This window comes from Dendrobates tinctorius, unplaced genomic scaffold (genome assembly GCF_039654945.1).
Source record: "Dendrobates tinctorius isolate UK_male_01 unplaced genomic scaffold, ASM3965494v1 ptg000009l, whole genome shotgun sequence".
In the NCBI taxonomy this organism is placed as follows: domain Eukaryota; kingdom Metazoa; phylum Chordata; class Amphibia; order Anura; family Dendrobatidae; genus Dendrobates; species Dendrobates tinctorius.
This window is the reverse complement of record NW_027361677.1, coordinates 10,177,498-10,321,676: the sequence shown is the minus strand read 5'-3', so window position 1 is coordinate 10,321,676 and position 144,179 is coordinate 10,177,498. Positions and strand designations below refer to the sequence as shown.

General features: G+C 44.8%; 2 protein-coding genes across 2 annotated transcripts in view; both read left to right on the top strand.

Annotated features, from left to right (window-relative positions):
• Positions 1–54,675: 54,675 nt before the first annotated feature.
• VAT1L (vesicle amine transport 1 like) lies at positions 54,676–109,329 on the top strand. The gene is made up of 9 exons (XM_073582777.1): positions 54,676–55,087; positions 68,685–68,814; positions 80,544–80,759; positions 84,425–84,567; positions 88,944–89,047; positions 97,714–97,769; positions 99,389–99,583; positions 100,827–100,910; positions 104,612–109,329. Exons 1-9 carry the CDS (start codon positions 54,870–54,872, stop codon positions 104,708–104,710), a joined length of 1,245 nt encoding a protein of 414 aa, XP_073438878.1. The 5' UTR covers positions 54,676–54,869; the 3' UTR covers positions 104,711–109,329.
• A 26,422-nt stretch (positions 109,330–135,751) lies between these two features.
• Positions 135,752–144,179, top strand: part of CLEC3A (C-type lectin domain family 3 member A) — a 22,138-nt gene continuing 13,710 nt past the window's right edge. The window contains exon 1 of the mRNA XM_073582766.1: positions 135,752–136,063. Within this exon, the coding sequence (XP_073438867.1) occupies positions 135,949–136,063 (115 nt within the window). The 5' untranslated portion in view covers positions 135,752–135,948. The remainder of the gene's footprint in view (positions 136,064–144,179) is intronic.

Below are 144,179 nucleotides of genomic sequence, written 5' to 3'. Positions count from 1 at the left end.
TATCACACACGATAATGCCTGGTTTGAGGTTCAGAGGCAAAAACCACAGTTCTTTCTGGACTATTATTCCTTTAAGTAACTCTGCCACAGTGTGTGCTTTGTCTCTAGACAAATCCGTTTCAGCAGTGCCTGTTGCTGCTTCACTGAGGCAGTGCTGGAATTTCCAGCTTCCGATTGATGTGAACTACGTGCTCTGAGATAACACGTCGGAGATGGAGGATGAAGAGGCGTGGGAAGGGGTGCAGGAAGTGATGTAAGAGGTGGAAACCCTATAGATGTATGGCCAGTAGAGTTGAGCGAAACGGGTCGAAAAATTTCAAAAGTCGCCGACTTTTGGTAAAGTCGGGTTTCATGAAACGAAACCCGACCCTAGGGTGAGGTCGGCCACGAGCTCGGCGACTTTAGCGCCAAAGTCGTGTTTCAAAAGTTTGTTTTCCGCCCTTTTTCAGCCAATCAAGATCCACGGACACTGTGGGCAACGTGATGACATAGGCAGGGGTCACCACCATCTTTGAGAAGGGCATGCAAGTGATTGGCTTGCTTTGGGGGGCGTCACAGGGGGTATAAAAGGGCGTGCACACCGACCGCCATGTTACTCATGCTGAACTCAGAATAGGGAGAGCTGCTGATTCTGTAGGGAGAGCGTTAGGCAGGGAAGAAGACACCAAAAACTGCTTCTGCTGCTAGCGATTTTGCCTGTACAACACACCAGTCACTGTGTGTGCAGTGCAAATGGAGGCTATATTTTGCTGGATCAGCTGTGTTGGTTGTTAGGCTGCCTTATAAGGCTTCCTGACAGCTGCATTGCTGTTTTCCCACTGCTCTGCAAACTGCTTTTTTAAAAGCAATCCAAATTTTTTATTTTTGTCCTGGTGAGGTACTGAGCGTGCATTTTTTCACACCATACAGCGGTGTATGCTCCTCACACAGTACCGTGTAATGGCTGTTATCACGGCCACATTGAAGCTATCTGTGTGTGACTCTGTAAGAATAAGTCGAGGACATGTTCCGTTCTTACAGACCTACACCTTCTAGTTTTGTCTGTTTTTCAAACAGTTAAGTATATTTGCTGTTTGATCACATTCAAAACTATAGAGAGACAGCGTGTGTCAGTCCGTATACTTAAAAAACACGGAGCTTGACAATTTTACGGACACCGGACAGCGGTGTACGTGCACGCTCCTCTCTCAGTACCGTGTAACGGCTGTTATCACGGCCACAGTGAAGCTATCTGTGTGTCACTCTGTAAGGATAAGTCGAGGACATGCTCCGTTCTTACAGACCTACACTCTAGGGAGATTCCTATTCTGCCCAATTCTATATACACCTTGTAGTTTGTCATACCCTAGCCAATTTCTGCCTGTGACATAGCGGTGTGATATTAACTGGGCCTCACACAAGTGTCCACAAGTGTTCAGAAATTCTACACCTCCCCTGTCCTATTGTGACATTTTCCGCACCTACGACATTGAGCTTGTGACACAGCGGTGTGATATTAACTGGGCCTCACAAAATCCAACAGTGTCCACAAGTGTGTTCAGAAATTCTACATCTCCCCTGTCCTATAGTGACATTTTTCACACCTACGACATTGAGCCTGTGACATAGCGGTGTGATATTAACTGGGCCTCACACAACAGTGTCCACAAGTGTGTTCGAAAATCTACATCTCCCCTGTCCTATAGTGACATTTTTCATACCTGCGACATTGAGCCTGTGACATAGCGGTGTGATATTAACTGGGCCTCACACAATCCAACAGTGTCCACAAGTGTGTTCAGAAATTCTAGGTCTCCCCTGTCCTATATACACCTTTTACTTTGTTTTACATTACTATATAGTTTGTGGGATTTTATGTACATTTTTACCAAAAATGAGGAAGGCTGGTGGAAGAGGCCGTGGAATTGGGCGGGGGTTGCCAGCTGGTAATGATGGTGTTGGTGGTGGATCTGATGGTAGTGGCAAAAGCAAAATAGGACCGAATGCAGGAGGTGTTGAGCCTGTGTCATCGTCTGGCTCCACAAGGCCTCAAAGGCTGTTTTCTAGGAGTTGGCAAACCGCTTTTAAAGCCAGAGCTTCAGGAAAAAGTTTTGGCTTATATTGCTGACTCAGCCTCCAGCTCTATCGCCTCCTCTTCTGAAGTTGTAAAAAATAAAAGCACTGAGTTGTCATTGGAGGCTCATGTTCATGAACCACACCTTTCCTTGTGTCCTTCACCCCAACCAAGATTGAAGGATGACGCAGGCCATACAACTGATTACTCCATGGAGATGTTTTCATATACCATGCCTGGGTTATCAAGTGAAATGGTGAATTACCCAGGCCAAGATGAATCTGACATGGAGTGCACTGATGCACAGCCACTGATGGATGATTCTGCTGGTACATTCACTCAGAGCACTACATTGTCCTCGCAGTGTAATGAGCCAGATTCTGACCCTGATGAGACTCAGGTGCCCCTTCCCGCACACTATACCACCATACACGGTGACACAGAGGAAGGTGCACATGACATTGAAGAGGAGGTGATGGATGACCCAGTTGTTGACCCAGATTGGCATCCATTGGGGGAAGAGGGTGCTGCTTCCAATAGCTCAGATGAGGAGGAGCATCCACAGCAGACATCGACGTCGCAACAGCTGTTATCTGGCAGGCCCGGAGCACTCCAAAGACAGGTTCCAAAAATCAAGAGTTGCTGGACAGCTTGTCCAGACGGTCAAAATAGCACAGCGTGCTAGGCCGCAAAATGTCTTCCAAAGTAGGAAGAGTGCAGTGTGGAACTTTTTTGAACAAAATCCTCATGATCAGGCCAAGGTTATCTGTAAGAAGTGTGCAAAGACCTTTAGCCGAGGGAAAAATCTGAAAAATTTGAATACCAGTTGCATGCTTAGACATTTAACCAGCATGCACTTGCAAGCGTGGACACAACACCAAACCTCAAGTACCACATGTGCAACTGATCACAAAGAAGGTAGTCAGCAACGCTACATTGTTTCCCCCACTGTAAGCCCACAGGTTAGCACAGCAGCAAATGTTGAGGTGTCGTTGCAAGCCCAAAGCAGTCAGGGAAATCCCACTGTTATATCAACGAAAGACTGAATCTAGGCCATCAGAAAGAACACCAACTCCATCACCATCATCAACCCTCTCTCAGTCCGCCCTGTCCACCGCTAGTTCCACCATATGCAGCTCTCAAGTCCAGCTCACCCTCCCAGAGACTGAGTAGGTCAAGAAAGTACTCAGTCTCTCATCCACGTACACTGGGTTTGAACGCCCACATTGCCAAACTAATCTCGTTAGAGATGATGCCCTATCGGTTGGTGGAAAGCGCAGCTTTCCGCGAACTCATGGCCTATGCAGTACCACGCTATGACCTATCCAGTCGCCACTTCTTCTCTCGCAAAGCCATCCCAGCCCTCCACCATCATGTGAAAGACCGCATTGTCCATGCACTGAAGCAGTCAGTGAGTGGAAAGGTGCACCTCACAACAGATGCATGGTCCAGTCGGCATGGCCAGGGCCGTTACGTGTCCATCACTGCGCATTGGGTTAATGTGGTGGATGCAGGGTCCACAGGGGACAGCGGTGGTGGGACAGTGCTGCCTAGCCCACGGTATAGGAAACAGTTGGCTGTAGGCGTTCGACCCTCCTCCTCCAGAAGCGAAAGCTCGTCCACAGAGCGCAGTCGTGCGAGAACTCCATCTGCAGCTGCCACTGTTGCACACGAGGTGTACCCCTATCGAGCAGCTAGTGGAAAGCGTCAGCAGGCTGTGTTGCAGATGATGTGTTTGGGCGACAGACACACCGCGGAGGTGCTGGCCGAGTACTTTCAGCGACAAACTGAGTCATGGCTGGGCAGTATACATCTTGAGGCAGGCAAGGTAGTTAGTGATAACGGCCGTAATTTTGTGGCAGCCATAGCCCTTTCAAAACTCAGCCACATACCTTGCTTGGCTCACACCTTGAACCTGGTGGTGCAGTGCTTCCTCAACAATTATCCGGAGTTAACAGCCCTGTTCCAGAAGGTGCGAAGACTGTGCGCGCACATCCGCCGGTCGCCTGTACACTCCATTCGTATGCAGAAGCTGCAGTGATTGCTCCACCTTCCCAACCACCGCCTCATTATCGACATTGCAACAAGGTGGAACTCCACCCTTCACATGGTTGAGCGGCTGTGCGAGCAGAGGCAGGCCATAATGCATTTGTGGGAGGATACACGGCCAGGCACTTTGAGAGCAGACATGGAGTTGATAGGTGTGCAGTGGTCGAAGCTGAAAGACCTCTGTAAAGTCCTTCAGTGTTTTGAGGAATGCACACGGCTGGTAAGCGCAGACGACGCCATCCTAAGCATGAGCATCCCACTTATGCGTCTGCTCATGCAAACTTTGACGCACCTTAAGGAGCAGGCGTCTGCAGCCAATGTTGATGAGGAGGAAGAGGAGGAGGGAATCCTTGATGACATTCAGCCATTGTCTGCTCAAGGACCTCTCCTGGACGAGGTGGAGGAAGACGAGGAGGAGGAGGATGATGATGGGGATGATTACTTAGGGGAGGAGGATGCATCTCGTGGGGCAAGTGAAAATGTTGGCGTGGCAAGGTCTGGTACAGGGTTTGTGCGTGACTGGAGGGATGTGGATTTGCCAGAAAGTGCTCCTCCAACCAGCACTCGCAGTGCGTCATTGACACCGGGAACATTGGCCCACATGTCAGATTATGCCTTGCAGATCCTAAAAAGGGACCCCCGCATTGCCAAAATGATGAACGATGACGACTACTGGTTGGCCAGCATCCTGGATCCACGCTATAAAGGCAAATTGCAAAACATCATGCCACACGAGAACCTTGACCTAATATTGGCTAATAAACAAGCAACTCTGGTAAACCAGTTGGTTGAGGCATTCCCAGCACACAGCAGCGGTGATGGTTCTCACACGAGCCGTACGGGCCGGAGGCAGCTTGGCAGAGGTGTTCGTGGTGCACACAGCAGAAGTGGCGTTGGAGACAGGGGTTTCATGACAATGTTGTGGACTGATTTTTCAAGTACCGCTCACACAACTGGTAATACTGCATCAATGGAAAGTGACAGGAGACAGCAGTTGTCAACTATGGTTACAAACTACTTTTCCTCCCATATCGATGTTCTCCCGCACAGGTCATTCCCCTTTGACTATTGGGCCGCTAAACTGGACACCTGGCCTGAATTGGCACAATATGCCTTACAGGAGCTCGCTTGCCCAGCTGCAAGTGTGCTATCGGAATGAGTCTTCAGTGCAGCTGGATCAATCCTGACAGAAAAAAGGACCCGTCTGTCAACCCAAAATGTGGATGATCTAACCTTCATTAAAATGAACCACGCATGGGATTCCAAGGATTTTGTCCCACCTTCCCCTGATGACACATAGGGTGACAGAAAAATGGCTTGCTTTGGTCCTCCGCTTCCTGGGACTTGAACAATTTCGCCTTTTGCATCAGCTGAATGTCCAACATCAATATATGCCACTTTCTAAAACTCCCTAACTGTGCTGCCTCCCCCTCCCCCCATGGCCGGGGTCACCACCTAGCGCACAAAACCGTGCGAGTGCCGTTGCCCTGGACAGATAGGTAGGCCGACTCTTGGGCGCGGGCACTGGCACAGGGTCCCTCATAGTGCAATCAAGTGTCTCTGACGGTGGTGGTGCACACCCGCCATCAGACACACCGCCGTACTATGAGGGGCCCAGTGCCAGTACCGATGCCCACGAGTCGGCCCCCCTTACTTGGGCAGGGCCCCAGCATTTGCAATCTTCACCTCTCCCTGCTCCTCAGCTGTGTAGTCTGGGCCGTCAAATCCATACTGGGCCTGACACCGTCTGAGCCTGCCTCCTGATCTATAAACATATATTTTGAATGTGTACACTATGCTATCCATACATGTTATCCGGGGATACGGTACCCTTTCTCACCTTTGTGCAATCACGTGTAATCCATACTGGGCCTGACATCATCTGAGCCTGCCTCCTGATCTATAGACATATATTTTGAATGTGTACACTATGCTATCTATGTATGGATACATACATGTTATCCGGGGATAAGGTACCCTTTCTCACCTTTGTGCAATCACGTGTAATCCATACTGGGCCTAAGAGCGGCTGGCGAGCTGTTAAGCAAGCTACAGCACCTGTGGTTTGCACACGTAAGTTTTTCATTTTTTCAGGAATGACGGTTAGGCCTAATTCCGGAACTGCGGTTGACCTGCACTTACTGGGAAATCATCGTTCGCGGGTAATAATTGTAATCCCAGATCCCCATCACTAACGTTGTTCAGCGGGTTATCTGCCCCTGTAAGCGACAAATGCTGGCCTTTTCAGTGTAGCGCACATGCAGCCACGGACATGTAAGGGCATGACACACCAGTTATTGGCGAATCTCACGTGCCAGAGCCTCGCGTGTCCCTCTAGTAAGCCGGACTCGGACCGGGGCATGACAGAGTCTCGTTCGTTAACGGAATTAAGCTTGCAATGTGTGCATCTTTTTTGTTGCTGGATGGTTGAGGTTGCCTGTGTTGAGTCAAATTACGCCATAGGCTCCACTCCTGGTGGTGCCCTTCTGGACATTCCTTTAAGGTTCAGCTTTGCAACCATACTGCCCACGTAAAACAATCACTTTGCCTTCATGAACGCTGTTTGGAGGGTCGTGACTCGTGGGAATAACGCCGCCCAATCAGTTAACCTGCTAGAGAGATCCTTCGTTGCTCCCAAGCATGACATCACACTCCCTAGGAGGAAGGTAATGCCACTGTGGCGACCGTACTCCTGGGGGCGACACAAGTGCACTGATGCCCCGCCACTGCTCGATGAATCTGCTGGTACATTGACCCAGACCACTACATTCCCCTCGCACGCTACACGGCCTGAATCTGACCCTGATGAAACTCAGGTTACCCTTCCCATATACAGTTCCATCTTACACGGTGACAAAGAGGAAGCTGCAGATGAAAGTGCAGGTTCGGCCCACCCGCCATCAGACACACCACCGTACTATCAGTGGCCCTGTGCCAGTGCCGTCGCCAACGAGTGGACCCCCCCTGCTTGCTCGGGATCACAGCACTTGCAAGGTTGAAATACTGTGCAGTGAGATGGAAGATGGGGATGACGAGGAGTCCAGACTAGTACAGGGATTCCCAAGCGAGGAGACTTATTTCATTGTTTTCAGTGTTGGGACAGCAATTTTTGGGGAGCACTATACTCTGGAGAATGATAGATGGGGCCCACCATACACTGGAACATTCCAAAGGTGGACATCAGACACTGGAGCAGCATTTACAGGGCCCATTATACACTAGAGCATTAGAAATGGGGTCCATTATGTTTGGAGCATTATTTGGGCCCATAAGACAGTGGAGCTTCATCCATGGGGACCAACATATACTGTAGCATTATGTGGAGCTCATCATATACTGTTTCATACATTATATGGGACCAATGATTCTGTATGGAGAAATAGATGGGCCTCGTCATGAGATGTAAAAAGTGAAGTATTTTTCATTGTACTATACCGCTATTTCTCTGCCGTATCGGAGCATCATGAGTTGTGGTATGTGTTAAAAGGGCGCTCTTTCGCCCAGGGCACATGAAAACCTGGAGCCAGCCCTACCACCCCACAACTTTAGCCAAATAACCCCCATTTTTCAGTGCGTAACTAGTATTATGAAGTAAATTAAGGTTGACAAGCTTAAGTAAGAAGAATTGATGCTTTTGGCATTCAAATGGGCACTGTAGGTGTGTTTCCTGTCCTCCTTTCACTGCCGACTTTAATTCCTCATTGACTTACATTGGGTTTCATGTTTCGGTCGGACCCCCGACTTTTCCCTATAGTCGGCCGATTTTGCTCGACCCGACTTTTGGAAAAGTCGGGTTTCATGAAACTAAACTCGACCCTAAAAAAGCAAAAGTAGCTCAACTCTAATGGCCAGCAATCGGCGTAGATAGCACATGTGCCGAGCCAGGGTGAAACTCAGCCCCATCCTCCATAATGCTCACCCAGTGTGACGTCAGTGAAATGTAGCATCCCTGGCCACAAGTGCTTGTCCACGTGTCAGTTGTTGAGTGGACAATCCCAGTACAAGGCACAAGGTAGGTAGGTCTGGTACAAGGCAGGGACGCCACACTGGAAGCAAAAGTGGCAGGTGGGGACCATGTACCGAGGGATGGCTGCCGCCATAAATCGGCGGAAATGCTCCTCGTCAACAAGCCAAAAAGGCAACATTTCCTCGGCATGGAAATTTGCCTGTTTAGCCTTTGGGCCTGTGGGTTGCTGGAAACTTTCCTTCATCCCGAGGCCTGGGGTTGGAATAGCCGAATGCTGTGTTGGGACAAGGATTTTTAAGTGCCTGATAATGGTAAGTCAGAATGTGCAAGGATGAGTGCAGGGAGAGAGGCATCTGCGCCAGTGTTATGAACAGTTGATTGGGAAGCACCTAGCACAGAGGAAGAGGCAATGGTGTCACCCGATGGCACCAATCGTGGACCCAGGCTTTTGGATCACAGAATAGGGTGCTTAGATGACAAACGCCTGATCATGCTGGTCATGGTTAGGTTCTCGGTGGTCAAGCCCATGCTGATCTTGACATGGCACAGGTTGCAAATTATAATTTTTTTTTGTCTTATAACTGTAATTTGTTATACTGTGCACACAGACGCCTGGACAAGCAGGGCTGACACCAGGAATTTCATGGCCCCATACTGGCAAAATGTTTGGGCCCTCTTGAGACTCCACTCCAGCTCCACCTCCACCTCTTGAACCTTCCACAGTCCTGCCTGCCCTCTTTGAAAAACTCCTCTTCAGCACCACGTCCTCACCAATCACACATTAACAATTCCCATCAAACACCAGATCATATACATAACCATCAGCTTTTGCTATGACCAAAAGATTTTTTTTAAGCTGCCATTACAACAAGGTAGACTCTCTTGGCAGGGCCCAACTCTAACCTATTTAAAATTTCTTAAAATATCCAATACTCTTTTATGTTTATACTAGCTGAAGATCCCGACGTTGCCCGGGCATAGTATCCCATGTATGTAGTGTATATACCTGGATGTCGTCTTTTGTATATAGTATATACCTGTGTCATCTCCTTTAGTATATAGTATATACCTGTATGTCAACTCCTCCTGTAAATAGTATATACACCTGTATGTCCTCTCCCCCTGTATATAGCATATACCTGTATGTCCTCTCCCCCTGTATATAGCATATACCTGTATGTCTTGCAGGTTCCCTCCCATCTGTACATGGTAGAGGTGCAGTCTCCATTGAGACGTTTCAGTGGGCCTTGAGGAAGCAGCTCTTGCCTCCCTTTATTTCATTTCTGTATTCCATTCTGTAAGTCTTGCCCATTGAGGCAGTGACACAGCTTTTCTCTTAGAGAAAGCAGATTTCAACCTTTTTGGCAGTGTAATACCATTTAGTTAGAAATTGTAAAGATGGACTAGTTTAGAGTGGCATTAGTTGTAGCTGTATAAATAAGTTTAAAGTGAACCAGGCATTGTCAGGTTGGCTCTGATCAGGACCGCCATCAGGGTATAACTGCCCTGACTGGCGTATGGGGCCCGGTGGGCAGAGGGGGCCCTATGCGGGCCCCGTCTCATCTGCTCACCGGGCTCCACTGGCAGGGTAAACTGGGCCCTAGCGGCAGTTCAACTCTATTGACGTGCGGGCCCGGGCCAGCACATCAATAGTTAACAGCCCCCAACCAATCGGAGGCTGGCAGTTGACATCAGCCGCAGCGCGCATGTTGCCGGCGTCTGACATCATTTTTATTCACCGGCGAGTGTGTGCTTCAGCTGCGTGGAGGGAGCTTCACCGCAGGAGCGCGGCAAGGTAAGGAGAACGTGTTTGTTTTTTTTATTTTAATTGAAAGCTGCAAGCCGGGGGCAGTATGGACACGGGGGCAGAATGTGACAGTGAGACACAGGAGGGGGCAGAATGTGACAGTGAGACACAGGAGGGGGCAGAATGTGACACAGGAGGGGGCAGAATGGACATGGGGGTAGAATGTGACAGTAAGACACAGGAGGGGGGGTAGAATGTGACAGTAAGACACAGGAGGGGGCAGAATGTGAGACAGGAGAGGGCAAAATGTGAGACAGGAGGGGACAGAATGTGACAGTGAGACACATGGGACAGGATGGATACGATGTGGACAGATGGGGCACGATCGGGAGATCATATGGGGCAGAATGGATACTCATGAGGGCAGTATGAGAGAACATGTGGCTGGAGCCAGGAATGAGACACACGGGGGCCGGATGGGGGATAGTATTACCATACGGGCTAATTAAGGGATATTACTGCAGTGATGTTTTTTTTTGTTTTTATTTGAGGATACGGTTTTAAATGGGACACTGTCTCCTTTTTTCTTCATCCGGTGTAGTGTAGAAGTTGGGAAAAAAATAAGTAATGTGTTCTGCAAGTGGAGCTCTAGATAACTTATTCCCTGCAGAGACAAGCCCTGGCTGGAAGACATGATGGCGGTCTGTGCTGGATGAAAGATGAAAAGCGAAGCTGAAGGACTTCACCTAGAGACGTCACTGGTGAGTGTGTTACCTGTACACTGACACTATATACAGAGTGCCTGTGTACAATGTCACCAGTGATCACTGTATTACCTGTACACTGGTACTATATACAGAGCTCCTGTGTATAATGTCACTGGTGATCACTGTATTACCTGTACACAGTCACTGCATACTAAGTACAGATCTTCTGTGTATAATGGCACTTATGGTGATAGTATTATGTTTTTTTATTAATGATCAGTATTGTAGTATTCAGTCACCATGTGGTGGTAATATGGTGTCTGGTCCTGGTGCGGTGGTATTTGTCCCTTGTTTGTGCTATTAGTCTATCATTGTGGTGGTAATATGTGGTCTGGTCATGGTGTGGCTCTATTTGTTACTTGTATGTGGTATTATTGGTCACCATATGGTGGTAATATGGCATCTGGTCATGGTGCGGTGGTATTTGTCCCTTTTGGATGTGCTATTATTGGTCATTTTGAAAATTGAAAAATAAATATACCTAAATTGTATTGGATATTTTAACAAATGTTTAATAGGTTAGAGTTGAGTAGGGCCTGGCCAAAAGAGTCTACCTTGTCGTGGTGGCAGATTTAAAAAAATCTTTGGCCAAAACAAGAGCTGCTGGCTATGTGTGTGATCTGGAGATGGGAACTGTTTAATGTGTGATTGGTGAGAAATGGAGTTTTTCTAAGAGAGAGCGGTGGGACTGTGGACAGTTCAAGGGGTGGAGGGTACGGCTGGGGTGGAGCCTGTGCAGAGTCTCAAGGAGGCCCTGAAAATTTTGCCAGTATGGGGCCCCGAAATTCCTAGTGGCAGCCCTGGCACTGTTACACCGATTAAAATGATACTTGGGTTGGAGAAATCCGTCTTGTTTTGTTTTTTTTAGTCTGTTTGCATTTTTAAGTTAATGAGGATGCTTCATGCCAGACGAAGAGCAGTTCCTGATTCTGTGCTGCCCCTGCAATCTGTGTCAGAGGGTGGTCTGTGTCGGCGCAGTAATAAATTATTTCCAGCTTTACAGAAGGACGATAACACCATATATACGATGAGAATAATAGGCCTCAGCTACCACAACTGTCTGCAAGGAAAACTGTTGCTCATAGCAACCAATCACAACTCAGCTGTCATCTTTTAAACAGCTCTGGTGAAATGAAAGATGCTTAGCTATTGGTTGCTATGGGCAACACAGGCAGTGTGACCTGTTGTGGTCAAGATGTGCCTATGAAATAGATATATTAGATAATATATATTAGATATTTATTATATAATGTGTTTATTAGATATTTATTATATGGGGCTTTGTGTGTGGAGTGAGTGTGGCTATGTGGAGTGGATGTTGCTGATACATACATACACATATATCTATGTATATTTTTTCTTTAACCCCTTTCTGCCATGAGATGTACTATACCGTCCATGTGCCCTGGGACTTAATTCCCAGGGACGGGATAGTACGTCATGGCATTTAATGCGACATCGCGACTTCAGTCGCGATGATCGCATTAAAATTCCGACGTCATCCTACCTTATGGTAGATGGCCTCGGCATCCAGGGGTCTGTCGCCGCCCTCCCTTCCTCCCGATCGCTGTGATTGGCTGTTGAAATCGAAACAGCCAATCACAGCGCTTCTCATTGTTTCAGCCAATCGGCGCGGCTGAAACAATGATGTGCTAGGCTGGGATCGAGTACCGATGTACTCGATCCTGGATCCGATGCCTGGCAACGCCAGGCACCGGCAAAACCCCCCCGGATTGGCGCGATCGCCGATCGCATCGATCGCGCCAATCTCAGGGCACAGCGGCGCTATAGCGCCGCTCTGCCCTGCCAGTATCGGTCCGGATCGGTGCTGTGTTAGCACCGATCCTAGGCAGAGACCTGATACAGGCCCAGTAGGGCCTGCAGGAGCTGGTTGGCGCAATCGATTAGATCGGCGATCGCACTAACCACAGGGCACAGCAGCTGTCACTCTGTGACCGCTCTGTGCCCTCCTGATGACCTGGGCATGACCTGCCTTTGAATCGGAGCTGTGAGCTCCGATCCTAGGTGGTTGCCATGGTCACCAGGCAGTGCAGGGATTGGTGGATCGATATTATCATTCGATCCCACCAATGGCAGGTCACAGCAGCGATGTGACCGCTCTGTGACCTGCCCCTGACCTGCCTGTGACCTGTATGACAGCTCTGCAGGGGGTCCTCACACTAGCTGAGGATTCCCTAGAGAGCGGTCATACGTCTGGATCTCCTGGTGTGCTGGGTATTGTGGTGCCACAGCAGCTTGTAGCATCACAATACCTGCTAAAGAAAGAAAACCCTACAACTGTAAGTATTGCCTGATCCCCGATCCCTGCCCAATCTAGCTTCATCCCCCCAATCTAGCTTCATCCCCCCAATCCCCCTTCCCCCTACCCCCTCTCTTTACCCCCCTCCACCCCCCCTTTGCGCCACCTCCGTGCGCACATTTAGCAGCTGCCGAGCGTTGATTGGTGACGTAGTTCACCAATCAACACTCGTGCTTGCTTTTTGTCTCTAAGCCCCCTTTGCGCATCCTACAGCCGCCAAACTTTGATAAGTTGACATAGTTCACTTATCATAGCTTGTGCTTGCTGATTTCCTTTTTTTTTTCACCCCCTCTTTGCGCCACCTGACTACAAGCGTAAGTGCTAATCCCTGTCCGATCTCTCTTCATCCCCACCCTTCCCCCTCTTTTTACCTCCTCAATCCCCCTTTGCGTCGCCTCTGTGCCCACATTTAGCAGCCCCCTTTGCGCCACTCCGCATTCGCATCCTACAGCCGCCAAACTGTGATAAGTGACATAGTTCACTTATCATAGCTTGTGCTTGCTGATTTCCTTTTTTTTCACCCCCTCTTTGCGCCACCTGACTACAAGCGTAAGTGCTAATCCCTGTCCGATCTCTCTTCATCCCCACCCTTCCCCCTTCCCCTTCTTTTTACCTCCTCAATCCCCCTTTGCGTCGCCTCTGTGCCCACATTTAGCAGCCCCCTTTGCGCCACTCCGTATTCGCATCCCACAGCCGCCAAACTGTGATAAGTGACATAGTTCACTTATCATAGCTTGTGCCTGCTGATTTCCTTTTTTTCACCCCCTCTTTGTGCCACCTAACTACAAGTGTAAGTGCTAATCCCTGATCCCTGTCCGATCTCTCTTCATCCCCCCTTCCCCCACTTTTTACCCCCTCCATCCCCCTTTGCGCCGCCTCTGTGCGCACATTTAGCAGCCCCCTTAGCGCCAACTCCTTATTCGCATTGCACAGCCGCCAAACTGTGATAAGTGACATAGTTCACTTATCAGAGCTTGTGCCTGCTGATTTCCTTTTTTTCACCCCCCCTTGCACCACACCGCCACTGAACTTTGATAAGTGACACCGTTCACTTATCAGCCCTAGGGCCTGCTGTTTTAGACATTTCTTTTCACAGGTATTTTTCTCCCCATTTCCTTTTTTCTTTTAGCTTTTTCTTTACAGGATAGTGTGCACCAATCACTAGCTCCCCCACACCTACACATAGTTGTAAATAAAGTACACCCAAGCACCACTTTCACAAAAAATGTCCCGCCCATCGCGTTCGTCCCAACAGCACTATTCAATGGAGGAGGCATATTCTTACCTTGCCTCCGACACTGATAGCGAGGATGACGATCCGACTTTTCTTTATTTTTCGGATTCTTCATCCTCTTCCTCTTCCCCCTCCTCATCTTCCTCCTCGGGTCCTGCGGAACCACCACGCAGACACTCCAGGACAGAAGATGAGGCAGCGCCCACCATGCCCGAAAGCTGATTCAGTAGACCCTGTATGGACTTCGCCCCCCGAAAATTACGAGCCACTGATTCCTGATTTTGTGGCAGAATCAGGAATCAAGTTTGACACCACCGGCCTCACAGAAATAGACTTTTTCAAAGTCTTTTTCTCTGAGGATTTTGTTAACCTCATGGTGGAGCAAACTAATTTGTACGCTCGTCAATTGGCGGAAAACCCGATTTCAACATATTCCAACTGGTCTCCTGTGGACGCAGTTGAAATGAGGCAGTTTTGGGGCCTGGTCCTCCACATGGGGATACTGAAGAAGCCGGAAATTCGACAATATTGGAGTGTTGATATTTTATACAACACTCCAGTGTTCCGAATGGGCATGGTCCGGACGCGTTTGGAGGCCATCCACAAGTTTCTGCATTATACCGATAATGCACTGTGTCCCGCACGAGATGACCCCAACTTTGACCGTCTGTTCAAAGTTCGGCCGGTCATCGAACACTTCAACAAAAAGTTTGCTGAAGTGTACGTGCCTCAAAGGAACATCAGCGTGGATGAGTCCTTGGTCCATTTCAAGGGAAGGCTCGGATTCCGTCAATATATGCCCAGTAAGAGGGCCAGGTACGGAATGAAAATCTACAAACTTTGTGAGAGTACCTCAGGGTACACTAACAGGTTTAGAGTCTACGAAGGAAAGGACACCAGGATTGAACCCCCTGACTGTCCCCCTGTCCTGGGAGTGAGTGGGAAAATTGTGTGGGATTTGATTCACCCACTGCTGGATAAAGGTTATCACCTCTACACTGATAACTTTTATACCAGCATCCCACTCTACAAATCCCTCTCTGCGCGAGGTACCGCAGCCTGCGGTACTGTCCACAAAAATCAGAAAGGCCTTCCGAAGACGCTACTTGGCCAGATGTTCAGAAAAGGTGAGAGCAGAGCCCAATGTAGCGACCACCTGCTGGTGGTCAAGTACAAGGACAAGAGGGATGTCCATCTCTTGACCACCATACATGGTGATGGCAGCACCCTCTGCACTGTACGGGGTACCTCCACACAGGTCAGAAAACCGACCTGTGTAGTGGGGTACAACAAAAACATGGGGGGCGTTGATCTCTCCGATCAATACCTCCAACCGTACAATGCTCTCAGAAAGGCAAGGGCGTGGTACAAAAAGCTGGCCGTGCACATCGTACAAATGGCAATGCTCAACGCATTCCTGCTGTCACAATGTGCACACCCCACCGATATGTCGTACCTTCATTTCCAGTAGGTAGTGGTTAAGGCCCTGATGTTTGGCGCTCAGGAAGGAGCGGGTCCCAGTACTTCCGGAACTGAAGGTGCTCGTATCGTACCAGGTCAGCATTTTCCGGGGGTGGTCCCGCCAACTGGTAGAAAAGGTAAGCCGCAAAAAAGGTGCCGAGTGTGTTACAAAAAGGGAATACGCAAGGACACCATTTACCAGTGCGACACCTGCCCCGAAAAACATGGCCTGTGTAGGAAGGATTGCTTCAAATTGTACCACACCTCCATGCACTACTAATTTACATTAGTGTAGTTGGGGGCACATCTAGATTTGTTCTTTGGGGGTCCAGTATACAAAATGATGTCTCATGTGGGTTTTTTTCCTGTTTAGGCACATCAGGGGCTCTGCAAACGGAACATGACGCCAGCAGACCCATCAAATTCTGCATTCCAAAACGTCACTACTTCCCTTTCGAGCCCCGACATGTGCCTAAACAGTTTTTTCCCACATGTGGGGTACCAGCGTACTCAGGTCAAATTGGACAATGTCTTTCGGGGTCCAATTTCTCCTGTTACTCTTGGGAAAATTAAAAATTGGGGACTAAAAATAATTTATGTGGAAACAAAATAGGATTTTATATTTTCACGCCCGGGCATTATAAACTTTAGCGAAACACTTGGGGGTTCAAAGTGCTCACCACACATCTAGATAAGTTCCTTAGGGGGTCTAGTTTCCAAAATGGGGTCACTTGTGGGGGGTTTCCACTGTTTGGGTACATCAGGGGCTCTGCAAACGGAACATGACGCCGGCAGACCATTCCATCAAAGTCTGCATTCCAAAACGTCATTACTTCCCTTTCGAGCCCTGCCGTGTGCCCAAACAGTGTTTCTCCCCCACATATGGGGTATTAGCGCACTCAAGACAAATTGGACAACAACTTTTGGGGTCCAATTTCTCCTGATACTCTTGGGAAAATAACAAATTGGGGACTAAGAGATCATTTTTGTGGAAAAAAAATTAATATTTTTTTTTCACGCCCTGGCATTATAAGCTTTAGCGAAACACTTGGGGGGTTCAAAGTGCTTACAACACATCTAGATAAGTTCCTTAGGGGGTCTAGTTTCCAAAATGGGGTCACTTGTGGGGGGTTTCCACTGTTTAGGCATATCATGGGCTCTCCAAACGGAACATGGCGTCCGATTTCAATTTCAGCCAATCTTAGGTTGAAAATGTCAAACGGCGCTCTTTCCCTTCCGAGCCCTGCCGTGTGCCCAAACAGTGTTTCTCCCCCACATATGGGGTATCAGCGCACTCAGGACAAATTGGACAACTTTTGGGGTCCAATTTCTCCTGTTACCCTTGGGAAAATACCAAATTGGGGACTAAACGATCATGTTTGTGGAAAAAATATGATTTTTTATTTTTATGCCCAGGCGTTATAAACTTCTGTGAAGCCCTTAGGGGTTCAAAGTGCTCACCACACATCTAGATGAGTTCCTTAGGGGGTCTAGTTTCCAAAATGGGGTCACTTGTGGGGGGTTTCCACTGTTTAGGCATATGATGGGCTCTCCAAACGGAACATGGCATCAGAATTCAATTTCAGCCAATTTTAGGTTGAAAATATCAAACGGCGCTCTTTCCCTTCCGAGCCCTGCTGTGTGCCCAAACAGTGTTTCTCCTCCACATATGGGGTATCAGCGCACTCAGGACAAATTGGACAACAACTTTTGGGGTCCAATTTCTCCTGATACCCTTGGGAAAATAACAAATTGGGGACTAAACGATCATGTTTGTGGAAAAAATATGATTTTATATTTTTACACCCGGGCGTTATAAACTTCTGTGAGGCCCTTGGGGGTTCAAAGTGCTCACCACACATCTAGATGAGTTCCTTAGGGGGTCTAGTTTCCAAAATGTGATCACTTGTGGGGGGTTTCCACTGTTTAGGCACATCATAGGCTCTGCAAACCAACATGGCGTCCGACCTCAATTTCAGCCAATTTTAGGTTGAAGAAGTCAAACGACACTCCTTCCCTTCTGAGCCATGCCATGCGCTAAAAAAGTGGTTCCTCCCCACATATGGGGTATCAGCGTACTCAGGACAAATTGGACAACAACTTTTGGGGTCCAATTTCTCCTGTTACCCTTGGGAAAATTAAAAAAAAAAATTGTGGTTAAAATATCATTTTTGTGACTAAAAAGTTAAATGTTAATTTTTTCCTTCCACGTTGCTTCTGCTCCTGTGAAACACGTAAAGGGTTAATCTTCTTGAATGTAGTTTTGAGTAGCTTGAGGGGTGCAGTTTGTAGAATGGTGCCACTTTTGGGTATTTTCTGCCATATAGACCCCTCAAACTGACTTTGAATGTGAGGTGGTCCCTAAAAAAATGGTTTTGTAAATTTTGTTGTAAAAATGAGAAATCGCTGGTCAACTTTTAACCCTTATAACTTCCTAATAAAAAAAATTTTTGTTTCCAAAATTGTGCTGATGTAAAGTAAACATGTGGGAAATGTTATTTAGTAATTACTTTGTGTCACATATTTCTCTATTTTAAGGCCATAAAAATTCAAAGTTTGAAAATTGCAATATTTTCAACATTTTTTCCATATTTCCATTTTTTTCACAATTAAACGCAAGTTATATGAATGAAATGTTACCACTAACATGAAGTACAATATGTCACGAGAAAACAATCTCAGAATCGCCTAGATCCGTTGAAGCGTTCCAGAGTTATGACCTCATAAAGGGACAGTGGTCAGAATTGTAAAAAATGGCCCGGTCATTAACGTGCAAACCACCCTTGGGGCTTAAGGGGTTAATGTGTCACATACATTTTTTATAATGACTAATAATACCACATACAAGGAACAAATAACGCCCCACCATGACCAGACCACATATTACCACCACATAGTGACTGAATAATACCACATACAAGGTACACATACCACCACACCTTGGCCGGACCACATATTACTACCACACAGTCACAGGGATCATCCCTAATCTCTGCACACACAATTGCCCAAACTAATAAAATATCTAAAAAAATGAAAAATAAAATAATGGAAAAAAGATATAAAAAGTCACATGATCTCTAAAATAATATAAATGAAATCTAAAGTCCCGAACTTTCTTGTCTTCCCAATACATTATACGGCAAAATGAATAGTGACAATCAAAAGTGCAATGTTGATTTTAAGGTACGGTTCCTGGAAAAAGGAAATGATGCTTAGTGAGACAATGACCAGCCATGTTGAGTTACTATTTTTGGTCTTTTTATTTTTCTACTTAAAACGCATGCACCCAAGATGACTGTGTATGGGTAGGTTCAGCGAGATGGTCATCCTCGACCAACCTGTATCGGAGGTGTATGGGTTCCCTAATACTAAAACTAGTTGCTATGGGCAACAAAGACAAATCAGAGCTCAGCTTTCATTTTTCCCCAGCATTTTACAAAATAAAAGCTGCGCTGTGATTGGTTGCCATGGGCAACAAAGTTAGTTTTTTTTGTTATAAAGCTTTGATAAATCTGCCCCATTCATGTGCTATATGGTAGTAGAATTTGACGTATTTATGGTGTGAAACAATGAGATTTCTCAAAAAAAATACTTGAATTTTATATATCAGTTAACTGAAGTTGAAAAAAAAAAGTTGAAATTCCAGAATAGTCGTTTTTTGGCCACTGCAGTGTCTGTGTCACTAATGGGTTAAAGTAGACTCCGAGCTTATTAGCTTCTACACATATTGAGCAAGATTTAGATTTTTAGGCAAACTATCCCTTTAATATCTCAAAGCAGTTTGTAATTTGTTGAGTTTCTCACTAGATGGCAGTATAGCTGTGTATCGGTGCGCAATTGCTGAATGAGTATATGGTAACCGTACACAGCTGCTATACACCGGCCATTAGGAAACTCGAAAACGAATTGTCATGTTTCAAACCAGATCCTACAAGTCATACACACTTGTCTCATAACATACAAGCACTGACCCAGGGGCAGAGACTAACAGCTTGGGGCTCCTGTGAAAGAAATGTGTTTGAGCCCCCTACTTTTATGGCAACCAAGCTATAAATAGTTATCTGTTACATAGTCTCCTCTCATTGTGTATATTGTCATCCCTTATTACACAGTGCCCTATTATTATGTACAGCACTGTCCCTTATTACATAGTTCCCTCTCTTATGTACAGCACCATTCCTTACATTTCGGGTTTTCATTAGATTCATTATTTATAGTGCCCTATTCTTTATTACATACTGTCCTCTCCTGTTAGATCTAAACTGAAATGACCGCTGATGGAGGATGCAAAAGCTTCTTAGCTGGAGGCGGCTGATGGACTGATCTTCTGGTCAGATGCTGCTCGATCAGCAGTCATTTTATATCTAACAAGTGAGGACTATGTAATAAAGAGAGGGCACTGTGAATAATGAAAATACGCTATGTAAGGGACAGTGCTATACATTACAAGACATATGGGATAATGGGATAGCACTGTGCATAACAAAGGATGCCACATAATGTACCCCATGCTGGGCCTCCTCCTGGGATAATGTGCCCAATCCTGGTCCCTTTCCTGGTAAAATGTGCCCCATTCTGGTCCCTACCCCTGGATGGGGACCAGGATGGGACACATAACAGGAAAATGTACCCTGATATAAATGGGCACTGAGGAGGATAGCAGGCCCAGGCTAAGCCACAGAAAACCAGAGAGGTTGGTAACTAAGCAGATGCAGACCCCTGATCCTGTCCACACAACTAGCAGTAGCTGTGGAGCGTACCTACGATTATCCTAGACGCCTCGGCACAGCCGGAGAGCTAACCAAGCCTAAAGCAAGAAAGGGGAAATCTAAAATGCCCCGGAGCAGACCCCAAAGGAATAGATAGCCCCCAAACATATATTGTCGGTGAGACCGGATGAAAACACAAATGCAGGCAGAAAATAGACTGAGCAAACGATGGGGCCCACACTGACTAGACAGGTCAGGAAAGGAAAGACACTGCAAAAAGTCCAACACGTCTGATGCACAAAAAACACTGAAGGTGCATGACTTCGCCCCCCACTATATCAGCACTCTGGTATATTCTGAAAGCAAAGCGAGACCAATATAACAGGGGAAAAACAAACTGGCACATGCAGTAGTAACATATGGGCGGTGATTCAGCAGAGCCCCAGCCGGAGCTGGCTGACCCGCACAAAGCAGAGAAAGACAAAACCAGATCAAATGCAAACAGACTAGCAAATGAACCACTTAGCTGAACATGCAGAGAAAGAGCAGGAGACATCAGACCTCAGCAGGGATAGAGGGAGTCGGCTGTCTTAAATCCCAATCAGAAACCCCAGATCTCCAATCGTCTTCCTCATTATCAGGTGGCAAGCCTCTGTCAATCGCATCAGCTCCACTACCTCCAGTAACCACCAGAGGGAGCCCAGAAAGAGAACTCGCAACCCCTCTGTCAATCTGACCAGCTCCACTACCTTCAGTAATCACCAGAGGGAAGCAAGAGAGAGAATTCACAACAGTGCCCTATCCTGGTATACATGTCCTCCATCCTCATATATATGTCACCTACACTGGTATAATGTGCCATATCCTGCTATAATGTCCCCTGTTTTGTAACACAATTCTACAATAACACTCACCTTCTCCCACGAAGCTCGGGGTCCTTTTCTACAGCTGGCGCTGGAACGTGCAGCTGACATTGGCGTCCCCACTATGGAGCATGACGTCACAGCCCTGCGCCCCCAGTCACAAGCACGCTGAATGTGCGTCTGAGGAAGTAGTCACTGGTGCTGACGGGCCCCCCTCCACCTCCGGGCTTCTATGCACCAGCAATATGTCTACCCCTGTACTGATCACTCAGAAAAATAGGACTCCCTACTGTACCTACTATTTTTGGGGAATCTCTTATGTGTGAACTCAATATTATGCCTGATCAGCACATAGATAAATGTAAGGTTGAGAATAAATTTAATTTTGTCACACAGGGTGCTGATGTATTATACTGTAATACAACAAGTGATGGCATGAAGTGCAATTTCTAATCATATTAGACCCATTTCTATTCTATTTTTTGTAAACACTAATTTTTTTTACTTTTTATGCGACTTTCAAAATGTGTAATGTGAAATCTGGTGACATTGACTTTAAAAAGAGTACCCACTCTTAAAGGGAATCTGTCACCCCATTTTTCTAATATGCGCTGCTGCCGCTGACATCAGAGGCTTATCTACAGCATTCTGTAATGCTGCAGATAAGCCCCCGATGTAACCTGAAAGATAAGAAAAAAGAGTTAGATTATACTCACCCCGGCGTTCGGTCCGATGGGTGTTGCCGTCCGGTCCGGCACCTCCCATCTTCATACGATGCCGTCCTCTTCTTTCCTTCCCGTTGTGGCTGCTGCGCAGGCGCATTGCTCTGCTCTGTTGCGGGCAGAGCAAAGTCCTGCAGTGCGCAGGTGTCGGGAGAGGTCCGGTGCCTGAGCACTGCAGTATTCTACTCTGCCCTTAACAGGGCAGAGCAGTGCACCTGTGCCGGAGCCTCGACAGGAAGGAAAGAGGACGTCACCGTTAGAAAATGGGAGGCGTCCGACCGCAACACCCATTGGACCAAGACCGGACCGCCCCCAGGTGAGTATAATCTAACTTTTTTTCTTATCTTTGAGGTTACATGGGGGGCTTATCTACAGCATTACAGAATGCTGTAGATAAGCCCCTGATGGCGGTGCTGGCAACTCATAGTTGAAAAAAAGGGTGACAGATTCCCTTTAAATGGATCCACTAGCCCGGTTGAGGCTGATGTATTTACTTTAAAAATCCTTGTAAAAAGAAAATGGCTCTATAATCCTAAAATTAAGACTGCATGATCACATATATATATATTTATTTTTTTTTTTTTTTTTTTTAAAGAAAAGTCTTATTTTGATAAGAGGCAGGCCAAATTTCATAACTGATTACAGAATATTTATTTAATGGATTTTCCAAGTAAGTACACCAGCACATTGAGAAAAATATCACAGAAAAATAAATAGCCAGGTCAGATTAGTAATGCATTAGTAGGATGCAGTAGACCTCCATGATAAAGGTGGGGTCAGCAGAGGAGAAAAATGCTGATGAAACAACCACTCACACACCGGCCATTCATGGAGGGGGTGGCTTCCTTGCATTGAAAATACACACAGATGAGGCTTGTATAGGACACCAGTCACACAGTTAGGTGTGGGTCAAGTAAAGGGACTCTTGCTAACTGGACTTGTATTGTTGAGATGGGTTGTGGTAAAGTGGTCAGAAACAGAAGAGGCAGAGGGCAAGTAGAGAGACTAAAGAGGAAAGGAGAACAATAAAGGAAACTGTACGAAAAGTGCACTGAGTTGTGAAGGAAACATTCATAAGACTTTGTACACCTGCTTACTCTTGTGTACAGTGTATTCCCTACCAAGTTCCTGTTCAGTAAAAAGTGTATTTTGAATGGTGGTCTCCCTCATTGAATTGTGTAACATCTGCTCCTGGCTAACCTGCAACATTGATTACCTGTGGCCTGAATGGCCTTACCAGCACAAGTAATCTCACACCCAACCAGGACCCAAACCTTCATGTAACGTGCCGGGACGCAAGAGATGGATACCTTCGCCCACAGCTGCTGCTCCATGCCACGTTACACATACAGTAACAGAGAGTGGAGAGAATATTTCCAAATGCATATAGATCTTCCTAAAAACTACCCATGATGAGGATGAAGACCACCCCAATGAGGTCGCTAGGTGAGAAATCAAATAAGAGTTATCAGAAATTTATCTGAAAGAACGCAGGGTGAAGAACGCAAAGTATTATTGAAATGGTCAACCTATTCAAACGCCCACCGCTCCAGGATGGTGGTCTTCACCGATCCTCAAGTCCATCAGTCATGTGTAAACTGCTGCCAATCACAGGTTTTAATGGTGACACTTGCGTGTACAGCAAATGAGTTGAAATGGGTGATGAGGTATATGTTTATCCCACCAACTTCTAACGGAGCTTAGACTAAATATGACCTTATATTCAACTCTGTCTCCAGCCAAGAATTCTTTTGCCTTTGTGTCAACTGCTGGTAAATAATAAATCCTCTTTTCCTACAACACTGCTGAGAAAGTTGCAACTAAATAGCCATGATTAGGTCAGAAATGCCTTGCAGAACTGTGCCAGATCTCAACACCTCTACTTGTATGCTCTGCCTTCGCCCTTGGGCTATCCAATTTTTGGTACTATTGGTACTGGTAGATATGAGCTACAGGTGTAGACATAGGATTGGTTTTCTTTATTCTACCTGCAGACGAGCATGTGAAAAATCGTTAGATGATTCGGATGATTTTTATCTGATTTTCATCCACGTGTCCGTTTTTTTACATACGTGTGATGTCTGTGTGTGATCCGCTTTTATACATCTTCGTTAAAAAATACATAAGATATAAAAATAAAAAAAACAATATTCATAAAGACAAGCTGCAGTTTGATGCTATGTCCAGACATTCTTGTGGAAAATATTTTCCTTTTTAACACTTCTTACATTTGGGGCTTTCAGCACTTCAAAAAAAAAAAAAAATAATAATATATATGGTAATAAGCAATATATCCCCAAAAAAGTCAATTACTTAATGAAAATAACAGATATAAGCAAAGTATCAATAATTCTTCAAAATTAAAAAGCCAATTTAGTTAAGATATAATCTTCCCCAAAGATTTATTACCAAAATGTCTACTCATGTGAATAATTTGGGAAGAAGTGTCCCCATTTTAAAGGGTGGTAAGAACCTGCATGCGATCTCCGCAAATGCTGCCATATTGGCAAATAATGAACTGAAAAATTTCTTGTAGTCATACAAATGGGATATGGGCAGTTAGAATGGGCAATGCACTGTGGATATTTCCTAGAATGATCAATTCTCAGTGGAGACTTCCTAGAATGAGCAATGCGCTGAGGACACTTCCTAGAATGATCAACACCCAGAGAACCGTTCCTAGAATGATCAACGCCCAGAGGACACTGCCTGGAATGATCAACGCCTAGAAGACACATTCTAAAATGATCAATGCCCAGGGAATTCTTCCTAGAATGAGCAATGCGCTGTGAACTCTTCCAAGAATGATCAATGCTCAACGTACACATCCTAGAATGGTCAACGCCCAGCGCACACTTCCTAGAAGGAGCAACACCAAGTGGATACATCCTCGAATGAGCAATTCATAGAAGACACTAAGCAATGCTCAGCAGACACTTTCCTGGATGAGGAACGCCCAGAAGACACTTCCGAGAATGATCAACGCCTAGCAGACACTTCCTAGAATGATCAACGCCCAACAGACACTTCCTAGAATGATCAACGCCCACAGGACACTTCCTAGAATGACCAATGCCCAGGTGTCACAATTCCTCAGCTCAGTGAATGATTGCTATGCTGTTCTATGGAAACTGTCTTGCTGAGTTGTGTGTCTTGATTGACAGCTTGGTTGTCCAATACTGTGATGAGCTTGCTGGGCTGTTGGTGTCTTGATTGACAGCTCTGCTGTCCAATCTGTGTCTGGGGCATGCGGGACTTTCTGCAAATGTTCAGTGTTCTGGTAATCGCATAGCTACTTAACTGAGCTGTCTGCCCCTGATCCCTGCCAGACGTAGTTTGTGCTTCTTGGTGAGTGTTTGCCTAATTCAGTTGCTCTGAGTTTTGATCTTCTGCTGCCTGACCCTTTGGACCGTGTTCTGACTATCCGCTTGTCCTGTCCTTCGGCTTTTGATCTGCTATCTCTTTTTATTGACCCTGGACTGTGACCTGACTTACACCTTCATCTTTTCCCTTGGAAATCTACATACTCTCTCTGTATTCACTCTGGAATGTCTGACTCTTCTGATTCATGGCCAGTCCGTGAGTAGTGACTAGTCTCACACCAGGTTACAAGTCCTAGATTGATCAGTGTGCTAGGGACACTTCCTAGAATGATCAATGCCCAGAGGACACTTACTAGAATGATCAATGCCCAGGGCACACTTACTAGAATGATCAATGCCCAGGGGACACTTCCTAGAATGGTCAACGCCCAGCAGACACTTCCTAGAATGAACAACGCCCAGCAGACACATCCTAGAATGAGCAACGCCAAGCAGACACTTTTTAGAAAGAGCAATTCCTGAAAGACACTAAGCAATGCTCAGCCAACACCTTCCTGAATGAGGAACCCCCAGAGGACACTTATTAGAATGATCATCGCTAAGCATACACTTCCTAGAATGATCAACACCCAGCGGACCCTTTTTGGAATGTTCAATGCCCAGAGGATACTTCTTGGAACGATCAACGCCCATAGGACACTTCCTAGAATGACAAATGAGAACTTTTCCTAGAATGAGAAACGCCCAGTGGACACTCCTTAGAATGAACAATAGCTAAAAGACCCTAAGCAACGCTCAGTGGACATTTTACTGAATGAGCAGCACCCACTTCCTAAAATGATCAAGGCCCAGCCAACACTTCCTAGAATGAGAGAACAGAGAACACTTCCTAGAATGAGAATGTGCTGCGGACACTTCATTAAATGATAAACGCCCAGAGTACTCTTCCTAGAATGAGCAACGCCCGGTGGAATGAGCAATTCCTAAAAGACCCTAAGCAATGCTCAGTGGACATTTTACTGAATGAGCACCTTCCAGCGGCCACTTCCTATAATGGTCAACCCCCAGCCGACACTTCCTAGAATAAAAAATGCCCAGTGGACACTTCCTAGAATGAGCAATTCTTAAAGACACTAAGCAATGCTCAGCGGACATTTCTTGAATGAGGAACGCCCAGCAGACACTTCCTAAAATGAGTAATATCTAAAAAACACCAAGCAAAGCTCAGCAGACATTTCCAAGAATGAGCAAAGCCTAGTAGACTCTTCCCAAAACGAGTAATGCCTAAAAAACAGTAAGTAAACCGCGCTGGATTGTATTGTGGCTATCCTCACTGTATAAAGGGCCACTGTATAAAACCTCTTTATTAAACAACACTAGAGAGGGATTACAACCCTTATTATAATCCCTTGCAAAATGGAATTTTAACCGAGGATTTATGGATTACATTTCTTCATAGCAGTTGTCCATCCAAGCATGTCCTCTCAGATTTTATCACCAAAGACATTTCTACCTCTTCATCTTAAATATATACTACTAACAAAAACTTAGGGATATTTGGCTTTTGGGCAAAATGAATGTAAAACAAAAAGATCACGCTACAGTGATATTTTATTATCAAAGTAGGGCATTTATGTGGAAGCGGCAATGGTGATGTCCTCATCCCAAACAAAAGCCAACAACAGTGGTGGGTATACCGTAACAAAAAATGTCAATCTCTCAACAGCTTGTCATGTGGCCTGAGCATCAAATACAGTTAGACAACAATGTCTCATGCTGTTCACAAGTGGATTTATTATCTGCTGAGATACAGCATCCCACTCTTCTTGAAGGGCGGCCCTCAGGTTGTTGAGGTTCTGGGGTACCGAGTTACAAGCATCTACATGGCGACTCAGCTGATCCCATAGGTTTTCTATGGGATTCAGGTAAGGAGAAAGTGCAGGCAACTCCATTTGAGGTACCCCAGTCTCCAGCAGCCGTTCTCTAATTATGCAACCTCGATGAGCTGGAGCATTGATGTCCGTGAAGGTGAAGTTAGGCCTGTGTTGTTCATGCAGAGGCCCAATGACTGGATTATTGATGTCATTCCAGTAGTAGGGGCTTGTCACTGTACCTTTCACAAATTGTAGGGCAGTTCTGTATTGACTAAACCCACATGCACACTAACACCACCACCACCACCACCACCAAAGGCTTGTCTGGTGACAACAGTGGCTAAGACTAGCGCTCTCCTTGAAGTCTTAAACATTGTTTCTGCTCAGCGTGAATTGACTTTCATCAGTGGAAAACAGTGAGGCCCACTAGTCCTTCGTCCAGCGTAGATGCTTCTTGTCCCATGTGGCTGTGCCTGGTGGTATGGTCGGGTATTTTGCAGGTCGTCTATCATACAGACTTTGCTGATGTAAACGGTTTCGTATGGTCTGAAGCGACACTTGGGTGCTTCTCGCCTCCTTTAAATGTTCCTGGAGTTGTGTGGCAGTCATCATCTGGTTCCGAAGGGCATTGTTCGCAATGAAGTGGTCATCAGTGTGGAATGTGGCCAATTAGGACATTAAAATAGATTAAGAAACTAAGAATATTTTTCACTATCTACTAGCAAAAAAAATAAGAGAGATGATACATTTTATAAGTCACTTAAAGAGAACCTGTCAACAGGTCAAAAATTGACAGTTTTTGATCTTATTTTGTTCCTGCTGCTCCTCATATTATGCTGTTCTTTCTAAATCCATCATACATAACACTATACAGTAAGTGGTAACACTGCCCAAACGCCTAAGCTGCCTTTTGGTGATGCTTAGAGATGCGTCCATATCAGGTATGGACTGGGGTTGAAATTCAGTCCTGGCATGTGAAATCACACAGGCCAATGTTGTCCCCGCCCCCATAAACCAGACGGGATATATTACTAATATTACCCTGAATGGCGGAAAGGAAGATTTTCTACAAGACCAATATTTCTAATGATACCCATGGCCTGCTGGGGTAAGAGATAGAGTCAGCAACTTTCTGCTCCATCACAACTCTTAACAGTATGGGTATCTTGAGAACACCAATTCTGTTAACAACGTAGCAGACAAGGCAGCTCATGACCAGACAGGCCCTTCTTGCATTTGCCAGAATTGCCAGATGGCCAGTCCGGCCCTGGTTTACGTCTACACTTTAGAAATTGAAATCAATGAACAGATTGGTTAGATGTGTTGGGCAACTATGTCTATTTTTCCTGACCTTCCCATAGGTGCCGGAAGTCATATTGACAACTTACCCGGAACTGAGTGCTCCGGTAGCATGATGGCCCAGTGGTTAGCTCTGCTGTTGTCCAATGCTGGTGCCCTGGGTTCAACTCTGACTGAGGACAGTGAGATTCCTCCTTTCAGGTGTATTTTTGTAATTAGTGACTGCAAATGGGACCTGCTCTACTTTTTCTGTGGCACCCCAGGAGTCCGGTGGCCACAGTGGCATTGCCTCTCTCACAGGGAGTAATGTCATGCCTGGAAGCAAAGAAGGGTCCCTTTACAAGGTGTCAGTAGGAGAGAAGTCGAGCAGAACCTGGGGAGTAGAGCTGTGACTAAACTTGCCCCGGAGCAGTGACTAAACTCGCCCCAGAGCTGAGCGCTAGGAACCAGATACCGGAGTCCATGGTTGCGCGGGTACTGACGTCCCGGCAGCTAAATCCGGAGGGCATGGGACTGCAGGTCTCCTGGCCCGATCTAATACCTGGCGGCCCAGCTGCATACCAGAGCCCGGAGCTAACACAAAGGAGCGGCACCTGTGATAGGCTCGAGCTGCCTGCCATGAGGGCAATGGTTTGTTTTTAAACTGATAGAGACAGTTAGGGGAAGCATGAGGTGAGCTGTTAGGCAGTGAGGAAAAAGGGAGGACAGCGCAGAAGGAAGGCCTGCGAACCCACTTGGCTAGAGGGATCCCAAATTGCTTCCAGGCTGTCCAGATCCCCATTACAATCTGTTACCAGTGCCCCAGTCTTCACCTTCAAGTAAAGGAAAAGGGAACTACAGCCTTTCTGTCCTCCAATCATTTCTAGCGCCCTCAGTCCTGCACCCCAATGTCCACGATCCCTGACAGAAACTTTACCGGTAGCCCTGGGGCGCATAACCATCCCAGCTGCATCACCATCGGCTCCATCGGTCTCCTTCAGCAGCATCGGCCATCCATTGCCAAACACCACAGGTAGCGTCATGTTAAATCCCATATAAATATCCCCCATTTATGGCACAGCCATGGCCATGGAGCCGGGTCACAGCCCCGTGGCCTCCCCAAAGAATTGTCTGACCAAGTTCCGAGTACCCCACGGCCCTGGTGAGCGTGTCATTTCCTGACCTTCCCATAGGTGCTGCAAGTCATATAGATGACTTACTCAGAGGTTAGCACTTGGACGGCATGATGGCACAGTTGTTACTACTGTTACTGTCCAATGCTGGTGTCCTGGTTTTGACTGTGACTGAAGACAATGAGATTCCTCCTCTCAGGTGTATTTTAGAAATTGTAGTCAGTCATTGTAATAGTACCTGCTCTAGTTTTATTGACCTTCTCAAAATGATGAGAGTCCTATTGATGATCTGGCCAGAAAAAAATATCTCAGGCAGCACAGTGGCTTGGTGGTTACTGGCTTTGCAACCCTACCCTTGGGTCATTAGTTCAACTCTGCCTGAGGTCAATGAGATTTCTCTTCTCAGACACATCTTAGAAAATGAAATCAGAGACCTAAAATGAAAATAGCTGTTCCTTTTCATGACCTGTCGATGGATACTGATAGGCATATTGATGACCTAAATGTCAGGTATTCCTGTGGTGGTTCAGTGGTTTGCTCCCTTACCTTTCAATGCTTGGGTCCTTAGTTCTATACTGACTGAGGTTGGAGTAATTCCTCCTCACAGGTCTACTTTAAAAATTGCAAATAGACCTGCTCTGGTTTTTCATGACCTGTCGGTGAGCACGGAGAGACATATTGATTTCCTAGTCTTCAGGTAGCATGTTAGTTAAATTACCTTTCAATGTTTGTGTCCTTAGTTCAACTCTGAGTAATTCTACCTCTCAGTGGTTAGCTTGGTCATCTCTCAATGTTTGGGTCAATTCTGCCTGAGGTTGGCGTAATTCCACCTTTCAGTTGTACTTTCGAAATTGCAAATGGACCTGCTCTAGTTTTTCATGACCTGTCGGTGGGCACTGATAAACATATTGATGACCTAGCCATCACATAATACCCAGGCAGCATGGTGGCTGAGTGGTTAGCTCGATTACTTTTTCAATGCTTGGGTCCTTAGTTCAATTCTGACTGAGGTTGGAGTAATTTGACCTCTCAGTTGTACTTTGCAAATGCACCTGCTCTATTTTTTCCTGATGTGCCCATAGGTGCTGGTAGTAATATCAATGACTTTGCCAAGGGTTGTCTTCTGAGTAGCTCAGTGGAAAGCACTGGTGCTTTGCCGATGGGTTTCCAGGTTTCTAATGCCAACATGGATGACATCTGCAAGGAGTTTGTATGTTTTCCCTGTGCTCAGGTGGCCTGCCACCCATGCTCTAAAGACATACAGGTAGGGGCTAATGATGGTGTTATCTGTGCATCATCCAGGAGGATTGTTTGCTTGTCCACTTCATTGGGCAAGCAGCTTCACTCCTTTTTGGATGAATGTCCTGATACAAGGAGAAAGAAATTCGCTTGCTATTGTAAGCAGCTCAGTTGAGACTGAGCTGTGATAGTGTTTTAGAAAAAGTAAGAAATTCCTAAACACATTAACAGCTCAGTCACATCAACTGAGCTGCTTATATAGCAAGCTAATTTCTTGCATCAGGACATTCATCCAATAAGGAGTGAAGCTACTTGCCCAATGAAGTGGACAAGCAAACAACCCTCCTTGATGATGCACAGATAACACCACCATTAGCCACAGGACTTCCATCCTGGCCCCTACCTGTATGTCTTTAGAGCATACTTATGCAGCTCGTTGGCTCAGTGGTTAGCTCAATTACCTTTCAATCCTTGGGTCCTTAGTTCAATTCTGACTGATGTTTGAGTCATTCTACCTCTCGTTTGTGTTTTTGAAATTGCAAACGTACCTCCTCTAGTTTTTCATGACCTGTCAGTGGGCACTGATACATATATTGATGACCTAGCCTTCATGCAAATTTCAGGCAGCGTGGTGGCACAGTGGTTAGTTCATTGAACTTTCAATGTTTGGGTCCTTACTTCAAGTCTCAGTGGTTCTACCTCTCAGTTGTACTTTATAAATTGCAAATGGGACCGCTCTAGTTTTTACTGAGCTTCCCATAACTTCTGAGAGTCATATAGATGACTTACCCAAAGGTTATCACCTGGGCAGCATGATGATGCAGTTGTTAGCACTACTGCTGCACAATGTGGAATTTCTGGGTTCTAGTTTGCCTGAGGACAATGAGCTTCCTCCTCACAGGTCTACTTTCAAAATTGCAAATAGACCTGCTCTAGTTTTTCATTACCTGTAGGTGGGCACTGATAGACATATTGATGACCTAGCCATCACATAATTTTCAGGCAGCATAGTGGCTGCGTGGTTAGCTTGGTATCTTTCAATGCTTGTGTCTTTAGTTTGATTCTCACTGACGTTGGAGTACTTCGACCTCTCAGTTGTACTTTGGAGATTGCAAATGGACCTGCCATAGTTTTTCCTGATCTTCCCATTGGTGCAAGTAGTAATATCAATGAATTTGCCAAAGGTCATATACCGAGTAGCACAGGGGCCCAGTGGAAAGCACTGGTTCTTTGCAGCATGGGAGTCCTAGGGTTCTAATCTCCCCATGGATGACATTTGCAAGGAGTTTGTATTTTCTTCCTGCTCTAGTTTTTCATGACTTGTCGTTGGGCACTGATAGACATATTGATGACCTAGCCATCATGTAATTTTCAGGCAGCACAGTTGCTGAGTGGTTAGCTTTGTTACTTTTCAACGCTTGGGTTCTTAGTTCTATTCTGATTGAGGTTGGAGTAATTTGACTTCTCAGTTGTACTTTGGAAATTGCAAATGGACCTGCTCTAGTTTTTCCTGATCTTCCCATTGGTGCTGGTAGTAATATCAATGAATTTGCCAAAGGTCATATTCCGAGCAGCACGGTGGCCCAGTTGGACAGCACTGGTGCTTTGCAGCATTGGAATCCAGGGTTCTAATCCCACCATGGTTGACATCTGCAAGGAGTTTGTATGTACTCAGGTGGTCTGCCACCCATCCTCTAAAGACATACAGGTAGGGTCTAATGATGGTGTTACCTGTGCAGTGTCCAGGAGGCCTGCTTGCCCCCTTCACTGGGCAAGTAGCCCCAGTCCTATTGGAGGAATGTGCTGATACAAGTGATTGGCTTGTAATATATACAGCTCAGGTGCACCTGAGCTGTCACCCTTTTAGTATTAAAACTAGTTGGGTAAATACTAAAAGGGACAGCTCAGGTGCACCTGAGCTGTTTATATACAAGCCATTCACTTGTATCAGCACATTCATCCAATAAGGACTGGAGCTACTTGCCCAAGGAAGAGGGCAAGCAGCCCTCCTGGATGCTGCACAGGTAACACAATCATTAGTCCCTACCTGTATGTCTTTGGAGCATAGGTGGCAGACCACCTCAGCACAGGGAGAACATACAAACTCCTTGCAGATGTCATCCATGGTGGGATTAGAACCCTGGACTCCCATGCTGCAAAGCACCAGTGCTGTCCACTAGGCCACCATGCTGCTCAGAATATGACCTTTGGCAAATTCATTGATATTACTACCAGCACCATTGGGAAGATCAGGAAAAACAAGAGCAGGTCCATTTGCAAATTCCAAAGTACAACTGAGAAGTTGAATTACTCCAACCTCAATCAGAATAGAACTAAGGACCCAAGTGTTGAAATGTAACCAAGCTAACCACTCAGCAACCGTGCTGCCTGAAATTAACATGATGGCTAGGTCATCAATATGTCTATCAGTGCCCAACGACAAGTCATGAAAAAGTAGAGCAGGTCCATTTGCAATTTCAAAAGTACAACTGAGAGGTAGAATTACTTAGACCTCAGTCAGAATTGAACTTAGAACCCAAGCATTGACAGACAAAAGGAGAACCTAGAAACTTCTTGCAGACTTCATCCATGGTGGGATTAGAACCCTGGACTCACATGCTGCAAAGCACCAGTGCTTTCCACTGAGCTACTGTGCTGTTCATGTGACACACTTTGGCAAAGTCATTGATATTACTACCAGCACCTATGGGAAGATCAGAAAAAACTAGCGCTGGTGCATTTACAATGTACAACTGAGAGGTAGAATTACTCAGATCTCAGTAAGAATTGAACCAAGAACCGAAGCGTTGAAAGAGAACCGAGCTAACCACCCAGCCACAATGTTGCCAGAGTATTAACTGATGGTAAGGTCATCAATATGTCTGTCAGTTCCCACCGACAGGTCATGAAAAACTAGAGCATTTGCAATTTCTAAAGAAAACCTGTGAGGAGGAATTACTCCAACCTAAAACAGACTAGAACTAACGACGCAAGCATTGAAAGACAAAGGAGCTAACCACTGTGCAACTGTGCTGCCTGAGTCACTACCTGATGGCTTGGTCATCAATATGCCTATTAGTGCCCACCGACAGGTCATGAAAAAGTAGAACAGGTCCATTTGCAATTTCTAAAGTACAGCTGAGAGGTAGAATTACTAAGACCTCAGTCAGAATTGAACTAAGGACCCAAGCGTTGAAACATAAACAAGCTAACTACTCAGCCACCATGCTGCCTGAGCTTTACCTGATGGCTTTGTCATCAATATGTCTATCAATGTCCACTGACAGGTCATGAAAAACTAGAGCAGGTCCATTTGCAATTTCTAATGAAAACCTGTGAGGAGGAATTATTCCAACCTCAGTCAGAATTGACCTAAGGACACAAGCGTTGAACGGTAACTGAGCTAACCACTCAGCCACCATGCTCCTTGAGTATTACCTGATGGCTAGGTCATCAATATATCAGTGCCCACCGACAGGTCATGAAAAACTAGAGCAGGTCCATTTGCAATTTCTAAAGGAGACCTGTGGGAATTTCTCCAACCTCAGTCATACTAGCACTAAGGACACAAGCTTTGAAAAGAAATTGAGATAACCACTGAGCCACCATAGAATCACCTGAAGGATGAATCATCAATATGCCTATCAGTACCCGCAGACAGGTCATGAAAAGGAAGAGCAGGTTCCCTTGTGGTCACTGATCTCATTATCTGAGAGGAGGAATCTCATTGTTCTTGGTCAGAGCTGAACCAATGAAAACAGCAACAAGAAAAAGAAAGCCCCAGTGGCACCATGCTGCCCCATGGGTGCTCGACCACCAGCAACAGCAGGCTGTGCACCGATCTATGAGCTGGGAACAAAAGTCTCTGTGTTCTCGGACAAAAGACAAGACATTCACTTCAGCACATTTCTGACACCAACCTGTATGTCTTTGGAGCATGGGTGGCAGCACACCTGAGCACAGAGAGACCATACAAACTCCTTGCAGATGTCATCCATGGTGGGGTTTGAACCCTCAACTCTCATATTGCAAAGCACCAGAGCTTTCCACTGAGTCACCATGCTGCTCTGAAGAAAACCTTTGTCAAAATCATTGATATGACACACAGCACCAATGGGAAGATCAAGAAATTCTAGAGCAGGTCCATTTGCAATTTCAAAAGTACAACTGAGAGGTAGAATTAGGGCTCATGCACACATTGAGTATTTGGTGAGTTTTTTTTACCCCAGTATTTGTAAGGCAAAACCAAGAGTGGGTGATAAATGCAGAAGGGGTGCAAATGTTTCTATTATCCTTTGCCTCTGACCATTCTACTCCTGGTTTTGGCTTACAAATACTGGGGTAAAAAAACTGACCAAATGTGTGCATGAGCCCTTACACAGACCTCATTCAGAATATAACTAAGGACCCAAATATAGAAAGGTAGTTGAGCTAACCACTGAGCCACCATGTTACCTGAGAAACAATTAATGGCATGGTGGTGGCTTATTGATGCTTATAGTGTAGCACAGTGGCAGTTGCTGGGTAATACCATACCTCCCAACTTTTGAAGAAGGGAAAGAGGGACAAAGGCTATGGCGTTAGGCCACGCCCCAACAACACCCATTTCACAACCAGTCACACTCATGTCCACGCCCAACCGCACCCATTTAGCACTGCTGATCACACTGACTGGTACTGAGGGCATAGTGGCTGGTACTGTGGGCACACTACAGGTACTGAGGAAAAGAAGGAAAGAAAACAGAGAGAGAAAGAAAAGAGAAAACAGTGAGAAAGAAAGGAGAGCGATAGAGAAAGATAGAACAGAGAGAGGAAGAGCAGAGAGAAGAAAGGAAAGAGAGAAAGAACAGAGAGAAAGAAAGAGGGGAAAAAAAGAAGAGAGAGAAAGAAAGAGGGGACAGAAAGAACAGAGAAAGAAAGAAAGAAAGAAAGAAAGAGGGGAAAGAAAAAAAGAACAGAGAGAGAAAGAAAGCGGGGAAAGAAAGAGGGGAAAGAAAGAAGAGAGAGAACAGATAAAAAGAAAGAAGAGAGAGAAAGAAAGAACACAGAGAGAAGGAGAAAGGAAAAACAGAGAGAGAGAAATTGGGGAAAGAAAGAACAGAGAGAGAGAAAGAAAGGGGAAAGAAAGAACTGAGAGAGAAAGAGGGGGAAGAAAAAAAAGAACAGAGAGAGAGAAAGAAAGAACAGAGAGAGAAAGAAAGAGGGGAAAGAAAAAAAGAACAGATGGAGAGCGAAAGAAAGAAAGAGGAAAAAAAGAACAGAGAGAGAAAGAAAAAGGGGAAAGAAAGAAGAGAGAGAAAGAAAGAAGTAAAGAAAGAAAGAGAAAGAGCAGAAAGAAAGAAAGAGGGGAAAGAAAGAAAGAAAGAGGGGAAATAAAGAACACAGAGAGAGAGAGAGAAAGAAAGAACAGAGAGAGAATGAAAAAAAGAAAGATTAGAGAGAGATAGAGAGAAAGAAAGAAAGAGAGGGAAAGAAAGAACAGAGAGAGGGAAAGAAAGAACAGAGAGATAGAGAGAAAGAGTGGAAAGAAAGAACAGAGAGAGACAGGGAAAGAACAGAGAGAGCAAGAAAGAAGTAAAGAAAGAAAGCGAGAGAAAGAAAGAAAGAAAGAAAGAGGGGAAAGAAAGAAAGAATAAAGAAAGAGGGGAAAGAAAGAACAGAAAAAGAAAAAAGAAAGATTAGAGAGAGAAAGAAAGAACAAAGAAAGAAGAGAGTGAAAGAAAGAACAGAGAGAGAAAGAAACAGAGAAAGAACAGAGAGAGAGAAGGAAAGAACAGAGAAAGAAACAGAGAGAAAGAAGGAAATAAAGGAAGATTATATAACAATACTATAGCAGCCCGGCTCCCATTGTAATGCCCACCTGAGCCTCCCAATGCAGGACATATCATGATCTGCTCACATGGCTGGCAGCCCTGATTCCAAGGCGATCCCGCTGGCCACTCTGTCGGAGGAGGACATGGTGATGGATCTGAAGCATTCCCTGAAGTGCCTCCATGGTTCCGTCACAATCTCCTCATGAAATTGCCTCATTTCCGGTCAACTTCCAGCACATCACTTCCATTGAAACGTCATGTGCGAGTTTTAAAGTGCTCCTCAGGGCTCCGCCGTGTACTCCTGTGTCCGCGGGAAAAGCCTGCTTTGTATGCCTCGTACACAGTTGGTTCCGCTCCGGCTCCACTCCGCATATCCCATACACACGCTCCGTACACCAAGTACACGTGTGGCTCTGCTCCATACACCAACTACACGCGCGGCTCCGCTCCATACACCAAGTACATACGCGGCACCGCTCCGTACACCTCGCACACATGCGGCTCCGCTCCGTACACCAAGTACACGCGCGGCTCCGCTCCGTACACCTTGTACACGCGCGGCTCCGCTCCGTACACCTCGTACACTCGCGGCTCCGCTCCATACACCTCGTACACATGTGGCTCGGCTCCGTACACTTCGTACACACGCGGCTCCGCTCCGTACACCTCGTACACGCGTGGCTCTGCTCCATACACCTCGTACACACATGGCTCCGCTCCGTACACCTCGTATACATGTAGCTCCGCTCCGTACACCTCGTGCACACACGGCTCCGCTCTGTACACCTCGTACAAGCGGCTCCTCTCCGTACACCTCGTACACACACAGCTCTGCTACATCCACCCTGTAAACCCCTCCTGACCCCACACAGAAACTTCACCTCATCCAGCACCATGACAACCAGCACAGCAGAGTTCTGCAGAGTGCAGACACGGAGGCCCCTGATGATGTGACCCCGATTCCTCCCCTAATGTAACCTCATCATAGGTCCTGTGCGCAAAGCCACAGAAGAACAGCCTAGGACGTCATTGCAGGCTGCGGTAGCTCTCTGGGACGGCGAGGATGGGTTGGTGCATGGGGGGCGTGGCGGCTCAGTGCAGTGTGGGAAAAATACAGTCCCGGGCGGGACGCGGGTGGGGGGGTCAAAAACGGGACTATCCCGTGAGAATCGGGACGGTTGGGCGCTATGTAATACAGTGGCTGTTGCCAGATAGTACATTGGCTCAGTGGTTGCACTGGAGTGGTTGAGCTCTGACTAGCAATAATGAGATTCCACCTCTCAGGTACACTTCAGAAATTAAAATCAATTAACTAATTTGATGCCTTGGGCATCTAGCTTTCTCTTTCATGATCTTGCCACTGCTGCTGGTAGTCATATTGATAACCTACCTATAAATAATCTCCTGGGCAGCATGGTGGCTCAGTGGTTAGTAATGTTGTTGAAGTCATGGGTTCATCTCGGACAGAGCACGCTGAGATTCCACCTCTTAGGTACACTTTTAAAATTGAAGTGAGTTGCTGCAATGGGAACTAGTTTCTCTTTTCACAACCTTCTCATGGGTGTTGGAAGTCATTTTCATGACTTAGCCAGTAAACAGCTCTTGGACAGCACGGTGGCTGGGTGGGTATGTTGGCAGTGGATTAATCTGTGTGTTGTCCAGCTGTTCAACAGTGAAGATAGATTTATTCATGAGCAAAGATAACACAGCTTACAACTGGTATTTCTTACAGCTCGGGATCTTAGCATCTCGTCTGCCAGCCTGTAAAGTGACAGCAGAATGTGCTCCAGCTACACACAGTGTGAACAGTGAGCGGGAACGTCCTGGGGCTCTTTTTTTTTTTAGACAATGTATTATTGACAATATAACACTATTGTTGGAGACAGAGACTCATGCGCCAATAAACAGTAGTACATAGTAGCTGTAATATATGTAATAATAAACATTATTCCGACAGGTTAGCATTGTAGGTTTCCATTGCTTGGGTTATTGGTTTCTTCTGCTATCAGACCTTGAAGAATAGACAACATCCGAATGGCATCGGAGTAACATTTTTTTCACGAAGCCAAGTTCGATCACTCGGACATGTCTCTGCAATTTTGCATGGACCACTCGGTCAGCAAAAAATCATAGACCTGCGAATAGCCCCATAGTCTATCATACATACGAGTGCTATCCATCAAAAACTCACATGGCACTTGAACGGAAAAAGAAAATTTACGTGTGATTGGACCCTATCTTTTCCACTGCTGACACTCGGTGGCTTCAGGTGAAGTGATTTCAGTTCCCACCGACGTTGTTCTGTGACTCTGCTGAGATCAAGTTCACGTCGGGCTTCTCATAATCCTCTCCTGGCTCCTGCAATAACGACAGATGGAATTCTGGTGGTCTATTTTTTCTTTTATGGATTCTGCGTTCCGTCACTTCCACACCATATCATGTATACAACTTTTTGGAGCGGGAAGGTCCAAAATTGCCCAACAGAAGTAAAAGTTGGGTGTTCTGCCACCTCCACACCATACCATGTATACAACTGTTTGAAACGGGAAGGTCCAAAATTGCCCAACAGAAGTAACAGTTGAATGTTTCTGTGAATGACCCTGTGTAGAGGCGGTGTAAATATCTTTGCCGGTCCCATTCCATTGACCATATCAGCGTTCCGTGACCACTTCTCGGAAGAGTGCGCACCACCTCTCACCTGCTCTTTTGAATAGCCGGCCTCATGTGTGTCTCAAAGGAAAGATGACGCTGTACCAAGCTGGCAAATTAAGAGAAGAACCGTGGGTGTCGGGAGGTAAGAGGTGGTACTTCCTCTCTCGTTGCAGTGGCCACAGATTACCATCATGGCTGATGCAACGGGACATGCAAATCGATTTTTACTGATTCTAAGCTTGTGTACATAAACCTCCACTATCACAATATGGTACATTGGAGACACAGCATTTCTGCCCTCTGCAGACAAACACCCGACTGAGGGGAAGGATACGATGGCCTCATTCTTTTCTTACACTGCTCTGGTAAATGAAAGATAAGCTCAAGCTCTAAACCAATTCTGATGAATCAGGCCCGATAAGCATTATCCAGTGCAAATCACACAAGAGAAATGGAGCTGGAGGTTTTTTTCTGACCCGCCATGAATAAAAGGCAAACTTGACGAAGGACTTTTTCAAAGATTCATTTTGATTTTGGAGTATGTGCAAAAGTGTTCAAAAGGCTCACAAATCCTCTAACTGGATTAGTTCATACTGTTCTCACAGTACATCAGTGTTACTCCATCTGGCACAGATATTCAAGAAAATCTGCTGTGCCATGAAGTGCTTGGCGTCCTGTTCATTCTTATGGGAAACTTGAGTTCATTTTTCATTCATCCACATTAGACTATTGTCAGCCGAACCCGTTAGGATTGTTACCCTGGGTCAAATGTTTAATGTGTATGGGGGCACCACCTGACTCTTTCCCAACATGTGATTCTGTATGAGATAAGGATATGTTATATTAAAATTTCGGACTCTAGATCCTTCAGTTCTCTGGGAGATAAGCCGACACTAGAGGAGAACGCCTGATCGCTCATCAGTCAGTATTCCTGTGATGGAGGAGTCAGAAGAGATAGCTGCCAGTCAAACAATCATACAACAGCTATCTATTGTGTATGGGGACTCAACATCCCTCTTAGGGCAGATGCAGAAGACCATAGATTGTGACATCCTAAAGAATCGGGTCGATTATGCAAATCACACTCTGATCAGTTTGATCGGACTTGTGATCACAGTGTGATCCGATTCTCTCGAATGAGATGACTGAGAAAAAAATGTCTTCATCTTCTCCATTCTGTCAGTCCGTGGAAATCAGACTATATTCAGATGTCATACTGGTGCAATCCGATGTTTTCCAAGGACTCACTGACTTGCATGGCCAAGATCGCTCCAAATGTCAGATGATACTTGGGCATGCAGTGACTTTTTTTTTTCCCAGACCGGCTCTGTCCAACAAAACAGCTGCTTAGAATAACATTGGTCCGATAGCGATCCGATGTTTTATCAGATCGCACTCGGACCAAAAATACGGTCATGTGTCCTTTTAAGAAGCCCAGTCAGAGGCGAAGACTGAGAAGCAATTAGTAGAGTTGGTGTGAATCGATTTGCATGGCCTGGCCCATCGGCCATGTTTGGTAATCTGTGCTCCAGAACAGCCTATTATCGGATGGGATCTGGGGCTCTTCTTTCGAGTAACCGGCCAGGACAAACGTCAAATGAGTATCAGGCTGCAAATGATGACATTGCGCCAAACTGGCTACTCAAAAGACGAGTTGTGGATGTCATCTGGTAGGACATGGTTCTCAAGGTTCCTACCAGTGGCCACAGATTACTGATGTGGCCAATGTGCCGAGACTTTCAAGTTGATTTGCAAGAACTCTAGCAAGCCAATATCTTTTATTATTGATGCCTTGATTTGACCCCACGGGTACTAGGTATACCCGTTGCCAGCAGTGAGGAAAACTCTTGAAATGGTAATAAACTGTTTTCATAGCATATCTGATCCATCAACCTCAACAGGGAGAGGTATAAGTAGATCTTCAGGCTAAAATTGATAATATTCCCAGAGCCAAAACTTGAATATCAGTACCAAACTGGCTACACAAAAGAAGAGTTGTGGATGCCATCAGGTAAGTTTGTTGCCATCAGGAGGTAGTTTTCAAGGTTCTTACCAGTGGCCACAGATTACTGATGTGGTCAATGTGTCGGGACTTTCAAATTGATTTGCACCAACTCTAGCAATCCAATATCTCTAATTATTGATGCCTTTATTTGACCACAAGGGTGTTAAGCCCCCTTCACACATAGCGAGATCGCTGAAGCGCCACCGATTTTGTGACGCAACAGCGATATCGGTAGCGATCTCGCTACATGTGACACTTACCTCTGATCCGGCTCCCTGCTGGATATCGCTGATTGCGCGAGAACGGGATGGTCCATTTCTCGTCGTCGGCTTCCTGCTGGCGCCGACGAGCAACTCCATGGACGTGGGCAGAAGACGTTAACCTCGCTGCGTGTGATAGGTGCCGACCGCCGACCGTTGCTGCATCGCTGGTGAGATCTGCCTGTTTGGCAGCTCACTAGCGACCATTTAGTGATGCACCAGCGATCCTGACCGGCTCGTATCGTTGTCGGGATCGCTGGTGCATCGCTAAATGTAACGGGACCTTTAGGTATACACATGGCCAGCAGTGAGAAAATCTTCTCTCGAAATGAAAATATACTGTTTTCATAGCAAATCTGTTCCATCAGCCTCAACAGGGAGAGGTATAAGTAGATCTTCAGGCTAAAATTGTTAATATTCCCAGAGCCAAAACTTGAATATCAGTACCAAACTGGCTACACAAAAGAAGAGTTGTGGATGCCATCAGGTAAGTTTGTTGCCATCAGGAGGTAGTTTTCAAGGTTCCTACCAGTGGCCATAGATTACTGATGTGGTCAAAGTGTTGGGACTTTCGAATTGATTTGCACCAACTCTAGCAATCCAATATCTCTAATTATTGATGCCTTGATTTGACCACAAGGGTGTTAAGCCCCCTTCACACATAGCGATATCGCTAGCGATATCGCTAAAGCGACACCGATTTTGTGACGCAACAGCGATATCGGTAGCGATCTCGCTACATGTGACACTTACCTCCGACCCGGCTCCCCGCTGGATATCGCTGATCGCGCAAGAACGGGATGGTCCATTTCTCGTCGTCGGCTTCCTGATGGCGCCGACAAGAGACTCCATGGACGTCGGAGGAAGACGTTAACCTCGCTGCGTGTGACAAGTGACGACCGCTGCTGCATCGCTGGTAAGATCTGCCTGTTTGGCAGCTCACTAGCGACCATTTAGAGATGCACCAGCGATCCTGACCGACTCGTATCGTTGTCGGGATCGCTGGTGCATCGCTAAATGTAACGGGACCTTTAGGTATACACATGGCCAGCAGTGAGAAAAACTTCTCTCGAAATGGAAATATACTGTTTTCATAGCAAATCTGATCCATCAGCCTCAACAGGGAGAGGTATAAGTAGATCTTCAGGCTAAAATTGTTAATTTTCCCAGAGCCCAACCTTCACTATCAGTACCAATAATTCCGGTTACAATGTCTTCCCTCCAGTCATTGTGGACTTTAATTAAAGATAGAAGTCGGCTACTCCTCCTTCAGCCTTCCATGTATCCGAGCCATCACACAATGCAGAGGTTGCTCCTCTAAAGTTTTATTCTATAATAGGCAGTAACAATCTGCCATTAGCTACTCGTTACATGCTGTGTATGTACGCAGCATCAGGAACCGTTGGCTTTCTGCATCTAATTGCTTCTTTGTAGCATGATCCAGCCTCGGATTTTTTTTTTTTCAAAACATGGGATAACAATTCAACCAAAGGAGTTCACGACAAGATGATGTAAATCAAATCAGTGGTGCACAAAGAGGAGTGGGGGCCTTCTTCATGGTGCTGCAGGGATGGTCCATCCTCCACCCTTTTCGTGCCGTGTTGGACATAGAAGTGGTATTCAACTCAAAAAGGTTACCGTTAGAAAAGATATTCATGACTAACTGTAATGCTAGGACGGGACAATGGGGTCACGGAGCTACTGTAGGCAAAGCTTAGGAGGCCCTATGACTTGTCCACTACGCAGAGCTACAGATGTTTCCTTTAACCTTTTCTCTTGGCTTGAGATGATTAGCATACTAAGACCAGCTTTGAAAAAAAAAAGTAAAACAACTTCATGATACTCTGTCATGAGATATTCATTCTATATGTGATTATTAGAGATGGGTGACAAAATTCTGAGGTCTCTCCAGACGTCATGGATCAAATACACATTAGAAGGTTGACTACTCCCACTGAAATCGGAGGGTGTTGATGGGCAGCACGGTGGCTCAGTGGTTCCAGCAATGGGGTCCTGGGTTCAAATCTCACTAAGGACAACATCTACAAGGAGTTTGTATGCTCTTCTTGAGTTTCCTTTGGGTTCTCTGGTTTCCTCCAACATTCCAAAGACAATCTACAGTCATGGCCAAAAGTTTTGAGAATGACACAAATATTAATTTTTACAAAGTCTACTGCTTCATTTTTTGTAATGGCAATTTGCATATACTCCAGAATGTTATAAAGAGTGATCAGCTTAACAGCAATTACTTGCAAAGTCAATATTTGCCTAGAAAATGAACTTTATCCCCCAAAACACATTTCAACATCATTGCAGCCCTGCCTTAAAAGGACCAGCTAACATCGTTTCAGTGATTGCTCCATTAATGCAGGTGTGGGTGTTGCTGAGGACAGGGCTGGAGATCAATCTGTCATGATTAAGTAAGAATGACACCACTGGACACTTTAAAAGGAGGCTGGTGCTTGGCATCATTGTTTCTCTTCTGTTAACCATGGTTATCTCTAAAGAAACACGTGCAGTCATCATTGCACTGCACAAAAATGGCCTAACAGGGAAGAGTATCGCAGCTAGAAAGATTGCACCTCAGTCAACAATCTATCGCATCATCAAGAACTTCAAGGAGAGAGGTTCCCTTGTTGCCAAAAAGGCTCCAGGGCGCCCAAGAAAGACCAGCAAGCGCCAGGACCGTCTCTTAAAAGTGTTTCAGCTGCAGGATCAGCCACCAGCAGTGCAGAGCTTGCTCAGGAATGGCAGCAGGCAGGTGTGAGTGCATCTGCACGCACTGTGAGGCGGAGACTCTTGGAGCAAGGCCTGGTCTCAAGGAGGGCAGCAAAGAAGCCACTTCTCTCCAGGAAAAATATCATGGACAGACTGATATTCTGCAAGAGGTACAGGGAGTGGACTGCTGAGGACTGGGGTAAAGTCATTTTCTCTGATGAATCCCCTTTTCGATTGTTTGGGACATCTGGAAAACGGCTTATTCGGAGAAGACCTGGTGAGCACTACCACCAGTCTTGTCTCATGCCAACTGTCAAGCATCCTGAAACCATTCATGTGTGGGGTTGCTTCTCAGCCAAGGGAATGGGCTCTCTCTCAGTCTTGCCTAAAAACACAGCCATGAATAAAGAATGGTACCAGAATGTCCTCCAAGAGCAACTTCTCCGAACCGTCCAAGAGCAGCTTGGCGATCAACAATGCCTTTTTCAACATGATGGAGCACCTTGCCATAAAGCAAAGGTGATAACTAAATGGCTCAGGGAACAAAACATAGAGATTTTGGGACCATGGCCTGGAAACTCCCCATATCTTAATCAAATTGAGAACTGTCAAAATAACCTTTTGCTACTCATAATATGATTGCAATTATATTTCTGTATGTGATAAAAACATCTGACAAACACACATAAAAACCAGAGGCCAGCAGATCATGTGAAAATATAATATTTGTGTCATTCTCAAAACTTTTGGCCATGAATGTAGATTGTGAGCCCCAATGGGGGCAAATACTCTGGAATACAATGGTGTTATATAAGCAAAAATAAAGGGTTTGGGCCACTTTTATCTAATACAGCTGAGGTTTTCTCATGTCATGTCTTTAGGATCCCACACCTTCCCAGTTTCCCGACTTCCTCCTTGCCAGGGGGAAAAGTGCTCCTCAGTTTTGAACTATGCGCTCTCCATTGTTTCAAGCAGAGGCAGTTCTGCCTCTGCAGCGTCAGAGCAGTGTCGTGGAAAAGATCCAGCAAAAAAAAAAAAAAGAGCTTGCGAACAGTGTGCTCTTTGCCTAGGAATCCGGCCACTTCTGATAGACTTCAGTGGTGGCTGGTAACCTACGAAAAAAGGTGAACACAACAACATTACAAATCCCCCCATTCATGACAAGGGAGAGGATTTTGAAGAAGAGGTAAACTAATAATAATCTTTATTTTTATATAGCGCTAACATATTCCGCAGCGCTTTACAGTTTACACACATTATCATCATGGGGATCACAATCTAAATAAGTTTCTTGTTTTTACAAGCCCTAAGCAAGTTTTCTTTAAAGGGGTTGTCAACCGCTCGGAGAACGCTTGCTGTTGCCCCCTTGTAAAATAATAACGCCTAAAGCGGTGTCGACACTGACTCTCGCGCGGATCGCATGACATTGTTATGTCACGCAATCCCTAAGGCCATTCATTCTCCCCAGCCAGTGTTGACTTTTCACTAGACAACCCCTTTAAAGATCAGTTAAACAGAAGATTGATTATCCAGATAGAATATACATTTTATAATGTGATCCTTTGATAATTTAAAGGGGGTATGACATGATTTTTAATGTTTTTTTAACATTATTATTCAGACATGCTCCCTCCTATAGGGAATGCTGTGCTGTTATTTCCTATGTACAGTTCTAGCTCATACCTCCCAACTTTTGATGAAGGAAAAAAGGGACACAGTCCGTTGTGGCAAATTTTAGGTCACGCCCCCGACCATACCCATTTCACAATTAGTCACACATGTCCACGCCCCAACCACACCCATTTAGCACTGCTGATCACAATGACTGGTACTGAGGGCACAGTGGCTAGCATTATGGCCACAGTGGCTGGTACTGAGGAAAAGAAAGAAAGAACAGAGAGAGAGAAAAAAGAAAACAGAGAGAGAGAAAGAAAGGAGAGAGAGGAAGAAAACAGAGAGAGAAAGAAAGAGGGGAAAGAACGAAAGAAAGAGGGAAAAGAAAGAACAAAGAGAGAGAAAGAAAGAGGGGAAAGAAAGAAAGAAAGAAAGAAAGAACAGAGAGAAAGAAAGAAATAGGGGAAAGAAAGAACACAGAAAGAAAGAGGGGAAAGAAAGAAAGAACAGAGAGAGAGAAAGAAAGAAAAAAAGAAAGAAAGAGGGGAAAGAAAGAAAGAAAGAAAGAACAGAGAGAAAGAAAGAAATAGGGGAAAGAAAGAACACAGAAAGAAAGAGGGGAAAGAAAGAAAGAACAGAGAGAGAGAAAGAAAGAAAAAAAGAAAGAAAGAGGGGGAAGAACAGGGAGATAGAGAGAAAGAAAGAAATAGAGAGAGAAAGACAGAAAGGAAGAACAGAGAGAGAAAGAATGAGGGGACAGAAAAAAGAACAGAGAGAGAGAGAAAAAAAGAAAGAGGGGAAATAAAGAAAGAACAGAGAGGGAGTGAGAAAGAAAGAGGGGAAAGAACAGAGAGAGAAAGAAAAAGAAAGAGAGGAAAGAAAGAAAGAAAGAACAGAGAGATAGATGAGAAAGAAAGAACAGAGAGAGAAAGAAAGAAAAAGAAAGAAAGAAAGAAAGAAGGAAGGGAAAGAAAGAACAGAGAGAGAAAGAGGGGAAAGAACAGAGAGAAAGAAAAAGTGGACATAAAAAAAGAACAGAGAGAGAGAGAAAAAAAGAAAGAGGGGAAGAAAGAACAGAGAGGAAGAGAGAAAGAGGGGAAAGAAATAAAGAATGAACAGAGAGAAAGAAAGAAAGAACAGAGAGAAAAAAAGAGTGGACAGAAAAAAAGAGCGGAGAGAAAAAAAAGAAAGAGGGGAAAGAACACAGAAAGAAATAACAGAGAGAAAGAAAGAGGGGAAAGAACAGGGAGAGAGAGAGAAAGAAACAGAAAGAATGAAAGGAAGAACAGAGAGAGAAAGAGGGGACAGAAAAAAAGAACAGAGAGAGAGAGAACAAAAGAAAGAGGGGAAATAAAGAAAGAACAGAGAGGGAGAGAGAAAGAGGGGAAAGAACAGAGAGAGAAAGAAAGAGAACAGAGCGAGAGAGAGAGAGAGAAAGAAAGAGAAAGAATGAAAGAAAGAAGTGAAAGAAAGAACAGAGAGAGAGAGAAAGAGGGGAAAGAAATAAAGAACAGAGAGAAAGAAAGAAAAAGAACAGAGAGAGAGAAAGAAAGAGTGGACAGAAAAAAAGAACAGAGAGAAAAAGAAAGAAAGAGGGGGAAGAAAGAACAGAGAGGCAGAGCGAAAGAAAGAGGGGAAATAAAGAAAGAACAGAGAGGGAGAGAGAAAGAAAGAGGGGAAAGAACAGAGAGAGAAAGAAAGAAAGAAAGAAAGAAAGAAAGAGAGAGAAAAAAAGAAAGAAAGAAGGGAAGGAAGAAAGAAAGAAAGAAAGAAAAAAAAAGAAAGAAAGAAGTGAAAGAAAGAAAGAACAGCGAGAGAGAAAGAGGGGAAAGAAATAAAGAACAGAGAGAAAGAAAGAAAAAAACAGAGAGAGAAAGAGTGGACAGAAAAAAAGAACAGAGAGAAAAAAAAGAGGGGAAAGAAAGAACAGAGAGGGAGAAAGAAAGAGGGGAAAGAAAGAAAGAACAGAGAGAGAAAGAAAGAAAGAGGGGAAAGAAAGAACAGAGAGAAAGAAAGATGGGAAAGAAAGATAGGAAAGAAAAGAACAGAGAGAAAGAGATAATAAAGATTATTATATTAGAGAAAAAAAGAAAGATTAGAGACAGAAAGAAAGATTAGAGAGAGAAAGAAAGAGGGGAAAGAAAGAACAGAGAGAAAGAAAAAAGAAAGATTAGAGAGAGAAAGAAAGAACAGAGAGAGAAAGAAACAGAGAGGGAAAGAAATAAAGATTCTATAGCAGCCCGGCTCACATTGTAATGTCCACCTGAGCCTCCCTGTGCAGGACATATCATGATCATGCTCACATGGCCGGCATCCCCGAGTCCAAGGCGATTCCGCTGTCTGCGCTGTCAGAGGAAGACACGGTGATGGATCTGAAGCATTCCCTGAAGTGCCTCCATGATTCCGTCACAATCTCCTCCTGAAATTACCTAATTTCAGGTCAACTTCTAGCACGGTATGAATGCTCCCCACCATACACCTTGTACACGCATGGCTCCGCACACCTCACACATACACGGCTCTCCTCTGTACACCACGTGCACACATGGCTCCACTCAATACACACATGGCTTCACTCCATAAACCTCGTACACATGCGGCTCTGCTCCGTACACCTTGTACACACGCCGCCACGTTCTGTACACCTTGTACACACATGGCTCCACTCCGTAAACCTTGTACACATGCGGCTTTGCTCCATACACCTCGTACACACACGGTTCCACTCCATACACATGCAGCTCCACTCCGTACACCCCGGACACACACGGCTCTGCTCCTCTTCGTACAAACACGGATCAGCTCTGTACACACAGGGCTCCGTTTCGTACGCCCCGTACACACGCGACTTCACTTGGTACAATCCGTACACACAGCTCCGCTCTGTACACCCCGTATACACAAGGCTCTGCTCCGCTCCGTAAACACACGGCTCAGCTCCATACACTTTGTACACACAGGCGTCCATTCCGTACACCTCGTACACATGCGACTCTTCTCCGTACACATCGTACACACACGGCTCCGCTCCGTACACTTCGTGTACACACACGGCTCCGCTCCGTACACCTCGTACACGCGCGGCTCCGCTCCATACATCTCATACACGTGCGGCTCCGCTCCATACACCTCGTACACACATGGCTCCGCTCCATACACCTCGTACACGCGCGGCTCCGCTCCATAAACCTCGTACACATGCGGCTCCGCTCCATACACTTCGTACACACACGGCTCCGCTCCGTACACGCAGGGCTCCGCTCCGTACACTTCGTACACGCGCGGCTCCGCTCCGTACACCTCGTACACACGCGCGGCTCCGCTCCGTACACCTCGTACACACGCGGCTCCGCTCCGTACACCTCGTACACGCGCGGCTCCGCTCCGCACACCTCGTACACACGCGGCTCCGCTCCGTACACCTCGTACACACGCGGCTCCTCTCCGGACACCTCGTACACGCGGCTCCTCTCCGTACATCTCATACACACACAGCTACTCTCCGTACACCTCGTACACGCGGCTCCACTCCGTACACCTCGTACACACACGGCTCCTCTCCATACACCTCGTACACGCGGCTCCGCTCCGTACACATCGTACACACACGGCTCCGCTCCGTACACCTCGTACACACACGGCTCCTCTCCGTACACCTCGTACACACACGGCTCCTCTCCGTACACCTCGTACATACACGGCTCCGCTCCGTACACCTCGTACACACGCGGCTCCGCTCCGTACACCTCGTACACACGCGGCTCCGCTCCGTACACCTCGTACACACGCGGCTCCGCTCCGCACACCTCGTACACACGCGGCTCCTCTCCGTACACCTCGTACACACATGGCTCCTCTCCGTACACCTCATACACACATGGCTCCTCTCCGTACACCTCGTACACACGCGGCTCTGCTCCGTACATCTCGTACACACGCGGCTCCGCTCCGTACACCTCGTACACACGCGGCTCCGCTCCGTACACCTCGTACACACGCGGCTCCGCTCCGTACACCTCGTACACACAAGGCTCCGCTCCGTACACCTCGTACACACGCGGCTCTGCTCCGTACACCTCGTACACGTGCGGCTCCACTCCGTACACTTCATACACACACGGCTCCGCTCTGTACACACACGGCTCCTCTCCGTACACCTCGTACACACACGGCTCCGCTCCGTACACCTCGTACACACATGGCTCCGCTCCGTACACCTCGTACACACAAGGCTCCGCTCCGTACACCTCGTACACACGCGGCTCTGCTCCGTACACCTCGTACACGTGCGGCTCCGCTCCGTACACTTCATACACACACGGCTCCGCTCTGTACACACACGGCTCCGCTCCGTACACTTCATACACACACGGCTCCGCTCTGTACACACACGGCTCCTCTCCGTACACCTCGTACACACGCGGCTCCGCTCCGTACACCTCGTACACATGCGGCTCCGCTCCGTACACCTCGTACACACACGGCTCCGCTCCGTACACACGCGGCCCCTCTCCGTACACCTCGTACACACGCGGCTCCTCTCCGTACACCTCGTACACACGCGGCTCCGCTCTGTACACCTCGTACACACACGGCTCCTCTCCGTACACCTCGTACACACACGGCTCCGCTCCGTACATCTCGTACACACGCGGCTCCTCTTTGTACACCTCGTACACACGCGGCTCCGCTCCGTACACCTCGTACACACGCGGCTCCGCTCCGTACACCTCGTACACACGCGGCTCCGCTCCGTACACCTCGTACACACACGGCTCCGCTCCGTACACCTCGTACACACGTGGCTCCGCTCCGTACACCTCGTACACACGTGGCTCCGCTCCCTACACCTCTTACACACACGGCTCCTCTCCGTACACCTCGTACACACGCGGCTCCTCTCCGTACACCTCGTACACACGCGGCTCCTCTCCGTACACCTCGTACACACGCGGCTCCGCTCCGTACACCTCGCACACACGCGGCTCCGCTCCGTACACCTCGTACACACGTGGCTCCCCTCCGTACACCTCGTACACACGTGGCTCCGCTCCGTACACCTCTTACACACACGGCTCCTCTCCGTACACCTCGTACACACGCGGCTCCTCTCCGTACACCTCGTACACACGCGGCTCCTCTCCGTACACCTCGTACACACGCGGCTCCGCTCCGTACACCTCGTACACACACGGCTCCTCTCCGTACACCTCGTACACACGCGGCTCCGCTTCGTACACCTCGTACACACGCGGCTCCTCTCCGTACACCTCGTACACACGCGGCTCCGCTCCGCTCACCTCGTACACACGCGGCTCCGCTCACCTCGTACACACGCAGCTCCTCTCCGTACACCTCGTACACACGCGGCTCCGCTCCGTACACCTTGTACACACAGGGCTCCGCTCCGTACACCTCGTACACACAGGGCTCCTCTCCGTACACCTCGTACACATGCGGCTCCGCTCCGTACACCTCGTACACACGCAGCTCCGCTCCGTACACCTCGTACACACGCGGCTCCGCTCCGTACACCTCGTACACACGCGGCTCCGCTCCGTACACCTCGTACACACGCGGCTCCTCTCCGTACACCTCGTACACACGCGGCTCCGCTCCGTACACCTCGTACACACGTGGCTCCGCTCCGTACACCTCGTACACACGCGGCTCCGCTCCGTACACCTCGTACACACGCGGCTCCTCTCCGTACACCTCGTACACACGCGGCTCCTCTCCGTACACACGCGACTCCTCTCCGTACACCTCGTACACACGCGGCTCCGCTCCGTACACCTCGTACACACGCGACTCCTCTCCGTACACACGCGGCTCCGCTCCGTACACCTCGTACACACGCGGCTCCGCTCCGTACACCTCGTACACACGCGGCTCCGCTCCGTACACCTCGTACACACGCGGCTCCGCTCCGTACACCTCGTACACACGCGGCTCCGCTCCGTACACCTCGTACACACACGGCTCCGCTCCGTACACCTCGTACACACGCGGCTCCTCTCCGTACACCTCGTAGACACGCGGCTCCGCTCCGCACACCTCGTACACACGCGGCTCCTCTCCGTACACCTCGTACACACGCGGCTCTGCTCCGTACACCTCGTACACACGCGGCTCCGCTCCGTACACCTCGTACACACGCGGCTCCGCTCCGTACACCTCGCACACACGGCTCCGCTCCGTACACCTCGTACACACGCGGCTGCGCTCCGTACACCTCGTACACACGCGGCTCCTCTCCGGACACCTCGTACACACGCGGCTCCTCTCCGTACACACGCGCCTCCGCTCCGTACACCTCGTACACACGCGGCTGCGCTCCGTACACCTCGTACACACGCGGCTCCGCTCCGTACACCTCGTACACACGCGGCTCCGCTCCGTACACCTCGTACACACACGGCTCTGCTCCGTACACCTCGTACACACGCGGCTCCGCTCCGTACACCTCGTACACATGCGGCTCCGCTCCGTACACCTCGTACACACGCGGCTCCGCTCCGTACACCTCGTACACACGCGGCTCCTCTCCGTACACCTCGTACACACGCGGCTCCGCTCCGTACACCTCGTACACACGCGGCTCCGCTCCGTACACCTCGCACACACGCGGCTCCGCTCCGTACACCTCGTACACACGCGGCTGCGCTCCGTACACCTCGTACACACGTGGGTCCTCTCCGGACACCTCGTACACACGCGGCTCCTCTCCGTACACCTCGTACACACGCGGCTCCGCTCCGTACACCTCGTACACACGCGGCTGCGCTCCGTACACCTCGTACACACGCGGCTCCGCTCCGTACACCTCGTACACACACGGCTCTGCTCCGTACACCTCGTACACACGCGGCTCCTCTCCGTACACCTCGTACACACATGCAGCTCCGCTCCGTACACCTCGTACACACGCGGCTCCTCTCCGTACACCTCGTACACACGCGGCTCCTCTCCGTACACCTCGTACACACGCGGCTCCTCTCCGTACACCTCGTACACACGCGGCTCTGCTCCGTACACCTCGTACACACGCGGCTCTGCTCCGTACACCTCGTACACATGCGGCTCCTCTCCGCACACCTCGTACACACGCGGCTCCTCTCCGTACACCTCGTACACACATGCAGCTCCGCTCCGTACACCTCGTACACACGCGGCTCCTCTCCGTACACCTCGTACACACGCGGCTCCTCTCCGTACACCTCGTACACGCGCGGCTCCTCTCCGTACACCTCGTACACACGCGGCTCCTCTCCGCACACCTCGTACACACGCGGCTCCTCTCCGTACACCTCGTACACACGCGGCTCCTCTCCGTACACCTCGTACACACGCGGCTCCGCTCCGTACACCTCGTACACACATGCAGCTCCGCTCCGTACACCTCGTACACACGCGGCTCCTCTCCGTACACCTCGTACACGCGGCTCCGCTCACCTCGTACACACGCGGCTCCTCTCCGTACACCTTGTACAAATACGGCTCCTCTCCGTACACCTCGTACACACGCGGCTCCTCTCCGCACACCTCGTACACACGCGGCTCCGCTCCGTACACCTCGTACACACGCGGCTCCGCTCCGTACACCTCGTACACACGCGGCTCCGCTCCGTACACCTCGTACACACGCGGCTCCGCTCCGTACACCTCGTACACACGCGGCTCCTCTCCGCACACCTCGTACACACGCGGCTCCGCTCCGTACACCTCGTACACACGCGGCTCCGCTCCGTACACCTCGTACACACGCGGCTGCGCTCCGTACACCTCGTACACACGCGGCTCCGCTCCGTACACCTCGTACACACGCGGCTCCGCTCCGTACACCTCGTACACACGCGGCTCTGCTCCGTACACCTCGTACACACGCGGCTCCTCTCCGCACACCTCGTACACACGCGGCTCCGCTCCGTACACCTCGTACACACGCGGCTCCGCTCCGTACACCTCGTACACACGCGGCTGCGCTCCGTACACCTCGTACACACGCGGCTCCTCTCCGTACACCTCGTACACACGCGGCTCCGCTCCGTACACCTCGTACACACGCGGCTCCTCTCCGTACACCTCGTACACACGCGGCTCCTCTCCGTACACCTCGTACACACGCGGCTCCGCTCCGTACACCTCGTACACACGCGGCTCCTCTCCGTACACCTCGTACACACGCGGCTCCTCTCCGTACACCTCGTACACACGCGGCTCCTCTCCGTACACCTCGTACACACGCGGCTCCTCTCCGTACACCTCGTACACACGCGGCTCCTCTCCGTACACCTCGTACACACGCGGCTCCTCTCCGTACACCTCGTACACACGCGGCTCCTCTCCGTACACCTCGTACACACGCGGCTCCTCTCCGTACACCTCGTACACACGCGGCTCCTCTCCGTACACCTCGTACACAGGCGGCTCCGCTCCGTACACCTTGTACACACACGGCTCCGCTCCGTACACCTTGTACACATACGGCTCCGCTCCGTACACCTTGTACACACACAGCTCTGCTACATCCACCCTGTAAACCCCTCCTGACCCCACATATAAACTTCCCCTCATCCAGCACCATGACAACCAGCACAGCAGAGTCCTGCATACCCCTGATCATGTGACCCCTGACTCCTCCACTCCTGTGACCTCATCACAGGTCCTGCGACGTCATGGTGCGTCTCTCCGGGAGGGCGAGGATGCGGTGCATGGGGGGGCGTGAGGGAAAAATAGGCTCCCGGGCGGGACAGCGGGGGGGTCAATATCGGGACTGTCCCTCTATGGGGGCGGCTGGGAGGTATGGTCAGGCTGCATTCAGACCCCCTTGGAGCAGCTGTAGGTGGTGGGCGCCATCGCAGGACAGATGGGCACATGACATCCAGATCCAGGACATAAACACAGCCAGTCTCCGGCGTTCTGTGTGGAGTGTGCGCGCAGCAGCGCCCGGGAGGCAGCCAGGCAGAGAGGGTCAGCGCGCAGCTAGTGCGAGCATTACGGTAGGAGAAGGACCAGCGCCTGCAGCCGCAGCGGCAGCATCCCAGTGATCAGCGCCAGGAGCCATGGCCAAGGAGCGGCCGGAGAAAGCGGAGGAGACCGAGCAGATGATCGAGAAGGAAGGAGAGAAGGAGCCGGCCGAGGTGCCAGGAGGAGCCAAGGATGGCAGGGACATGAGAGCCGTGCTCCTCTCCGGGTTTGGAGGGCTCAATAAGCTGCGGGTGGCCCGGAAAGTGATGCCAGAGCCCCAGGATGGAGAAGTGAAGATCCGGGTGAAAGCCTGGTCCGGTACCCTTTATATACAACCCCCATTCACCATGCATTCTAGGGGGGTGGGGAGGGAAGGGTTAATGCAACTCAGCTGGTTCACAGCGCGGTCATGGGAGGGTTAACTGGAAGGTAGGGCCACGATAGCCTCCTTCCAATGAAAGGGTTAACGGACGAGTTAGGGTTAACCGGTGGCTGGGGAACTCGGGGGAGTGGAGATTTTGCTGCGGAAAGGGTTAACGGGGAGGCCAAACCTGTTGATTGAAAGGATTTACAACTGTCCCCGGAGGGGTATAGACAGCGAATGGAAGGGGCTTACTAATGGCATCAAGGGTTAATTGGAAAGTGGCGGTTTGGATGATGGAAGGGTTAACCGGCCAACAAAGCCTGGCGGTTCAATGAAAGGGTTAACCAGAAGGGCCGCTGTGAGATGGTCCGGAAAAGGGGTTACGTTGGACGGCCCGTCGACTGAGGGGGTTAACCTGCCGATTGGGAGGGTTGACTCGGAGGTGGAAGAAAATCATATTGAAGGGGTTAAAACATGTCATTGAGCGCAGAAAGCGAAGGGTTAATTAGCCCAAAACAAAAGAGAACCAGATGGTTAAATGGTAGAAAACCCACCGATGGAGTGTTAACCAGTCAGCGCCCGGGTCAGGGAAGGCTCTGTTGGTGGTCTCTGGACGACGAATGGTTAACCAGAGAGGGTAAAGGATACCGATGGAACGGGCTCTCCGTCATCTAAGGGTTAATCAGGGCCGTGGTTACACCATATGTAAGGGTTACATCGGTGATGGGCTGCATCGTGCCGGGGGCGGGGTGGTTCGCGCCTCGGAAGCAAGCACCGCCATACTGTACATCCCGGCCGCCGGCTACAGCTGTCGCCGGTTGCGTCAGGACACGACGTGCCGGCACTTCTCTTCCCGTTCATTGTCTTTGGGATAATTTTTGTACAGCCCAATAATAATCCACAACGTGTGATAATCCGGCGCCTGACAGGTCCTGGCAATAAATGGTTAAAAGAAAAAGAAATATTTGATGATTATGGGAAAACAAAAGGAGGGAAGTTGATAATAATAACATTTTATTATGATGTTATTGAAAGTAGAATATCCCGTATTTTAACCCTTTCATTTCTAGATTTTCGACTAAGTTTATTGAGCCATCGTCATGCCTCCGCGCTCCGCTGAGTAGTGGAGCGCCGCCGTGCGATTTTTTAATTGAAAAGACATTTACAGAGCGACGAGACAGCGCCGATGGCGTCAGACTAACTGATACTTTGATATTTGAATTTTTCAAGAAGTTCCGTTACTATAGAGACAGGATCCGGAGCGATGCACAGGATGCTCCGTCTCCTAGTGACGCCTTTTTTGGAAGCATGCAAATGTGGCAGAGAGGAGTTTGACGTGTTCTACGGTATGAGATAGGGCACTCGTGTGTGGTGGGTGGAGGTCTCACCCCTGGGACCTACAAGAAAGAGGTTGTCCAGGCTTGAAACTGAAGACGCGGCGCACGCTGTCAGGATTCTCCAGGCAGAAACGTGACCGCAAGTATGCAATTTGCATACATTCCGTCACATGCCGACTAGACGTGTGTGGCCTAGCTCAATGCTATTGAATTGAGCAAGGCTGGGAACGTCTAGTTGGAATGTAACCACAAGTATGCAAATCACATGCAAGTCACGTGACCGCCTGCGTCCGGCGTCTGAGACTCCTGAAAGCGCACACTGTGAGGATACACGGATTGCAGACTTGTACCCCAAGCCTGGACAACCCCTTTAATGCTGTGACATAACAAAACACCTCTTTAACCCCTTGGTGACAGAGCCATTTTGCAGCTTAATGACCAGGCCAATTTGAGGGGTCTATATGATAGAAAACACCCAAAAGTGACACCATTCCAAAAACTGCACCCCTCAATGTGCTCAAAACCACATTCAAGACGTTTATTAACCCTTCAGGTGCTTCACAGGAAGTTTTTGAATGCTTAAAAAAAAATGAACATTTAACTTTTTTTCACAAAAAAAATTACTTCAGGTCCAAAAGTTATTGTGCAGTGTGTCCTGAGTACACTGATAGCTGATATGTGGGGGGGAGCCACTGTTTGGGTGCATGGAAGAACTCAGAAGGGAAGGAGCGCCGTTTGACTTTTTCAACGCAAAATTGGCTGGAATTGAAATCGCGTTTGGAGAGCCCTTGATGTGCCTAAACAGTTGAAACCCCCCACAAGTGACCCCATTTTGGAAACTAGACCCCCCCAAGGAACTTATCTAGATGTGTGGTGAGAACTTTGAACCCCCAAGGGCTTCACATAAGTTTATAACGTACAGCCATAAAATTAAAAAATCATATTTTTTCCACAAAAATGATCTTTTCACCCTCAATTATTATTTTCTCAAAGGAAACAGGACCCCAAAGGTTATTGTGCAATTTGTCCTGAGTACGCTGATACCCCATATGTGGAGGTAAACCACTGTTTAGGCGCATGGCAGAGCTTGGAAGGGAAGGAGCACTGTTTGACGCAAAATTGGCTGGAATTGAGATCGGGCGCCATGTCGCATTTGGAAAACCACTGATGTGCCTGAACAATGGAAACCCCCAACAAATGACCCCATTTTGGAAACTAGACCCACCCAAGGAACTTACCTAGATGTGTAGTGGCCACTTTGAACCCCCCAGTACTTCACAGAAGTTTATAATGCCCGGGTGTGAAAATACAAAAATCATATTTTTTCCACAAACATGATGTTTTAGTCAGTAATTTTTTAATTTTCCCAAGGGTACCAGGAGAAATTGGACCCCAAAATTTGTTGTGCAATTTGTCGTGAGTACGCTGATACCCCATATGTTGGGGTAAACGACTGTTTGGGCGCATGGCAGAGCTTGGAAGGGAAGGAGTTTTTTCAATGCGGAATTGAGATCAGACGCCATGTTGCGTTTGGAGAGCACCTGATGTGCCTAAACAGTGGAAACCCCCAATTCTAACTCCACCCCTAACCCCAACATACCCCTAACCCTAATCTCAGCCCTAACCCTAGCCCTAATGGGAAAATGGAAATAAATACATTTTTTTTAATTTTATTATTTTTCCCTAACTAAGGCCTGTTTCACACTTGCTTTTTTTTGCAGCGCGTTTTTCCCGCAAAAAAACGCATTGAAAAACGCATACAAAAGCATACAACTGCTGCGTTTTTTTCAAGCATTTTTATGAGCATGCATGAAAAAAACGCAGCGTTTTTATGCGTTTGTATGCGTTTTTAGTGCGTTTTTACCGCGTTTGCGTTTTTTTCCAACATTAGGTGGCCCCTCACACTAACCCAAACCATGACTTTACTAACCCTAACCCTGACTCTAACTCTAACCCTGACCCTAACCCTAACCTTAACCAAACCATACTTAACCCTAACCCTGACCCTAACCCTTAACCAAACCATACTTAACCCTAACCCTGACCCTAACCCTTAACCAAACCATACTTAACCCTAACCCAAACCCTAACTAACCTTAACCCTAACCCTGACCCTAACCCTTAACCAAACCATACTTAACCCTAACCCTGACCCTAACCCTGACCCTAACCCTAACACTAACCCTTAACCAAACCATACTTAACCCTAACCCTAACCCTTAACCAAACCATACTTAACCCTAACCCTGACCCTAACCCTTAACCAAACCATACTTAACCCTAACCCAAACCCTAACTAACCTTAACCCTGACCCTAACCCTAACCCTTAACCAAACCATACTTAACCCTGACCCTAACCCTTAACCAAACCATACTTAACCCTAACCCAAACCCTAACTAACCTTAACCCTAACCCTGACCCTAACCCTAACCCTTAACCAAACCATACTTAACCCTAACCCTTAACCAAACCATACTTAACCCTAACCCTGACCCTAACCCTTAACCAAACCATACTTAACCCTAACCCAAACCCTAACTAACCTTAACCCTAACCCTAACCCTTAACCAAACCATACTTAACCCTAACCCTGACCCTAACCCTTAACCAAACCATACTTAACCCTAACCCAAACCCTAACTAACCTTAACCCTAACCCTGACCCTAACCCTAACCCTTAACTAAACCATACTTAACCCTAACCCTGACCCTAACCCTTAACCAAACCATACTTAACCCAAACCCTAACTAACCTTAACCCTAACCCTGACCCTAACCCTTAACCAAACCATACTTAACCCTAACCCTGACCCTAACCCTTAACCAAACCATACTTAACCCTAACCCAAACCCTAACTAACCCTGACCCTAACCCTGACCCTAACCCTTAACCAAACCATACTTAACCCTAACCCTGACCCTAACCCTAACCCTGACCCTAACCCTTAACCAAACCATACTTAACCCTGACCCTAACCCTTAACCAAACCATACTTAACCCTAACCCTGACCCTAACCCTAAACCCCCTTAACTAACCCTAACTCTAACCCAAACCCCTAAATTCCATGGTTAACAAAAAAAAAACGCATGTGCAAAAAAACGCATACATAAGCATGCCAATGCGCACATATGCGCACCCATAGACTTATATTGGGTGTCTTGCTGTAAAAAAACGCATTGCGCGCGCATGCGTTTTTTTGAGGCAAATCGGACGCACAAAAAATGCAACAAGTTGCATTTTGTGCGCCCGAGCGCATACCGCAAAAAAACGCATGCGCGGTAAAACGCGTACAAACACATGTGTATGCGCACATAAGCGCATCCCATGCAAAGTATAGGGAAAAAAAACGCATGCGATATTTAGCGCTAAATTACCGCGAAAAAAAACGCAAATGTGAAACCAGCCTAAGGGGGTGATAACGGGGGGTTTGATTTACTATTTATGGTGGTTTTTATGTTTGGCAGCTGTCACACGCTAAAAGACACTTTTTATTGTAAAAATAGTTTTTGCATCACCACATTTTGAGAGCTATGATTTTTCCGTATTTTGACCCACCGAGTCATGTGAGGTCTTATTTGCGGGACGAGTTGACGTTTTTATTGGTAGCATTTTCGGGTGCGTGACATTTTTTGATCGCTTTTTATTCCGATTTTTGGGTCGCAGAATGAACAAAAACCAGCGTTTCATGAATTTCTTTTGGGGGGGGCGTTTACACCGTTCCGCGTGCGGTAAAATTGATAAAGCGGTTTTATTCTTCGGGTCAGTACGGTTACAGCGAAACCTCATTTATGTCTTTTTTATGTTTTGGCGCTTTTATACAATAAAAACAATTTTATATAAAAAAAAATAATTATTTTTGCATCGCTTTATTCTGCGAGCTATAACTTTTTTATTTTTTCGCTGATGATGCTGTGTGGCGGCTCGTTTTTTGCGGGACAAGATGATGTTTTCAGCGGTACCATGGATATTTATATGCATCTTTTAGATCGCGCGTTATTGCACTTTTTGTTCAGCGGTATGATGATAAAGCATTATTTTTTGCTTTGCTTTTTATTTTTTTTAAGGGGTTCACTAAAGGGGTTAACTAGTGGGACAGTTTTATAGGGCGGGTCTTTACGGATGCGGCAATACTGAATATGTGTACTTTTGTTTTTTTTTATTTACAAAAAAAAGAATTTATTAGGGAATATTTTTTTTTTTAATTTATTTGGGAATTTTTAAAAAAAATTATTTTTACACTTGATTTTTTTTTATTATTTTTACTTTATTACTTTATCCCAGGGGGGACATCACTGTAAAGATTCAGATCAGCGATCTGACAGCGCTGCAGGCGGCTTCTCAGCGCCTGCTCTCTGCAGGCAATGAGGAAGCCGCCTCCCTGCAGGACCACATCGCTCTGTTCCGAGGGTCTTAGGGAAGCACGCAGGGAGCCCCCTCCCTGCTTGATTCTTCCCTATGCCCCCGGTACACTGTGATCACGTTATTGTGCCGGGGCAGTCTGTGACCGCCCCTGACACATAGTGGCGGATGTCAGCTGTGATATTCAGCTGACACCCGGCCGCGATCAGCGGTGCTCCCCCCGTGAGCACCGCTAATCGCGGAGACGTACTATCCCGTCCCTGGTCATACAGGCCCGGGTTCCATCGACGGGATAGTATGTCAGATGTCAGGGGTTAATGGAACATGTGGTAAAAAAAATCGTAAATAAAGAGATAAAAAGGCAAAAATTTTGTACAAAATTTATTCCTCCATTTTGAAGAAAGTAAGCATACCAGAAGAGGAAAAAAAAGTAAAGTGACTTAAAAAAAAGCGCAGTTGATGAATTGCTCCCATAGAGCCTGTAAAAACCCAACGGCGCAAAATTTTTAATAAATTCCAATTGCAAAAATTAGTTTTAGCCGAAAGTATATGCATGTAAATAAAACAAATATTGCCCCTATCGGTGGCTGCGCCATTTTATAGCATAGAGTCACCAGTAGTGATGAGTGAACGTTCTGGGATAAAGTGTTATCTGAGCATGCTTGGTGATAACTGAGTGTCTAGGACGTGCTCGAATAATATGTTCCAGTCCCGGCGGCTGCATGTCTCGCGGAGGGATTGTCTAAAAAACAAGCAATCCCTCCGTGTGTTGCGGATGTCAAACAACCACGAGACATGCAGCCGCAGGGACTCAAACATATTTTTCAAGCATGCCGAAGACACTTGGTGGCCATGCTCGGATAACACCATATCCAAGGACGTGTGTTCATCACAAGACATCTCCCAACAAAATCCTAGACAGTCATGCCAAAAATTTGCCAAATTTTGGACGTTTGAGCCGGGACAAGTTGGCCTCCTCTATGATGTCTATGCCCTAGGACGTAAGGGCTGAGGGTGTCTTCATGAGTCATGATGAGGACATTCATGTTTTGGGCAAGTTCATGGTGTGACGAACATTTCGGTCTCTGTATGTTTCCGGTTGTATTCTCACTGATACATTACGACTGCTCTGAGATGATAGGATTTGGGTGACTCATGCTCCAAGTCGATGGTGAAATGCCGCCGTTTCTACGTAGGGTGAATTATGTTTGGGAATGAGTCACATTGAAAAATCATTGTCCTTGGTTAGATTTGAACCAATAACCCGAGCAATGGAAACCTACAATGCTAACCTGTCGGAATAATGGTTATTATTGCATATATTACAACTACTATGTACTACTGTTTATTGGGGCAGAAGTCTCTGTCTCCAACAATAGTGTTATATTGCCAATAATACATTGTCTAAAGAACGTTCCCGCTCACTGTTCACACTGTGTGTAGCTGGAGCACATTCTGCTGTCACTTTACAAGCTGGCAGACGAGATGCTAAGATCCCGAGCTGTAAGAAATACCAGTTGTAAGCTGCATTATCTTTGTCCATGAATAAATATATCTTCACTGTTGAACAGCAGGACTGTACACAGATTAATCCACTGCCAACATACCCACCCAGCCACCGTGCTGTCCAAGAGCTGTTCACTGGCTAAGTCATAAAAATTACTCCCAACACCTAGTTCCCATTGCTGCCACTCACTTCAATTTTTAAAGTGTGCCCGAGATGTGGAATCTCAGCGTGCTCTGTCCGAGATGAACCCATGACTTCAACAACATTATTAGCCACTGAGCCACCATGCTGCCCAGGAGATTATTTTTAGGTAGGTTATCAATATGACTACCAGCAGCAATGGCAAGATCATGAAAGAGAACGCTAGATGCCCAAGGCATCAAATCAGTTAATTGATTTTAATTTCTGAAGTGTACCTGAGAGGTGGAATCTCATTATTGCTGGTCAGAGTTCAACCAATCACTCCAGTGCTAACCACTGAGCCCCTGTACTAGCTGGTTAAAGCCACTGTATTACCTGGCAACTGCCACTGTGCTATGCTATAAGTATCACTAAGCCACCACCATGCCCTCAACTGTTTCTCAGGCAGCACGGTGGCTCAGTGGTTAGCACAACTACCTTTCAGTATTTGGGTCCTTAGTTCAATTCTGAATGAGGTCTGAGTAATGGCTCATACACACATTGAGTTTTTGGTGAGTTTTTTTACCCCAGTATTTGTAAGCCAAAACCAGGAGTGGAACGGTCAGAGGAAAAGCATAATAGAAACATTTGCTCCCCTTCTGCATATATCACCCACTCCTGGTTTTGGCTTACAAATACTGGGGTAAAAAAACTCACCAAATACTGAACGTGTGCATGAGCCCTAATTCTACCTCTTACTTTTATACTTTAGAAATTGCCATTAGACCTTCTCTAGTTTTTCCTGATCTTCCCATTGGTGCTGGTAGTAATGTCAATGACTTTGCCAAAGTTTATCTTCTGAGCAGCACAGTGGCCCAGTGGAAAGCACTGGTGCTTTGCAGATGGGATTCCAATCCAATATCAATGACTTTGGCAATGAAAGTCATCCGCTCAATGCCGACTTTTATTTCCCATTGACTTGCATTGGGGTCGTGTCTCAGACGAAACTCCGACTTTTTTTGCCCTAGTCAGACCAGTTTCATCCGAAACAAATTTTGTTTAATTCGGGTTTCACGAAACCCGATCCGACCAAAGTCGCTCAACTCTAGAGGTAACCTCTGAGCCACTGCGCTGCCTGAGAGTTTATTTCTGGCCAGATCATCAGCAGGACTCTCAGCATTTATGGGAAGATCTGAAAAAAAATAGCTCAGGTAGCATTACAATCACCGACTACAATTTCTAAAATACACCTGAGAGGAGAAATCTCATTGTCCTCAGTCCAGCATTGGACAGCAGCAGTGCTAACCACTAGGCCATCATGCTGCCTGAGCACTAAACTCTGGGTAAGTCATCAATATGACTCCCGGCACCAAGGGGAAGGTCAGGAAAAATAGACATAGCTGCTCAACACATCTAACCAATCTGTCCATTGATTTCAATTTCTAAAGTGAGGTGGAATTCAGCCACTAAATAGTCTAGACAGGCGGACTGGGTCGCAGGTCCCAGCTGACTCACCGACACTTGCTAGGAACATACTTGATCTGAAGCAATTGAGCAAAACTAGGACATTAGTAATATCAGGAGCTTTACACTTTCCGGCAGTCAATCCTCGAAGGGACTCGATAATGTTTGGGTTCTCTTGTCCTCTAGAAACCTTAGAGTCAAACCTCATACGTTTCTGAGAAGGTGGACAACATTGTTTTGCCCAATGTGGGTTGTGGCTACACCCCAATAACATCTGTACTTATATGCCCGCACCGCAAGAGGCTGCATGGAAGCAACATCTAAATGATAGGAGAACATATGTCGTTTCCAGCACTCTCGTTGGGGTTCCTCATGGTGGAGTTTATTTCAGCATTATCAAAGAAAGCAGCAAAAATAAAACCACAACGGTCAATGGATCAAGCATCTAGCCGATTCTGTGGCACCACTGCTTCACCACAAAATGAGAGACTAGAAGACAGTGCTATCTGGACAGATATCTGTCTAGGACGATTTAGTGAATCCTGCATTGAGCATGGGGTTGGACGCGATGACCCTGGAGGTCCCTTCCAACTTTAACATTCTATGATTCTATCTCTGCCTACATGAGTTAAAGAGAAAAACAGCGATACTACTATCTGCTCTTATAATATTCAGAGGGAGATACAAGGAGGCAGTACTATCTGTTCCTATATCATTTACAGGGACTGTGCTTACATAATCGCAGAGAGAGACAGATAGGGAGTACTATCTGTGCTTTCATTGCTAAAAGGCGTAGACAAAGGGAAGTACAAGTTGTGGCCATGGAAAGACAAGGAGGTAGTACTGTATTTTTGCATCTCTATAAGCAGGGACAATAAGTACTATCTGTGCCTGCCTATATCATTTACAGGAAGTTATATGTACCTATGTATTTTATTAGAAGGTACAGGAGGGCAGTACTATATATATATATATATATATATATATATATAATCATAAAGTGTACAGTACTATCTGTGCCTATATATTTTATTAGAAAGTACAGGAAGGCAGTACTATATATATGTGTGCAGTATATAAAATGTACAGTACTGTCTGTGCTGATATATTTTATTAGAAAGTACATGAAGGCAGTATTATATATATGTGTGCAGTATATAAAGTGAACAGTACTATCTGTGCCTATATATTTTATTAGAAAGTACAGGAAGACAGTATTATATATATATATATATATATACACTCACTGGCCACTTTATTAGGTACACCATGCTAGTAACGGGTTGGACCCCCTTTTGCCTTCAGAACTGCCTCAATTCTTCGTGGCAGAGATTCAACAAGGTGCTGGAAGCATTCCTCAGAGATTTTGGACCATATTGACATGATGGCATCACACAGTTGGCGCAGATTTGTCGGCTGCACATCCCTGATGCGAATCTCCCGTTCCACCACATCTCAAAGATGCTCTATTGGATTGAGATCTGGTGACTGAGGAGGCCATTTGAGTACAGTGAACTCATTGTCATGTTCAAGAAACCAATCTGAGATGATTCGAGCTTTATGACATGGCGCATTATCCTGCTGAAAGTAGCCATCAGATGTTGGGTACATTGTGGTCATAAAGGGATGGACATGGTCAGCAACAATACTCAGGTAGGCTGTGGCGTTGCAACGATGCTCAATTGGTACCAAGGGGCCCAAAGAGTGCCAAGAAAAAATTCCCCACACCATGACACCACCACCACCAGCCTGAACCGTTGATACAAGGCAGGATGGATCCATGCTTTCATGTTGTTTACGCCAAATTCTGACCCTACCATCCGAATGTCGCAGCAGAAATCGAGACTCATCAGACCAGGCAACGTTTTTCCAATCTTCTACTGTCCAATTTCGATGAGCTTGTGCAAATTGTAGCCTCAGTTTCCTGTTCTTAGCTGAGAGGAGTGGTACCCAGTGTGGTCTTCTGCTGCTGTAGCCCATCTGCCTCAAAGTTCGACGCACTGTGCGTTCAGAGATGCTCTTCTGCCTACCTTGGTTGTAACGGGTGGCAATTTGAGTCACTGTTGCCTTTCTATCAGCTCGAACCAGTCTGCCCATTCTCCTCTGACCTCTGGCATCAACAAGGCATTTCCGGCCACAGAACTGCCGCTCACTGGATTTTTTTTCTTTTTCGGACCATTCTCTGTAAACCCTAGAGATGGTTGTGCGTGAAAATCCCAGTAGATCAGCAGTTTCTGAAATACTGAGACCAGCCCTTCTGGCACCAACAATCATGCCACGTTCAAAGGCACTCAAATCACCTTTCTTCCCCATACTGATGCTCGGTTTGAACTGCAGGAGATTGTCTTGACCATGTCTACATGCCTAAATGCACTGAGTTGCCGCCATGTGATTGGCTGATTAGAAATTAAGTCTTAACACACAGTTGGACAGGTGTACCTAATAAAGTGGCCAGTGAGTGTATATATATATATATATATGTGCAGTATATAAAGTGAACAGTACTATCTGTGCCTATATATTTTATTAGAAAGTACAGGAAGACAGTATTATATATATATATATATATATGTGTGCAGTATATAAAATGAACAGTACTATCTGTGCCTATATATTTTATTAGAAAGTACATGAAGGCAGTATTATATACCAATATGTGTGCAGTATATAAAGTGAACAGTACTATCTGTGCCTATATATTTTTATTGGAAAGTACAGAAAAGCAGTATTATATATTGTACATGTGTGCAGTATATACTGTATAGTGTACAGTACTTTCTGTGCTGTGATAAAACACTCCGTGATCGCCTTTGCTGGGGTCAAAGGTCACATGCGTTCAGCATAAAACTCAGGCGCACAGCCGGGGTCCGGGTATAGCTGACACTGGGTCAGGTTTATTAAAGGTGAAAGCAATGCATAAAGGAAATAAAAACATAAAACAAATCCTTGCCTGTCCGGCACTAACTAAACAATGGACAACCTAACTACCAACTGGCGGGCTTCTCCCGTCCAGCCAAACCACAGTTACAGTGGGCACTGCTTTCACTCACGTGTGTCTCTCACACAGACAGGCTCTCTGTGTCCCCAGGCTGACACCCTCACACAACCACCTGGCATCCTTTTATATCCACCTCCCATTATTCATTAGTCACCAGGTGATATACTGACCAGACTAGGCCACATAGGAAAGGTATCTGGGCGAGATATACCTGCCCTCATCCACTATTCCCACATGATTCTCACAGTGCCTATATATTGTATTATAAAGTTCAGGAAGGCAGTATTATATATATGTGTGCAGTATATAAAATGTAGAGTACTATCTGTGCTGATATATTTTATTAGAAAGTACAGGAAAGCAGTATTATATATATGTGCGCAGTATATAAAGTGTACAGTACTATCTGTGCCTATATATTTTATTAGAAAGTACATGAAGGCAGTATTATATATATGTGCGCAGTATATAAAGTGTACAGTACTATCTGTGCCTATATATTTTATTAGAAAGTACAGGAAGGCAGTATTATATACCATATATGTGTGCAGTATATAAAGTGAACAGTACTATCTGGGCCTATATATTTTTATTACAAACTACAGGAAAGCAGTATTATATATCGTATATGTGTGCAGTATATACTGTATAGTGTACAGTACTATCTTTGCCTATATATTTTATTAGAAAGTACAGGAAGGCAGTATTATATATATTTGTGCAGTATATAGAATGTAGAGTACTATCTGTGCTGATATATTTTATTAGCAAGTACAGGAGGAAGACAGTATTATATATATGTGTGCAGTATATAAAGTGTACAGTACTGTCTGTGCTGATATATTTTATTAGAAAGTACAAGAAGGCAATATTATATATATGTGTGCAGTATATAAAGTGAACAGTACTATCTGTGCCTATATATTTTTATTAGAAAGTGCAGGAAAGCAGTATTATATATCGTATATGTGTGCACTATATACTGTAAAGTGTACAGTACTATCTGTACCTATTAAACTTTAGAAGACAAAGGAAATACTCTTCTTCCTTTGCTATTTCTCACATTACACCTGTGATGCAGGAATATTATGACAGGAGGAGATGGCAGTGGTGGGATCATGTCTGGACAATCCCCGAGTCTCCACATCTGCTAGTGTCGGCTTTAATATGCGTAACTCCTAAAAGATTAGCAGAGACAGACGACACTGTGCAGCCATGGTGCCAGGGACTGTAATGAAATAGCTTAACAGTATGAACATATAAAATATGTAGGTTTTATAGAAAAGCAAAACTCCCTAATAGTGATGAGTGAATGTGCTCGGATAAGGTGTTATCTGAGCATTCTCGGGTGCTGAGTGTCTTCGGTATGCTCGAAATATATGTTCTAGTCCCCGCTATGTTAGTGTGAGACAAGTAATGACTGACAGCCTGCTCTCCTGTGCTATAGGTCTCACACTGGTAACATCCCCCTTTCACTTAAAGTAAGCTCTGGAGGCAGAGTCTCAGGGAGTTCTATGTCCCGCCCATAGATCTTAACAGCTCATTTACATATTAAGAAAAACATGGATTTCTCGGAAATAAGACATCAGATCACATACATCAAAGTATAATTTCATTCATCTTTCTATCATGCATTCTTAGTGCAGTCTTCCTGCTCTCTTCTTTTGCCAAAAATTCAGCGTGGCCCCATGGTACAAGAAATTAGGTTATGTTCTGCAATCCAATGAATGACTTTTACCTTTCCTTTTTGATTACAGCGGTTTAAACTTCATTGATTTGATGGTTCGGCAAGGAAACATAGATAATCCCCCGAAAACGCCTCTGGTTCCTGGGTTTGAACTGTCCGGGATTGTCGAGGCACTCGGAGGAAACGTCACCGGTTTGGAGGTAAATCTTGAATTATTGTGTCTGGGTTTACGTTTTTGTTGGAAATAATTGATTATTAGAGAAGTGATGCCGTTTTTCGAAACTTGTACATTTTTCAGCCGATGGGGTTGGGTAAGGGCTTATTTTTTGCACCCTGTCTTGACTTTTTATTGGTACCATTTTTTGGATGGATATGACATTTCGGACCGTTCTACCTGCATTGCTGCGGCAGCCGAAAAAAAACAATTTTTGGGGTTCTGATTTTTTTTTTTTATAGATGTGGTTTTTTTTTGATACAGAATTACCATATATGTATTTTTTTATGTTTTAATTTATTTAGTTTATTTTTAACGGGGAAAAATGGGGGTGATATGATACTTTTATTTTATATTTTTTAATCTTTGGATATTTTATAAAAAATTTTTTTACATTTTTATTTCATTTGTTAGTCCCCTTAGGGGGCTTTAAGCTCTGATCGGCCCATTGCTTGTACTATGTACTTCAATGCCACGGTATATAGCAAAAATCATGGTCTACTATGAAGCCTAGTCACAGGCTGCAATGACAAGCACGGTGGTCTTCAGCAGACCCCTCTCTGTTATTGCCACCCATCAGTGTAGCATGATGGCGTCGATCCCCCCTTCCCCCCTCGGGCTATTCACTGTAAATGCCGCTGTCAGAAACATACTGCAGCATTGAACAGCAGCAGATGAAGCTTGCTGCTAGAGGAAGATGATGTCTGACTTATACAGCTATCATTTGCCGGGAAAGATGCAGGCTCAGCTCCTGAGCCCACATTAATGCAGGCACAGCTCCTGAGCCATCATGAAACACAGTTATCCAGCATTGGATGTACCAGTATGTCCAATATTTGCTAGGGTTTTATTAGTGGCTTATACTACTTCTATATCCTGTTCCCTGGAGTCCAAATTGATTACTGAGTGCAAGCATCCCCCCCCACCGCCTCCTGAACTCACCATCCACTCAAATCTGTTGAGCCCTGACAAGACGGATGGTCAGATCACTATGGTGTCATGCGACAAAGCTCATTATACTCTATGGAAAGGGGAAGAGGGAGAAGTGGAGAGCAGAGTGTTAAAACAAGTAGATGGAGACACAGGCAGATCATGCTGAGCCTTCTAACAAGGAATCCCTCTCCGTGTGCTGTGCTCTGTGTGAGAGAGATCATAGCAGATGGTCTAATTCCACCAGCTCAGAGTCAATTGCAAATTCAGAGAGCAAAACTTGTAAAAATGCAGGAATAAAAATCATATACAGGCCAGAAATAGTGTAATACTTCATATGGATACGTATTACACCTTATTCTGAAAAGTTACTTGAGAGCACAGTTACCATTTATATGTTATAGAAATAGCAATATTATGTGTCCCCTAGAGACAGGAAAATATTAAAAAAGTGATTTAATATCCACTTATGATTAAAAAAAAAGTTTATTAGTCTAGAAATTCTAATATTCTCCGGTAATATCCTCATAAATTGTGCAAAAAACACAATTTTAATGAACAATTTAATTAACTCGTCTGTGATTTTCAATTTCCATTCCACATAATTGTTTAATTGTCCTCACAGTAATTGTTATTAAAGACCTAGCCGCGTCCTAGAGTGTAGTAAAAAGAGAACACTTGGGAATATGTTTGTGGATGCGATAGATTTTTCTTTTTTCCCCATTTCCATCCACTATAAAGTGACAAAGCATGGAAAGGATAAAGCGTGGAATACTGATGTAGCAGAGCCGGGTTTGTTAGCTTAGAAAAGTGGATTTATCAGATACAACAAAAAGGCAACTTTCTCCATTGTCTTAGAGGAAATGTTTCAGTTGGTTTTTGCATATAGAAGTAGTGGTATGGTATTGTAGGCGTTTGTCTCCTGATAAAAATGATACCTTTTTTGTTGAAATCCGATGTATCAGTCATGAGAAATCTAACATAGAAGTTATATGCAAATCAGACTGGAAGGCGTGTCAGAGAACTTAGACTGACACGCCCACTTCCAGTGCATATGGCTTCTTTGCTAGATTTCTCATGACCGGTACATCGGATTTCAACAAAAAAGGTGTCAATCTTATTGGAGAACAAGCACCGATTCAGCCATACTACTTCTGGAATCCTATGACAATCAACAAGGTTAATGTGAGATTTTATCCCATTCATTGCAGTCAGTGAATGTTTGTGCCAACTATATCTTCTGATGTACACTAAACTTTAGCTGACCATAAAAGAGGTCCATCCCCGTAGAAAAAACTTACCTAGTTGGGATTGTCCTTTTGGAACCATGTACTTTTCCATGCCACATTTTTTCCATGCCTCCATGCACGTCACCTAAGGGTGTATTTGGACACATACAAGAAACATTTTTTTTAGGAGGCCTGAGATTTGCCAACATTATGAAGGTCAGCAAGGTCTCCCCTCTCCTCCTTTACGTTCCGGTAGAGTTGGCAAGGATGAGCTATACATGCCCTACATTTGACGATTGTTAAAGCCAAGTGGTGGCAAGTATTTTTTCACTCACCCAAGGAAGAAGGTGGCAACAACGTTCTCCTTAATGTGGAACATAGCTATGTCATCTCCCAGGGTGAAAGCTACGCTGCCGGCAACATTAGGGGTTTGGAGGTGGGTCAGTGACGGTTTGAGAAGTAATTTCTTTGAAGAGTTGCACAAAGGTCCATGTGACAGACAATGGCACCCAAACTATTGTTACCTATCAGGATGAAATCCTCAGTCATTGCCAGACCTTACGTTGGTGCAGTAGACTCTAGGTTCCTTAAGGTGTAGGACAATGTCTGGTCTCATGTTGTAACATCGCGTAGGCTGTTCCTTATTGACAAAGACATTGAGGCCCTCATTTCTATGGAGATTCAAGTCTGTGACATTGTGTGTCAGTGCATCCGACTCCGGCAAAGAAGTGCTCCACTGTGCCGATCCTGGTCTGGGAAGAGACTGCACAGGATACCTCCACCATCTCATCTGGAGCAGGCCCATTTGTTGTCTGGAGTACACACAGAAATGTGCGGCCATACACACCGAGTCACATCATGAGTTGTGATGAAATTCACACCAGTTGGATCCAACTACAATTTCTTACTTTGATTTTCCTGGTGATTTTGAATGGAGCCCTCAGCTGATGATTTTGGCTTCCATTGACAGTCAATGCGTCATTCAATGAATTTATATCAGTAAAGATTGCCCTCTTCAATCCCCCAGTCAACAGGATGCGATGTGTGATTTAAAGAATAACCATTGTTTTCATTTTTATTTCATAAATCAATAATATTCATGACATTCATTTTCTCCTCGCGGGCTGATCTTTCGCTGATCTTTATGGTTCAAATCGATATTCAGTGTAGGCAGGTTTTCCCATTACTGAGATGGAAGATGACAGTTGGTGCTTTCAAAGTTCTATGTAGGAGGGAGGAGCTAGGGGCGGAGACAGACATTCTCCATAGAACATCATGAGCACCAACTGTCATATAACTCACTAATGCGAACGTCTGTAGTCTTTGATACCGAGTTTACTCTTGAAATTAGAATTTTGGTCCTGGAGGAGGTAGAAGCAGATTTCTCTGATAAGATATATTACAAAGTTGCTCCTTTTCATATATATATAAAAACAAAATTTACTCTTTATTTTTTGACAAATTGGCATTTTTATGATCACCTAGAGTAGCAGTTTTTTAAAATTTTACCCCCCTGGGGGGCTCTACTGTAGATTTTTGGGGCACCATCAGCAGGGCAGCACTCCCATGCAATTCTGAATGGGTGGGCACATGTTGATGAATTATTGCCGAACGTTGCAAGCTGTCACGGGCATGGCGTAGCTCTCTGGGGGCGCAGCTCATTAGCGAGACGCACCTCGCAGTTTGATTTCGTCTCCAAGAGGTTGAAGGCTAAGATGAAGGAAATTTAAAAAAAAAATCCTGTCTTTTTCACTTCTAATTGAAGTCACGGGGCTCAAGTTTTACTTGTTGCTTCGATATGACAGATCTGCCCTCTCCATGGAAACTGTGCTTGGTAAAAACGAATAGCCGGCCCTCACTGTGGGGCGGTAATTAAAAACGTGACCGAGAGCCATATTTGACCTTTTCACTGCAGGGAAAACAAGAGGAAGGAGCTTAATGATCATTTCAACAGCTCCGAACACAATACCCTAATCCGTCCTACAATGCAGACGCCGCTGCCCATGTAAAAGGGGCATCAGTCAAAGCAAATGAGAAGCTCGTACACCCACTTGGGTCCTAGCCGGGCGTCACTCAGGCATCTCATACAGTTGTGGCCAAAAGTATTGACACCCCTGCAATTCTGTCAGATAATACTCAGTTTCTTCCTGAAAATGATTGCAAACACAAATTCTTTGGTATTATTATCTTCATTTAATTTGTCTTAAATGAAAAAACACAAAAGAGAATGAAACAAAAAGCAAAACATTGATCATTTCACACAAAACTCCAAAAATGGGCCAGACAAAAGTATTGGCACCCTCAGCCTAATACTTGGTTGCACAACCTTTTCCAAAATAACTGCGACCAACCGCTCCCGGTAACCATCAATGAGTTTCTTACAATGCTCTGCTGGAATTTTAGACCATTCTTCTTTGGCAAACTGCTCCAGGTCCCTGATATTAGAAGGATGCCTTCTCCAAACTGCCATTTTTAGATCTCTCCACAGGTGTTCTATGGGATTCAGGTCTGGACTCATTGCTGGCCACCTTAGAAGTCTCCAGTGCTTTCTCTCAAACCATTTTCTAGTGCTTTTTGAAGTGTGTTTTGGGTCATTGTCCTGCTGGAAGACCCATGACCTCTGAGGGAGACCCAGCTGTCTCGCACTGGGCCCTACATTATGCTGCAAAATTTGTTGGTAGTCTTCAGACTTCATAATGCCATGCACACGGTCATGCAGTCCCTTGCCAGAGGCAGCAAAGCAACCCCAAAACATCAGGGAACCTCCGCCATGTTTGACTGTAGGGACCGTGTTCTTTTCTTTGAATGCCTCTTATTTTCTCCTGTAAACTCTATGTTGATGCCTTTGCCCAAAAAGCTCTACTTTTGTCTCATCTGACCAGAGAACATTCTTCCAAAACATTTTAGGCTTTTTCAGGTAAGTTTTGGCAAACTCCAGCCTGGCTTTTTTATGTCTCGGGGTAAGAAGTGGGGTCTTCCTGGGTCTCCTACCATACAGTCCCTTTTCATTCAGATGCCGACGGATAGTACGGGTTGACACTGTTGTACCCTCGGACTGCAGGGCAGCTTGAACTTGTTTGGATGTTAGTCGAGGTTCTTTATCCAACATCCGCACAATCCTGCGTTGAAATCTCTTGTCAATTTTTCTTTTCCGTCCACATCTAGGGAGGTTAGCCACAGTGCCATGGGCTTTAAACTTCTTGATGACACTGCGCACGGTAGACACAGGAACATTCAGGTCTTTGGAGATGGACTTGTAGCCTTGAGATTGCTCATGCTTCCTCACAATTTGGTTTCTCAAGTCCTCAGACAGTTCTTTGGTCTCCTTTCTTTTCTCCACGCTCAATGTGGTACACACAAGGACACAGGACAGAGGTTGAGTCAACTTTAATCCATGTCAACTGGCTGCAAGTGTGATTTAGTTATGGCCAACACCTGTTAGGTGCCACAGGTAAGTTACAGGTGCTGTTAATTACACAAATTAGAGAAGCATCACATGATTTTTCAAACAGTGCCAATACTTTTGTCCACCCTCTTTTCTATGTTTGGTGTGGAATTATATCCAATTTTGCTTTAGGACAATTCTTTTTGTGTTTTTTCATTTAAGGCTAATTAAATGAAGATAATAATACCAAAGAATTTGTGTTTGCAATCATTTTCAGGAAGAAACTGAGTATTATCTGACAGAATTGCAGGGGTGTCAATACTTTTGGCCACAACTGTATATAGCAGATTAGTTAGCAAAATTTTATATAAAAGAGTAATCGTCATTTTATTTTTTTTTTCCATAAATCAATAGTACATGTGAAAATAAAATATATATATATATATATATATATATATATATATATATATATCATCAGAGAAATCTGCTTCTTTCTCCTCCTGGACTGAGCATTCAGTCTTAAAATTCTCAATTCACTGTTAAAATCTGTCTTCAGATTTTCCCATTACTCAGATAGAAGACAGTTGGTGCTCATAAAGTTCTATGGAGAACTTGCAGTTGGTGCTCGTAAAGTTCTATGGAACTTGCAGTAGAATGTCTGTCTTTGCCTCCAGCTCCTCCCTCCTCCATAGATAGGATTTTAAAAGCACCAGTTGTCATCTCTGATCTCAGTAATGGGTAAAATGTATATTCAGTGCATACAGATTTTATCCATGAGTTGAGAGTGAAAGATCAGTCCACGAGGAAAAAGAAGCAGAGTCCTCTGATTAGATGTATTATAAAGGTTTTTTTCATGTGTACCCTTGATTTATGAAATAAAAATTACAATGATGGTTATTCATTATCTATAGATCTGTTCTTGGGTTGGATATCGTAATCTGTGGTCTGGTCTGGGTCTTTCAATGTAGGGGTCTCGTCTGGGGTCTGATATTTAGGGGTCTAGTTTGGGATCTCATAATTTAGCCTTATAATTTAGTGGTCTGAGGTTTGATAATCTAGGGATCTGTTATGGGGTTGGATAATTTAGTGGTCTGAGATCTAGCCTGAGATCTGCTTGTCCTATATACAGCGATGGCACAGCATCGCTATATGTAGCAGAATTCACAGTCTCTTTTTGAAGCCTGGCTCCCGCATCTGACTTGTGCCATACATGTAGAGCGCATGTCGTGAAGGGGTTAAATACCTACTGTTTTGGTAGAATAATATAGGGTCCCATTAGACTTTTAGCTCAGACATTTTCATTGTGTCTAATGTAAATTTTAATAACTTTAGTGCACCAGGGTATTGCGGGGGTCATAATTATAGAAATCTGTATCAGATCACCAATGGAATCCGCTGACGCTTCTTAAAGAGGATCTGTCATTTGTTATAAAAATGTAAATATTTTTAACCAGATGTAAATGCCGCCGTTCTCCTGAATCCGGGGTTGTCTTTCTTTCGTTTCTAGGCCTTTCCGTTCCGGAGATATGACACTTTCTTCGTGCTCTTCAATTCTAGTCGTTTTTTAGCCAAGTGGGTGTGTTTCTCAGCTCTTCTCTTGAGGACTACTCCCTGTTGGCTGAAAAAGACCAGATTTATATATAGGAAAGAGGAGGCCATATCTCTGGAACGGAAAGGCGCATGAAAGAAAGAAAGACAACGCCGGATTCAGGAGAACAGCAGCATTTACACTAAGTAATAAATTACATATATATGACAAGTGATCCTTATTGATTAATGTGAAACTTCACGGATAAAACAACCCCGGCTCTTCTACACCCAATGGGGACTTTAAAGCATTATGTTATCGAACAATTGTGGCACATGGCAGCTTAACTAAAATTACTGTACAGAGTTACATAAAAGCGCGGCAGATACTCTGTGTATTTATAGCTATCCCCGTAGGAAAACAGTGAAGGACCTTGTAATGGCTCAGTGACTGCAAAATGTATTCACGACGTCTCAGGAGAGAGGCAGAATGAATGCAGCTCCCTTCTCGGGAGCTTATGAGCGTTGAATCCGCACATCTCTGGGATAATTCTACCATTCAAGGAGGAAACGCATCCAATTGTGAACATGGAACCCAAGCACATGTCTAGTACCGTTGTGTGGATTGTGCTTACGTTTTTACTCAAATAGGCTGGAATTTATAAGTTGGCACCTATTGTGATGACTCTGCTTCTGAAGCCAACGGGATTGTAATAAGAAAAGGGATCCTCTACTTTTATCTAAATAAAGCTTCAAAGGAACCGGTCATAGGTTTCATGCTGCCCAAACCAAGGTCAGCAGGAATCAGAGGCCGCTTCCCCCGTTACAAACCTGTGTTCCACTCTAAAACTTTATGGAGTTTCAGAGAAAAGCCTAGTTGAACGCATGGACAACTAGATGGAGATCCCCGCTGGCTTTTCCCCAACTACTCGCCTAGACTGACATGTCTCTCCCTGTATAAAGATAGGGAAAGATCTGTTTGTCTAGGTGAGATGGCGGGGATGATGCCACTAGAATGACCAGTCCAAGAGACATGTCCCTGCAGGCTTCTCCTCACCCCCTCATCTAGACTGACAGGACTCTCACTGTATAAAGATCAGGAAAGATCTGGCAGACTAGCTGAGTGGGCGAGGATGATGTAACTAGGATGATTAGTCCAAGAGACAGGTCCTTGCAGACTTCTCCTCTCCCACTCAGATAGTGTGCCAGATCTCTCCCTAGATACATATAGGGAGATACTTGTCTAACTGAAAAGGTGGGGAGAAGCCTACAGGAACCTGCCTCTGGGACTGGTCACCCTAGTGGCATCATCCTCGCCCACTCATCTAGACCGAAAGATCTCTCCCTAGATACACATAGGGAGAGACTTGCCTGGCCAAAAAGGTGGGAAGAAGCCTACAGGAACCTGCCTCTTGGATCGGTCACCCTAGTGGCATCATCCTCGCCCACTCATCTAGACCGAAAGATCTCTCCCTAGATACACATAGGGAGAGACTTGCCTGGCCAAAAAGGTGGGCAGAAGCCTACAGGAACCTGACTCTTGAACTTGTCATCCTAGTGGCATCATCCTCGCCCACTCATCTAGACCGAAAGATCTCTCCCTAGATACACATAGGCCAAAAAGGTGGGGAGAAGCCTACAGGAACCTGACTCTTGGACTGGTCATCTCAGTGGCATAATCCTCATCCACTCATCTAGACTGAAAGATCTCTCCCTAGATACACATAGGGAGATACTTGTCTAGCCGAAAAGGTGGGAAGAAGCATTCAGGGACCTGCCTCTTGGACTGGTTATCCTTGTAGCATTGTCCCTGCTTGCTCAGCCAGACTGACACTTCTCTCCCTGTACCCACATAGGGAAAGACTTGTCTAGCTAAATGTGTAAGGAGGTGGAGGCAAGAATATTGTCTAATGCATTATGATTTTTGAATGTTTAATGATCTATATTGTTAGTGATAGAGTTGTGTTCTGCCCAGCACTAGGTAGCCTACAAAGAGAGACTAAGTTAGCAGGTGGGACTAGCCCAGGTGCGAGGACCTTAGCGTGGGCACAATGGAGAGTTTCCAGGTAGAATATGAGATAGGGACGATCCTGCAGGATTCGCAGACCTCAGGTCTGATTGAGGAGCAGAGCTGTGTGCAGTGGGTAAAAGAGAGAGACAACTGAGTGGATAGTAAGATCTTACAGAGAGGGGAGTCGCAGTCTGGAGTTGGTTCAGAGTAAAAGAGAGGAAAGTAAAAAGTATCGGGGCCAGGGCAGGAAGCCTAGCGGGACGGTTCAGAGTTGTCTAGCAGTCGGGTAACGGAACGGAGAACGAATGACAAGTGTGAAACGAAGACGAAAAGCCCCGTGTTGTGGTCCAGAGGTGTCAATAGAGCAAGAAGCTCAGTAGCAGCCATATTGGCATAGAAAACTCTCCTAAGGGGAGTAAGACTTGGAAACGTTGGTGGAACTATAGGGCTCTTGGTTGCTAGACTGTCATACCATTACTGGGGACGAGGAGACTCCCGGGATAGTGTGCTGGGCTGTGTTGAGACAGAAGAGAAAAGAGAAGTGGAAAGTTATAGCAACTCCAGAAAAAGAGAGGTAGAAGTGTGTGATAATGTGCCATGTCATAGCTGAAACGTCCACAAAGATTAATGACTACTATCTGCTGCCTCAGAAGTTATTTTTTCAGTAAAAGTATGTTTATTTATGGACTATGTCCTCTCTCATTGAACTTTGCAACAACTGTTCCAGGCCGGCCGAAAATAATGGCACCATGTGATCTGCAAGGGTGTTTCGCCATAACAGCTGAAGTCCAAACCCGCACCCAGGACCCACATTTTCATGTGGCGTGCCGGGGCGTAAAACACTAGTACCTTGCCCAGTGCTACCGGCACGCGCCACGTTACAAATGGATGGGGAGAAGACTGTGGCGACCTGCCTCTTGGACTAGTCATCCTAGTTGCATCATCCCCGTCTGCTCAGCCAATTTGATAGCTCTCTTCCTATAACCACATGGGGAAAGACTTGTCTACCTGAATGGGTGGTGAGAAGCCTGCGAGGACCTGTCTCTTGGACTAGTAATTCTAGATGCATTGTCCACGACCGCTCAGCCAGACTGACAGCTCTCGCCCTACACCCTCATACGGAGAGACTCGCCTACCCGAAAGGGCGGGGGGACCTGTCTCTTGGACTAGTCATCCTAGTTGCATCATCCCCACCTTTTGACCTATCACCTAGTCCAGTAGGTCTCTACTTAGACACACAATGGGAAAGGCTTATCTTTCTAAACCGGTAGGGTTAAGCCTGCCTCTTGGACTAGTCATTCTGAGAATGGGTTCCATTTAGTAGTTTTGTTGTGAAAAGCCTCCTCTGGTTATTTACTGTGTGTATGGAATGAATATGTTTACATTCATGTACGTTTTGTTTTGTGACAAAAACAGCGCCACAGTTGTCCTCAGATTGTGTGTGGTATTGCAGCTGCTGCTGAATTGCAATACCAGACACAAGCCATGGACGGGAGTTGATGTTACGGTAAATCTAAATGTTCCCATTCACTGACAGCAAGAAGGAATGTAGAAACTATTTTTAAAAGTTTTCATTCTAGAATGTTTAGAATTAATTAGCATAAAACCAGAAAACATATAGCATTAGGTCATTCATTGCATGGTAAGTAATCCGCTAACAGATGGTCATTATTAATAATGTCTATCCCTTCACCGGCACATTCGTTGCCCGAAGGAGAATAGATTGGCCATTATTACGGTATTCTGCGGGTACATGATACAGATAGCGTAGGTTCACTGCCTCTCTAATTGTATTCATCCGTCTTGCTGACGGCCTCCTCCTCTTTTCATCACCGGTCTTCCAAACGTGGAAGCACAGATGTAGCAGAGATGTATTTCTCATCATTTGCGTCCTTTCAATCTAAAAGGGTTTTCTCAAATCAAGTATTCGCTGGGTAGACGTTCAATATATTATCGCTGGGGGGAGAAAATCCTTGCTGTCTGAATGAGACCTTATTGTTACATCTGTTTTAAAAGTGTTTACCTTGTTTTTTTTGCTTTTTTTTGTTTGTCATCGGATATTGTCGGATGGAGCTTGTAAATACAAACAATTTTGCCATTTACTGCTTTTTAAAATTTGCAACCGTTCTAGAGATATTACCCGTTTTTATTTGTTTACCGCTCGTTGCCTTGAGACCGACCACCGCCGCTGTCTCGTTTCTCTAGTTTATTGCGTTGAAGCTGGCTAGGATTAGGAGGTAGTGGCGCGCTCCCAACGTTTCTGGCCAGCTTCAGTACTGTGCTTACAAGCCCGCTAGTAAAGAGCTTGTAAGCACTGCACACATTCTGTTGTCTAGCAGTGGTGGTCGGTCTCCAGGGCGATGAGCTGTAAGAAAAATGAAAAAAAGTTAATATCTCAAGAACGGCTGAAAATTTTAACAAGCAGTAAATTGCAAAATTGTTCGTATTTACAAGCTCTATCTGACAATATCTGTTTATGAAGACGGGAATAGCCCTGAGGATATAACTACTACAAGGCTAAGATAGAGCATGCTGGGAGTTTTAGTTTTTAACACTTAAAGAGCCACAAGTGCTGCTTATTGGTAAGTCTGTTCCATGTATTCCTCATCCGGCCTTATGTCCTTGTATTGCAGATAGGCGACAGAGTGATGGCCTTTGTCAATTACAACGCCTGGGCGGAGGTGACCTGCACCCCTGCAGAGTTTGTCTATAAGATCCCAGATGATATGAGTTTCTCAGAAGCGACGGCTTTCCCAATGAATTTTGTCACAGCCTACATGATGCTTTTTGAAGTAGCCAATCTCAGAGAAGGGATGTCAGTGCTGGTGCACTCCGCAGGTGGTGGGGTGGTAAGTTAAAACTGAATGTCCATTGACTTAATACACCTCAATTTCCGCTCATCAAGCCCTATTTACAGTTCCTCATTGACCCTCCTTTCTGCTGGTGAATCGCAACTCAGCCAGCTTGATTGACAGCTCCTAAATGTCCCTTCTATATGCTGCTGCGTCTCCAGCCACCTAGACTGGATATCAGCTTCTCAGTCCCTCCTTCCTGCAGCTGCCGAATTTATACCCACCTATACTATGTATAAGCTCTTCATTGTCCCTGTTTCTTGCTGGTAAATCTCAATCCACCTAGCCTGATTGACAGCTTCTTAGTGTCCTTCCTCCCTACTGCTGAGTCTCTGCCGACTTAGACTGATTGACAGGTCCTCGGTTTCCTTTTTCTCTGCTGCTGCTGAATATCCACCCACGTAGACTGATTGACAGCTCCTCAATGTCCTTTCTCTTTGCTTCTACTGATTCTCTACCCACATAGATTAATTATCTCCTGAGTGTCCCTCCTCACTGCAGCTGCTAATTTTATGCCCACGTATACTATTTGTGACCCTCCTTCTTTGTTGTCAATCTTAATCCAGCTAGACTGATTGACAGCTAATCAGTGTTCTTCCTCCCTGCTGCTGAATCTCCACCCCTAGACTGATTGACAGCTCCCCAGTGTTCTTCCTCCCTGCTGCTGAATCTCCACCCCTAGACTGATTGACAGCTCCTCAGTGTTCTTCTTCCCTGCTGCTGAATCTCCACCCCTAGACTGATTGACAGCTCCCCTGTGTTCTTCCTCCTTGCTGCTGAATCTCCACCCCTAGACTGATTTACAGCTTCTCAGTGTTCTTCCTCCCTGCTGCTGAATCTCCACCCCCTAGACTGATTGACAGCTCCTCAGTGTTCTTCCTCCCTGCTGCTGAATCTCCACCCCCTAGGCTGATTGACAGCTCCACAGTGCCCTTCCTTCCTGCTGCTAAATCTTCACCCACCTAGACTATTTATCTCCTCAGTGTCCCTCCTCACTGCAGCTGATAAATTTACTCCCACATAGACTATATATCAGCTCCCGTGTCCCTCCTACTCACTCATAAATCTCAAACCAGCTAGCCTGATTGACAGCCACTCAGCATCTTTCTTCACTTTTTCTGATGACTTTCCATTCACTCATACTCAGATGCACAAGTGTATGAGTCACTCTTAAAAAGTCTTGGATGGTGACATCACTTGAGTTCACGTGTCAACTTGTGAAACCCTAGGTGGAGCTCAGGAAAGGGCTGCCTTAGGAGAAGGGAGCAGAACCCGGCCCTGGAGCCAAGACAAGTGTATAACGTGGATGATTATGGCATGGAAAACCACTTATAAGTTAGTTTCTTTATGACAGTTTACATATATAACTTATTTTTCTCAAGGTGTAAAACCACATCAGGTGATGGCAGAACATGCAGTTCTTTAACCGCCTTCCTTAGATAGGAATACCCCTTTAAAGGGATTGTCCAATACTAGACAACCCCTTCTTGATTGAAATGTTTGGCCTCGAAAACATAATAAAGCTTATACTCACCTCCCATGCCGGCGTCGTTCTCGCGGTGTCGGTACTCGCTCTCCCCGGGAATTCCGCGTGGTGTTGTGACGTCGGCGCCCAATCAGCATTGGCGTCACTATCTCCGCCTTTGGACATTTTGAACATCAAGAGGAAGTCCAGACTGTAGCTGATCCCCGACTTTCTCTTCCTGATCAAAACGTCCAAAGGCGGAGACAGTGACGCCAACGCGGATGTGTCACGTAGCCCCGGGGAGAGCAAGTGCCAACACCGCGGGAATGGCACCGGAAGTGAGTATAAGCTTTATTATTAGGGCCGGGGGGGGTATGAGAAGAAGTTGTCTAAGTAGTGGACAACCTCATTAATATCGTAAATCAAACATCTCTAATCCTCATTTCCGTGCTAGTATAAAGCTTGCAGTAACAAGGCAATCATCAGAAATGACTTCCATCAACTACAGCTCAGGCCTTGTTCTATATTCGGAACAGAAACAAAAGCATTAAGTATTACTGTAAAAATACAACTACCACAAGCCGAGTGTGAGAGAAACGTCTGATCGTAATATCCTCATTCTTCTCATTCCATCAAACACGTAATAAGATTTACAAGGTTATTTCTTGCGGGTGATAATGTGGAGAACCGTGATTCAGCATGTCGAGGATTATTTGGCTTTTTAAACAAGCAGAAGTGAAAATCATATTTCTCTAGTGGCCGGGCGTCATTCTACGTTACTTTTATACATTCATTTATAATGATATGTTCTGCAATTAACAGATTAAACAAATGTTTGCTGTTATAAGATCATACAATAAATCCGTGTTGTACGGATTTGCAATGTCGCACATATTGGCGTGTGGCGGTGGCACACAGAATCCCTATATATCTTGTACATCTTGAACCTGCTGCCATATGGTGCATTTGTGAAAGGCACATGAAGCATGTTCAATGGAAAAACGTCCGCGAACCTTTAGAAAAAATCAGCTATACAGCAAGGTAGAGACCTTGTACAGGCTCCGTGAACTTAAGGCCTCTGTATATAATGTTAATTCTTGCCATATTTTCGGCTCTAGAAATTACAATGCTTTTTTGTCTCTGCTGGAGACATGGTTGAAATCGATTAGACATTTGTTCTAAAAGGTAACTATCATGTAATACAACGATTAGACATTTATTCTAAAAGGTAACTATCTTGTAATACAACGATTAGACATTTATTCTAAAAGGTAACTGTCATGTAATACATCGATTAGACATTTATACTAAAAGGTAACTCATGTAATACATCGATTAGACATTTATTCTAAAAGGTAACTGTCATGTAATACATCGATTAGACATTTATTCTAAAAGGTAACTATCATGTAATACATCGATTAGACATTTATTCTAAAAGGTAACTATCATGCAATACAACGATTAGACATTTATTCTAAAAGGTAACTATCATGTAATACAACGATTAGACATTTATTCTAAAAGGTAACTATCATGTAATACATCGATTGGACATTTATTCTAAAAGGTAACTATCATGTAATACAACGATTAGACATTTATTCTAAAAGGTAACTATCATGTAATACAACGATTAGACATTTATTCTAAAAGGTAACTATCATGTAATACAATTTTTTTTATGTTACGGGGGCTGCTGTTTTCTGCTTATCAGAGGAAGTCCCAGTCTTGAGACTCCCACTGAACATTCAAAACACTGCTTTGAGGTACACGGCTCCTGCCTGAGAACAATGTATGGACTTTGTCGTAAATTTATGGATCTGTACACTGCTTTGTCATGAGAGTGCTGGAGGGACCCATACACTTTCTCTCGAGCTGGTACACCGCTCTTTGTTTGCAGCTCATGAGCATTTTGAAGACGTGTTTTGACCGTTCGGTGGGAGTCTCAAGACCGGGACACCCACCGATCAGCAGCCTGTATAATATATGAAAATTTCTATGACGTGATAGTTACCTTTTAAGCATATTTATAAGTGTTTTTTTGTGGCAAACGTGGTTGTGTTTAGGTGATACGCCCTAATCAGTAGTATTTGTTGGTGCGCCCCACAGAAGAACTAATGGCTGGTTAACACTGGTCGGTTTCAGATGTGTACAAGGTGTTTAATTAATTCAATGTATTATGTGATATTTTCAGGGACAAGCGGTGGCTCAGCTCTGCTCAACTGTTCCCAACGTCACAGTGTTCGGGACTGCCTCTGCCTTCAAGCACGAGGCTATTAAAAACTCGCTAAATCACCTCTTCGACAGGAATGCAGATTACGTACAAGAAGTCAAAAAGTAAGTTGTTGTTTCCATGAGAATCCTAAGCTGGGCATAGTGTGCGCACTCCAGTCATGATATCGCCACCACCACACCTCAAAGGATACATGTAGTCAGCCCATATGGGCACTATTTTAAGGACAGTCCCAATTTATTTTACTCAAACAGAAATACATTTTTAGGTTCCTAACTGCAAATCATAATCACATTCTGGCTATCCACTGATTCTGAGTCATTCTCTTCTCCCGTCTTTTCAGTCTGGCCCAGACCGCCATGACAACGTCTTCCAGCCACGACTTGGTATCTGCAGATTTGCCACACTGACACATTTCACATCCTTACTTGTTCCCAACCTATACAGGTCCCCGATTCTGCTGCTATCCCCAATTCTTTGCCCGTTGGTTGCCTATTTGCCCCTATTATGGCTGCCTTGCATGGACACACGTTGTGATTCCTCTTAATGCCCTACATAGTAATAATGTACAAATGTGCCACCCTAGATGCTAAAAGTTTCCCTCAGAAAATAATTTCGGAGTCGTTATTATTTTCGTCCTATGTGCACCCTAGAAGTACTCACACACCACAGGAATTGTGCACCCTACAAATTAATAGTGCAGTCTTTTTGCCCCTAAAAAGTAATAATGCCCTTGTGAAAGTTACAATACCTTGCGTTCCCCCTATAAAATAATAATAATCTTAAAGAACCCAATCAACAATTAATATTGTCACAAGTGCCCTTAAATAGTAATGCTGCCTGAGTGACCCCTTATGCCCCAAGCACTCGGAAAGCATAATAATGCCCCTTCAGTGCCCCACAAAAAGTTATAATGTCCAGGGCTGTGGAGTCGGTAAGCCAAACCTCTGACTCCGACTCCTCAATTTCCATGATACCAACTCCATGACTCTGACTCCACAACCCTACCAGGGCTGTGGAGTCGGTAAGCCAAACCTCTGACTCCGACTCCTCAATTTCCATGACACCAACTCCACGACTCTGACTCCACATCCCTACCAGAGCTGTGGAGTCGGTAAGACAAACTTCTGACTCCGACTCCTCAATTTCCATGATACCAACTCCATGACTCTGACTCCACAACCCTACCAGGGCTGTGGAGTCGGTAAGCCAAACCTCTGACTCCGACTCCTCAATTTCCATGACACCAACTCCACGACTCTGACTCCACATCCCTACCAGAGCTGTGGAGTCGGTAAGACAAACTTCTGACTCCGACTCCTCAATTTCCATGATACCAACTCCATGACTCTGACTCCACAACCCTACCAGGGCTGTGGAGTCGGTAAGCCAAACCTCTGACTCCGACTCCTCAATTTCCATGACACCAACTCCACGACTCTGACTCCACATCCCTACCAGGGCTGTGGAGTCGGTAAGCCAAACCTCTGACTCCGACTCCTCAATTTCCATGACACCAACTCCACGACTCTGACTCCACATCCCTACCAGAGCTGTGGAGTCGGTAAGCCAAACCTCTGACTCCGACTCCTCAATTTCCATGACACCAACTCCACGACTCTGACTCCACAGCCCTATCAGAACTGTGGAGCTGGTAAACCAGACCTTCGACTCCTTAATTTCCATGACACCAACTTTGACTCTGACCACCAAAACGGGTTCCTGCTCCGACTCCACAGCCCTGATAATGTCCCCTGAGCTCCCTTTTTATGCCCCCAAATGCCAATCATGGAAAACATAGTAGGGCCGGATCCCTACGAGAGACTTTAGACGAGTAACTCTTTGTTGGCTTTTCTCTACTATGGCTCATAGAGGTGGTGGAGGACTTGCCAGTATGACATCTACCGTATATTATGCCCTAGTAGGAAAGAGGTCGTCTTCATAAGACATTTTTTTATAAATCCTTCATTGGCCGTTGTATGGTGATACACTAAAGTGACCAAAACAATACCAGTGGCAAAAAAAAAAAATTTCTCCGGCTACTCAATTTAGAAGTGAGGTAAACCTATTGGAGATGATATACCTTACCTGCCAAATTTTTGAATAATGGTCCATAAAGAAAGAAATTGGAAATGTTTCCAAATAGCTATGCCCCTTCCATTCGTCTTTCCCTCTTCTGAATGTGCACTTGGGCGCTGTGAAGGAACCCAAAATCAGCATTACCCTTTACGACTCAAAAAGATCTCCCATTTTTCAGGGAGAGTTGGCAAATCTACGGTACATTCAAATTCTGGTTTGGTTGATTGATGGCGTTCTCAATGTAAGGATCTGAAGAAGAACACGGTGGCTCAGTGTTTAGCAGTGGTATTTTACAGCTATGAGGTCCTAGTTATTGGGTTACTTAAAGGTTGCGGGCTCTAATGCAAAATCTCTGACAGGGTCCATAACTATCATAACTATGGTGAGTTCTCCTTCAATGGAAGTCTTCAAACAGAAATCTGTCTGAGATGGTTTAGAGAATCCTTCATTGAGCAGGGGGTTGAACACGATGACCCTGGAGGTCCCTTCCAACTCTAACATTCTACGATTTTGTCAGGTCTCTAATGATATTGGTCTTCTCATATGGGCCAAATGGATTTTTTGGGAAACCCTAGAAGCCAGGGACTGGGTGCAGTTGCTCCCCTTGCACTCACTATAGCTATACCCCTGGTTCTTAGATCCAGCTGATCAGGGCAGCTAGTGAGTGAGGTTGTATGTAGTGTGAATTCCTCCTAAAAACATACTGATCGATCCTTGTACCATTGGCTCCAGTGCATACATGAGAGGTCGAGAAATAAGACTGTGCGCTCTATGGAGGATGGGAACTGATCTGATCTGCGGATCTGTGGTCAGCCCTATTGCTAGTGTATAATTAATAATATGAAAAGATGTCTCATGTGGGAGTTTGATCAAAGCTAATGATAGAGTTCACTTCTATCATTGAGTTTCATGAGCAAACTCCCATGTCAGATCCCTGTTATTGACTTTTCCTGAAAAAGCTGTCAGTCATTCTAGAGAGGGGTATGCCGGCCGCCCCAGACCTAGTTTCAGTACTCGGGGGGTTTTTTTTTTTTGCTCTCGGTTTATGCAAATAGGCTTTACTAATTTTCAAAGCTAAATACAGGAGCTACATAATTTATTTAGGTCAGGAAATTTCCTTTTCCTGGTCAAAAGAAAACAAGTTAATGAATCCTAGGAATCTCGATAAAAATAATGGAGCAGAGCGATCAAAACCGTTAGAAAGAAAGCCATCGCGCCTAGCTCCATTCAATCTCTATGCGAGTACCGTGATCGGCTTCTTCCACTAGATAGTGAATGTTGCGGAAGTGCCCATGTTCAACGAACACTTTATTTAGGCAGGCACAGAGCCCCACTCTTTGGGTAACTGGGCATCCCAGCCGTCGGTAAGTTATCCCTTACCCTATGAATAGGGGGTAACTTATTATTTTGGGAAAACTATTTTGACTTGCAGTTTCGATGGTGTCAACCAAGGATCTATATAGTAAGCTTTTATTAACATCTTATCAATTTACTCAAGGGTCCTAATAGCTTGTCCCAAACTCTGATCCATTAGCTGCTGACTGAGCTATAGCTGTCAACATTTCTGTATTTGCCAGGACTATCCCTGTTTTTCAAATACAATCCCAAAAAATCCATCAGGGTTCCAAGTACTGACTCTTTGTACACATCCATGGAGTAGAGAAATACATGATAACGCTAAATCCAGTCTCCCAATGATTCAGCATTTCACTCAGCAGCTCAGTGTGGCAACTCTTTATGCACTGCATCCGTCACTTCAGCTATTTCTTTTGCTACTCGGTGGTATCCTGTCTGAGTTTGTTACTTCTGGAGGTGAAACAATACCTATATTTCAAATACAGACCCAGCAAATCCATGGTTCTTCCAAGAACTGACTCTCTATACAAATCCATGGGGCAAAGAAATACATGGGACCACTAATTCCACTCTCCCAATGACTGAGCATTTCACACAGCAGCTCAGTGTAGCACCTCTTTATGCGCTACATCCATCACATCTGATATTTCAACTACTACTCACTGGTATTCTGTCTCAGCTTCTTACACCCAGAGCTGAAACTATCCCTATTTTTGAAATACAATCCTAGCAGATCTATGGTAACGCTAATTCTCCTCTTCCAATAGATCAGTTTTCACCCAGCAGCTTAGTGTGGTAACTATTTGTGCGTTACATCTATCACTTTAGATGTTCCTCCTGCTTTCGTGGCATCCGGTCTGAACATGTTTTAACCAGAGCATATGTCCTAGAAAATGCATTGATCCACACATCACCAATCTCTTACGCACACATGGAGCACTTCACAAAATCTTGTACAGTTGTGAGAGTATACATATAATCACATGGCTTAGTATAAAACATAAATCAGCAGATATATACATGAATTTCTGTTTATACCATCCAGAATTTCACCGGAAGGAGTAGATATTGTACTGGATTGCTTATGCGGAGAAAACACCGGAAAAGGAATTGGCCTCTTGAAACCACTGGGAACGTATATTTTATATGGTAGGTTGGATATTTTTGTTATTCAGACTATTGCACTTCTTTCTTGACTTCTTTTATGAATGAGAATGCTCTGATATCAGTAAGGAGCCCTAGGTGAAATCTGGTTTTTACCTTAGCTTCTATCGGTGCAAAATGCCTTTAGAGTTCCAGAGGGCAATTATAGTCATTAGGTCCGAGTAATCATTTGCATTTTTCTTTGAGTCACTTGTTTTGTTTTGTGGTATTTGTTGAGGTTTTTTTTGTAACAAATTCTCCAAAGTTGTGCACTCGATTTAGGAATTTTGCGCAAATCAAAAATTCTCTTAATTTTGCTTTTAACCTCTGTTGCAATATACACTCTCATTGCAACACCAAGAAGGAAGCTTCAAGGAACTATGGAAATCACAGGATGGAAAGAAATGCAAATAATTGAAAAAAAAAAAAAATCTCGATTTATTCAGTATTGAGTATGAGCGCCATGTGTAGAAATCCCCGCACTTACAGCCTTGGCTTCTATCATTAAGGTTATTAATGGTGGCCTGAGGAAGGTTCTGCCATGCCGAATGCACTTGGGCAAATCATCAAGATCCGCTGCTGACAGCTCCCTTTGCAATTGTCGACCTAGAACGTCCCAGATGTGCTCGATAGGAGACAAGTCTGGGAGATGCTGCAGCCATGGTAGCAAGTTTAGGCCACCCAAGCTGCTCTCAGTAGCATGGGCTAGATGCGGCCTGGTGTTCTGGTGTTAAAAAATCAGCTCCTGGGATATCTTAGAGAAATGGACGCATCACTGGTTCCACAATTGATCCATTCAGTACTACAAGTGAAATTGGACATCACATACTGAGCCTAAGGTGTCACATAGTGTCTACACAAAACATCAGAAGGTGTTTGCACGACATTGGTCTACAAGCCAGACATCCAGCTACAGGTGTCCATTGACCTCATGCCAAAGGCTATCATGGCACCGAGCAAGATTGTAATGGAGGCTGAAATGGAGGTCTATCATTTACAGCTGGGATCCCCAACCTTTAGCTCGGGAGCCACATGTGGCTCGCGATCCCATGAATTATGGCTTGCGACTGTTTGCCAGCTTGGTGTATTAGGTCCATGTCTAGCAAACAACTATGAAGAGAACATCTCAAAATTGTGAATTTTGTGAGTAATCCTGCAGATCTGGATGCACATTTACTGGTCTTAGGAGTTTAGAGATGATTTAGGTATGGTACGCTGGAGGATGGTACTACCTGTTAGAGGAGGTGCTCAAAGCTGGATGTGACAGTGTGTTGGGAGTCCTTGATGGGAGAATACTGAATGGGGGTATTGTGGGAACCCCTGGATCTCAGTGTACTGCTTTGGAGTGATTTCTGTGGAGAAGCTTTGGTTATCATTATACCTGTAATGGGGGCTTTGGTTGACACTACTTTGAAGGGGGTGGGAGCTGGATGTGGCTCACGACCCTCTCTCTAAGCTGAATGTGGCTCTCAAGGTCAGAAAGGTTGGGGACCACTGATCTACAGCAACGAGTCTTGCTTTTGTCATAGATGCAATGACAGCCAGAGATTAGTTTGAAGACCACGTGGGCAACGCCATAAAGAGGACAAGGGAACATCACACCAGCATTATGCTGTGGGGTGGCATGATGAAATGATGAACAATAGCTGGACCCCTCTAGCCTTCATTCCAGTCTCATTAACATATTGCTGTTACATGGATTTGGTCCATAGTGTCTCGGGAGCAATTTCCCCCCCGAGGCCATATGTTGCTTCTCCTACCTTTTTTTGGAAGTGCATTGAGCAGCAAGGTGGTGTGCTGGTAAAAGGGGAAAAAAAAAAAACTCTTTTAAATCTTCTTCCTGAGCGAGTGTGAACGAGCTGAGTGTGACCTGAGCGTAAGTGCGAACTGTGGTAAGTGTGTGACTTGAAATTCAGTGACTTTGGATTCAGGGAGTTTCCAAGGGAGGTCTTACTGAATTGCTGTTATATTATATTAATACTTTTTTGTTTTTTTTTTGTTTTTAATTTATTTTTGCTTATCTTATTGTCTGGTGCAATCCCCATTAGGATGTGCTCCACTATTGCCAATGCCATCCAGTGCACGTCTTGCCGCATGTATGAAATCCTTGAACAGCCGGTTGAGGGTGCATACTGCTGTGCAAGATGTGAGCACGTTGTGCATTTGGAAGCCCAGATACTGGATCTAAATGTGCAGCTGGCAACACTGAGATCCATAGACAATATGGAAAGGAGTCTTCTGCTCACTGAGCAGACGCTCAATGGGATAGATGAGGGGGGGGATGCTAGGTTGGAGCTGCAGGACAGTGAAGCAGCTAGCTGGGTGACAGAAGGCGGGGTAGAGGGAAGAGCACCAGGGAGGCTAGTCCTGATCTGGCACACCCCAATAAGTTTGCTAAGTTGGCAGATGAGGGGAGTGTTAGTGCAGGAGTAGCACTGCTGCAGCAAGGCATGTCCTCTGAAAGCCGGAGGAGTGTCTAGTAAGGGGGGAAATAGGAGAGCAGGGCAGGCCAGACAGGTTCTGGTAGTGGGAGACTCAATTATTAGGGGAACAGATAGGGCAATCTGTCACAAAGACAGGGATCGTCGAACGGTGTGCTGCCTACCTGGCGCTCGAGTCCGACACATCGCTGATCGGGTTGACAGATTACTGGGAGGGGCTGGAGAGGATCCAGCGGTCATGGTGCACATTGGCACAAATGACAAAGTTAGAGGTAGGTGGAAGGTCCTTGATTTCATGGAATTAGGCTGTAAGCTTAAAGCAAGGACCTCCAAGGTGGTATTTTCGGAAATACTTCCTGTACCACGTGCCACGCCAGAGAGGCAACGGGAGATTAGGGAGGTTAATAAGTGGCTCAGGAATTGGTGTAGGAAGGAGGGGTTTGGGTTCCTGCAGAACTGGGCCGACTTCTCAGTTGGCTACAGGTTCTACGCTAGGGACGGGCTGCACCTCAATGGGGAGAATGCAGCTGTGCTGGGGGAGAAAATGGCTAGAAGGTTGGAGGAGTGTTTAAACTAGGGACGGGGGGAGGGTATTCCTTTTATAGGAGGGGAAGACAGTGCAGATAGAGACCTGGGCACAAATAATGACATTGGGGGTGGAGGTGGCATGGGGGGTGGGGTTAGAACAGTTAATAATTTAAGAAAGAATAGAGGTACAGAGAGATACATAAAGTGCATGTATACTAATGCCAGAAGCCTCGCCAACAAAATGGAGGAATTGGAGTTAATGTTGTTAGAACATAATTATGACATGGTGGGGATATCTGAGACATGGCTGGATGAGAGCCACGACTGGGCGGTTAATTTACAGGGCTATAGTCTGTTCAGAAATGACCGAACAAATAAGCGAGGGGGAGGCGTGTGTTTATATGTAAAATCATCCTTAAAACCCATCCTGCGTGATAATATATATGAATCTAATGAAAATGTAGAGTCCCTGTGGGTAGAGATAAGGGGAGGGGGGAAAAATAATAAATTACTGATAGGGGTTTGTTATAAGTCTCCAAAAATAATGGAAGCAACATAGAATATCCTCATAAAGCAAATAGATGAAGCTGCGACTCAAGGAGAAGTCATTATTATGGGGGACTTCAACTACCCTGAAATACATTGGGGAACCAAAACCTGCAGTTCCAGCAAAGGTAATAGGTTTCTGACAACGATGAGAGACAATTACCTTTCACAACTGGTTCAGGACCCAACAAGAGGGGGGGGCACTGCTGGACCTAATATTAACCAACAGGCCAGACCGCATATCAAATGTAAGGGTTGGGGGTCACTTGGGTAATAGTGATCACAAATTAATAAGTTTTCATGTATCCTTTAATAAGATGTGTAGTAGAGGGGTTACAAGGACACTAAACTTCAGGAAGACAAATTTCCAACGGATGAGAGATGATCTTGGTGCAATTAACTGGGACGATATCCTGAGACATAAAAATACACAAAGAAAATGGGAGACGTTTATTAGCATCCTGAATAGGAGCTGTGCACAACATATACCGTATGGGAATAAACATGCTAGAAATAGGAGGAAACCACTATGGCTAAATAGAGCTGTAAGGGGTGCAATAAGAAATAAAAATAAAGCAATAAATTCTGTAAAAAGCAAATCAAGACAGCAAAGATTGAGACAGAGAGACTCATTGCCAGAGAAAGTAAAAATAATCCCAAAATATTCTTTAACTACATAAATAGTAAGAAGCTAAAAAATGATAGTGTTGCCCCCTTAAAAATAGTCTGGGTGAAATGGTGGATGAGGATGAGGAAAAAGCCAATATGCTAAATAACTTTTTTTCAACAGTATTTACACAAGAAAATCCCATGACGGATAACATGATCAGGGATAAAAATTCTCCATTAAATGTCACCTGCTTAACCCAGCAGGAAGTACGGCTGCGTCTACAAATCACTAAAATTGACAAATCCCCGGGCCCGGATGGGATACACCCCCGAGTACTGCAGGAATTAAGCACAGTCATAGATAGACCACTATTTTTAATCTTTAAAGATTCCATAATAACAGGGTCTGTACCACAGGACTGGCGTATAGCAAATGTGGTGCCAATATTCAAAAAGGGGACAAAAACTGAACTTGGAAATTATAGGCCAGTAAGTTTAACCTCAACTGTGGGTAAAATCCTGGAGGGTTTTCTAAGAGATACTATACTGGAGTATCTGGAGAAGAATAACCTTATGACCCAATATCAACATGGGTTTACAAGAGACCGTTCCTGTCAGACTAATCTGATAAGCTTTTATGAAGAGGTAAGTTCCGGACTGGACCAAGGGAATGCAGTGGACGTGGTGTACATGGACTTTTCAAAAGCTTTTGATACGGTGCCACACAAAAGGTTGATACATAAAATGAGAACAATGGGGATAGGGGAAAATATGTGTAGGTGGGTTAAGAGCTGGCTCAGGGATAGGAAACAAAGGGTGGTTATTAATGGAGCACACTCAGACTGGGTCACGGTTAGCAGTGGGGTACCACAGGGGTCAGTTTTGGGCCCGCTTCTTTTTAACATATTTATTAATGACCTTGTAGGGGGCATAGAGAGTAGAATTTCAATATTTGCAGATGACACTAAACTCTGCAGGGTAATTAATACAGAGGAGGACAATTTTATATTACAGGAGGATTTATGTAAACTAGAAGCTTGGGCTGATAAATGGCAAATGAGCTTTAATGGGGATAAATGTAAGGTCATGCACTTGGGTAGAACGAACAAGTTGTATAATTATGTGCTTAATTGTAAAACACTGGGCAAAACAGTCACTGAAAAAGACCTGGGTGTATGGGTGGACGACAAACTCACATTTAGTGGCCAGAGTCAAGCAGCTGCTGCAAAGGCAAATAAAATAATGGGATGCATTAAAAGAGGCATAGATGCTCATGAGGAGAACATAATTTTACCTCTATATAAGTCACTAGTGCGACCACACTTAGAATACTGTGTACAGTTCTGGTCTCCGGTGTATAAGAAAGACATAGCTGAACTGGAGCGGGTGCAGAGAAGAGCGACCAAGGTTATTAGGGAACTAGGGGGTCTGCAATACCAAGACAGGTTATTACACTTGGGGTTATTTAGTTTGGAGAATCGAAGGCTTAGGGGTGATCTTATTACAATGTATAAATATATGTGGGGACAATACAAAGACCTTTCTAATGATCTTTTTACTCTTAGACCTGTGACGGGGACAAGGGGGCATCCTCTACGTCTGGAGGAAAGAAGGTTTAAGCATACTCACAGACGCGGATTCTTTACTGTAAGAGCAGTGAGACTATGGAACTCTCTGCCATATGATGTAATGAGTGATTCACTACTAAAATTTAAGAAGGGACTGGATGCCTTTCTTGAAAAGTATAATATTACAGGGTATATACACTAGTTTCCTTAATATTGCGTTGATCTAGGGAGCTAGTCTGATTGCCGTATGTGGAGTCGGGAAGGAATTTTTTTCCCCAATGTGAAGCTTACTGTTGCCACATGGGTTTTTTTTGCCTTCCTCTGGATCAACATGTTAGGGCAAGTTAGGATAGGATATGGGTTGAACTAGATGGACTTAAAGACTCCCTTCAACCTTAATAACTATGTTACTATGTTACTGTGAGAATTCTGCATGGCCTGAACATTCTCCCATTGCTGCAGCGTCTACATGCTTTTCATCCATCGAGTTCATCTGGGATTTTATTGGTCAGCATTGCATAGGGAGCAGCCAGCAGAGGATCTTGATTATGTCTATGCCCAAGAGCATTTAGAGCAGCAGAACATTACTCAGACAACTATTAATAACCTCATTGGTAGCAGCCAAGGCTGTAAGTTCAGTGATTTCTGCATGTGGCGTTCATACTCCATATTGAATAAATTGACATGTTTTGAAAACTTTGTCTCCTTTTTTTTTTTCATCATTTGCAGATCATTACCATGTCTATCCATCCTGTGATTTCCATAATCCCACAACTTTACCTCCTTGGCCTTGAAATTTCAATGTTGAGGAAACTATTAGCACCGAAAGGTCCGCTAAAATGTTGCAAAATTGGCACAAAATTTCAGTTGTAGAAAAAATAATTTGGGGAGGGAAGATAGGGATTGGAGTACATTGGCGCCAATATTTCTAACTTTTTAAAAAGTCGTGAATGATGAATCAGCCGAAAACTTCTGGATATCTCTCGCCCAAAGTGATGAACATAAAAAATAGGCTAACACATGAAATGGAGCGCAAGTGAAAATTAAATGGAGAATAAGGCACCAATGAAAAACGGGGCTAAAAATAATACCGTACATTGTTCCCTGCGGTTTAGCGTTAATGACACATCCCGTTCTCAGTGTCTTGTTCCCTTTAAATCATTTTATTACGTCAAATTCCATTCTTTCCATATTCCGCTAAATGAAATCTGTGTTAATATTCACATTTCAAAATACAGACACCGCCCACTACGTGATATAATTGCCAAAGAATTGTTTTCTAATTAGCGGTGAATTAATTTCCAAGTTATCACTGTATATTTGGCACATACTTAATGGTCCTTTTATTAACTACTTCATTGTCTGGAGTTTGGAGGGAGGCTAATTTCCATGATCTAGCAAGTAACTTGGCAGCTGAAGGACATGCCACCGATGGATATGTGCAAGCCTCCAAACATGAGTCCTGACACACTGGGTCACTAGTAAACTTGACTTGTGCTTGGGCTACACCAGGACTTTGCAGGAATGACGAATCACTATGATCGCTAGCGATAAGGTACAAGAGGTTCATGCGCCTAAATACCTTGCGCATGTGTAGTGGAAGCCCCAGCCTAATAAGATGCCATTGTCTTAGCATTCATCTACATGGCATTACTTATAAATGTCACGTGTCATAGCAGATATTGGAAACGTTGTCAATATCGCGTCGCGGCCGGATTGTAGCGTGAAGAGAATGGAAAAAAAGTTTGCAGAGTGCGATTTGCTTGCTGTCTAGTTAATCTCTTTGTATACCACTCATTGTGTGATTTCAAAGCCATACGTGGCAGCCCTAATTCCACAGTCCCAATGACTCGGCATTTCACACAGCCGCTCAGTGTGGTAACTCTTTATGCTTTAGAGCCATCACTTTAGATATTCAGGAGCCAAGATTAGTCTACATAAATGTCTTTGAAGTGTCGTAGAGTAATTCCCCAATTTTCTGATTTTTTTAGATGTACTTCTACATTTTTGGAGTTGCAATGACAGTCACAGCTTATAGAAAAGAGGAGTAAATGCTATCTTAGACTGAAAAAAGTGGTTTGGTACCGTGTTAGCCAGTAGAAAAAAATATATAAAGTGCTCTCAGTGAGAGAAACAAAATAGGAATCTTGTGGGTATGATACCTTTTAATGGCTAACAAATAATAGTGAATGTTGTTACAAAGCAAGCTTTCGGGACTGCTTATGTCCCTTCATTATATCAGCCTGATGAAGGGACATAAGCAGTCCCGAAAGCTTGCTTTGTAACAACATTCACTATTATTTGTTAGCCATTAAAAGGTATCATACCCACAAGATTCCTATTTTGTTTCTCTCACTGAGAGCACTTTATATATCTTAGACTGAATGTTGTTTATGACTAGATAAGTGTTGAGACTAGTTTCACACTAGCGTTTATTCGACGCAGCGCATGGCGTCGCTAAGCCCCGCCCCCTGCCGGCTCCCTGCCCGCCCCATCCGGTCATCTCCTCCTACTATCGCACATGGACGCTTGCGATCTGCGCACCCTATCTTTAGCATAGGGTGCGCAGATCGTGCGCTGGCCGTGCGCTAGTAGGATTTTGGCGTGCACTGCGCACTTTTGATGGTGCGCCCGCGCGCGCCGAACGCAGCATGTTGCATTTCGGTGCGCACGGCGCACCTTCAAAAGTGCGCAGCGCACGCTAAAATCCTACTAGCGCACGGCCAGCGCACGATCTGTGCACCCTATGCTAAAGATAGGGTGTGCAGATCGCAAGCGTCCATGTGCGATAGTAGGAGGAGATGACCGGATGGGACGGGCAGTGAGCCGGCAGGGGGCGGGGCTTAGCGGCACCGTGCGCTGCGTCGAATAATCGCTAGTGTGAAACTAGCCTTAGGCTCTGCATTGAAACTCTGTAGTATACAATTTTCTTTCTGTTCATACATACATATGATCTTACATATAAAGTGTTTGTTTACAGGTTCATCCAATATGGTTACCGGTGAAACAAAAAGCTTCTTCAGTTTTGCCAAATCAGTGAGTGTCAACAATTACACATTACTCGTATGTAAACTATTTCATGTAGGCTTCTATAGACTGAATATAGCTCTAGTGAAACCTCCACCAGAGGTTTCACTACATCAGAGGGAGCTGGTGAGGGAAGAGAGGTTAAACACTAAGCGTATCAACACTGAGAAACTGCACAGGTGTCACAGGTAATGAGAGAATGGTCAGACGAACCGAGTCAGAAACTATCAGGAGCAGACGTACCAGAAGTAGCAGCAATACACGTAGTCAAAATATCAAGCCGAGGGTCAAAAAGCCAAACATGAGCGCGGGGTCCAAAAACGTGAGATGGAAGACGTAGTTGGGGTACAAGCCGGGGAATCAATAGTCAGACAGAGAATGTAGCAGCAGAGACGAATACCAAGAGACGGGGTCAGATAACAGTCCGGGTCATACACGTGGATACAAGTCAAAGGCAGGAGGATCACCAAGGTACAAGGATCAGAGGCTCTGAACTGGAAGCTTATGCTATCCCTAACAGTGGTCAGCAGGCTGTGACGGACTGAAATAGCCCCGCTAGCTCCAGAACAAGGCCGAGGAGATTAACCTCCGCTTGACCAGTCCAGAGAGAGGATAGCAGAAAATAAACTCTGGACTGGACCATGACAATAGCATGCAGAATACACGCATAAAATAGGATGATGTAGAGAACCACCTCCCCTTCTACATCTAGACATCAGGAAGTCACAATCACTGTTCATTAAACAGTTTACATGACCTTCGGGATCAGAGATTTTTCTGATTCAAGCTGTTACAGTAATGGATGTCGGCTTTACATACCGTCATATAAATACTATCCACTGGAAGTACCGTCTGTACAGTTATGTCCATACCTGGAAAGGTTTTACGTTAACCTTCAAAAGGTTCTCAAAAAGGCACCACCAATGATGACCTGTTGATTATGGTTTGATTGCATAGGGCCCCAATAAAATCTAGAACAAAGGAGCAATGAATATTCTGCACTGCCACACATGGCAATTCTTAAAATATGGTCAAAGAGGAACTGCTAAAGAGAAAATCCAATGTAGGCTTCATCCTAGGGATCAGTCCCAATAGTTTGGGTTCCACTAAGTAGACATTGATGGACTTATATCCATAACCCACATGTAAGGCCATATCTTGAATAAGGGATGTAGTTTTGGGATCCACATCCTAAAAAGGATATCGGAAGGAGTCCGTTTAAGTAAATTATTACACGGCATGGAAGGTCTCTCTGAATGATGAGAGGTTAGAAAAGTTGGCCGTGTTTACCTTAGATAAAAGAGGCCTCCTAGCAAATCTCATTTATATGTATAAATACATGTGTGGTCAATACGAAGGACTGACATGTGACCTATTCCTTCCAAAGACCATACTAATGACCAGGGAATTTCAGAAAACAACAAAATATGCTTGCTTGTCTAGTTTCATTCACAATGGTGCAAGACGGGACTCTGGTGCCACCACTGCTCCCAGATGTTAGGTTTGGGAATAATTCTTTAATGAGGCACGAAAATGGGGAAGCATTATTTCCTTACAATGACACCTGGAACTTCACATATGTCAGGTGAAATTTCCTGGGCTGATACCTAATATTTTTATGTTTGCAGTGGTGGCAAGTGGAAAAAGTCAACCCCATCAAATTATACGAAGAGAACAAAGTTATGTCCGGGTTCTCGCTGCTCAACCTACTGTTCAAGCAAGGACGAGCTGGTGTGATAAGAGGTGTTGTAGACAAGCTTCTAGATTTGTACAATCAGAAGAAGATCAAACCTTTGGTGGATTCATTGTGGGCATTGGAAGAGGTATCCTCATCATATCATTGACATTACCGCCATGCATAGAGGTGTCTACCATACCTAGATCTTGTCTATATCATAGGGATTGTTGTTTCTCAGTAGAACATTGCAATAATTTCTAGGACGATGCTTGACATTTTCTCCTTCATTCTTCAACCCATCTCCTAAGTATTTGACATTTGTAAAACATACTTGACATCTAGGGCAAGAGTTTCTTTGAAATAACAGATCTTCCCGGTGGATTTAGCCAAGGCCTATACATAGCGAGTTATTACCGAGTCTTTTTTATCATCAGCCCTATGGTTCTTTTCACACTCGGTGTCTGTTTGTCTTATGTGTCAGGAAAGTTTCCCGCTCAAACATCAAATTGGAATGAATGGGTTAATTCTGCCCTTCCGGTAATCAAAGATGGAAAAGAAGAACGGTACCCAGGAATGCGGTTTTAATGGTCAACGCATTTCGAAGTTTCAAACATCTTCATCAGGATGAAGAAATTTGAACATACGAAACGCGTTGACCAATAAACTGCATTAAAGGACACTGTTCTTCATTTCCATTTTTAATTATTGGCAATGCAGAATTAACCCATTCATTCCAATTCTGATGTATGTAGTGGTAAAAGCCAGCCGGATAGGGAGCCTTATGAACATTTTATTCCTATGTACACCCCATTAATCCCTAGCCACCTTCTCAATAACCCATCCCTTGAAGGATAAAGAATTGGTAGATGTTACTATCTTCTGACTTACCCCTCACTTGCTTGGTCTTTGTGAAAAACCTACACATAGGAAGAACCCTGGGTTGGGTCTAACTGTATTCACCCAATAGAAGCCACTTTGAATGTTCAGAGGGAGAAAAACAAGCTCTCCCACAAGAAGAAAAAAGCTGGATAACGTCTAAGTACCATCTTTCTTCTTCTTAGAGGAAAGCTATTTTGCATAACTTTTAGAGAACATTACCGTGCCTATAAGTCTCTGCACTTCAAGGAGGATCAATTTCCCCTAGATCATAATGTAATAGTAAAGGAGAAAAATCCAGACATTTATGACCTTGCAAAGCCATTGCAGAAGAAATTCACCTGGGACCACGATGTTCGCTTTGCTTAGTTCATTAGTTGCATAAACAAGATCTGCAATCTGGGCTTCCTGGGTTTCTATGAGATTTCCTAGTGAAATTAAATTTTATAATGTCATTAGCATTACATATTTGGTTTTTTTTAGCAAATATTTTTGTTTTTTTGGGGTTCCAGGTGAAAGAGGCAATGCAGAGAATCCATGACAGAGGGAACATTGGAAAGCTGATATTAGATGTCGAAAAGACTCCGACTCCATTGGTAAGTACTATTTTCTCTTAGCTATGTTTTGTGGCACATTTAACAGCTGACAGATTTTAGGCTTCGGCTTTCGGGTGGACTTGTGGTTATTCACAAGAGCCATCCTGAATGAGCCGACTTGCAGACAAGATCACGAGGAAGGAATTAAATCTTGACAATGGATCACTCATTAAGCAGGCCCTGGGATGTCCTAATTTTTGTTACAAATTCGGTGAAATTTGGCACTTTTGAAGGACCATTTGGCAGCACTGATCTCAAAGGGGTTTGGCCACTTTATAGAGAAATTGAGTACCGTGTCAAAATGTCTTATAGTGATTCAGTACGTGCCCGCTCCGTACCCCAGCGCTTCACTTGAAGGTTCTCTGCTGCCCATGGACATGATATAGAAACAATGGACAGCGTCTGTCTCTTTTTCTGTAGGAAGATAAAATGGTGATGGTCTACATCTATAGCTGGATCTTCCACACAAAATAACAATCTCTTAACTCCTCCATACACAAGAACATTCATCACGGTCGTTCATTCATGTGTTTTCAAAGGAAAGATTAGAGAAGGCCACTGGCAAAAGGTTTTGGCAGTGGCTTTATCTCCTGAAATACAAAAAGGGTCAGACATTAAAATTCAAACTTTTCACAATGAAAAGTTGTGAAGCCCCCATGAACATGAAGCTGTCATCGTTACCACCGATATTGATTTGCGTATGGGGACCTTTGGCACTGATGGAAGCGGCCAAAGCTCCATTCAGAGTTCTACTTGCCGTGGTTGAGGAACTTTTGGCATGGTTGGAGAACCAGGGATCTCAGTTGTAGCAAGGATCTAGTTTTTTTTTTTCAATGATAAAAGTTTTAGGCTAGAACTTTTTTACTCACCTGTTGTCTGAATATGTGGTGCTGTTATAACCACTAGAACAAAAAGTCCAGTTCCCATTGGCTTTGTCACCCCCCATAACAAGACCTTATAAATTTGCATTATTGCAGATTTACTGTCCAATTGTCTGGTTGACAAAATCTACGTGCAGGCCATTAGTTGTTGTCACCCAATACCTTTTTTTTAAAAGAAAATTAGATGACCAGGATATATTTCGTCCCTATCTCTCCCGTGCTCCACCATGGATTTAACCGTGAAAATCCAGCAGCCTGCGGTGTTAGTCTGTGGCTGATAAAGCCTCTGATGTGAATGTAATTCTTCCTCCCGCCTCCTCCCATAAATCAAGAATCCAGTATGACCGACCTCAGAGGGCTTATGTTAATAGAATGAATCTTCTTCTGGAGCCGTTGAGTTAATTCGGGATGACACTGTTGATACGGAGTGTGATATTACCACATGCTGCTACAGTATGCAAACAAAAGAAGATTTTACCAATTATCCTCCTGGCGTCTGTTCCTTAAAAAGAAAAAAAAATTAAATAGTTGATGTGCTGTCGCTATGCTGTGCCCACCATCTGGCACTGCAGAAGCTAAAATTACTCAATATGCTTGCTGCTACCCAGTCTCCATCCAACTCTAAAGCCCAAATGACTGGGGGGGGTCTCTTGGCCTGCATTCTACATAGCATATGGTTTGTGCATCCTCTTAACTATCCGCTGTGGATGATCCCTGACATTGATCACAAAGGTTCCGCCTGATAGGATCCCCATTTATCATCTATTTGGAAACCTGGCAGTTTTCTCTGCAGCGCCTCCATACGAGATATTAAGCATTACACAGGACAGGTCCTCCAAAGTGATAGATGCTCTTGGTAACAGCTCTTTACACCGACCAAGAGGAGAATCCTGAAAAGAGGACCATCTTCTATTGACTCACAAATCCTTAAAGGACCACGGCAGTGAGGACTTTCAGTAGGGCGACAGTCAAGCATGCATACAGGGTCTTCTGTTCTAGTAATCAGTACAGATCTTAATAGTCCTCTAACAGGCATCCTCATGATGCCTTTTATAGCCTAGTTGAGTTTCCTAAGTTCCTCACGTCTTTGTATCCCTTGGGGCATCTTCAAAGACCGTTATCAGTTGGGAAATGTACCGTACTTAAAGGGGTTATTCTCATCTTCATAAATAGATATTGTTGGATAGAGCTTGTAAACACAAGTAATTTTGCAATTTACTCCTTATTAAAATTTTCATCCGTTCTTGAGATATTAACATTTTTCCTTTATTTATGGCTCATTACCTTGGAGACCGACCACCTGTGCTAGACAGCAGAACCTGCGCGGAGCTCACAAGCTCCTTTTTTTTTAATGAGCTTGTAAGCAGTATTTTGAAGCTAACCAGGATCCCTGACGCACGCTGCTTTACCTCCTAATTTGTGACAGCTTCAGCGCGGTACTTACAAGATAGACAGCAGCGGTGGTCGGTATCCTAGGAAACTAGCGGTAAACGAAAAAAAAGTGTTAATATCTCAAGAACGGCTGCAAATTTCAATAAGCCGTAAATTGCAGAAGTAGTTGTTTTTACAAGCTCTATCCGACTATCCCGCTATGATGATGGAAACAAGGAAGGAATAAAAGGAAGTCACAAAAACACAGGAAAGGTCATACTGACTCCATAGTCGCTCATGGTACTAGTGCTACATGGCTGTCACTAAGGCTTTAGGTTGTCGGGGTAAATCCTCCCACAGGGGAGTGCGCAACTATCTATATCTTTTTTGCCCCACACTAACCTCCAAAGAAGTGGGGTAATTAAAAGATTGTGGGTCCCAGTACAAAATCTCCAAAAGGCCCCCAACTATCATGGAGCTTTAATTGTATTTTTCTTCACTTATTGGCCAAAGGGACCTCTTGGTACCCCTGGGTGGAACTTCCAGAAGGAGTACTCAGTGCAGAAGGACAGTAGACACTGTTTTGGTATTCATCTGGTGAATGAGGCCCTATGGGTACCAGAATTAGGCGATGTTCCCTAGAAGCATTACTATGGGCACTTTTGGAGCTGACATACAGTTTCATGCTGATAGTAATTCCAGGTCTATAAGGCCCAATAGATTTGGTTTCCTTTCTAGAGACATCCTCTGTTTTTTTACATTTTATTATCCTGAGTGCTGACTGTGACCTTCAAGACATGAAATAACTCATCTTATGGTATAAAATAGAGGTCACACAAACAACTAGTAATACTCAAAAAAATTTAAAAAAAAAGGTACAAAATAACAGTCTAATGGATTATGAGTTTTGGTACAGTTATCCTTTAAGGTCACTGATTGATTTTATTTTTTTTGTCTATAAGTTAGTAGTACATGCGAAAATAATAAACTTTGTAATATATATTCTTGGAAAAATCTGCTTCTTTCTCCTCTTGGACTGATCTATCATTCTTAAATCAACCGATTAATTTCTATCTTCCGTGAATACAGATTTCTCCATTACTTAGATAGGAGATGACAATTGGTGCTCATAATGTTCCTCTAGGAGCTTTTAGCTCATTTCCTTCTTTCCACCATAGAATTTTAAAAGCACCAACTGCCATTTGATTTATCTGTAATATGAAAATTTGTTGTCATTGTATATGGATTTTACAGATTTTACTTGTGAATTGAGAGGCCAGGAGGAGAAAGAAGCAGATTTCTCTGATAAGATATATTTCAAAGTTGCTTATATTCATGAGTACTATTGATTTATGAAATAAAAATTAAAACAACGGTCTCTCTAAGTGTTAGATATGTTTAGATATGTGTATGGACCAGTGGTCATGAAAAACGTCTGCTTTCATGTAGATGGCCAACGACAGTACAGAAACCAGCGAGGCCGGAGAGGAAGAAGAAGACCACGAGGGCGACACTGAAAATAAGGAAAGGATGCCCTTCATCCAGTGATAGAGGTTGTGCCGGCTGAAAGATTCGAAGATGGAAAAAAACTCTCTTCTGTGCATCAGTGAACAAACTTGCTGTAGTACACTGTGTGTTGTATTTGTCTGCAGTGAGCTGAGCTACTGTATAAACCGTTGTGTATGTTGTGGCAGTAAGTGCCTACTTGGCAGCCTTTAGTAGGTGTAGCGATGTGTGAATTAAGCCTGTGATAAATTTTAAAGATGCAGGAAAAATATCATTACAACTTATATATGGACCATTCACCTCCTTGCTACTAGGGAGCTTAGTACAGTTATTGAATAAGAGCCACCCAGACATATATAGTGCTGATTTTTTTTTTAAAGCTCCTGTTAAATTAAGCCTGCCTCAAATTTCCAAGCCAGGCTCAATGACTAAACGCTGCCGGTGAGCCCCACTGCCACCTCAACTCAAGTGCCAACCCTTTAGCAGTATTATTTTGTTCTATTGTTGTGCCATATAGACATCTGCGTCACCTTTATACCACAGCATATAGACCCTAGGAAGCCCCAAGAGTCAGGAAAGTGCCAAGAGCCTTATCTCATTCTTTTCAATGTAGACCATCTGTTGGTCAAATCTTCATTGCAACAAGGCCTTTTGGACCTTCTACATAAAGTAGTCTCTCAGATGCCCAAGGTCACTTGTATAACATTGTCTAATTTTTTTCCTCTGCAAAAAATACCTCAACCTTGTTTGCCATAAGTACGGTAACCTAAAGCTTTAATAAGATTAGCAAAAATTTTCCACCCAAAGTCACCAGTCGATAAATGCCTCTAGCTGCCATTTTATCTCCTATGGGCTAGTCCTGATGGGCAATTTTCTTTGCCGCAAGATTCCTCTCTCCATTGGTACCAAACAGAGGGATGTAGAATTGGCTCAAGGGTCATTGAATGAAGCAGGAGTAGCTTTCATTTTATCTCCTATGGGCTAGTCCTGATGTGCAACTTTCTTTGCGGCAAGATTCCTCTCTCCATTGGTACCAAACAGGGATGTAGAATTGGCTCAAGGGTCATTGAATTGAGTAGGAGTAGCTTCCATTTTATCTGCTATGGGCTAGTTCTGATGGGCAACTTTCTTTGCCGCAAGACTCCTCTCTCCATTGGTACCAAACACAGGGATGTAGAAATGGCTCAAAGGTCATTGAATGGGGTAGCTGGCCTTTTAGCTCCTATGGGCTAGTCCTGATGGGCAACTTTCTTTGCGGAAAGACTCTTCTCTCCAGTTTGTCATGAGCCCCTTTTCCATGTATTGACCCTAGATACATTTGTCATTCTGAAATCTGGATCCTTCCATTTTTGGGAAAATAGTGGAGGAATAGAATTTTTAACAACCTGACACAAAAAGGCCACTTGTAGACATATATTGACTGATGATTTTATGATCTTTTCTCACACTTGTCTTTTATACTCTTGTGGCGTAAAATCCTGTGAGTCTGTGTTGTTTGTATAACAACAGACATCTGTATTTTATTTATGTGTGTCGATTTTAATGGAGCACTCTAGGAAAAACTGATACATTAGGTTTTATGTAGTGCAGAGCTCTTAGAGTGCGGGGCATAATTTTTCTTATTTTCTCTGTCAGGCTCCACCCCCGCAGAGCCTTGTACAAGACGTGTTTTCCTATAGTGTTTCTTTAAGGGAATGTAAAAGTGTCTGTAAGGCAACCAATGAAAATCCATTGAAAGAAATTCAGTATTTTAGAAATGTTACGAGTTACTAAATGTCAGTGTTTGCTATTGTTTAGTAAAATCGGAAAAAAAAGTTAACATTCAAAGGAAATGTCAAAAATGTCAGGATTCAACAATTGTTGACAACACATGCTTAAAGGATAGTTCCCTCAGAACCACAAAGTGCAGTCACATTTCACTTGTTCCCTAGCTGTTGAAGAAGCTATGATCTTTGGTGCCATTTGCCGTGGTCCTCACTGTGTATAGCTGAATTAGCTTTTCTTGTGCTTCTGTTAGGATCGCCTTGATTGCCCCATTTCACAGGAAGGGACAAGGAGATCTAAAATAGCGCTATGGTGTGAGGACTTCCACTAGTAACCCCACAGCTTCTCCAAAGTTGAGCAAAAAAGATTTGATCCAGTCTGCCATACTAGGGCAGTCTTAACTTCTGCCAAGCATCCATAGCGCCTAAGGTGTTTATTAGGTCCCTCATGACGTCACATGACACCTAGTCACAAGGACCTTTGGCACTTCTCAGGCCTAAACTCAGTCCCAATTCCATCCTAAGCTGTATGCTTGGGGTATATGCACACGAAATCTTTTAGACGTCGGGGTTGTTGTTCCTGAAGTGTCTTCCGAACATTTTTGCAGCCATCATAATTTTTCTCAAATATATATAAACTGGTGAAGCGCTTAGAAGCCATCTGAAGAATGGTCAGGCCACTTCTAGGCCTTCAAAACCTGACGCAGTTTAAAAGAAGCTAATAAAGACTGAGCATGTGCACACCATATCATTTTGACATTGCTTTACATATGTTTCGCCTTTTTCATGCGCTACTTCAGGCAAGTTCCAGGCAGAATCCTCCTGAAAAAGACGTTGTGTGCACATAACTCGTGACCGATTTTCGACAAACTGGTTTCTAGGAACGCTATGCCTGACAACTAGATATTAAAGTCTGTAGTTAGGTAACTTATCCCTAGCAACCCAGATGGATAAGCTCTTACAGTGGATAAGAAGCTAGGCCGGAGTCAAACATTTATTTCCTCATAAAAAATGGCCCTCTAGGTGTGAAGCCTGTTTTAGGGAATATTCAAGTGTTTCACTATAAATAAACATAAGTATTCATTACCGGTATATACCAAGCAGTATTAATATATATATCCTATGACATCTGTAAAGATGCAACTTGAAGCTCCTGGACCCCAAAGCACAATCTGTAATAGGGTCCCCACCTACCGAGTAATTTGTAAAAGTGGTCTCTCTATTCATGATGGAGGGGCCTTTAGGCTCCCTCAGCCACCAAGACCCAGGCATGAATACTACCTTAGCATTTTCTATAGATTCCCCCCCCCCCTAAAAGGATCTGGATTTTAGCTGTCAAGCCATTATCACCTTGTAATTTCCATCATATATGGATAATTAGACGGTCTGCCGATATCGACCGGTTGCGGTAACTTTAGTCTAATGTGTACAAGAGTCCAATCCTGGAGTCAATGTTTCTTACATTTCTCCTAGAGCGGTGAAATACTTGCTAAAATCCTAAGAAAAATTGTATTTGGGGGGCAAGTATATGGATTATTATTATCTACATGACCACGGGGATGGCACCATGTTTTGCCGCTAACTATGGAAACTTAGAACTAAAACCAGGCTTTTATCAAAAATATTTTTAAAAGTCCAGCGCCGAGTATGTATTTCAAGGGGTATTTCGGTTGCGAGAAGCAATTGGTGGGGGTCGACTCGCTGTGGACGGTAAGAATGGAGCATCGGTTATGCTTGCCCATTTTATTCAATTCTAGCAATGGCAGGGGTCTCAGACGTTGGCTTCCCATGGCCTATAGTTATTGACTGTGTTATGGATGGGGGTTTTTTTTGTACCCAGAATACCCCTTTAAAAAATTTCCAGTAACTCTTAAGGTAGTCATATACCTTAGACACTTTTTTGCCCAACATCTATTCCTCTTGACCATCCCATACACATGTATGCCTTGCTAAATAACCAACGCCGTACTCCTCCGATGGCTGCTTATCGCCTCTTAGGATGAAGGATGGGGCATGTTGAAATCCAGCATGCCTGATCCTTTCTTCCCCTTTGCTAATAAGGGTCTCTATACACAATAGATATCTATCAGCCAAACCATCGTTCATCCGGAAGCTGTGTTCTCCAGGAGAAAGTAGCTGCCAGAAAACCTGGTGGCAGCTTATTTTGCCAACAACAAAAGGATCATCCAAAATCAGACATTCTGGATTGTTATCTGCTCCGACATCATATTTCAGGGAGAGTAGGCAGGCCACCGTACACAATAGACTGTCTGATGAGTCTACCATTATCGGGGGTTCGGCTAATGTATATGGAGGCTTAAGTCAGGGAACCCCCATGTACATGAAGTGGTTGGCCCACTGCAAAAATTCGACAGGTCACATAGTAGATGAGGGGTCTTATCTAAATATCGTCATCTTAATCTAATCTTTTTGCATTCTCCGGTGAAGAACCGGGCGTGAAAACTCCAATTCTTGAAATTAGGGGGCACATAGAAGCACTATGGAAAAAGAGCTATGCCAGTAAACCCACAATTTCACCATTTCTAAATCTATCGCCTATCATACCTACTTTCCCCCCCAAGCATGAAAATGACAAGTAGGTATTAACGGTCATCCAATTGATTGGGTCACAATGTGCTGTAAACCCTATAGTATTGCTCGCTGGTTCATGTGACACCAACCAGATACCAAGTTCCGAATCGTTCCTCTCTTCTTGACTCCTGTTATTCCTCGTTTTGCCTTAATATTGTACAGTCTGCAACCAAGGCCAATGTGAAAAGGAGCGAAACTTTGTACGGTCGTGTTTGTTGTTGTAGAGCTTGTGTTACCGTGTGCCTACAAAACTGTTTACATGAAAAAAATACCATATATAATTAAAAAAAAAGATCAGCATAGAAACGCGTGGGAGTGGTGTCGTTATTCTATCGATTTCACCTGTCTCGATTAGTGATGAGCGATTCTCCGGTGCTAACCAAGTGTCTTCGGCGTCCTCAAAAGATATGTTCCAGTCCCCACGTCATTCCGGTTTCTCCAGTTTTCTGGATTCATTTTCTCTTTATTAGTCGATTTAGTATTTGTACATTGTATCCTAAGATTTAACACCATTTTTTAACTTGTTTTTCTTTTTTTGATTTATTTCTTTTTTTGTTTTTGATACTTGAAACGCAATTTTTTTCAACTGTCTCATTTTTTATGCATCTTCTTACTCCAGTCCCTGACTGGAGTAAGTTATCTGGCATTTTGTTTTTTTGTACGCAATCAAAGAGAAATGTGCTAAATTTTAAGAGATTTTATGACTTTTTGTGCTGAAAAGTTGCAAAAATGGTTAAGACAAACAATAAAGAGCATTTTTTGATTTGCTCCAAATCCATGAACTATGTTGTTATGAATGGGTCACCGAGGAGGATAGCAGGCCCAGGCTAAGCCACAGAAAAACCAGAGAGGTTGGAAACTAAGCGGATTGCAGACCCCTGATCCTATTCACACAACTAGCAGTAGCCGTGGAGCGTACCTACGATGATCCTAGATGCCTCGGCACAGCCGGAGAGCTAACAGCCTAAAGCAAGAAAGGGGAAATCTAAACTTCCCCGGAGCAGACCCCAAAGGAATAGATAGCCCCCAAACATATATTGTCGGTGATACAAGATGAAAACACAAACGCAGGCAGAAAAATAGACTGAGCAAACGATGGGGCCCACACTGACTAGACAGGACAGGAAAGGAAAGACACTGTCTGCAATCACGCAAAAAACCCTGCCAAAAGTCCAACACGTCTGATGCACAAAAACACTGAAGTCGCACGACTTCGCCCCCAACTATATCAGCACTCTGGTATGTTCTGAAAGCAAAGCAAAAAGAGACCAATATAACAGGGGACAAAACAAACTGGCACAAGCAGTAACATATGGGCGGTGATTCAGCACAGCCCCAGCCGAAGCTGGCTGACCCGCACAAAGCTGAGATAGACAAAACCAGATCAAATGCAAACAGAATAGCAAATGAATCACTTAGTTGAACCATGCAGAGAAAGAGCAGGAGACATCAGACCTCAGAAAGAACATTAAGAAAATCACCAGCAGGGATAGAGGGAGTCAGCTGTCTTAAATCCCAATCAGAAACCCCAGATCGCCAATCGTCTTCCTCATTATCAGGTGGCAAGCCTCTGTCAATCAGATCAGCTCCACTACCTCCAGTAACCACCAGAGGGAGCCCAGAAAGAGAACTCGCAACCCCTCTTTCAATCTGACCAGCTCCACTACCTTCATTAAAGCCAGAGAGAGAATTCACAACACTATGTGCAACAATATGGTGCAACAAAACAAAACATCAGCGAATGCAACAAAAAAATTGCTAATGATGAATCGGGGCCTCTATTTCTATAATTTGCCCCGATTTTAGATCTCGAATGACCAATCTGATTATAGCATTCCTAGCACCCATATCATTGATTAAAGGGAATCTGTCACCAACTTTTTTTCTATGTATGGTAATCTTATAGCAGCATGCTGTATGGGCAGGGAACTTGATTCATGTAATGTATTACTTATTATGCTTCGGTCTGCAGTTTTGATAAAATCACAGTTTTCTCTACTGCAGATGTAGATTTCCTGTTAATGCTGAGCCAGCCTGTTAATGCTGCCAATCAGGGATGTGTGGGCGGGGTTACACTGAGCAGGAGAACTAAACAGCACAAGACAACTAGTCCTATAGTGATAATTTGCTGCTGATAAAACAATGATTTTATGGAAACAACATCAAGCAGCCCAGTAAGTTATACATCGCTGGAATCAGGGTCTCTTCCTCTATATCAAGCTGCTTTCAGATTACATGGCAAAAACCTGCTGACAGATTCACTTTAATTCAGAGCCATAATATTTGCCGCCTAATACAGTTCCATTCAACCCTTATGGGACTGATAAAGATAGGTGAGATGATTATTTGGGTTCTAATTTTTGGACTTTCTGCAAACAGCAACATATCACCTACCTTAGGTATAGGTGAAAGCTTGTAATGTTTGTACATCCCCTATAAGTTTGGTCTATTGACTTTGAATTGAACATTTTGGTACTCGTTAAACGGGAGGCTTTTGAACCCGCTTATTATGATTTGTGGGGTTCTGGTATTTCGACTTTCTGCAATTTTTGAATTTTTGTGCTGTGGTATTCATTGCCATTTTTTTGCTTCAAATTCATCAAATTGGCTCACGAAGCTCATGAATTTGACGAAAAATTATCTTTATCTTTGTTTTAAACCTTATTTGTAATTTCGTAGCGTAAAAAAAAGTCACAAGTTCCTCTAAAATATCACAAAGAAAATATCACAAAGTTTACTACCAAATTTCAGCAGTACGTAAACTCGCTCCAGAGGGTGTGGGGAGACTGAAGGACATTTGCGACAAATTTGACAATTTTTCGAAAAGTCGTAAATGATGAATCAGGTGAAAACATCTGGAAACCCTAAACTCGGCCCACAATGACGAACAAAAGAAAAGAAACAGGAGGATACATAAAACCGTATCTCTACATCTTCATAGTTGACATGTGGCTGAGCCAGGTAAGTGCACACAAGTATGACTGACTAGTGTAGACCCATATCGTATGAGTGTATGGTAAAGTCAGTCTCAGGGTAGATAAATACCTACAAAGGGGGTGAGTGGAACAAATCATTCCTGCTCGGATTCCAGGATAGAACTAACCTGCCCACCCAAACTAAAAATAAAATTTTGGCTGGTGGTGTAAAGGTTTCTAAATGTGATAATCTGATGTAGAAGTCTAGTTGAAAAGAAGTCATGGATGGCATTCAACAAGTTAATTGGTGGTCCTTTATCGGTATAGTCATTAGTGCTTTGGTAAATGACTGGTGAAGTCTCATGGCAAAGGTTCTAAATTGGATTGGAAGACCATATCTTGGACACTCGAGGCGGCAGAGACTCAGGCATTTGGTATTGTAGACCTTCTAATATCTAGGATGTGCCAGTTGAGCACTAACGAGGTGGACATGCTATCAGAGCATGGTTACCCCAGAAGAAATGAAAGCCTTTGTACTCTGGACTTCTAACTACAAAGCCATCTATTGAAATGTAAAAGTGGCTCTGTCCAAGGTCACCCTGCAGCTCTAAATTGGGCTTCCACAAACAGTCTTTGTACTACCTACTCAAACTAACAGGTCCAAGGAAAGCCTTGGCCTTCACACTTACATGGGGAACCTGGGTTGAGTCCTCAGAGTAGCCACAAGCCAATGGAGTGGGCTGGCTGGAAGGATTCGGTTGCCCGTTGAGAACCAGGAGGGTAGATAAGGGACAAAATTGTGAATCAGAAGAATTGTAAGTAAAAGGGTTGAGTTCAAAATGAGACTCAAACAAGCGAAGCAGGAGCAAGTATGAACTATAACTGGCAACACCCAGCAGTAAGTTGGGAGTTTCAGTAGGGGGTGGTGCTGTCCTATGTGCTAAAGTAGGGAACTGATTACACCAGCAAGTCATCACACACACCCATACTACCAGACTAGACAACACTACAGGTCCCAGCCACCCTAATCCTGCTTGTGGCCACCAGATACTCTAGCTGTGTGCTAGTACAAGAGAATATAAGAAACTTTATGCAATCTATCTTATTAGAGAAATATGCTTATTCTCTCCACTTATGAGCCACTTCCTGTCCTTCCCTGCCTCCTAAACTCATTATCCACTCTGAAATACTATTACATCCATTTTAAGATACACAGAATTTCAGTTTACACAGACGATTCTGATGCTTTCTACTAAGTATTTAATATCACACCAGAGCTGGAATCACAGCTATCCTGCTTAGTACAGCTGTACAATGTACTACATGCTGTAGCTACTTCTTATGTGCAGCACAGACTTTCAGGACACACAGATTGTGCTGATGCTTTCTAGTAAGTGATTATATAAACCACTCCAGAGCTGGATTAACAACTATCCTGATTAATACTGCTTTATGGTGTACTACATGCTGCAGCTTCTGAACATGTGCTACAAAGAAACATGAGAACAGGAGTCCCTCATGTCTCTGTATGCTGGGTATAGGATACATCATAGCAATCTCTACACACTAGCTCAGAGACAACTGAAAATTAAAGACAGATCCTGCAGATATGGAAAACAAGACATTTAGAACCATTATTAAGATCAATGGTCACATTACTAAGAGAAGAGTGCAGAGATCAGTGGATCATTGCTGGCAGTCATGTCTATGCTGATAAAAGGGTATTATGACCCCCAAACCCAATTTAATTTCCAAAATAAACAGACCAAGGGCTGGACGTCACAAACCCTTTTGAAATCTTTGAGTATTGTGGCAGTGTGACAAGCGTCAGCTTATGCTGAGTCGTTTTTTCCTTTTTAGAGTGGACCCTCTGGGCCGTGGCACCCACCCACCTAGGGCGAGCTGACCCCCTGTACAGGGAGTGCCAGGGGCAAGACCAAGGGGGTGAGCCACCACGGCAGCTGGACCAGACGGCCGGCTCAGGGAGACACTATTGAGTGTCAGGCAACAGGACGAACAGGATATGAAACATAAAGCGAAGTCACAGGATTTCTTCAGCAAACGTGGTTACACACTTTAATCAGATACAAGGCAAAAACAGAGAATCAGATGCAGGGCACCAATGGTGAAACACGGCAAGGTGCGTGCAAGGGCACGCCAAATGTTCCAGACATAACACGTGCAGAAAACATACCGGAGTCCAGGGCAGGGTACGTGTTAGGGGTCACACCAGAGTTCCTAGGAGGGATGCGTGCTAGGACACTCTAAAGTCCAAGACAAGGTGCATGCTCGGAGACACGCCAGAGTCCAAGGCAGAGTGCGTGCAAGAAGACACGCCAGGGTCCAAAACTGGTGCGAAGGCATCGGACTCCGGAAGACTGGCAAGGACTGACAGGATCCAGGCATCAGGATGCAGTCATCTGGTTCCAGACCTCTGGCAGCAGTCGGCAGGCTTCGGGAATCCGGCAGACAAACCAGGAGACGAGGCAGGGTGCATGCTAGGAGACACACCAGTATCAGGTTCAAGGACGGAGGCCTGCGCATGCCGAGGGGCATGCCAGGGACAGGTACAAGGACGGAGGCCTGCGCGTGTAGAGGGACACGCCAGGGACAGGTTCAGAGCAGAGTCCTGTGCGTGCAAAGGAACACGCCAGGGTCAGGTTCAAGGACGGAGGCCTGCGCGTGCAGAGGGCACGCCAGGGACAGGTACAAGGACGGCGGCCTGCGCGTGTAGAGGGACACGCCAGGGACAGAGTTTAAAACTAGAGTCCTGCGTGTGCAAAGAGGCACGCCAGGGTCAGGGTTCGAGACAAGGTACAGACTAGGGCCTGTGCGTGCTAGAAGGCACGACAGGGTACATGGCAAAACCTGGTCGTAATTTTAGAGAAGCACGGGGAGGTATGCCAAGGGCAGGCGAGGACCTGCGCGTGCTATAGAGAGCACGTAGAGCACAGTGCAGAAACAGCGTGAAGTGCAAGGAAGCACAGAGAGCACGGCTGGGGCACTGGCTAACTGATCGGTCTGCAGCACTAACAGGCAGGCAAGACTCCAGCAAACCCAGCTGAGGCATAGCAGGCGACACCTGTCACTGACCTACGAGCACGGCTGAGGCACAAGCAGGCAGGCACAACTAGGGCGGGCACGGCTGAGGCACAAGCAGGAAGCTAGGAAGGCCAGGCGCATGCAAAGGGCACACGAAGCAACAAAGCAAAGCAAGACAAGAAACAAGGCAGAGCTAGGCAGGTACGGAACACGGAGCGGAAACTTAGGCAGAAACACAGAGTCAGATCAGAGCGAGATCAGAGCGAGAACAGAGCTAGCAGCGGAGCGTAGGCCGAAGCCCAGAGCCGGACCAAGGCAGAGTCTTGGGACTAGCGTGGAAATGTGCAAGAGAGCATGATAGGACAGAGTCTAGCAGCGGAGCGTAGGCCGAAGCCCAGAGCCGGGTCAAGGCAGAGCCTTGAGACTAGACATGGAAATGTGCAAGAGAGCACCAAAGGGCAGAGTACGGAAAACCAGACAGAGACAAGAAACATGAGAAGTACTACAAGGCTCAGAATAGCAAGACCAGACATGGCGAAACAGGCTAAGGCAGAGAACAGCGGAAGTACTACAAGGCAAGGCAAGGACAAACATGGCACGAAAGACAACACAAGACATGGCACGAGACAGGAGGCAGAGTACAAGCACAGAGCGTGTGCAGAGACGCACGACACAGCAGAGTGCAGGGGCACAGAATACAGAGAGCGACCGAGCAGACCAAGCAGCCATGCAGGGAAGCAATACGATACTCAGGCCCAGACCATAGGGAGGGGCGGTCTGATATAGCACCATAGCACCAGTACTTCCGGGTCAGGACCAGGGAGGGACTTTGGGTTCAGATCCTCCAGGATCACAGAGAGCATCGCTAGAACAGCCTGGGTAGAACCATAGAGGAGGTCACATGATCAGGGGTTTCCAGGAATACAGCGGATTGCAGAATCAGAGCAGGGCGGGAACATAGGAAAGGTCACATGATCAGTGGTTTCCAGGAATGCAACGAATTGCAGAATCAGAGCAGGACTGGAACATAGGAAGGGTCACATGATCAGGGGTTTCCAGGAATACAGCGGATTGCAGAATCAGAGCAGAGCTGGAACATAGGAAGGGTCACATGATCAGGGGTTTCAGGAGTACAGCGGATTGCAGAGTCAGACAGAGATGGATGGTTACCCAGCAACAGCGTACAGCCATGAGGTAAGGCACACGTGCACACTGCTCCAGGCATCTTGCGGCATGACAGAAATGGCAGACATGACAGACATGGCGGACATGACAGGCAGCTTGAACACTATACAATCAAACTGGATTATAGAAAATAATGGAAGGCCCAGAATTAACCCCTTAATCCCATGTGACGTACTATCCCGTCCATGTGCCCTGGGACTTAATTCCCAGGGACGGGATAGTACGTCATAGCGATCAGCGGCGCCCACGTGGTGAGCGCCGCTGATAGCGACCGGGTGTCAGCTGATTATCACAGCTGACACCTGGCACAATGTGTCAGGGGCGGTCACGGCCCGCCCCCAACACGTTAACCACTTGCACACCGCGATCAAACACGACCACGGTGTACCAGGGGTTAAATGGAAGCATCGGCAGGGAGAGGGCTCCCTCCGTGCTTCCCTGAGACCCCCAGCGCAGCGAATCCAAGATGGCGACGGGGACCTTCGGGGGCCTGCAGGGAGCTGGCTTCCTCACTGCCTGCAAAGCGCAGGCATGAGGAAGTCTGCTGCACTGCCTGTGACAGATCGCTGATCTGTCACAGTGATCTGTGATGTGACAGATCAGCGATCTGTCACAGGACAGTGATGTCCCACCTGGGACAATGTAATAAAGTTAAAAAGAAAAAAGTGTTAAAATAATTTTTAAAAAATCGCCAAATAAATTAGAAAAAAAAAAAATATTCCCCCAATAAATTCATTTTTTGGAAATAAAAAGAAACAAAAACAATTAAAGTACACATATTTGGTATCGCCGCGTCCGTAACGACGTGCCCTATAAAACTGTCCCATTAGTTAACCCCTTTAGCGAACCCCTTAAAAAATAAAAACGAAGCAAAAAATAATGATTTATTATCATACCGCCGAACAAAAAGTGCAATAACGCGCGATCAAAAAGACGCATATAAATATCCATGGTACCGCTGAAAACGTCATCTTGTCCCACAAAAAGCGAGCCGCCACACAGCATCATCAGCGAAAAATAAAAAAGTTATAGCTCGCAGAATAAAGCGATGCAAAAATAATTATTTTTTATATAAAATAGTTTTCATTGCATAAAAGCGCCAAAACATAAAAAAATGACATAAATGAGGTATCGCTGTAACCGTACTGACCCGAAGAATGAAGTCGCTTTATCAATTTTACCGCACGCGGAACGGTGTAAACGCACCCCCCCAAAAGAAATTCAAGAAACGCTGGTTTTTGTTCATTCTGCGTCCCAAAAAACGGGATAAAAAGCGATGAAAAAATATCACGCTCCCAAAAATGGTACCAATAAAAACGTCAACTCGTCCCGCAAAAAATAAGACCTCACATGACTCGGTGGGTCAAAATACGGAAAAATTATAGCTCTCAATATGTGGTGATGCAAAAACTATTTTTACAATAAATAGCGTCTTTTAGCGTGTGACAGCCGCCAAATATAAAAACCCGCCATAAATAGTAAATCAAACCCCCCGATATCACCCCCTTAGTTAGGGAAAAATAATAAAACTAAAAGAAAATGTATTTATTTCCATTTTCCCGCTAGGGCTAGGGTTAGGGCTGAGTTTAGGGTTAGGGCTGAGATTAGGGTTAGGGGTGTGTTGGGGTTAGGGTTGGAGTTATAATTGGGGGGTTTCCACTGTTTGGGCACATCAGGGGCTCTCCAAATGCAACATGGCGTCGGATCTCAATTCCAGCCAATTCTGCGTTGAAAAAATCAAATGGTGCTCCTTCCCTTCCAAGCTCTGTCATGCGCCCAAACAGTGTTTTACCCCCACAAATGGGATATCAGCCTACTCAGGACAAATTGCAAAACAACTTTTGGGGTCCAATTTCTCCTGTTACCCTTAGGAAAATAAAAAATTGGGGGCAAAAATATCATGTTTGTGGAAAAAAATGATTTTTTTATTTTCACGCCCGGTCGTTATAAACTTCTGGGGGTTCAAAGTGTTCACCACACATCTAGATAAGTTCCTTAGGGGGGTCTAGTTTCCAAAATGGGGTCACTTGTGGGGGGTTTCCACTGTTTAGTTACATCAGGGGCTCTCCAAAAGCAACATGACACCCGCAGACCATTCCATCAAAGTGCATTCCAAAACGTCACTACTTCCCTTCCGAGACCCGACGTGTGCCCATACAGCAGTTTTCTCCCACATATGGGGTATCAGCGTACTCAGGACAAATTGGACAACTTTTGGGGTCCAATTTCTCCTGTTACCCTTGGGAAAATAAAAAAAATTGGTGACTAAAAGATCATGTTTGTTGAAAAAATACAATATTTTTATTTTCACGCCCGGTCGTTATAAACTTCTGTGAAGCACTGGGGGGTTCAAAGTTCTCACCACACATCTAGACAAGTTCCTTGGGGGGTCTAGTTTCCAAAATGGGGTCACTTGTGGGGGGTTTCCACTCTTTGGGCACATCAGGGACTCTCCAAACGTGACTTGGCATCCGATCTGAATTCCAGCCAATTTTGCATTGAAAAAGTCAAACGGCGCTCCTTCCCTTCTGAGCTCTGCCATGCGCCGAAACAGTGGTTCCCCCCCCACATATCAGGTATCAGCGTACGCAGGACAAATTGCACGATAAATTTTGCAGTCCAATTTCTCCTGTTACCCTTGGTAAAATAAAAAAAATTGAACCTGAAGTATTTTTTTTGTGAAAAAAAGTTAAATGTTCATTTTTTTTTAAAGATTCAAAAAATTCCTGTGACTTCTTGAATGTGGTTTTGAGCACCTTTAGGGGTGCAGTTTTTAGAATGGTGTCACTTTTGGGTATTTTCTATCATATACACCACTCAAAGTGGCTTCAAATGTGATGTGGTCCGTAAAAATAAAATGGTGTTGCAAAAATGAGAAATCGCTGGTCAATTTTTAACCCTTATAACTTCCTAACAAAATAAAAATTTTGGTTCCAAAGTTGTGCTGATGTAAAGTAAACATGTGGGAAATGTTACTTATCAAGTTTTTCATGTTCCTTATCTCTGTGATTTAAGGGCATAAAAATTCAAAGTTGGAAAATTGCGAAATTTTCAAAATTTTTGCCAAATTTCCGTTTTTTTCACAAATAAACGCAAGTTATTTGAATGAAATGAAATTTTACCACTAACATGAAGTACAATATGTCACGAGAAAACAATGTCAGAATCACCGGGATCCATGGAAGCGTTTCAGAGTTATTACCTCATAAAGGGACAGTGGTCAGAATTGTAAAAATTGGCCCGGTCATGAATGTGCAAACCACCCTTGGGGCTTAAGGGGTTAATGTCGGTAGATTTTGTCCATAATCGGCGATTACCCCTTTTATGAATGATCTTCATTTGCATAACATAAGTGCAGGATAGAAGCTGTGCTAATATATGCATTAAAGACACACATCCAGCCCGTATCCCTGATAGAGACAATCCCTTGAGAAAAATCTAAAACTTGGATCAGCCTACACAAACTGCATTTTAGGTGGGTATGAAAATGAACAAAGTTATGAAAATTGCAGGCTAAAACTTACTGGAATTTAACCCCTTAAAAAGGTAACGCTAAAATATATATTTTTTCCATTTCAATTATGATCATTTCCTTAAAGCCAACCGAAAGGATCACTCTAAAAGCCCACTATGCATAAGCTCAAGCACAATCAGGACCCTCTGCAAGCATGTAAGATAGGGGCCTGTGAAAAATTTTGCATTCAGGCCCAAAGGTGTCAATAATGAGTAGAGCATACATAGCGGATCTGCGGTAATGAGCTTAGCCATGGTTTTCTTGCTCATTTTCTGAACACTAAACACTATAAAACATTTATAAGATTTCCTTCTCCTTTGTAACAGTCAGATCGCTCTGTAAACAACTATTATGAATAATGCATTTCCCACTGCAAAAACTAGGGACGGATGTTCTCTAATCATTAGGATGCTGGGCGCCTAGATAGTATCTGCACATCTTCACAGCTGACATTCACCATAGTAATAGCAATTTACATAGCAAAGCAGACACTTATGAAACACAGGGGGCCTTGTTTTTTTTAACTTTTTTTTAAAGACATTTAGAAATGAATATGAATTGAATGCCCATAGGAACCAATCAGAATTCATTTTCATTTTTAAATGTCTTTAAAATTTGAAAGACATTTGTACTACCAGTGTTTGCCTTCCATTGCTCAGTGGCTCAATGCAGGCAGCCAGGCCCAGGTCCGGAGTTTACATGGACTCTTGTGCCACGGGCACCAGAGTCCCCAATAGATCCCCCTTTAGTGCTGATTTTTTTTCTTCTCACTTTTTAAGATCTATAACTTTTTATTTTTTGGTAAATTTTGGGTAGGAGAGCTTATTTTTTTGTATGAAATGCAGTTTTTATTGCTATCATTTTGAGTTCCATACTACTTCTTTTTATTTATTTTGGGGGGGGGACTGTTCAGACAACACCGTGCAGGACGCTTGGCATTTGCCACAGAACACCAGGATTGGCAAATTTGCCACTGGCGCCCTGTGCCCTTCACAGATGAAAGCAGGTTCACACTGAGCACATGTGACAGGCGTGACTGAGTCTGGAGACGCCATGGAGAGCAATCTACTACCTGCAACATCCTTCAACATGACCGGTTTGGTAGTGGGTCAGTAATGGTGTGGGGTGGGATTTCTTTGGAGGGCCGCACGGTGTTGGGCTGTGAGCACAACCCCTATCTGTGGACGTTGGACACTCAGACCATCCTCATGCAGTCTGTTTCTAACTGTTTGTGCAGACACATGCACATTTGTGACCTGCTGGAGGTCATTTTGAAAGGGCTCTGGCAGTGTTCCTCCTGTTCATCCTTGCACAAAAGCTGTGGTGGCGGTCCTGCTGCTGGGTTGTTGCCCTCCTACGGCCCCTTCCACGTCTCCTGGTGTACTGGCCTGTCTCCTGGTAGCGCCTCCAGCCTCTGGACACTACGCTGACCGACACAGCAAACCTTCTTGCCACAGCTCGTATTAATGTGCCATCCTGGATGAGCTGCACTACCTGAGCCACTTGTGTGGGTTGTAGAGTCTGTCTCATGCTACCACGAGTGTGAAAGCACAACCAACATTCAACAGTGACCAAAACATCAGCCAGAAAGCATTGGTACTGAGATGTGGTCTGTGGTCCCCCCTGCAGAACCACTCCTTTATTGAGGGTGTCTTGATAATTGCCAATAATTCCCATTTGTTGTCTATTCCATTTGCACAACAGCATGTGAAATTGATTGTCAATCAGTGTTGCTTCCTAAGTGGACAGTTTGATTTCACAGAAGTTTGGTTTACTTGGAGTTATATTCTGTTGTTTAAGTGTTCCCTTTATTCTTTTGAGCAGTGTATTATTCCCTGTCAGAGAAAAGTAATATGTTTGATAAGAAAATTTGCAAAATTTTGCTTTTCCGTGCGGTCGCAGTACACATAAAATCGTCGCATGCGGACGCATCCGCATACAACGCATGTCCCTGCGTACCCAATGTTAAAGATAAGTACGCAAGGAAACACTGAATGCATGCGGCAGTAGGCGGAGTGTGGGCAGAGCTTCTCGGAGGAAAGAAGGAGGAAGTAGACTACCATCCGCAGCACTCCTGAACGCTAGTCTGAAACCAGCCTTACATTTGTGATACTGTGACTATACACACCAGTCACAGTATCACCTACAATATGTATATACAGCAGTCTATATACATTATATAGGTGATACTGCGACTGCTATAAATAGAATATATAGGGGATACTGCTGTGTATACATGCAACATTGGTGATACTACGACTATACACACCAGTCACAGTATCACCTATATAATGTATATACAGCAGTATCACCTATATGCATTATATAGGTGATACTGCGACTACTATAAATACAATATATAGGTGATACTGTGACTATACACCAGTCACAGTATCACATATATAATGTATAAATAACTGTCTATATAGCTTACACAGGTGATACTGTAACTGCTGTATATACACTATGAATATGATACTGTGACTGCTGTATATAGTTGCAGTATCACCTATATAATGTATATACAGCAGTCACAGTATCACTTTTGTAATGTATATACAGCAGTCTCAATGTTTTATATATTTATCAGTCGTGGTGTCTCCTTTCTTATATATATGTGTGACTCGTATGTGATGTATGCAACATAATATAGTATAAAGTATAATGCTGTCTACTGTAAACTATATTGTAGAGTTGTGTATATACAGTTGTGGCCAAAAGTATTGACACCCCTGCAATTCTTTCAGATAATACTCAGCTTCTTCCTGAAAATGATTGAAAACACAAATTCTTTGGTATTATCATCTTCATTTAATTTGTCTTAAATGAAAAAACACAAAAAGAATTGTCCTAAAGCCAAATTGGATATAATTCCACACCAAACATAAAAAGAGGGTGGACAAAAGTATTGGCACTGTTCGAAAAATCATGTGATGCTTCTCCAGTTTGTGTAATTAACAGCACCTGTAACTTACCTGTGGCACCTAACAGGTGTTGGCAATAACTAAATCACACTTGCAGCCAGTTGACATGGATTAAAGTTGACTCAACCTCTGTCCTGTGTCCTTGTGTGTACCACATTGAGCATGGAGAAAAGAAAGAAGACCAAAGAACTGTCTGAGGACTTGAGAAACCAAATTGTGAGGAAGCATGAGCAATCTCAAGGCTACAAGTCCATCTCCAAAGACCTGAATGTTCCTGTGTCTACCGTGCGCAGTGTCATCAAGAAGTTTAAAGCCCATGGCACTATGGCTAACCTCCCTAGATGTGGACGGAAAAGAAAAATTGACAAGAGATTTCAACGCAAGATTGTGCAGATGTTGGATAAAGAACCTCGACTAACATCCAAACAAGTTCAAGCTGCCCTGCTGTCCGAGGGTACAACAGTGTCAACCCGTACTATCCGTCGGCGTCTGAATGAAAAGGGACTGTATGGTAGGAGACCCAGGAAGACCCCACTTCTTACCCCGAGACATAAAAAAGCCAGGCTGGAGTTTGCCAAAACTTACCTGAAAAAGCCTAAAATGTTTTGGAAGAATGTTCTCTGGTCAGATGAGACAAAAGTAGAGCTTTTTGGGCAAAGGCATCAACATAGAGTTTACAGGAGAAAAAAGGCATTCAAAGAAAAGAACACGGTCCCTACAGTCAAACATGGCGGAGGTTCCCTGATGTTTTGGGGTTGCTTTGCTGCCTCTAGCACTGAACTGCTTGACCGTGTGCATGGCATTATGAAGTCAGAAGACTACCAACAAATTTTGCAGCATAATGTAGGGCCCAGTGTGAGAAAGCTGGGTCTCCCTCAGAGGTCATGGGTCTTCCAGCAGGACAATGACGCAAAACACACTTCAAAAAGCACTAGAAAATAGTTTGAGAGAAAGCACTGGAGACTTCTAAGGTAGACAGCAATGAGTCCAGACCTGAATCCCATAGAACACCTGTGGAGAGATCTAAAAATGGCAGTTTGGAGAAGGCACCCTTCAAATATCAGGGACCTGGAGCAGTTTGCCAAAGAAGAGTGGTCTAAAATTCTAGCAGAGCATTGTAAGAAACTCATTGATGGTTACCGGAAGCGGTTGGTCGCAGTTATTTTGGCTAAAGGTTGTGCAACCAAGTATTAGGCTGAGGGTGCCAATACTTTTGTCTGGCCCATTTTTGGAGTTTTGTGTGAAATGATCAATATTTAGCTTTTTGCTTCATTCTCTATTGTGTTTTTTCATTTAAGACAAATTAAATGAAGATAATAATACCAAAGAATTTGTGTTTGCAATCATTTTCAGGAAGAAACTGAGTATTTATTATCTGACAGAATTGCAGGGGTGTCAATACTTTTGGCCACAACTGTATAGTATATAATGTACAGATGTTTATATGGTATGCTGCTGTGTATATAGTACCTAGTGTCAAATTCACATTACATACACTGGACATCTCTAGACTATATATACTATATACACCTTTCCTCTCTATATTCCTTAACACAGTATATATTGTGGAGCTTTGGTGTAATTTTCAGTTTCTGCTCTTACTATGTGTAAGTATATATAAATACTGTATATAGTATACAGCACTCTGATAAATTGTGAAAAAAGTGGTGGACTCTTTTTTAGCCCATGTGGCAACATTTCTGATCCATAACAGAGCATTCCTCTGCTATGGAAATGAAATATTGCTTGCTTGCGCAGGGCTCTTGCACTTGCGATACTTACCTTTCCCCGCTCCTCCACTATGGCGACTTCTACATTTTCTGACTGTGACGTTTCAAGAGAGAAAAGAGGTGAGTATTTCATTTTCTTCTTTTTTTTATGTCTGGAGCATTATAGGGGCCCATTATATATGGAACATCATATGACACCCATTATATATGGAGCATTATATGGGCCCATTGTATGTGGTGCATTATATGGGACCTATTCTGTATGGAGCAATATATGGTTCTCATTATGTATGGAGCAATATGTGGCTCTCAATATGCATGGAGCAATATATGTGGCTCATTGTTCTGTATAGAGCATTATATGGGTCACATTATAATGTTTGGAGCATTATATAAGGCTCATACTGTATGGAGCAATATAGGAGGTTCATTATGCATGGAACATTATATGGAGCTCATTATACTGTATGGAGTATTATATTGGGCTCTTTATACTGTTTGGAGCATTATATGAAGCTCATTATACTGTATGGAACAATATATAGGGCTCATTGTACTGTATGGAACAATATATAAGGCTCATTATTCTTTATGAAGCATTATATGGGGCCAATTATACTGTATTGAGCAATATATAGGGCTCATTATTCTGTATGAAGCAACATATGGGGCTCATTATTCTGTATGGACCACTATGTGGTGCCCATAATACTGTACGGAGCAATATATGGGGCTCATTATTCTGTATGGAGCACTATGTAGTGACAATAATACTGTGTGGAGTATTATATAGGGCATATAATATTATATGGAGCAATATATGGGGCTCATTATACTGTATAGAGCAATATTTGAGGCTCATTATTTTGTACAGAGCAATATATGGGGCTCATTATTCTTTATGAAGCATTATATGGGGCTCATTATACTGTATTGAGTAATATACAGTATAGGGATCATTATTCTGTACAAAATATATGGGGTTCATTATACTGTGTGCAGCATTATATGGGGTCAATTATTCTGTATGGAGTAATATATGGGGCTCATTATTCACTATGGAGCATTATATGGGGCCCGTTACTGTATGGAGCAATATACAGGGCTCATTGTACTGTATGGAGCAATATATGGGGCTCATCATTCTATATGGAGCACTATGTGGTGCCCTTAATACTGTATGGTGCAATATATGGGGCTCATTATTCTCTATGGAGCATTATGTGGTGCACATAATACTGTATGCAACAATGTATTGTGCTCATTATTCTGTATGGAGCACTATGTGACATCCATAATGCTGTATGGAACAATATATGAGGTTCATTATTCTGTTTGAAGCACAATGTGGTGCCCATAATACTGCATGGCGCAATATATGGGGCTCATACTGTATGGAACATTATATGAGGCTTAGGCCGGTTTCACATTAGCGCATTTTCAGCGCGCGCACGGCCGGGGGTAGCTCCGCCCCCGAGCCGGCTCTCTGCCCGGCGTGCCCGCCCCTTCCTTGTAGCGCCGCCTCCTAGCGGACAGCGGCGCCTGCGATCGGCGCACCCTATCTTTAGCATAGGGTGTGCCAATCGTGCGCAGGCCGTGCGCTAGTTGCGCTTTGACCTGCGCTGCGCACTTTTGACGGTGCGCCGTGCGCGCCAAAATCAAACTTTTCGGATTTTGGCGCGCACGGCGCACCGTCAAAAGTGCGCAGCGCAGGTAAAGCGCAACTAGCGCACGGCCTGCGCACGATCGGCGCACCCTATGCTAAAGATAGGGTGCGCCGATCGCAGGCGCCGCTGTCCGCTAGGAGGCGGCGCTACAAGGAAGGGGCGGGCACGCCGGGCAGAGAGCCGGCTCGGGGGCGGAGCTACCCCCGGCCGTGCGCGCGCTGAAAATGCGCTAATGTGAAACCGGCCTTATTATTCTGTATGGCGCAATATATGTGGCTCATTATTCTGTACGGAGAAATATATGTGGCTCATTATACTGTATGGAGCAATATATGAGGCTCATTATTTTGTATGGAGCAATATATGGGGCTCATTATACTGTATGGAGTAATATATATATATATATATATACTGTATATATATATATATATTATATATACACACACACAGTATATTTTTGAGATAAATGTAAATTGCTCTTTTATTCTATAAACTACTGACATAACATGTCTTCGAATTTCCAAGCACTAAACTTTGTATTTACATTCAGAAAATGAGAAATGGTCAAAAAATGCAGTGCTTGCAGACCTCAAATAATGCTAAGAAAACAAGTTCATAATCATTTAGAAACAACAATACTAATGTTTTAACTCAGGAAGAGTTCAGAAATCAATATTTTGTGGAATATCCATGATTTTTAATCACAGCTTTCATGCGTCTTGGCATGCTTTCCACCAGTCTTTCACACTGCTTTTGGGTGACCTTATGCCACTCCTGGTACAAAAATTTAAGCAGTTCTTCTTTGTTTGATGGCTTGTGACTATCCATCTTCCTCTTGATTACATTCCAGAGGTTTTCAATGGGGTTCAGGTCTGGAGATTGGGCTGGCCATGACAGGGATTTGATGTGGTGGTCCTTCATCCACACATTGATTGACCTAGCTGTGTGGCATGGAGCATTGTCCTGCTGGAAAAACGAGTCCTCAGAGTTGGGGAACATTGACTGAGCAGAAGGAATCAACTATTTTTCCTGGATAACCTTGTATGCGGCTAGATTCATATGTCCTTCGCAAAGGTTAACCTTCCCAATTCCAGCCTTGATGAAGCATCCCCAGATCATCACCGATCCTCCACCAAATTTCACAGTGGGTGCAAGACACTGTGCCTTGAACACCTCCCCAGGTCTCCGTCTAACCATTAGACGACCAGGTGTTGGGCAAAGCTGAAAATTAGACTCATCATAGAAGATTACCTTATTCCAGTCCTCTATGGTCCAATCCTTATGTCTTTGGCAAACTTGAGCCTGGCTCTCATTTGCTTCTCATTGATGAAAGGCTTTTTTCTAGCTTTACAAGACTTGAGCCCTGCCTCTAGGAACCTGTTATGAACTGTTCTTGCCGTGCACTTCACCCCAGCTGCTTTTTGCCATACCTTTTGTAAGTCACTGGATGTCACCCTGCGGTTGGTGAGTGACATTTGAATAAGATGACAGTTATCCTGGTCAGTGAAGAGTCGTTTGCCGGTTTGTAGCTTTGTTGTCCCCAATGTCTGCGGCTTGACCTTGTTGTAATGGTCTTAGAAATTTTAAGAATAGAGGCAACATGACGCTCACTGTATCCCTCTGCTAGGAAAGTCAGAATTGAGCCCTTCTTTTCCTCATTTAAGACTTTTCTTTTCAACTCCTTTGGCATGGTTAAAAGTTATTTTTTCATTCCTATTACTTTTGGGATATTACTAGCACTTGTTTTGCCATCCAACGTGTCCTATTGCAAGAGGATTGTGAACACCACAGTAGGGTTTTTTTTTACTTTCCTTAGTTAAATAAGATTTGGTTCAGGTGATCACCTAATCAGAAGCACATTAAGTAGAATGAGGTGTACTATCGTTGGAATTCAACTGACACTGGAATGGAATGGCTGTCAGACATGGAGAGAAGCTGATTTTTATAAATATATATATATATATATATATATATATATACACACATACACATATATATACACACACACACACACACACTGCTCAAAAAAATAAAGGGAACACTATTCCATTTGCAACAGGCTGTTTGTGTTCCCTTTTTTTGAGCAGTATATATATATATATATATATATATATATATATACACACATACATACATACCAAATGAAATATGATAATAATAAGGTGCATTCGCAACCCGGGGTCCACCGTGCAGAGATGGAACCTGCTGCTAAGCAATGGCAGAACAAGATGGCGGTTGAACGCCGAAAACACGTGGGTGAGAAGTCACCCGGAGTGAACAGAGGCAAACTCTGTTACTTCACAGAGCGGCAGCAACTACGTAAATAGAACGCTGTTCCCTGTTAAATGTCACAAGGCTCAGCTGATTTGGCACTAGAGAGGTCTCTAGGCTCATCCCCTAGAGCGCGGGGATTCGAGTCTGACCGGACCCACAATGCGCACAGCGTCACACGAAGAATACCACTACTTGGCGCTGACGCTAGGCACTGACTCTGCCTCCTACCTGCACTATCAGCCTAGGCACTAGCTGGCAGGGCTGAACAACACATTCATTCCAAGGGTAGGGGTTTCATAATGAGTCAGTCACCAGAGACATTCATACGTGCACAATACACACACCACATGGTCTATACTAGCATACGGCCGTGTGGCTGTGAGATCCTTTTATAGATCCCAGTTTGCCAGGACCTTGCTAGTGGACCAATCTGGGCTCACTTGAGGACCTGAGCAGCTGACCGGCAACCACCAGTGAGGTTGCCACCTCACGAGCAGGCTCAGTAGGTTGAAACCTGGACTTATTCTCAGGAATGACTGATCGCTACTGTTTGCTTTTGATTGCTATAGCTGAACCTGCAAAGGCAGCAGCAATCAATCACACAGCACGGGTCTGAGCAATACGCTGAGACCGATATCTCTGCTGAGCAGGATCTGCTGAGACTGAATGGGAGACCACAGGAGAAGACATGGCTTGGGATTCCTCCTGTGCGGAGGAAGAATCCTGGAGCCTAACACATATTTATTTTTACAGAATTTTCTTTGTTTTGTTTTTTTTTGTTTTTACAGATTGCACTTGATGTGGTCATGCTCTAAATGTATTTAGGAGGCCGTAATGGCACAACATTTATTAAAAATATATAGAGTAGGACCCCCCATATGAGATTGCCTTGGCGCGGCGGGGTGGCTCAATTGAATTGATCAATTTTTTTGCTAAATATCTCATTTTTGAATACAGCTAGACATTATGTGCATATGCACTCCAATTTATGCGTTCTAACCTTAAGCAGTGCTGGCTTCCCCCTTTATTTTCTTGTTGTTGGTTTGTGGCTCACCACCACTGTTGCCGTGCACGCTTGGTTATGTCCGCCATAATTTTTCTGTGTTCATTGTGATGGATTAGGCTGCTGTGCACACACACGGCAGCCCCACCCTGCCCCAAGCTTTATTTAATTGTGCACCTGTGTCTGGACCAACATCGCCCTTCATCTATGTTTGCTGGTCAGGCAATGTGTGGAGGCCATTCCTGATATGTCTGTGTTCAGACCTGGTTGGCCTTCATCTGCACTTGCTTCATCTGGCTTTATGGGAGCGATCCAGCAATGTTCAGGTACAGTTTGCACTTGATGTGGTCATGCTCTAAATATATTTAGGAGGCCGTAATGGCACAGCATTTATTAAAAATATATAGAGTAGGACCCCCCATATGAGATTGCCTTGGCGCGGCGGGGTGGCTCAATTGAATTGATCAATTTTTTTGCTAAATATCTCATTTTTGAATACAGCTAGACATTATGTGCATATGCACTCCAATTTATACGTTCTAACCTTAAGCAGTGCTGGCTTCCCCCCCTATTTTTTTGTTTTTTTTTTACATTTTTTATTAATATTCCTACGGATCCCAAACCTGCGATCCTTTGTACAATACATTGAACTAGTGTCATATTGCAGTGTGTTGTAAAATTAATAGCCCCAGGCGTATGGAGATGTACCGAGGGGAAGACCCCTGGCTGTCATAACAGCGCTATCTTAACAAGACAATCACGTTGCATGGGGTGATGGACATGGAAAAGGACTACCTGCAATTTCCAACCTGTTAAATACCGCGGCATCTGTTAAACTAATGCAGGCTCAGCTCCTGAACCTGCTCCATACATGCAGAGCGCACGTCCAATCTCCATGTACGGCGTATGTCACCAATGGGAACCTGGGCCAAGGTTTGCACTTGCCCATGTCCTGACGCTGGCCCACGGTGTAGAATTAGCTAGTTGCCCTATTCTAGCTACAAAGACCACACAGTGAGTTCATCTGTCGTACACGGACAATACTTTATGCTTACAAGTCTGTAGATTTTTCGCATAGATGAAGAAAAAAATATAATTATGCTTCTGTTGCTAAGCAACACATGAACACCGTTGCTCGCCTTCATATCCTGCGTGTGTTGAGCCGCCTGTAATCACCATTCTGTCTTATGAATGAAACCTTCCCCATGGCTCCCTTTAACCTCAGTTGCTATCTCATGTCGAGAAGAATAAGGAGAAGAGATTACTTTAATGTGAAATATGTTTTATCACGGCCCGCTGCCCTCGACCGAGAGCGGAGATTTGCTCTCCCATTTCCTCCCCTGGATCTGGGAACACGAGACGTCTGTAAAAGATTATTCATCATTTTTTTATGCAAAGCAGCGTCGGCAACGTACGCGATCGTAGGACCGTGAGCTGCGATATTTGTACAAGCATCTTACATATTATACTAATGTTTAAAGCGTTCCTGTCATTTTAGATTAAGCTGTCGTGTGTGTACACGAGGAATAACACTATAGTCATTATAAGACTTGGATCCTGTATTTTTCACTCAACTGCACTTGTCTCTGAGCCAGTGGGTGGAAACTAGCTGCTAGGATGTCTTCTATACAGAAGGATTCCTGCTCTCTGGTCTCTATGAGGCACATGTTCAGAACAAGCAGTAACATGGAGAACATTATACACCAGCATACATGGGAATAGACCCTTGTGAAGAAATAAAACACGTACTGGAAAGCAGCAGCACCAACTGTGTGTCCATGTGCCTCTGTTTCTCTGCTCCTCCTCTCTTCTCAATGCACTTCAATAGGCAGCTGTAATCTGATCCCTCAGTCTGGCAGTCTGTCTTGTCTTGAGCAGGATGTGTTTTAGCAGGATTTAGCGTGCAGGACTCAACCCCTCCTCTCTTCTCAATGAACTTTAATAAGCAGCTGTAATCTGATCCCTCAGACTGGCAGTCTGTTTTGTCTTGAGCAAGATGATTTTAGCAGGATTCAGAGTGCATGACTGCTCCTCTCTTCTCAATGGACTTCAATAGGTAGCTGTTATCTGATTCCTCAGTCTGAATCCTGCTAAAATCCATCCTGCTCAAGACAAGACAGACAGCCAGACTTAAGGCCCCGTTACACATAACGATGTCCCAGCGATCCCACCAACGATCCAACATGGATGGGATCTCTGGGACATCGTTAGACAGCCCCTTCAGCGATCAGGACCAGCAAGCAAGCTGGTTTCTAAGGTAAACAGTGGATATCTAAGAGCCACGTGGCTCTTAGGTACCCGCTGTTTACCCTGGAAACCAGCGTGCAGGCTGGTTTCCAAGGTAAATAGCAGGTAACCAAGAGCCGCGCGGCTCTTAGACACCCACTGTTTACATTGGAAACAAGCATTGAGCATCGCTGATCGCTGGTCTCTCGCTGCCACACGCAGCGCTGCGCGCTGGCCAGTGGGAGACCAATGATCAAAAAATGGCCCAGGACGATCCGCGATACCCGGCAGGGGGGCCGGTCGCTGATCCATGTCACACACAGCAATGTCGCTGGCGAGATCGCTGTGGCGTCACAAAATCTGCGATCTCGCTGTGTGTGATGGGGCTTTTAGGGATAAGATTGCAGCTGCCTTTTGAAGTCCACTGAGAAGAAAGGAGGAAGGAGGAGCAGAGTCATGCACTCTGAATCCAGCTAAAATCCACGCTGCATGACTCTGTTCCTCCCTCCTCCTCTTGTCTCAATGAACTTCAATAGGTACCTGTAATCTGATCCCTCAGTCTGTCAGTGCTAGGCATCAGGTTCTTGCCACTGCACAGAAGGAATCCAGAGCCTTGCACCCAGCGGTCTCCCATTCTTCTTCAGCCGCAGTGGAGCCTGCTCAGCAGATTTGTCGGTCCCGGTGCTCTGCCCAGGCCAACTCCGTGGGTTTGCTAGCTGCTGCCAACTCTGGTACAGCTATGTCTATGCATGCTGCTCAGCAGCGAGATTCTCCAGGGACTAAGTCCTCATGTCGGGCCACTGAGCATGCCCGTGGAGTGATCTCCCATTGGAGATCGAGGGTCACGTGCTCAGGTCCTGCTCCTGTTCGGATTGGCCCATCCGAGAAGCCGGGAGGGTCCCGGAAGCTCGCGGCTATAAAAGGTTTGCATGGTTGCTCGGCCGTGCGCTAGGATAGGACTGTATTTACAGACTATGTGGAGTGAGTGATGTATGCACGTATGAATGTCTCTGGTGAATGACTCATTAAGAAACCCCTACCCTTGGTACGCATGTGTTGTGCAGCCTAGCCTGCTAGCGCCCAGGCTTAGGTGTAGGTAGGACAGAGGTTGAGTCAGGCATCAGTCCTCAGCAGGGACTCGGCACGCCTCAGTGCATGTGCTCCATAGCCAGCGTCTATAGCGGCGTTCGTGGCAGCGAAGCCGCACGTTCAGTGGGCCTAGAAGGACTCTAACCCCGTGTCCTTGGGGTAGAGTTCTGTGGCCGTACACTGTGCGCTCTTTTGGCCGGGCTCTGTGATCTTAACAGGCTCCGGCATTTACGTTCAGCGGTTGTGCGGCTCTGTGCATTAACAGAGTTCGCCCCTGTTCACATTGGGTGACGTATCCCACGTGTGACTGGTTTCACACCGCTTAATTCTTCCGCCATTACTTAGCAGCAGTGTACCACCTCTGCACGGTGGACACCGGGCTGCGAACGCACCTACTATTATTTTATAATTTGGCGCGTTCCGCCAGCCCTAACAGTCAGGCTGTCTTGTGTTGAGCAGTATGGATTTTAGCAGGATACAAAGTGTATGACTCTGCTCCTCCTCCTCTCTTCTCAATGGACTTCAAAAGGCAGCTGTAATCTGATCCCTCAGTCTGGCAGTCTGTCTTGTCTTCAGTAGGAAGGATTTTAGCAGGATTCAGGAGATGTGGCTCATGAGTGTAAATGTTGTTGACCATTTAAAGGGACAAACCCTACAGCCCATGTTATCTACATTTACAGTGCCTCATGGCAATCTGTGGTTCTTTTGCTATCATGCTTTCTAGATTACATGTGAAAGCTTCATGTTGTACATGTGTGCAACAAATCCATCAGTACAACTGAATCTGTTCTGGGGCGCGTTGGCAGGCAGTATTCTGTGGGTACTTTGGCATTTTTATCTGGACAGGTCAACACTCCTGCTTGCCTTATTTTCTGCTCATTGTAACATGGCCACCCTGGCTGTGTTACATGAGCACCTTTGTTTCGGTGGCACTCCGGCTGTCATGGATGAGTCCTAGCATTTATTCAGGGGTGGCGCTCCATATGTTGAATATGAAATACCCCTTAAAACATTTCCTAAAGTTGGCAAATGTGGCGCCCTGTGTCTTTGCCACCACAAAATGGTCAAATACATACTACCTTGTATGTGTTTTGTAAATGATGGGAGTAAGGCTGTGTGCCCACGTAGCGATTTTTAAGCGTTTTTGCCGCGATTTTCGGCGCGAAAACGTTTAAAAATCGTGTACAGAACGCCCCCCATGCATTCCTATGGCATTCCGCACATGCTGTGCTAATGCTGCGCTTTTTTCCGCGGCGGAATCGCATCGCGGAAAAATCGCAGCATGCTCATTCTTTTGAGCAGAATCGCAAAGAATTGCCGCGATTCCGCACCCATAGGAATGCATGAGAATCGCTTACTTCCCGCATGTGGCTATGCCCACCATGCGGGAAGTTAAGCGTCTCATGTGCGGTTGGTACCCACGGTGTGGAATAGAGGAGACTGTCCTCCAGGCCCTGGGTACCATACCCCTGTAAAAAAAAGAATAAAAAATAAAAAATCGGGGTATATTTACCTTCCGGTGTCCCGCGCTGCATTCCCGGCCTAAGCGTTCCCAGTAATGCCTTGCGGCACGGTCCAGTGATGACGTGGTCTCGCGAGATCGCTATAGCAACGCGAGACTACGTCATCACAGGTCTCGCAAGGCATTACTGGGAACGCTGTGGCCCGGGATGGCATCGCGGGACGCCGGAAGGTAAATATACCCCGATTTCTTTTATTTTTTTTAGCATTTTAACATCCTATCTTTTACTATTGATGCCGCATAGGCGGCCTCAATAGTAAAAACCTGGCCACAATTGTCAAACACTATGTTTGACGAGTGTGACCAACCTGTCAATCACATTCCAAGCGATGCTTCCAATCGCTTGGAAAGTGCTTGAATATCGCACACGAAAATCGCGGCAAAATCGCGATCATAATCACGGTGAAATCGCGCGGAAAAAAACGCGCGATTTCTGGGAAGGAGTCCGGTTTTTAGTGAGCGTTTTAAAACGCTACATGGGCACATAGACTTATGCTTTCTCTGCTGGACACACAAACACACACAATTTTACCTCACTCCCTTACGTGTCTGAAGCTTAGAGCGTTGCAGACATGCCCTAACTGGGAGGGCGAGGAGTCGCGTAGTTGTTCTGTGAAAAGACGGTGTGACAAGATGGAGATTGTTCAGGGGAGTAGTGACATGCGCTTTCCCCAGGAGCAATGCTGAGAGGAATCAGGGCTTCAGCCCCTAGACCATCTATGCTTTTAGAGCCGGATGGCAAGCTGAGAGACTGTGAGGTTCATACAACCAACAGCAGAGTGTCTTCTCTCAGGAAGACTACAGCAACTGAGGATCAGTGAAGGATTGTGCAAGAAGAAACATGTGCTTCACACAGGTTCCAAGCTGCAAGTTGCCAGGGGAGAAAACGCAGTGAGTAAGTGGCTGTACTGGAAGTTTCAGACTCCAGGAGCCTTGGTTCATGAAGGGATTAGAATAGCAGGAAGTTTACACCAAGTTTCAGCAGAGAGAAGGATAACTCCCATCGTGCAGAGCAGACTGTAAACCTGGTGGGGGTTGTAATTCCTCCTCTGAACCGCATCTGAACTTCAGTAAATGATAAAGTGACTTTCCTTGTCTCCTGCCTTATTACTCTGACCCATCCACTTCCATTACAATCTCTGAGGGTCAGCCCTAGTTGGAGGGGGTTAAACACCATCTACTCCCCCAGGGATCATCTGCAGTGCTGGCTATCCTACAGTCGAATACTCTTTTTCAAATTTCTTTTATTTTTACCTTATTTTTTAGCCCCCATTTCACTGTCCCTGGAGCACAGGCACCGGGCACGGCTGCCACTCCAATGACCTCCTGAATCTAACGCTGCCCGGCGACCTGAGTACCCCGCTCCAGGCGAGACACAAGTACACCTTCTGGCTCTTGCAGGTGTACGGTAACTATATTAAAAATGTCTTGATCGATCAAAAAAAAAAAATTAAAAAAGTTAAAAGCCTTCGTAAAATTGCACACATTTTCTTGTAGTATCCCACCACTTGTCCTCCTACTGAGTAGCCTTAGTTTTCATGTATTTCGCTAATTTGGAGAAGGTTGAAAAGGTGCATTCATTCCTCTTACAGAAGAAAGTAGAACACACAAGCAAAAAAAAAAAATGCGAAGGCGGAACGAATGAAACATGGGTCCAGAAGGGAGAACAAGGACGTACCTTATACCAGGGCCAAGAGAAGTATTTAACACATCCGCTAGTGAGGAGCACTTTCATAAAGCTGGAGAACAGCTCTGGAGGATTTGAGCTTCTCAGATTTTACCTCCATGCTCAAGATACAAGTATAACACGGTTGATTGACAGTAAGGAACCGCCATGGCTCGGACCGGCTTCACTATTTTTCTCTTCGTCGCTATACTAATGCTGGGTCAAATCAGCGGGCAATCATCTAGGTCAAAGAACAAAAAGGATCGCAGGTCTAAGGAGAAAGGTAAGACTTTACTGCAAAGTGAGGGAGAGAAACGGAATAATGATTGAGGGCATTGGTATAAGTATAGGTAAGTGGCTCATGGGGGCAGCAAAATTGGGCAGCGTACCTTGTGGCTCCAGGTTCTATGAATTATGCTGCAATCTGAATACGTAAAAAATGATAGGCAACTTGAAGAAGACGTTTTCTCTAAAAGGCATAAAGTTACAGAAGACACATCTACTTTGTATTTTAAGCAAAAAAAAATGTCATCTTTCACATTTTTAAAATGACAAAAAAAAGGAAAATGGGCCGATGCAAAAGTTTGAGCACCCTGCATAGTCAGTACCTACAGTAGTAGTACCCCCTTTTGAAGAAATCATAGCTTGTAAATGCTTTTTGTAGCCAGACAAGAGTCTTTCATTCTTGTTTGAGGGATTTTCATCCATTTTTCCTTGGAAATTATTGTATGCACTGCTATTTTTTGGTCTAGCCACAGATTTTCAATGATGTTCACATCTGGGGACTGTGAGGACCATTGTAAAAACCTTCAGTTTGCTCCTTTTGAGGTCGTCTATTGTGGATTTTGATGTGTCTTCAGGATCCATCTGTAGAAGCCATCCTCTTTTCACCTTCAGCTTTTTTACAGATAGTGTTATATTTGCATCAAGAATTAGTCAAAAAATCATTGAATCGATTCTTCTCTCTACCTATGAAATGTTCCCCGTGCCATTGGCTGCAACACAACCCCAAAGCATGATTTATCCACACCCATGCTTAATAGTTAGCAAGATGTCATTTTTCTGAAATTTTGTGCCCTTTTTTCTCCACACATACCTTTGATCATTGTTGCCAAACAGTTCTATTTTAATATCATTGGTCCACGGGACCTGTTTGTAAAATGCATCAGCCTTCTTAAGATCTTCTTTGTCATACTTCTGATGCTGAATTTTATCGTGAGGACACAGAAGAGGTTTTATTCTGATGACTCTTCCATGATGGCCATATTTGTGCAGGTATCTCTAAACAGTAGAGCAATGTACCACAACTCCAGAGTCTGCTAAATCTTTCTGAAGGTCTTTTCCAGTCAAGTGAGGGTTCTGATTTGCCCCTCTAGCAATCCTATGAGCAGCTCTCACTGAAATTTTGCTTGGTCTTCCACACTTTATCTTGACCTTCATTGTTCCTGTTAACTGCAATTTCTTAATTACATTTCAAACTGAGGAAAGGGCAACTTGAAAATGCTTTGCTATATTCTTATAGCTTTCTCCTGCCTTGTGGACCATCAACATTTTCAGAGTGCTAGGCCTCTGCTTAGAAGACTATGGCTGCTGCTTTTTGGCACAAGTTTAGGGGAGACTAATAAAGCTGGGAAATTTGCATCACATGGCCTTTCCTAACGATGCTAGTGAACAAGCCATGACCCTAGCAGGCTAATGAAGGACTGAAACTTTGGTGAAAGTTATCTGAGCAGACAAAGCTCCAAGGGTACGCAAACTTTTGCATTGGCCCATTTTCCTTTTTGTAATTTTTAAAATGTAAAAGATGAATAAATTATATATATTTGCGTAAAATACAAAATTAAATATGTCATCTTTAACTTTAGGCCTTTTACAGATCATTTCATCTTCAACTTGCTTAACTGTTCAAAAGAGAAGCAGCAGAAATAAAATAAGCACAAAAACAGGCCACTTTTTACCTTGTGACAGTTCCATGTGTAGGTCAAGAGACAAAACTTAATAGTGATACATAGTATAGACAACCTATTCCAACCTCTGTGGTTTTTCAATGATGAAGTGATTGCAAGAAATCCCCCCGTAATTAACTCTTTTCCCTGACAAATACTAAATTTTCCACTCCTTGAAGTGAGATATTCCACGGCATTCCTTATCAGTGTCCATTTGTGTTTTGATAGGATAAACTGGATCCTCCAGAAGGAGCAATTTTTCGTAGTTGCGGTAAAGTGAGGTCCTGGACGGGTCTTCTCTTTATTACATACCTATCTCCATAAAAGACATAGGGATATGAGCTTGCCAAAAGGCAGATAACTTATTTAAAGGGAAGCGCTCGAGAGTAAATGACCTATTTTTTTAAATGAGAAGTTTGTTTTGAATGAAATTTATTTTTCAAATTTGCCAATGAGTACTTGTCATCTCACAATCTGTTCTATAAATTAGAAAAAAAAAAATGCAATTTTCGCAATGGCCACTCACCACAGGAGTGTTAGCGTGGGTGTTCTGGAGCAGGAATCCCCGGGAGTGGACCCTCTGGACCGTGGCACCGAGGGGCCCGGGCGAGCTGCCAGGTGGAACCGACCCCTATACAGGGACCGTTAGGAGCAGGCCCAGGGGTTCGAGTACCATGGTAGCTGGTACCGAGAGGGGCGGCTCAGGATGGACCGGAATAAGACTGAGACTGCAGTAAAGAATGACAGCGCAAGACTGGAACCAGGAGGCCGGAAAGAATTGAGACAGAAGACTGGAATGAGAAGGAATGACAGGAGTAGGAACACTGGAGACAGGACTGGAGTAGGACGGCAGGAACGCTGAAGGCAGGACTGGAGTAGGATGGCAGGAACGCTGGAGACAGGACTGGAGTAGGACGGCAGGAACGCTGGAGACAGGACTGGAGTAGGACGGCAGGAACGCTGGAGACAGGACTGGAGTAGGACGGCAGGAAGGCTGGAGACAGGACTGGAGTAGGACGGCAGGAAGGCTGGAGACAGGACTGGAGTAGGACGGCAGGAAGGCTGGAGACAGGACTGGAGTAGGACGGCAGGAACGCTGGAGACAGGACTGGAGTAGGACGGCAGGAACGCTGGAGACAGGACTGGAGTAAGACGCCAGGAACACAGGAGGCAGAACTGCGGAAGAGAACCAGGAACACGGGTAGCAAGACTGAGAGGCTGCTGCAGAGAGCAGCCGAGAATGGAACTGCAGGAGCGGAGAGCACATGATGAAGCAAGGCCAGAGTGCTAGGAAACACAACGATCAGGCGCCTCCCTTAGGGGGAAGCGGCCTGATATGACCTCGTCTGATCAGCCATTGGTCCAAAGGTGCTTCCGGGTCAGGGCACAGCCGGAGAATAAGAAGCAGGAAGGAGCCACGGCCTATGGCGCATAGCATGCAGGGAGGGCATCTGTTGTGAGCCCATCTCAGGTGACCGCTGCGGCTGTCGGATGGAGAGAGACTGCGGCGTGGGAGCGGAGGCCGGGTGAGTATGGCGGAGCGGTGTAACAAGGCGCTAGGACAAAAACAAAACAAATGTTCAGGTCACTGTTGAGGTAAAAAAAATATATACAGTGGGGAAAAAAAGTATTTAGTCAGTCAGCAATAGTGCAAGTTCCACCACTTAAAAAGATGAGAGGCGTCTGTAATTTACATCATAGGTAGACCTCAACTATGGGAGACAAACTGAGAAAAAAAAATCCAGAAAATCACATTGTCTGTTTTTTTTTCATTTAATTTGCATATTATGGTGGAAAATAAGTATTTGGTCAGAAACAAGCAATCAAGATTTCTGGCTCTCACAGTCCTGTAACTTCTTCTTTAAGAGTCTCCTCTTTCCTCCACTCATTACCTGTAGTAATGGCACCTGTTTAAACTTGTTATCAGTATAAAAAGACACCTGTGCACACCCTCAAACAGTCTGACTCCAAACTCCACTATGGTGAAGACCAAAGAGCTGTCAAAGGACACCAGAAACAAAATTGTAGCCCTGCACCAGGCTGGGAAGACTGAATCTGCAATAGCCAACCAGCTTGGAGTGAAGAAATCAACTGTGGGAGCAATAATTAGAAAATGGAAGACATACAAGACCACTGATAATCTCCCTCGATCTTGTGCTCCACGCAAATTCCCACCCCGTGGGGTCAGAATGATCACAAGAACGGTGAGCAAAAATCCCAGAACCACGCGGGGGGACCTAGTGAATGAACTGCAGAGAGCTGGGACCAATGTAACAAGGCCTACCATAAGTAACACACTACGCCACCATGGACTCAGATCCTGCAGTGCCAGGCGTGTCCCACTGCTTAAGCCTGTACATGTCCGGGCCCGTCTGAAGTTTGCTAGAGAGCATTTGGATGATCCAGAGGAGTTTTGGGAGAATGTCCTATGGTCTGATGAAACCAAACTGGAACTGTTTGGTAGAAACACAACTTGTCGTGTTTGGAGGAAAAAGAATACTGAGTTGCATCCATCAAACACCATACCTACTGTAAAGCATGGTGGTGGAAACATCATGCTTTGGGGCTGTTTCTCTGCAAAGGGGCCAGGACGACTGATCCGGGTACATGAAAGAATGAATGGGGCCATGTATCGTGAGATTTTGAGTGCAAACCTCCTTCCATCAGCAAGGGCATTGAAGATGAAACGTGGCTGGGTCTTTCAACATGACAATGATCCAAAGCACACCGCCAGGGCAACGAAGGAGTGGCTTCGTAAGAAGCATTTCAAGGTCCTGGAGTGGCCTAGCCAGTCTCCAGATCTCAACCCTATAGAAAACCTTTGGAGGGAGTTGAAAGTCCGTGTTGCCAAGCGAAAAGCCAAAAACATCACTGCTCTAGAGGAGATCTGCATGGAGGAATGGGCCAACATACCAACAACAGTGTGTGGCAACCTTGTGAAGACTTACAGAAAACGTTTGACCTCTGTCATTGCCAACAAAGGATATATCACAAAGTATTGAGATGAAATTTTGTTTCTGACCAAATACTTATTTTCCACCATAATATGCAAATTAAATGAAAAAAAAAAACAGACAATGTGATTTTCTGGATTTTTTTTTCTCAGTTTGTCTCCCATAGTTGAGGTCTACCTAAGATGTAAATTACAGACGCCTCTCATCTTTTTAAGTGGTGGAACTTGCACTATTGCTGACTGACTAAATACTTTTTTTCCCCACAGTATATTTACTAGGAAGTTTTATGGACTCCCTTTTGTTTTTTGTTTTTCTGGCGTTGCACTTTAAAAGGGGGGGGGGGGGTCCGAGTCCAGTAATTCCATCAACATTCACCATTTAAAGGGCAAGTAAAAATTCTCCTATGAATGGTCTCCTTAAGTACGTTTTAGAACATTTTGTTGTTTACCAAGCTCAAACAGGAAATGTGATGTGGACTCTCTGGAAACGGTTATGAAAAGAATATTGAAACTGATCTATGAAGACGATCATTGAACTACTGTATTTCAACTTTTTTTCTAGTAAACAAGAGGAAGGATTATATTTAACTTTTCGGAAACCTAAGTACAGAATAACAAACAAGTGTTTATCCCTGTTTTTAAAATCTTGAAGGCTGTGGACACAGAAAAAAAAAAAAAAAAAAAAAAAAAAATAATAATATATATATATATATATATATACACTCACTGGCCACTTTATTAGGTACACCTGTCCAACTGTGTGTTAAGACTTAATTTCTAATCAGCCAATCACATGGCGGCAACTCAGTGCATTTAGGCATGTAGACATGGTCAAGACAATCTCCTGCAGTTCAAACCGAGCATCAGTATGGGGAAGAAAGGTGATTTGAGTGCCTTTGAACGTGGCATGATTGTTGGTGCCAGAAGGGCTGGTCTGAGAATTTCAGAAACTGCTGATCTACTGGGATTTTCACGCACAACCATCTCTAGGGTTTACAGAGAATGGTCCGAAAAAGAAAAAAAATCCAGTGAGCGGCAGTTCTGTGGCCGGAAATGCCATGTTGATGCCAGAGGTCAGAGGAGAATGGGCAGACTGGTTCGAGCTGATAGAAAGGCAACAGTGACTCAAATTGCCACCCGTTACAACCAAGGTAGGCAGAAGAGCATCTCTGAACGCACAGTGCGTCGAACTTTGAGGCAGATGGGCTACAGCAGCAGAAGACCACACTGGGTACCACTCCTCTCAGCTAAGAACAGGAAACTGAGGCTACAATTTGCACAAGCTCATCGAAATTGGACAGTAGAAGATTGGAAAAACGTTGCCTGGTCTGATGAGTCTCGATTTCTGCTGCGACATTCGGATGGTAGGGTCAGAATTTGGCGTAAACAACATGAAAGCATGGATCCATCCTGCCTTGTATCAACGGTTCAGGCTGGTGGTGGTGGTGTCATGGTGTGGGGAATTTTTTCTGGGCACTCTTTGGGCCCCTTGGTACCAATTGAGCATCGTTGCAACGCCACAGCCTACCTGAGTATTGTTGCTGACCATGTCCATCCCTTTATGACCACAATGTACCCAACATCTGATGGCTACTTTCAGCAGGATAATGCGCCATGTCATAAAGCTCGAATCATCTCAGATTGGTTTCTTGAACATGACAATGAGTTTACTGTACTCAAATGGCCTCCTCAGTCACCAGATCTCAATCCAATAGAGCATCTTTGGGATGTGGTGGAACGGGAGATTCGCATCAGGGATGTGCAGCCGACAAATCTGCGCCAACTGTGTGATGCCATCATGTCAATATGGTCCAAAATCTCTGAGGAATGCTTCCAGCACCTTGTTGAATCTCTGCCATGAAGAATTGAGGCAGTTCTGAAGGCAAAAGGGGGTCCAACCCCTTACTAGCATGGTGTACCTAATAAAGTGGCCAGTGAGTGTATATATATATATATATACACACAGTCATATGTTAAAGTTTGGGCACCCCTATTAATCTTAACCTTTTTTCTTTATAACAATTTTGGTTTCTGCAACAGCTATTTCAGTTTCATATATCTAATAACTGATGGACTCAGTTATATTTCTGGATTCAAATGAGGTTTATTGTACTTACAGAAAATGTGCAATCTGCATTTAAACAAAATTTGACCGTGCAAAAGTATGGGCACCCTTATTTTCTTGATTTGAACACTCCTAACTACTTTTTACTGACTTCCGGAAGCACTAAATTGGTTTTGTAACCTCATTGAGCTTTGAACTTCATAGCCAGGTGTATCAAATCATGAGAAAAGGTATTTAAGGTGGCCACTTGCAGGTAGTTCTCCTATTTGATTCTCCTATGAAGAGTGGCATCATGGGCTCCTCAAAACAACTCTCAAATGATCTGAAAACAAAGATTATTCAACATAGCTTTTCAGGGGAAGGATACAAAAAGTTGTCTCAGAGATTTAACCTGTCAGTTTCCACTGTGAGGAACATAGTAAGGAAATGGAAGAACACAGGTACAGTTCTTGTTAAGCCCAGAAGTGGCAGGCCAAGAAAAATATCAGAAAGGCAGAGAAGAAGAATGGCGAGAACAGTCAAGGACAATCCACAGACCACCTCCAAAGACCTGCAGCATCATCTTGCTGCAGATGGTGTCACTGTGCATCGGTCAACAATACAGCGCACTTTGCACAAGGAGAAGCTGTATGGGAGAGTGATGCGAAAGAAGCCGTTTCTGCAAGCACGCCACAAACAGAGTCGCCTGAGGTCTGCAAAAGCACATTTGGACAAGCCAGTTACATTTTGGAAGAAGGTCCTGTGGACTGATGAAACAAAGATTGAGTTGTTTGGTCATACAAAAAGGCGTTATGCATGGAGGCTAAAAAACACAGCATTCCAAGAAAAACACTTGCTACCCACAGTAAAATTTGGTGGAGGTTCCATCATGCTTTGGGGCTGTGTGGCCAATGCCGTCACCGGGAATCTTGTTAAAGTTGAGGGTCGCATGGATTCAACTCAGTATCAGCAGATTCTTGACAATAATGTGCAAGAATCAGTGACGAAGTTGAAGTTACGCAGGGGATGGATATTTCAGCAAGACAATGATCCAAAACACCGCTCCAAATCTACTCAGGCATTCATGCAGAGGAACAATTACAATGTTCTGGAATGGCCATCCCAGTCCCCAGACCTGAATATCATTGACCATCTGTGGGATGATTTGAAGCGGGCTGTCCATGCTCGGCGACCATCAAACTTAACTGAACTGGAATTGTTTTGTAAACAGGAATGGTCACAAATACCTTCATCCAGGATCTCATTAATAGCTACAGGAAGCGACTAGAGGCTGTTATTTTTGCAAAAGGAGGATCTACGAAATATTAATGTCACTTTTATGTTGAGGTGCCCATACTTTTGCACCGGTCAAATTTTGTTTAAATGCAGATTGACCATTTTCTGTTAGTACAATAAACCTCATTTGAATCCAGAAATATAACTGAGTCCATCAGTT

Excerpts from the sequence above, each read along its gene's own strand:
- VAT1L (XM_073582777.1), top strand. The coding sequence starts at position 54,870 with ATGGCCAAGGAGCGGCCGGAGAAAGCGGAGGAGACCGAGCAGATGATC. Across the intron at positions 68,815-80,543 it reads GAAACGTCACCGGTTTGGAG|ATAGGCGACAGAGTGATGGC; the intron begins GTAAATCTTGAA and ends CTTGTATTGCAG. Across the intron at positions 100,911-104,611 it reads AAAAGACTCCGACTCCATTG|ATGGCCAACGACAGTACAGA; the intron begins GTAAGTACTATT and ends GCTTTCATGTAG.